The sequence below is a fragment of the Notolepis coatsorum genome, assembly GCF_963971535.1.
Source record: "Notolepis coatsorum genome assembly, chromosome: 15".
Lineage (NCBI taxonomy): Eukaryota > Metazoa > Chordata > Actinopteri > Aulopiformes > Paralepididae > Notolepis > Notolepis coatsorum.
Genome location: NC_140179.1, coordinates 17259354 through 17385047, shown reverse-complemented (window position 1 = coordinate 17385047; position 125694 = coordinate 17259354). Strand labels below are relative to the sequence as shown.

General features: G+C 44.9%; 2 protein-coding genes across 3 annotated transcripts in view; one reads left to right on the top strand and one right to left on the bottom strand.

The window, feature by feature from the left end:
* Positions 1–24946: 24946 nt before the first annotated feature.
* On the top strand, positions 24947–93427 carry pold1 (polymerase (DNA directed), delta 1, catalytic subunit). Of its 2 annotated transcripts, none has more exons than XM_084330279.1 (27): positions 24947–24967; positions 29105–29287; positions 32011–32124; positions 38346–38486; positions 40608–40733; positions 42680–42848; positions 44455–44569; positions 48686–48815; positions 50425–50591; positions 52791–52895; positions 57817–57957; positions 61227–61337; positions 63576–63767; positions 67649–67737; positions 68503–68619; positions 69141–69254; positions 72298–72445; positions 72967–73062; positions 73973–74110; positions 74885–75060; positions 76881–77033; positions 79185–79287; positions 80047–80179; positions 86559–86672; positions 90667–90719; positions 92959–93056; positions 93149–93427. In XM_084330279.1, the coding sequence occupies exons 2-27, from the start codon at positions 29107–29109 to the stop codon at positions 93234–93236; spliced, it is 3312 nt and encodes a 1103-aa protein (XP_084186405.1). In that variant the 5' UTR covers positions 24947–24967; positions 29105–29106; the 3' UTR covers positions 93237–93427. The 2 variants fall into 2 exon arrangements, with proteins under 2 accessions (XP_084186405.1, XP_084186404.1); XM_084330278.1 differs by lacking the exon at positions 24947–24967 and adding an exon at positions 25492–25598.
* An 18086-nt stretch (positions 93428–111513) lies between these two features.
* The window catches only part of LOC311241455 (GTPase KRas), a 19698-nt gene continuing 5517 nt past the window's right edge, over positions 111514–125694 (bottom strand). The window contains exons 3-5 of the mRNA XM_084330292.1: positions 125161–125339; positions 118742–118901; positions 111514–112726 (exon numbers count right to left, since the gene is read on the bottom strand). Coding sequence (XP_084186418.1) covers positions 112613–112726; positions 118742–118901; positions 125161–125339 — 453 coding nt within the window. The 3' untranslated portion in view covers positions 111514–112612. The remainder of the gene's footprint in view (positions 112727–118741; positions 118902–125160; positions 125340–125694) is intronic.

Here is a 125694-nt window from a genome sequence, read left to right as displayed (position 1 = left end):
ATCGCAGATATACTACTTAATTTCATGGATCTGTAACTTGATCCTCTTGTCCTGAAGTTCTACTCTTCAAGTAGAGTCACGATCCACTTCGGGGATCACTGTGGGTGTGTATCTGTTAGTGGCTTGATGTGATGGAAATTAGTCAGAAGGATTACGACAAACATCTGTATCTCCAGTATGCACCCTCCCAAGTGATGATGTTTGGAGGGCGTGGAGGAGATGTATTATAGGACACGAGTGTCAGCTTCCTCATGGTTGCATTGATCCATTGGTGGACTGTTTCCAACATGGTGGACTTGATCACCTGCAGTGATGTAGACATCCTTGTCATCTGGGAACTGTCCATCTGTTAACAACTTATTTGACAGGAATGAGAAAATGTCTTGTTACACCTGACGCAACTAACTCCTCATCAACAGAAATATCTCTACTTGACGTGTATTGTGTCTATCACAATAAAAGCTTTCCCATAGAGCTCTGCATGATGTTTGAAGTGCTGCATTCTCAGCTTATTTGCTGTCTTCTTCTGTGTTTTCTTCTCATGGAACAACAGTAAGTTATTTCGCTTGATCGGTGCTGTCAGAAGTCTGTCATTTGATTCAAGCACTCTTCCTGAAATTGTTGTACTGCTCTTGTCCGGTAGACTCGAGTTGATGGACAGATACGGCAGCAGCCGCAGACTCACACACCTTATTGTCTAATCAATGTAACCAGGTCTTTACTGCCCTCCTCAAAGGGATTCCCATTGCTCAGCAACACCTCCATCAGGTCTTTGGCATGGCGTTGACATTGGTGCTGAGATGCAGATCCTTTCTTGTGATGAGGACGTTCTTCACAATCATCGTTTGTTCTTCACAATCAGGATATGGGCTGGGAGAAGATGATGGATGAGGGGGGTGTTAGAGCCTGTCTGGACGATTGGACCCATCCTCCCTCCTTCTCTTGTTGAGGTACTGGCCCAGAAAGCGGTGTCAGAAGAGCAAGAAGCTAAGGAGGCAGATTATGCAAAACATAAAGTGGATGAGGAGGATGGAGAGTATGAGTGTGATGAGGATGGAACAGGCGAATCCAGCCGCTCCAGGGTTGGTGACGAACGCAATCTCCGTTACGCCACCTGACCGCCCTGGACTATCTGACTCTGTTAGGACTGTCTGACTCTTAATAATAAACACTGTTAGGGACTGTCTGACTCTTAACACTTTAAGTGCCGGAAACGTGTTTAGGCGTCTTTCCTAGCCATGCTCAAGTTGCCTAGGACGCCGTAACTCGTCTTTGATATCAATATTTCAAAAATCTGTGATCGGAATCATATTTCCCCTCTGCAGCATTCACACACAGTTCTGATCTCCTCTCAATCCTCTAGCGGTTCAAGAGCGCCATCTGGTGGCCGATCGGCAGATCGCCCAACAGGAAGTCATGTGGATGAAGTGGTGCTCACCCATATTTCTTCCGGGCACTCGCTATAGGTCCCGGGACTCGAGCTCGACACAATACATAGCGATCCGTTGCCAATAACTCGATAAACAACATGATTTGGACATATATACTATTATACAACCTGGAAATGGACCGGGTATTTCGACATCCCATAATGGAAAACTGTCTACTCCACGCTGATCGCCCAACGGCCCGAGGAGACTGGGGTGAGTTTTAGCGTGTAGTATTACCGTGTGCGATACTAACTGCTATGATGAACATATGACCCACATTAGATGAATGGTATAACGCTGCCCACGGAATTATAAACGCCCCCTCGCCCATCCGGTCAACATCAGATGACGTGTAGTAACTTCCAGAAGTACGTCCAGTTGGAATTTTTTATATCGCGCCGATTGCTATCAAACTGTATTTCATCATCAATATAATGCATTTGGGGCTATAAATCACGTTCTGGAGAAAGCTGCAGAAAGAGATGAAAACATACTTATACTTTAGACCATATTTAGTATGAATATGTGAATGAAAAAGTTTAACGTTGCTACACCATGAACAATACATATAGGACCTTGAATGGGCCCTAATAATGGCAATCTAGCAATAGAATTTAAAAAGTTATAGCCCTGCAAAGAATGGGAACTTCTCCATGTTAAATAGAGCTGGCAACGGATGGTATATCATGAATTTAACCTTAGGCAATCAAAGTGTTAATAATAATCACTGTTAGGACTATCTGACTCTTAATAATAAACACTGTTAGGACTATCTGACTCTTAATAATAAACACTGTTAGGACTATCTGACTCTTAATAATAAACACTGTTAGGACTATCTGACTCTTAATAATAAACACTGTTAGGACTATCTGACTCTTAATAATAAACACTGTTAGGACTGTCTGACTCTTAATAATAAACACTGTTAGGACTATCTGACTCTTAATAATAAACACTGTTATGACTGTCTGACTCTTAATAATAAACACTGTTAGGACTATCTGACTCTTAATAATAAACACTGTTAGGACTATCTGACTCTTAATAATAAACACTGTTAGGACTATCTGACTCTTAATAATAAACACTGTTATGACTGTCTGACTCTTAATAATAAACACTGTTAGGACTGTCTGACTCTTAATAATAAACACTGTTAGGACTGTCTGACTCTTAATAATAAACACTGTTATGACTGTCTGACTCTTAATAATAAACACTGTTAGGACTATCTGACTCTTAATAATAAACACTGTTAGGACTATCTGACTCTTAATAATAAACACTGTTAGGACTGTCTGACTCTTAATAATAAACACTGTTAGGACTATCTGACTCTTAATAATAAACACTGTTAGGACTGTCTGACTCTTAATAATAAACACTGTTATGACTGTCTGACTCTTAATAATAAACACTGTTAGGACTGTCTGACTCTTAATAATAAACACTGTTATGACTGTCTGACTCTTAATAATAAACACTGTTAGGACTGTCTGACTCTTAATAATAAACACTGTTATGACTGTCTGACTCTTAATAATAAACACTGTTAGGACTGTCTGACTCTTAATAATAAACACTGTTATGACTGTCTGACTCTTAATAATAAACACTGTTGGGACTGTCTGACTCTTAATAATAAACACTGTTAGGACTGTCTGACACTTAATAATAAACACTGTTAGGACTATCTGACTCTTAATAATAAACACTGTTAGGACTATCTGACTCTTAATAATAAACACTGTTATGACTGTCTGACTCTTAATAATAAACACTGTTAGGACTGTCTGACTCTTAATAATAAACACTGTTAGGACTGTCTGACTCTTAATAATAAACACTGTTATGACTGTCTGACTCTTAATAATAAACACTGTTGGGACTGTCTGACTCTTAATAATAAACACTGTTAGGACTGTCTGACACTTAATAATAAACACTGTTAGGACTATCTGACTCTTAATAATAAACACTGTTAGGACTATCTGACTCTTAATAATAAACACTGTTATGACTGTCTGACTCTTAATAATAAACACTGTTAGGACTGTCTGACTCTTAATAATAAACACTGTTATGACTGTCTGACTCTTAATAATAAACACTGTTAGGACTATCTGACTCTTAATAATAAACACTGTTAGGGACGTGCCTGCTCCTCATGAAGAGGAGGCCAAGAGGGACCACAGCTTGAGCAGATGCGCCGTAACTGTCCTGCCAGGACGGAACCTCCCGAGCGCGCCGAGAACACCCACTCGCCGCCGCTCTGAGAGGGATGCCCATATAGACCTTGAGCTAAGAAATAAGCCCAAGTACTCCACCCGTTGACTGGGAAGAGGAGCACTCTTGTTCCAGTCTACAGCAAAACCCAGGCTGGTGAGGAATTCCACCACCTGCCTGGTGACCTGGCGATCTTCTCTGACCGGCCGAGGACCAGAACGTCGTCCAGGGTAGAATAAAATGTGTATCCCCTGACGATGCAGAGGCCCTAGCGCGGTCTCCACACATGAAGATGCGAGGAGCCAGAGAGTAGCCGAACGGCAGCCTCTGGTACTCGTACGCTAAGCCCTGAAAAAGGAAGCGTAGGTATGTCCTAGGAGGGAAGATCGGGATACGAATACGCATCCTTCAGGTTTATGGAGGTGAACCAGTCCCCCACCTGACAGCGATTAACAGGTGGGTGTCGGTCAACATTCTGAACCTTCCATGGGACAGTTCCAGTATGGGTCTGACACCCCATATCGGGAGGAACCGCCGCTCATCGCGTCCTCCCATGGGACCACGACGACGGCCTGTTTCGCCGCCAGAGAACAAATCTCCTCGGCCAGGGTTGTCACTGCCGCAGACTCTGATAATAGAGTCTGTACCAAACCCAAAAACGGAGGGCGGGAGTGTGCAAACTGTAACACAAGCGCCGTCCTCAGCGTTCTCTCCATCCACACCGACATATGGCTACCACTGCAGCCATACGTGGTAAAAATTCCAAAGCGCCCCCGCCGCCAACTGCCACTGGTCCGCTAGGAATCGTAGATAGGTGGCCCGGTCCCTCCCACTGTGCGTTGTCAACCCTGGTCTCGCCAACCGCGCGAGCAGGGTGTCTCGTGGAGCCGGGATATCGGAACCCTGACTCTACCAACGAGGCAATCGCACCCAAGGGGGGACCCCGACAGAAGGGGCGGTCTGATACGGGGGGAGCGGCCATCACCCCTGGTGACATAGGCTCCCCCGCTGAGCATCTTCCCGGCTTAGCTTGCTGAGGACAGCCTGCTCTGCAGCTGGACATGCATGGTGTGTGGTCCTCACACTGCCCGATAGGGTGGGTCTCTACACACCGTAGCCCTGTAGTGATATTACTACCACCCAAATTACGCGTGCCTGCTGACCACCGCAGGATCTGAAGTCCAGACGGGGGAGGCACTAACGTAATACCCGGCCTGGCGAGGGCGGGGCTGAAGAGAACCCACGCTGCGACCTCCTGGGCCTAGAGTTCCCCCTCTGACAAAAAAATTTCGATACAGGGAACCCTGCTCCGTCGACAGATACAACACCAGGCTCACCAAACACAGACGCAGGTGTGGTGTGGGAGCCGCTTGACAGCACAGCATTCTCATAGACAGACCCAGGCCTAGCTAGCAACTGGGTGTCAGCCCCTGTCTCCATGAGAAGTGAAATGTGGGGCCACTTGCGCTTCACTGGAAGAAAGGGGACAAATCAGAAAGGGAACAAATCAGAGCCCTGTGTCCTGTAGCGTAGCGGGGGGAGTAACCGGAGAGCGTGCTAGACACAGCTAGATGGCAACGTTTTTTTAGGGCGTGCCCATCTAATATAGCCGATCCCTCGGGCCGCCGAGGCTGTCAGCCTTGTGATCACCTGTTTTCTTTGTGTCCAGGGTATCTCAGGCGGGGCAAACATGGCCGCTGGCCGGGGGCCTCGCCGCAGCCGCTGGAGAGGCCGTGCTCTCACCTCTGGCTGCACGGTGTGGTGCGGCGTGGAGCCCAGGTCAAATACCGCCCGCGCCTCCGTGGACAGACCAAGGTCCACCCATGGAGATGGGAGCCCTGAGGAGGAGACCCCTCAAGGGGAGATTGCTCCAACTAAAGATGCCTGTGAACAACCGTTGACAGCATCCTAGCCCTCCCTGCGGTTATAGCTTGCGGCTAGGTCAAAAAGCTGAATAACCTCAAAACCTTGCTCGATGGTTTTGACGTCGGCTGGCCCTAAGGCCCCACCACCCGACACCATTTTTGACAGAAAAGCAGCCAATTGAGCAATGTTGTCAGTTGCTGGTAAATTCTGTACCGCGGCGGCATAAGCTTCATCAGCCCACCAGCCACCTGCCGGGCCGACTCGCCTCATGGCGTCGGCCGGGCGGGACACCGTTCCACCATGTCAGGGGAAAGGACTGATGCCACCTGCTTCACTAAGCACGGAACACCAGTGGTGGCTGCTGACCAAAGTCTACTACTAGTTAAGCACTGCCTCACTAGTAGGCATGCAACAACCTCCACTGCGGTGTGCACCCATGAAGGGATAAATGAATGAATGAATGAACGAAAACGTCAGTCCCGTCTGCATCAGGGTCCCCCATTTTCAATTCATATTCACAAAAGGCACACCTGCCCTGAGCCCTGTCGTCAGCCCATCCACCCATGTAAAGGGTAAATAAGCCCCTGTTAAACACCCAACATTAGATACCGATTGACCGTCAACATGAATGGTTAAGAGGGAAGACAGTAAAGACAGCCCTCTGTGGGGTACATGGGAAACGGCACCATAACACTGTAGCATTAGCATTAGCTGCGCGCTAGGATACTTGGAAAAACATCCAAAAGTGAGTCATGATGACCACGTTTATCCAAATATCCCGCCCCCCCCGCACCAATACATCACCCGGCTGTCTCACGAGACAACGAGCAGTATCACACATGCCATTACCAATGCCTGATAGCGCAGGCCCTACCTGTGCGCAACTTAGCTCGACTGCTAACCGTCGTGCGACGTCCATCGGTCCGCTGTCACGAGACGAGGAAAACACAGGACATGACCGCCGCGCTGTTAGGACATGCCGAGAAGGTTCCGGGGGCCGGCGAACTTCTGGCGAATTCCCAACATTGTGTAATTTCTCCTTACGCTTCATAACAATCTCCAGTTCAGAAGTGCACCTGAGCTGCTTCCGCTTTGGAAACGAACGAGGAAGGGTGAGGCGTGACCACTTCCTGTAATATAGGGGACGCATGGGAGGGGCGTGGTCACGTGCAAGTGGGTGCATTTGTTTTGTTCCCCGGAGCACACTAGGTGCGTGGAGATAAGGGGTTATCTCAATTGGCAGAGCGAGACGCGCTAGCCAGTTGATATATAACCGCACGTTAACGTCAACGACACATGCACAATACATGTTTTCAAACTCTCTTTGGGTGTTTGCAATTCATGGGGAGATATGTCTCTGATATCTTGGTACAGTAGGCATGTTGTTAGAAAGTGTAGCTCAAAGTTTCCACCTCTGCTCTGAGTCTGACAGGGCTGTTGCACTCCTCTCGAAACTTTTTGTTATGTGCTCTCGCTGCCGCGGTGGGTTTTCTTTTTAGCGGTCGGCTTACTCCTTCCATAGTTCCACATTTACTTATTTGTAACCCATTTGACGTTATTAAGCTAACTGTTAGCTAATCGTCGGACATAACGTTAGCTCCCTAGGCTAGCGGTGCAGCCTAGCAGTACAGAAGAGTGGCGAATGTGACGTCGCAGAGCGGGTCTTCTCCAAAGCGGGGGCCACAGTGAGTGTGGAGCGGGCTCGGCTCTTACCAGAGAGAGTGGACGTGTTGATCTTTCTGAAAAATAACTGCTAGAATACTCAATCAGCAGCAGAGCAGTTCATTGCTGCTAGATTGTTTGTTTGTTTAATCAGTTGTAAAATACTTTAATTTATTTGTTATTTAAATATATAGATGTGCACCTTTTTAGTTAATTTGTAAAACATATATTTTTTTAAATAAACATAACATTTATTTAAAGATATGTGTGTGACTGTGTATATATATGTTGTTCTAAATAAATAATAATAACTTTATTTGTATAGCACCTTTCATACAGGGGATTGCAGTTCAACGTGCTTTACATCAGTAAGATGTAAATAATAACGAAGTAATAATTAATAATAATACATTATTTATTTATTCAATATTAAGTTTTGATTTTTTTTTTTTTTACAACTGAGGTAGATAGATTACATTTTTAGAGACTAAAGTACCGAAAAAAGGTACCGTTGGGTTCTGGTATCGATTCAAATGTGAAAGGTTTACCCATCTAGGAGGGACAGGAGAGGCCATGTGACACCTCGGCCAGTAACTCATTGGTTACTAGGAGGGACAGGAGAGGCCATGTGACACCTCGGCCAGTAACTCATTGGTTACTAGGAGGGACAGGAGAGGCCATGTGACACCTCGGCCAGTAACTCATTGGTTACTAGGAGGGACAGGAGAGGCCATGTGACACCTCGGCCAGTAACTCATTGGTTACAAGTAGGGATGGGTACCGAATTCTGTACTTTTAAAGGTACCTACCGAAACACGTCGGTACTACCGAGTATCGATTCACGTGAGATCCAACAGTGCCAATTGTCGGTAATAAATAAAAGTCCGATGACGTCATGTTTTGTTTACCACAAAACGAAACGTAAGGTTATCCTATAACCCTAGTTATATGATACTGGCTGAGCGTCTCGCTCTGCCTACTGAGATAACCCCTTATCTTTACGCACCTAGTGTGCTCCGGGGAACAAAACAAATGCACCCACTTGCACGTGACCACGCCACTCCCATGCGTCCCCTATATTACGCCGGAAGTGGTCACGCCTCACCCTTCCCTGTTCGATTTCCATAAGCGGAACATCCAAGGGACCTCAGGGCGCTAAGAGCGAGACGCTCAGCCAGTATCATATAACTAGGGTTATAGGATAACCTTACGTTATATATCAACTGGCTATCGCGTCTCGCTCTGCCTACTGAGATAAAGGGCAGAGCAGACGCGTGGCCCCGACAAATGCACCCCCTGAGGGCCCGTAAGCCCCAGCCAGGGAGGAGGGGAGTCCCGTCCACCCGCCCGTCCTAACGTAGGGGGGGAGGCAGTCAACTCCACCAAAGTGCGAAAAGGGGGGGGAACCAGGCACCCCTGAACGCACAGCGCAAGCGAGACCACGTGTGACACAGCACCCCACGGTCCACACCCACACACTCCCGCTAGCCCACCTGATGGCGGGATGCAGGAGAGGTCCCCGGACCTCAGGACTGCCTGGGAGACAGAACCCCGAGTCACGTCCTTTGCGGCAGTAGACTGTCATAGACAGGTCGCGCCGAGGGGCTAAGTAGAGGAGTACAAACAATTGACGCGCCTAGTGAAATAATTCCATTCCACGTCCAGAAAGTACTTTTCAAGCTTTTATTCCTTCCCTTCATGAAGCAACAAAATACACTTAATTACATAATGTTCACACTCACGTTCCTATAACTATCTTGCGTGTGGCTTGCGCTATTGCGCGCTTTCAATATTGCGAGGCTTGCGCTATTGCGTGCTTTCAGAAGAGTTAAGGCGCATCCCCACCAGATTCACCCGTCCAGCAGCCACGCCATCAGGGGCTGCCCCAAGACAGGAGGCGGAACAGAGTTCCACGTGCCTGAAAAGAGGGCCCGTGGTCCAGGGTTTCCGTTAGAAAAAATTGTTGCCGGTCTCAGGGTCCGGTAGATTTTTATCTACCGGTCAAATGAGAGAAATTCCGGTCAGAGTTTATTGAGCTTAAAAACAACAGGCTATATAAAGAATGACATCCTCAAGGCATGTAGATTTATAATATTTTAACTTAAAGCTAGGCTACTTTTGCGTATACAGTCATTATATTCCAAATAAAATAAGTCCAGAGACTCCGTGCTGCTGCCGACTTTAAATCAAATAGACCTGTGTCTGTGGGCAGTCGGCCCGACATTAATAAACAGCAGTCTGTTATAATCACATTTATGAGCTAACGAATTCCGTTATATTGGACATTTGTATTAATTATATCAAGCGAAGAACTGAGAAATTTGGCAGAGAGACGGCAACGTTATCGTGGGTTTGCGTGATGTATATCTCCACCTAGTCCCAACGACTTGGTGCTGGTCATAATGTCCGGTGAAAACAACTCCCTCCAAGCACAACTTGACCACCCGAACCGTACCAAAACAGGCCAAAATTAAATAGCCCATGCGACGAACGATTCATTACATTCGTTTCATCGTTGCTCCACCAAGCAGCCGGTCCAACAATATCAGCGCGAGCGCCGCAGTTAGTTTGCAAGAAGCATCCAGCTGCAGACCCGCAGAGCATCTTTCCAGGTCTGGGGACCGCACTGTGCCAGCAAAGCTGGTGGGTTCTGTGGGTCTGCAGCTGCATGCCTTCCGCAAACCCAGCAGCAAGCTCTCGCTGAGCGAAGCAACGACAACAAACGCAATGATTGTTTCGTTCACCCAACTCCAGCCCATCCAAATACAATTCAAATAATCAAACTGTGCCCAGAGGGAACTATTTTCACCGGACACTATGACCGGAGAGATTAAATTTGTCGGACTTCAACAGATTTTGCCAGTCAAATACCGGTAATTACCGGCTAACGGAAACGCTGCCGTGGTCACCACGGAACAGGCCACGGCGGGGCCACCAAGAGCTGAATCAGGGCCGGGAACCACACAGCCGTGCCCCGGCCCGGCGCGACCAGGATCAAAGTCCCGCGCTCCTGACGTACCCGCCCCAACAACAGCTGAGCTATCAGGTGTATGGGGGGGGAATGCGTACAGAATCCCGGGCGGCCACGGACCGAATCGGCCGCCGCCAGGTGGAGACGGGAGGAGCGTACTCCTCCCTGTCCGATGACATACGACGCCAACGCCGTGCCGTCCGTCCTGATCAGAACATGCTCGCCCACCACATGATGGCAGAGCCGTCCGAGGACTAGAAGCACTGCCTTCAATTCCTACACATTGATATGTAGTGCAGACCGGGCAGCATGGTCCTTGCCAGCTGCCCCCTACTGCGTCGGTCCGACACGTCCCCCCCCATCCCGTGAGGGAGGCGTCGGTGAAGACCGTGACGTGTGACAGCCTGCCGCTCATGGGGACCCCGCTGGTGAGGGCCCCAGGCCCCCCCAGAGGGCGAGGTCCCCCAGTACTGACATTGGAACCTTCAGCAGCTTCCACTTGACTCTCACAGGGTCTATTTTTACACTGAAAAACCCACCTCTGTATCCTCCTGTGGATGCCTTCTAGCCATTACCTTCCTGTCTTGGTAACACTTGCCCTAGTGTCTCAATAGTTTGAGCATGGACCACACATATTTGAGCATTTCGAGGGGGAAACATAGAAAAGAGGCAGATAAAATGCTGATGTAAGGACTGCCACATCGCAAGGATATGGTTAGTTGGTTACCGGTCCTATACTTACGGTAATGTTGCCAAAGACAGGGCGGTAATGGCTAGAAGGCATCAACCGACTGTGTTGCATTTTGAACTCCTCACATGACCCACATGATGTCACGGCAGATTCATGGAACTTGACCATTGCTTCTGTCAAGTTTGGTGGCTGGAAATACCCCCATTATCTTCTGAACGTTATCATTCATCACTTTCAGTTATTCAGTTTATTCACCAACTTCCTTACACTCGCAGCCTTTGCCCTTTTGACAACGTCACCCAACTCCAAACCAGAACTGCCACTTCTGACGTGTTTCAAGGAATCCATCCTGTCATGCCTTAATCTCTCCATCAAAACATTGGGCATGAGCCATTCATTCATGTGGTACAGTTGTTTAATACCTGCAATAAATCATTGTAGACAGCAATTGACGACAAACATGCCTGTTTTGTAATGCTGCTCTTCTGCTTTGGAACATTGGCCAGGAGCCATTAATTGTTGAGGTATAGTTGTTTATCACATGCAATTACCCACAAACATGCCTGTTTTGTAATGCTGCTCTTCTGCTTTGGAACATTGGCCAGGAGCCATTAATTGTTGAGGTATAGTTGTTTATCACATGCAATTACCCACAAACATTCCTGTTTTGTAATGCGGCTCTTCTGCTTTGGCATTTCAAAATTAACATAGGTATTAGTTTATCTATGAAGCCATTGTCAGAAAGCTACTACCTTATATCACAACGATGATGAGGGTCTGATACCCCATCTGTCATAATATATATGTAAAAATAAATACAGGCAATAAAACATTTAATCTGAATATAAACTATAAATAATATTCAACGGTATACACAAAGGTGAAGATGAGGGTCTGTATTCCCTACTGGCCATAATATACATTATAGTCTGTGTAGGGTTTAGTGGTTAAGAATCAGACATTTCTAATAGTTCCCAAGTTCTACTGTCGTTAATTCTCCAGCTGCAGTAAGCAGTCCATGGCCTTGGTTGTAGAGCCTGATGGCCACTGACACAAAGGACTGGCCAAGGCGTTTAGAGGAGTGTCAGGGTGGTATGAGTCTGTGGCTGAACGTGCTCCTCATCTTGACTAGCTCCTCATAGAAAGGGTAGGAGGGGTTCTCCAGGTTAGCGACCAGCTTCTTTATCATCCTTCTTTCTGCCACCACCTTTAGTTTGACCAGCTCAACTCCCACTACAGAGCTAGCCTTCCTCACCAACTTGTTCACTTTGTGTCCCTTGAGTTGATGTTACCCTCCCAGCATACAACGGCAAAAAAGAGGATGCTGGCTACTATATTGGTAAAACTACTGCAGCAGTCTATTGCACACATTGAAGGACCTGAGTCTCCTCAGTTTAAGGTATGCTTAAGGTCCCCCGAGTACAGTCTGAATTTGTAAAGTCAGCCTTTTATTTTAATGCCCGAACTGCTTGGAATGATTTTCAACACACTTTAAAAACCCATACTCTAAACTATCTACAATTTAAAATCATGATCGCAAACCTCCCTGCTCCAATATGTATAAGCTTTATTTATATTTCATGTGTTTTGTCTTTTATTCTATATGTAACTGTTTTAACAGATTTCTTTCTTTATTTTTTATCTGTGGTTTGACCTATTTATTTTTACTTGCCTGTAACTTGACATAATTGAAAATTATGGCAACTTCAATGATTTTTTTTCGAGTGGAAATAAAGGTTTGAAATCAAATTAAAGTAAATAATGGCACTTAAATATCACAATGGTTATTGAATAAACTCTTTTAGATTATAAATCAAATTCCCCATTCTGACACTCTTGGGCAAAATAATATTTTCTCTTTTCAGTGTATCCGCACTAAGAATCTTGTTTCTCAGATGTCAGTTTGAAGCAAAAATCAAAAGCCTTCTGTTACATAGAAACTTAAAAAACGTGATCTTCCTCATCTTCTTCTCAATGGAGGAGTTCCATAAAGCTGCCATGAGGTCAGGAGGGTCATGTGAGGAGTCCATGATGCAGTGCAGTCGACTGTAATGAAACAGTACTGTATTTGAAAATCTGGTATGTCATAAATGTATAGATGTAGCAGTACTGTCTATCTGTATGTCGTGTGTGTCATATGATGAATTGAAAATGGGGGACCCTGATGGAAACAAGACGAAAGTCTTTCTCAGGTCTGCATCCTCTTAACAATTGTATGTATTGAGCTGTACTGTGTACCCATTCTGCAATCTGTTAATAAACTTTGCAATCAATCAATCAATCAATCAATCAATCAATGCTTCTGTTCTAGGTGTATTGTCGGTCTCATAACATCTTGCCAAAAGGACTACAGTTGCGATTTAGCCAGCTACTAAAACTGACACATTTACAGAAATGTTTATTAATTTACAGGAATGTTTATGTGTCCTTTAAAAAAAATTGAAACTGAACTGGTGCTCTTCACTGGCGATATTCACACCTCTCACCCGCGTAGCTGGAGATACCGCAAAAGTCATATTATCACTCACATAACTTAATATGCTTGTTGTTTCGTAGCCCCTTACGTGACTGCGATCTGCAAGCCAGCGGTTACCCATTCTGCAACCTGTTAATAAAGTTTTCAATCAATCAATCAATCAAAGCCCCAGGCTTGCAAACCGAAAGTCACGAAAGGGGCTAGTAAGGGGCTAGTTGTTTCGTTTCCTCAAAAACAAGTTTCCTCAAAAACTTGGAAACAGCTGCCTGTCTGGGAACAATAAAACGAAGTAACTGTCTCTTATAGACTCGTAATGACTCGTGAACAAAGGATACATTTCTAATGACAATATTTATTGTGTAATGTGACTGAAACCCACTTACTGTTCGTGTCGTCTTCAGACAGCAAATGGATGTTGATTGACGTGTTCTTGCTGTTTGCCTGGTCTCGGGGTTTTCCACGGCCCCGCCCCCCCCCCGCCCCTGCGGCGTGATAAGAGAGAGTGGGCGCTGGGGAGGTTATCCTATAAGGCTATATTAATTATGTGTCCACTAAAAGCCTTTTTTTCAAGGCGGACCGATTTGGGGGAAAAAAACTCCTGAGTCCTGTGACCACTGTGTTCCTGCCTTGCTTGAATAATGGACACGGGAGACAGGATGGACGGAGTACTTATTTTCTTTATACTGTCAAGCATAAGAAATATACAATGCCGCCCCCTCTTATCATTCAGGATATACTGAGGTAGAAGCAGCACTATAAAGCCAGATACCATACGTCGCGCAGCAAATACGTGACGATTTCAACATAAAAGACCTATTTACCATAGTTGGTTATCCCAAATCATTCAGAATTTACAATAAACTAAAAACGGTCAACTAAAACAGCTGATCATTCTTCAAACCTTAGGCTGAGGTTACACCTTTCGTATCATCTTCGTATTGTTTTCTTATACGCATCGCCGCGTATCGCCGCGACGTCATGCGCCTCGAGTCACACTTTCGTTTTTTTTCCGTTTTGTCACCAGAGCACACTGATGTAGTACACTGCCAAAGCAGTAGGTGGCAGTAGGTGGCAAACATGAAGGCAATTTCAACCAATCAGAACGAATGTGCCAATACACTTCCTGGAAGCTCCAGCAAAGAAAATGTAAATAAGGCAGGCGCCTATGCCGCGCCACCATCTTGCTCAATGCAGCAATTCTTTTTTCAGCAAAGCCTAATAAAAGTGCAATAAACAAAACGGATACATTCACTGTGTGTTCTGCCTGTCATTTGTTGATGAAACAAAACTAACATCAACACAAGTGACCACCAAGAGCGGATAGTTTAGGCTAAAAAACGATCGGATGCATTGTAGCATTGTTAGCTGCATGCTAACGTCAATGGAGTATTGTGGCTAGAAGCTACCGTTAGCTCACGCTACTTAGCCAGCATCAAAACTGATGATATCGCGAGCTATCAGTAGTTAGATAACATTAGAGACAACGCTGTGTGTATTAAACAAAGGTGAATAGATGACTGGGCCATTTTGTTTAATGCTTCTTAAGTTGAAAGAGGAACTCTGAGCTAACAGGGTCTGAATCCTGATAGCTCACGTTAGCCAGCTGCTCATGCCATCGGTAATGCTAGCAGAATGAATGGATGTAAACTTTATTTAACATATTGCATATGGGTACAATACAATACGGCTCAATACAAACAATTGTTAAGGGAATGCAGACTGTTGTAGCTTCGACTGGGGTCCTTATAACAATAACTTGACAACACATGGTAGCTGCAGCTATTTGGGACAGCTCTATTGTCACTGGAAGGGCACGCAGATGGTATCTACTGCGCATGGGCGTTTTCGCAACAACGGCTAGCGTGCTGACTACACGCTGTTTGTCGACTCGTTTTTTTGCGTATCTCCAAACGCAAACACAATTTTGCGTTTCAGCCGTATCCACAAAAAAACGCCAAAATACGCGTTTCTGTGTAGATAGGACATCATACGTCGTCAAAAACGTATAAAAAAACGCCAGGAATACACTAGTCTAACCTCTGCCTACACTCCGAGCGTTTTTCTGAGGCTCGCGCCAGCCGCGGCTCCGCCCCTTCCTCGATGAGTTACCTTGATGATGAGCGCGCTCCTTTCCAAAAGTTGAACTAGTTTCAACTTTATGAGCTGGGAGCGCTCCGACCAAAAACGCTACCGCCGAGAGCTCATAAAACGCGAGGGCGGAGCTGAGAAGAGGAGCGCGCCTGTCGCTTCTCCAGCATAGAAATGAATGACAGAAAGGAGCTGACAACTCATAAAACGTCCCTGGCAGGCATGCGTTCTTCATGGGACGGGGTTGCACTGCGTGCCACCCCAGATAAGTACTCGCTATTTGCATATCAATAGCGCCGGTCGTCAGGTGTGTTAAATACGTTCTCAGATACATTCACACCTAACTTGTTGTGAAGACATGTGTTACATTCCATTCGTAGAGGCAATTAGGCACTGTCTTTAGTCTGCTCAAGCGAGGGGACATTAAATGCGCATTCGCGGGAGCGCGCGTGCACGTGGTGCATGCAACCCCAGATGATTTCAATAACGCACCACTGGTCCCTGGTGGACACAAGCCCTAACCCTAGTTATATGACTACTGGCAAAGCGTCAATCAAGGTGGGCATGGCCGCGTGATTTTTTTCCGTAGCATATGTTTGCGAAGATGCTCTCTGATTGGCTAGCCGCGTACAGCGAGCGAAGACCCTCTCTGATTGGTTTAGCGCCGAAGGGTCTCTTCCGCCTTGTACATATATATTCTCTGCTTCAAAGTGGTTATGCTTTGGCCCTCTTTCGAAGTGGGTTATGCTTAGAGTTAGGGTTAGGTTAAGGTTAAGGTTAGGGTTAGGGTTAAGGTTAAGGTTAGGGTTAGGGAACATCATATCAATTGTTGTTGAATATGCGGAAGAGACCCTTCGGCGATAAACCAATCAGAGAGGGTCTTCGCTGTACGCAGCTAGCCAATCAGAGAGCGTCTTCGCAAACATAGGCTATGGTAAAAAATCACACGGCATGGCCTGATGGCCACCTTCATTTAACTACATGTCTCGTGTCAACTAGGCTGCAGTAAAAAACTTAAAACCAGATTCTCAAACATAAACATAAAGACGGACAACACGCTCATCACAGACAAGCTGGATGTAGCCAATTACTTAAACATCTTCTTCACAAACATAGCCACAACACTGGTAAACAAACTACCCTCCCACGCAGGGCATTATGGGGTAGAACACATAGTAGCATACTACAAAAACCTAGGGGTCCACAAAGACGACTTCAAACTAGAAATGGTAACAACAGATGAGGTACTCAAAAAACTGAGCGCCCTCCAACCTAACAAGGCCACTGGCCATGACAACATCCCCTCCAAATTCCTCAGAGACTCAGCAGCCGCCATCACCCCAGTCATCACACACATAATAAACCTCTCCATAAAACAGGGACACGTCCCCAAGGACTTCAAAATTGCGAGAGTGACCCCTCTGCACAAAAAGGGCAGCAAATTAGACCCAGGCAAATACCGCCCTGTTTCTATTCTTACCTCCATCTCGAAAGTCATGGAGAAAATAGTCTACGAACAGGTCGAAAAGTACCTGGCGGAAAAAAATCTAATCTACGAATTCCAACCTGGCTTCAGAACATCCCACTCCACTGACACATGCCTTCTCTATTTGAACGACCACATCAAACAAGAGGTGGACGCGGGAAAATACTGCGGCATGGTCATGCTGGACCTACAAAAGGCCTTCAACACTGTCAATCACTCCATTCTGATTGACAAGCTAAAAGTAATTGGTTTTGATCTGGATGCAATCCTACCTTGAGGGGAGAGAACAGATGGTGGAGGTAAACGGTACTCTCTCCCCCCCCCCTCACAGTGAGCTGTGGTGTTCCACAAGGAAGCATACTAGGACCGCTACTGTTCCTAATTTATGCAAATGACTTGTCGTCAGCTTGTGACTGCAACTTGTTCTTGTTCGCGGACGACTCAGCCCTGCTGGTCTCTGACAAGAACAAGTTACAGGTTGAAAAAACCCTCAGCTCTGAACTCGGCAGAATCTGCACCTGGCTTGCTGATAACAAACTATCATTACACCTGGGTAAAACAGAGTCCATTCTCTTCGGATCAAATAACAAACTCAGCAAGACCGACGGCTTCTCAGTTACAGTGGGTGACAATATTGTCACACGGAAAGGTTTCTCTTACTCACACACTATCGCTGATACTTCTAGGATAACCCGTCACTAGCAAGTATTTCTCATCACCCGCTGCTCGCTCCGACGGGGCTCTCCTTCATTAACTTCTTCAACGGGGCTATTCCAAAGCACACGCCTGTTGTGGCTGCGACTGTTCACGGCCAAGTCCAATGCCGAAGAGAGCTTCCTGCTCCCCTTGCCTCCAGGTAACTACCTCTTCCTCGTTGCTTGCTTCTCTCCACTGCTCCACCTGCCACCACTGCCACTCCGCCCCCTGCTGGCAACCTCCACTGGTCCCACTCAAGGACCGCTCCAGAAAGGGAAAAAGGGCTCAATGTTATTGTTAGTAGTCCATAATGCAGCCGGAGAAGAGTAGCACCTCACCTCGTCGTTAGACTGGGCGAGCTATCCAAAGGAACACTGTTAGGCTATCCAAAGGAACACTGTAAATCACACGTTATACACACACAGGGAAAGTAACAGTTAGTTAGCACTACTGAATACTTTGTAGAATATTCAGGCTGCTACATTTCCCCCACTTTAAACTTGCCAAGTCCTCTGCAAGTTACTCAATGAAACTAGTCTAATGACATGAAAACGGTCCTTAGACCCACAGTTTCACACATTGTTCCATTAGTTTCACACACTGTTCCATTACCACACACTTCAGCACGTAGTCCTGGCAATCCCGAGCGGGTAGCCGACCTCTGGTGCTCCTCTGGGGCCAGGTTCGTCCAACCTCCCCTGCATCTGATTCTGCGTCAGATTCGTCTGTCTCTGTTGGTAGGCCCTCGGCCACGGCTTCGCCCGCCGAGGCCTCTGAGGAGCCGCCCGCGGGGCCCTCCTTGCCCCTGTCTTCGCCGTCCTCGCCGTCCTCTCCTGAGGGGACCAACTCTACCTCTCCTCCTCGACCTCCGTCCGACCTGTTCTCCTTGTTCTCCTCTCGGTCTCGCACCAGTCTGGGACGGGGAAAACCCCTTGGTCGGAAGCCTCTGTAGTACTTCTGTCTCCTGGGTTTGTCTTTCCCGCGGTCTCGGTCCCCACTCCGGGACCTGTCGCGTCTCCTGTCGGGCTCCCTCTTCTCAGGCCCTCTCCTGTCAGGCCCTCTCCGTTCGGGCTTTCTCTGTTCAGGCCCCCTCCTGTCAGGCTCTCTCCTGCTGGGCTCTCTCCTGTTGGGCTCTCTCCCCTCAGGCCCTCTCCTTTCGGGCTCTCTCTCCGGCTCCCTCTGGTCAGGCTCTCTCTGGTCAGGCTCCCTCCTGTCAGGCCCTCTTCGTTCGGGCTCTCTCTGTTCGGGCCCCCTCTGGTCGGTCTTTCTTGTTTCAGACCCCCTGCTGTCGGGCTCTCTCTCCTGCTCTCTCTGGTCAGGCTCTTTCTTCTCAGGCTCTCTCCTGTCAGGCCCTCTCCGTTCGGGCTCTCTCTGTCCAGGCCCCCTCTGGTCGGCCTTTCTCCTCTCAGACCCCCTCCGGTCCGGCTCTCTCTCCGGCTCTCTCTGGTCAGGCTCTTTCTCCTCAGGCTCTCTCCTGTCAGGCCCTCTTCGTTCGGGCTCTCTCTGTTCGGGCCCCCTCTGGTCGGCCTTTCTCGTTTCAGACCCCCTGCTGTCGGGCTCTCTCTCCTGCTCTCTCTGGTCAGGCTCTTTCTTCTCAGGCTCTCTCCGGTTGGGCTCTCTCCCGTTGGGCTCTCTCTGTTCAGACCCCCTCCTGTCGGGCTCTCGCTCGTTGGGCTCTCTCTGTTCAGACCCCCTCCTGTCGGGCTCTCCCTGAGCAGGCTCTCTCATGTCGGGCTCTCTCTTGTTGGGCCCTCTCTGTTCAGGCCCCCTCTGGTCGGCCCTTCCCTGGTCAGGCTCTCTCCTGTCGGGCTCTCTCTGTTCAGGCCCCCTCTGATCGGCCTTTCTCTTCTCAGACCCCCTCCGGTCGGGCTCCCTCTCAGGCTCTCTAGGATCAGGTTCTGTCTCGAACGGGGTCTTAGGGGGCTGGATCCCTCGGACCATTGCCTGCCTAATCCAATGTACAGTTTCTACGCCTAATGTATATACTCTGTTCTTTCTGGACTCTTTTTGTATCACAAATACAGTACTGTAATTGCAAATCTGGTATGTCATAAATGTATAGATGTAGCAGTACTGTCTATCTGTATGTCATGTATGTCATATATGTTACGATGAATTGGAAATGGGGGACCCTGGTGGAAACAAGACGAAAGTCTTTCTCTGGTCTGCATCCCCTTAACAATTGTATGTATTGAGCTGTACTGCACTGTACCCATTCTGCAATCTGTTAATAAAGTTTTCATTCATTCATTCATTCATTCCCCACTGGTTCCAGCTGGGGCCCTTCCGCCTGAAGTCGCCGCATCTCCACCCAGTCGTACCCGCGGTTCCTCTTCTGGATCACCATTCGTCCGGTGACGACTGGTGAGTACGGGATGGGGCCCGCGACGGTGAGGAAGCCCCTCTCGGTGTCCTCCACCTCCGGTTCTGACCTCTTCGATGTGCATAACGGGGCGTCGGCCTTCCGGCTGAACCGGCCGGCACACGCCCGTACTTCTTGGACGAAGCATTCCCTGTGTACCTCCTGAGCCTCCGGGCTCTCAGCGACCGGGGCGACGGCGCTCGCGGCGACGGCGTGGATCAGGCCCCAAGCGGGACCCTTCGTGGGGGGCAGGACCATCTCTTCCTCGGACCAGTCTATCGCCTCCATCATCAGGTTGATAAACGTCCGTTCCCCGTCCTCTCTCCCGTGCCTCCTCATCTCCCGTCTCAGCATCTCGTCCCTCAGGCCGAGCACGAGCTGCTCCCGCAGCCGGCCTGCAGGGTCGGGGACCTGTCTGGGGTCTCGGTCCTGAATGCGCCGCATCCGCTCCTGCAGGTCATATGCGAACTCCCGCACGGTCTCACCGTCTGATTGCCGGCGGCGGAGGAACTCCCCCAGGCGGACACTGACTGGGGTTCTGTCTCTGTACGTCTCCTGCAGTACGCGACACAGGGCGTCGGGCCCTGAGGCGGTTCCCTCCAGGACGAAGCGCACCGTCCACCTTGCCTCGCCCTTCAAGTGCTGCTGTATGAACTCCGCCTGTTCATCGCCGGGCACTCTGCTGGTCCGGAAATGGGCCTTCATTTCCCGGATCCATTCCTCCACCGGCGACTCTCCCCTCTCTCGTCCTCCTCCTTCTTCACTTTGGTGGCGGCATCTGGGCCATCTCTCTGCTCCCGCAGAGCCACCGGAGCGTACCACTTCTCTTGGAGCGCCTGCTCGGTCAACTCCTTCACTGTGTCGGCCTGCTGCTTTAGGAGTGCCGCCTGCGTCCGATACTTCTCCTGCAGCTCCTCGAACTTCGCCGCCATCTCCTGCGTGGCGCGGGTCCCTTCTTCGGACGTCATGGTCTCTCTACTGGTCTGTGTCAAGGAAGTGGAGTAGGATGTTGATCCTGTTCGTGACGCCAAATGTAGAAGGGTGGATTATCCTTGCTTGTGGGAGTAGTAGTACACAGACACTGGGTAGTAGGATACTATAGTATTGGACCTATAAGTACCCCCGTCTTTGGCCCGGAACGTCGTTCTGGACGGCTTGCAGCTGGAGTGGATGGGGCCCAGGATTTACTAACCTGGGGACTGGTACTCTGGTCTCCCTCGCCTTCCAAGGCGGTCAGCAGTAGCTCCCCACACACCCTCACTTCCCCCAGTACCTCCGACAGCCCTCCCACACCCAGTGACTGTCAGTTCAATAGTATTATTGGGCTTCCCTGTAAGCAGTACCCTTCCTTGACCACCTGTATAGACCCTTCAAATGCTATTCTGTGAATGGGGTGTAAGGGTTAAATAATTATGCAGTCACAATATTTACCCAGAGGTTAGAATAGCAAATGGAACTTGAAGAAACAGACACACACAATGATCCCGATTATGTCTACTTTACTGAAGCCTGGGCATGTTATCCATTACAATGTTATTCCTTAATACATGGCACCGGGTGCTCTTGTTATCATAATGTAGGGGAAGCTCTTCCCACCATAGGCACCGAGTGCTCAATACATTAAAACACCCCGCTTGTACTAGGGGAACCCAGGCATAAAATGTAGACACATTGGGAATTCAAGAACCAAATACTCAAATAAACAAATAAAACCAAGTAAATGTGGGCCCACGTTACCAAAAGAAAACCTAACCTAAGCCGGCTTAAATTGTTCGGGGTACCCCTTAGACACTGGTTGTTAGCGTTCACTTCAATGGACGTTGCTGTTGATACACATGGTACTGTTAGTACTTAGCCAAGATGGCGGACCCACTCTTGTCACCGCTCGTCCGGGTGACAAGATGGCGTCGGCGATCCCGCGAGCACAGCCAGCAGGCTGGGCGGACAGCAGGCAGTGGTTAGCTGGAGGAGCGTGCTGTAGGGCGTCCTCTGCTGGTGGGAAGAGGCGTCCTCTGTACCGTCTGGGAAACGTCCACCGCTGCTGTTGCTGGCTTGCTTCTGTCGCGTGAGCTAATACTGTGACTACCCTAAACACAGCTAAGCTTTGGGTCTCGACGCACCCTCCTGCTATACCGGTTACACTGCTAACGCAACGTGGCTGGCTATACCACCGGTCTCTTCAGCGCCGCGCGCCCGGTAGTCTACTCAAGTCAGACGGAGCCGTTAGCAGCATACTACTATACCGCACACAGTAACTACTATAACCCGATAACGTTAGACGTTAGTCTCGTTAGCTCTAGACGTTAGTCCTTTGGTTCGGTTTCTCTTACTCACACACTATCGTTGATACTTCTAGGATAACCCGTCACTAGCAAGTATTTCTCATCACCCGCCGCTCGCTCCGACGGGGCTCTCCTTCATTAACTTCTTCAACGGGGCTATTCCAAAGCACACGCCCGTTGTGGCTGCGACTGTTCACGGCCAAGTCCAATGCCGAAGAGAGCTTCCTGCTCCCCTTGCCTCCAGGTAACTCCCTCTTCCTCGTTGCTTGCTTCTCTCCACTGCTCCACCTGCCACCACTGCCACTCCGCCCCCTGCTGGCAACCTCCACTGGTCCCACTCAAGGACCGCTCCAGAAAGGGAAAAAGGGCTCAATGTTATTGTTAGTAGTCCATACTGCAGCCGGAGAAGAGTAGCACCTCACCTCATTGTTAGACTGGGCGAGCTATCCAAAGGAACACTGTTAGGCTATCCAAAGGAACACTGTAAATCACACGTTATACACACACAGGGAAAGTAACAGTTAGTTAGCACTATTGAATACTTTGTAGAATATTCAGGCTGCTACACATAGATGTCCCTAGATAAGAGGTTAATGGTGTTACCCATGTGTCTCAAAATACTGAGGATAAGGTGTAACAAATACAAACATAGTTCAGTTATTGGGTTGTAATGCTAAAATGCGTTTCAAATCTAATGGCATTATATAACTATTTACAGCTTTTAGGTAACACAAGTGTTATTGATCTAAGCGATAGTTATTTCAACATGTAAATGCAATAATAAACTGCAGAAGAAATCAGTCGACAGTGTTTTTAGCAATATGTAAAAAAAAAATTATTTCCATTGCCGAGAACCAGTCCCATGGCCAAATGATGGTTGAATGCGTTATCTAGAAGAAAGCACAAACATAATTTCTGTTAACGCGGCCAGTACAGCTCTTGTGCATTAATCTCAGTGTCCTGTCAGCGGCAGGCGTGTCCTGTGGCTGGTGGAAGTTGCCAGTGAGCGGATTTCTCCGGGGATGCAGCTGGAGGCTACTCATGGATAGAACGCCAGGTAGTTTGCAGGCTGTTCGACGCGGAAATGGGCAAAGACACAGCTCGTCACGCGATTGGGCAAACATGTCAGTGGCCAATCAGAGAAAGTCAGTCAGGGCCAATCAGAGAGTGTCTGCCAGAAATGAGGCTAGGTTTAGAAATCACGCGGTTTGGATAGGGTGGCGATCAGGGGCGGATTTAGGATTGTAGGAGATCCGGGGCTTAGCCCAGATAGGTGCCCTTTATTTTCCTTTTCCTTTTTTTTTTTTTTTTTTTGGCAGGCAATGGGTGGTTTGGCACGATCAAGCACGACCCCCTCCACGGCAGATTTCTTTTGAATTTAATGAACCTGTACGTGCAATTTCCTGCAATATAGAGCCTTCAATCTTGACCAATAAAGCTGCTCTTTTCACTATAAAACTCAGTTAACCATAACGTAGTTATGGTTAGATTTATATATTGGGGGGGGGGATATATCATATTTTTCATATAATCAAAAAGTGGTGGAGCAAGATCATACCTTTGCTCCCCCAAGTGGGAGAGCAGAGATGCTCCGAATGCTCTTATGGCCAGGCGTCTATGATTCACTGATACAAAGTAAAATAGTGCAGTGCAATAAAATAGTTAGTAAAATAGAATAAAATAATGCAATAGTGCATTGCAATAAAATAGTTATCATCGTATTTTTTCGGGAGGCCGGTAAGGAGTGCATTACAGTAGTCGAGTTGGCTTGAGATAAAGGCATGGATCTGGTTTTCAACGTCCTTTTGATTTATAAATGGCCGTACTTTAGCTATGTTTCTAAGGTGGAAGAATTAAGTTTTTGTCAACTTGTTGATTGTGATTTAAAGCTTAGGTCTGAGTCTACCATAACACCAAGACTTAACTCACTCAAATACAGTTAGTAGCTGGATAGACCACAGATGGAAATTAGCCTCTGCTAAATCTGGTGCAAACATATTTTCATGTAACAATGATGAATTGTAAAAAAAAAAAAAAAAAAAAAAAAAAAAAAAAAAAAAATAGATTCAGGGCTTTTCAGAATACATTCGGGGCTTGAGCCCAAGTAGCCACCCCCTAGCCCCGCCCCTGGTGGCGATGTTAGGGATGTGTTTTTTTGTTTTGTGTGTTATGGGGTTTATTGGTTTTCTTTATTGTTTTCTTTTATTTGCCGGGTCTTGTTTATCCGGCCAGTTGCTGGGATGTACAGTAGGTTTTTTGTGATTGCGACCCGACATTACTTCCAAAGAAGAAGAAGACATTGTAAAATGGATTGTACAGTAGGTGGCGGTATGCGCCTTTTGTTGTCGCAATCTGCCATTAAACCACAGCAACACTTCCGGGATTCTGAAATCGGGGAGGAGATTGCGGGGGGGGGGGGGGGGGGGAGCATATGAATGAATGTGGATGAGAGCTGTGATGTAAGTGGTTGCAGTTACGGCTGTGGGGGTGCTAGAGACATGATCGAATAGACGTTTTTGCGCCTCAGTCTCCTGAACACGGCGTGACCCATTCCTAATCGATCAGAACTAAATCGGCAGAGAAAAAGCCCATTTTAAAGCACCTATTCCGCATGCACATGCGCAATGGGCTCTGCAGATATACCCTATTGCATGGAGTCTGGACGACGCGAGATGACGCACGAATGAATGTGGACTGTTCCATCAGAGGGCGGAGCTTCGGTGGTAATGTGAGTGGCTACAGACCTCTGCACTTAAATATAAACATTAGTCTACATGGAGACTCAATGAGGTAATTGTAGATGTCGCCATAAGACGCGTCTGGCCATTTAGTGGGATAATTTTTTCATTATCCTGTTCGGCTGAAAGGACACTGGCCACCGAAGCTCCCCCCTCTGATAGAACAGTCCACATTCATTCGTGCGTCATCTCGCGTCGTCCAGACTCCATGGGCAATCTGCGCATGGAGGAATAGGTGCTTTAAAATGGGCTTTTTCTCTGCCGATTTAGTTCTGATCGATTAGGAATGGGTCACGCCGTGTTCAGGAGATTGAGGCGCATAAACGTCTATTCGATCATGTCTCTAGCACCCCCACAGCCGTAGCTGCAACCACTTACATCACGGCTCTCGTCCACATTCATTCATATGCTCCCCCGAGTCCCCCCGCAATCTCCTCCCCGATTTCAATGTAACGCGGAAGTGTAGTGGAAGAAGAAGAAGTACTTCCGGAGCCAGAGAGGCGCGTCACGCGTCTTCCCGGGAAAAAGGAACCCGTTCGCGCGTTCCGCGGCAGACAGTAACTGATACAGAGTGGCGGGAGTTGTTGTCAACCGAGATACGGGTTCAACTTTCAATAAAAGGTATTTATGACGTGAATACAGATTATTAGCAACAGACGGCTACCGTGAGCTCGCCTGGGTTCCGCCATGTAATTTAAGATTTTTTTTTTTTTTTTTTACCAACTTGTTAGCTGGTTGTTCTTTGTTTACATGCGTTCGCCTCAAGCCTGGTAATTGATTGATTGTTTGAAATTTGTATTAAAAGATTGCAGAATGGGTACAATACAGTACGGCTCAATACACACAATTGTTAAGGGGATGCAGACCAGAGAGACGTTCGTCTTGTTTACATCAGGGTCCCCCATTTTCAATTCATCATAACATGTATGACGCACACGACATACAGATAGACAGTAGGCCTACTGCTACATCTATACATTTATGACATACCAGATCTACAAATACAGTACTGTTTGTGATACAAGAAGAGTCTGATGATGGTATCACAAACAGTACTGTATTTGAAAATCTGGTATGTCATAAATGTATAGATGTAGCAGTACTGTCTATCTGTATGTCGTGTGTGTCATATGATGAATTGAAAATGGAGGACCCTGATGGAAACAAGACGAAAGTCTTTCTCAGGTCTGCATCCTCGTAACAATTGTATGTATTGAGCTGTACTGTACTGTACCCATTCTGCAATCTGTTAATAAACCTTTCAATCAATTCAATCAATCAATGGTGTGTGTGTCTGATGGTGTGTGTCTCTGATGGTGTGTGTGTGTGTGTGTCTCTGATGGTGTCGAACACTAGTGTGTGTCTCTGATGGTGTGTGTCTCTGATGGTGTCGAAAAGCTAAGTTAGGTAAACTGTGTTGTGCGGACGGGTTATCATGAGTGCAGGTAGAGACCGTGTTTGACACGGTTACAGGAAGTTAGACTTGTTGTGGCTCTTGTTCTGTTCCAACAGTGTTAACAAGCACCGGTTTGCTCCAATGTAACTCCAAACGTCCATGCTCATTACCTATAACGGTGTCAAGTGTCGCAGTGGTTATTAAGGTTGAATCAGATTGGGATTCATCTGACCTGAAGTTTAGGACATGTTTGCGTGACGTTCAACAATGACTACCACACACTGGCACCCGGCACACATCACACTGGGGTGGGAATCGCCAGAGACCTCACAATACGATACTATCGCGATACTTGCGCCACAATACGATCGTGATACTAAATATACTATATCGCGATACGCTGAGTATTGCAAACAAAATTCTTTTCTTTTTTGGATCAAATTAAATGTATTACCTTTTTTCAACTGCAAAGTAAAACTGTCGACATGTTTTATCTAATAAAATAAAGTTCAGTCTGTTCATCTCACTTCAATAATTTTTATTGCAGAACATGGTATTTTCTCAAGCAAGTTTAAAGTTTCTCAAGTTCAAGTTTCTTTAATAGTTGTCATACAGAAGTACAGAATACTTTCATACAAAATGCTTCTTACTGTTACAGCAGACAGATGTAAACACTAATCTGTGTTGCATGTACCTGACAAACTCAACTGTTTGTATTACAGTCATATTCCAACTTAACTGAATGCACATGTGTGTGTGTGGACTACTGTACTATTACAGGTATTGAAATGAACAATGCAACTTCCTTTTTTTTAATGAATAATTAAATATCGATACCTGGCGTCCCTGTATCGATACAGTATCGCCACGCAAAGTATCGCGATACTACTACCTACGTATTGTTTTTTTTCCCCCACCCCTACCCGGCACACATCACACTACACAACCATACACTGGCACCAGGCACACATCACACTACACAATGACTACCACACACTGGCACCAGGCACACATCACACTACACAACCATACACTGGCACCAGGCACACATCACACTACACACTGACTACCACACACTGGCACCAGGCACACATCACACTACACAACCATACACTGGCACCCGGCACACATCACACTACACAATGTGTGGCTCTTCCATCCAAAAAAATTATAATATTATACTTTATTTTTTTTATTTGTATTTTTATAATTTTTTCTTTTTGTATGTCACTAATTCCATAAGGACGCAGAATAAACATTTACAGAATTTTTTTAAATGGTCCATTTGCATGTTCTTGGTATCTGAATCTAGGGACATATGGATCTCAGGGAATGTATTCCCAGTGTCAGAAATAGTGTGTCTGTTACTAGGCTTGAGTAAATTGTAATGAACCAAAGGAGAATATCAATTATATTAAAAAAATATTTTTTATCTTTGACTGTGAATAACACCATGCTAAAATTGACCAGACCTGAAAAATCTAAGCAAATGATAAAGGGTGATTAAACAGGTTTTGTAGATACAGTACTGAATTCTGCCATCTTTTTTATAATGTAAATTTCTCCCCAATTTTTCATCATATTGCAACACCGTTTTTATTGCTACCGTTCACAGAAAGGTAGAGAAACTAACTGCGTTCTGTTTTATGGCAATAACGTTCAGGTTTGTGGGAGATAATCCCAAAAAATAAGAGAAATAAAAAAGTAAATCCAGAAGTCAGATGATTGACAGGGGCTGGCGTGAGCTGGGTAGGGTAGTTTTTCGAAATTCGAAAGCCCAGAGTCTCTTCCTTCAAAAGACTACACTCACTTTTGGCTGCTCCACTTCCTCCTGTCAATATGTGCCGGTTTACGACTCAATGCCCTGAGATTTCTATAATCGTATATTTCACTAACAGTTAAAATCATTGGTAAACAAACGTAATGCTGAAAATATACACTTTTACTGTATATTTCGGGCATAAGAGGTTAACCCTTTGAGGCCCAAATTAAAAAGACATTAGCAACTTCAGAGGGTGGGACATATTTACTATCAAATAGCATTGTGAGGCTGAATAAACAGGACCAATTGACTATACATGTGCTTAAATTTTTTTTAAATAAACATTTACAGACTTTAAAAAAAAAATGGCTAAACATGATTTTGTAATTTTGCAACCGTGGGTCTCACAGGGTACTTTTAACCCTGTGAGGCCCAAATAAAAAAGACATTAGCAACTTCAGAGGCCAGAGGGTGAGACCTATAAACACATGAAGGGTGCCGTGACTGAAAAAAAAGGTTGAGAAACGCTGGTATATGGTGTGGCTCTTTGTGGTACCACAGTAATTTTTGTGGCTCTTAATCTCTGACTGGTTGGCCACCCCTGCACTACACACTGACTACCATACACTGGCACCAGACACACATCACACTACACAATGGCTACCATACACTGGCACACAGTTCCGTGACGTGCGCAACCTTCTGTAGTGTGGTAGTGAAAGGTTAATCTTCTGTAGTGTGGTAGTGAAAGGGTTAACCTTCTGTAGTGTGGCAGTGAACGGTTAACCTTCTGTAGTGTGGTAGTGAAAGGTTAATCTTCTATAGTGAAAGGGTTAACCTGTAGTGTGGTAGTGAAAGGGTTAAGGGGGGAGGGGTGATTATTAGTTGGCCTTGATGTTAAAATGACTTCAGTTTCCTAATGTCCACATCACCTGCCTTCAGTCTGAATACATCTTTATTTACTTCCAGACATGGAGGCTAAGAGGCGTATCGGAGGGGGGGGTACGGGCGGAGGCACGCAGGCCAAGCGGGGTCGGCCCGGCGACGACTGGGATGACAGCCCGTCAGTCTTCGAGGAGGAACTATCCCAGTTTGAAGAAGCGGAGATGGAGGAGAGGGAGGGGCAGGCGGGCCATGATGTCATCCCTGTAGGTGAGTGGCTGAAGTAGGGCTGGACGGTATGGTCTAAAATGTATATCACGGTATAATTTATTGTTTTATAGGTCTCACCCTCTGGCCTCTGAAGTTGCTAATGTCTTTTTTTATTTGGGCCTCACGGGGTTAAAAAGTACCCTGTGAGACCCACGGTTGCAAAATTACAAAATCACGTTTAGCTATTTAAAAAAAAAAAAGTCTGTAAATGTTTATTTAAATTTTTTTAAGCACATGTATAGTCAATTGGTCCTGTTGTTCAGCCTCACAATGCTATTTGATAGTAAATGTGTTTATGTCCCACCCTATGAAGTTGCTAATGTCTTTTTAATTTGGGCCTCACAGGGTTAACCTCTTATGCCAGAAATATACAGTAAAAGTGTATATTCAGCATTACGTTTGTTTACCAATGATTTTAACTAGGGCTGACCTTCGAAGCTTTTTTTGGCAATCAAAGCTTCGGGGCTGAGCTTCGATTTTTAATTCGAAGCTAAAAAAAAAACGAATTATAATATATATATATTTTTATTTTTTTATCCACTTTCTCCCATTTTCTATATTTTCTCCCATCCCAATTTTCGTATCATCCAATTCAACCCTCCCCTGTCACGGACGCTGTTTCTTGCCTCCCACAAGCCGGCTGCAATGTGGACTAAGTCATACATAGCACAAGTCCCCTCCGGTACTTGAGGTAACAGCAGTCGCATCTTTTCACCTGCGCAGCTCGATCTCTCAGTGGCGAGGAGTAACGCGTGGGAGGCTCACGCTGCCCCAGACACTTCCTGATTCTACTGCACAGGCGCACCAACCGACCTGTAGGAGTCGCTGTCCACAACGCCCGATCCCCACCCATCAGTTTCCCACCCCCTAATACGGCCAATGTGTATTAGTACGGACGACCAGCTAAACTGAAAGCAATGTGGAGCGCTGGGCTCGAACTGACGAGCCCAGCGTCTCCAGCATTTCGTGGCGAGTGCCTTGCCCACTACGCCACGTAGCCGCCCATATATATATATATATTTTTGTATCTGTTGTGGGACTTGTACAGCACTTTGGTAAACTCTGTTGTTTTAAAATGTGCTCTATAAATAAAGTGGATTGGATTAATTAATTAAGTAGCCCCTTTTAGCCAACAAGGTTTCACTCGGCTGCCCTGCCTGGGTGCAGTGGGGCTGCTCTCACAGCCAATGACATGACATTACATAATTATGTTGCAACCTTCGTCTATCAAGCAAACAATTATATAAATATTTATATGTAGTTGATAGAGACAAAGGCAGAATTCGAATTTTGAAGGAAGAGACTCTGGGCTTTCGAATTTTGAAAAACTACCCTACCCAGCTCACGCCAGCCCCTGACTTCTGGATTTACTTTTTTATTTCTCTTATTTTTTGGGATTATCTCCCACAAACCTGAACGCTATTGCCATAAAACAGAACGCAGTTAGTTTCTCTACCTTTCTGTGAACGTCCAGCAAAAACGGTGTTGCAATATGATGAAAAATGGTGGAGAAATTTACATTATAAAAAAGATGGCATAATTCAGTTTCAGTACTGTATCTACAAAACCTGTTTAATCATCTTCCCTTCATTCATTTGCTTAGATTTTTCTGGTCTGGTCAATGTTAGCATTCACAGTCAAAGATAACAAATATATATATATTTTTTTATTGATCTTTTCCCCCCTCCTTTTTCCTCCGATTTTCTCCCATCCCAATGTTAGTCGTTATGCCAATTCCCACTCCCCTTCCTGGTCGCTGCGCACTTACCCCCCACAGTCGTCTGGGAGAGTGGAGGCTACCACGTGCTTCCTCCGACACACGTCCAGCCAATCAACTGCTTCTTTTCACCTGGCAGTGCGGATTCTCACTGAGAGGGCGTAGCGTGTGGAAGGATCACACTATCCCACTTAGATCCTATCCGCGCTTAGCAGGCGCCCCGACCGAACTGTAGGAGTCGCTGTTTACAACGACCCGGACCCACCCCGCCAGCTTCTCCCACCCTCTAATACTGCCAATTGTATTAGTGTGAACGGCCAGCCAAGCTGGTGACAACCCCGGAGCTGTGAGCTGGATTCGAACAGGCGAATCCAGCCGCTCCGGGGTTGGTGACGAACGCAATCTCCGTTACGCCACCTGACCGCCCATAAAAAATATTTTTTAAATATAATTGATATTCTCCTTTGGTTCATTACAATTTATTCAAGCCTAGTAGTAACAGACACACTATTTCTGACACTGGGAATACATTCCCTGAGATCCATAGATGTCCCTAGATTCAGATACCAAGAACATGCAAATGGACCATTTAAAAAAAATCTGTAAATGTTTATTCTACGTCCTTATGGAATGAGTGACATAAAAAAAAAAAAGCTGTCGATGTATTTATGTATTTATTATTAAATTATCTCTCGACATGAAAATTATCTATTGCACCTTTTTAAGCTTTAGCTGAAACTGTTTGGTAGCTGATGTTTAAGCTCTGAAGCAGATGTTGTGTTGTGTGTTTTGCACTGAGGTAAAACCACAAAGACTTAATGGAACATGTATTATTATTATTATTATTATTATTATTATTATTATTATTATTATTATTATTATTATTATTATTATTATTATTATTATTATTATTATTATTATGTCATATCACTGTCTCTTTCAGTTGAAGCTCTTCTGAATGTATTCTCTGTGGTGATGCTAAGTTAACCCCTTGTGGTCGTGACAGGTGACTTGTTCTCAGCAAACCTCAACCCCCGCTGGCCCCGCCCCCACGCCCCCCCGCTGGCCCCCGCCTCCGACCCGCTGGTCTTTCAGCAGATGGACCTGGACTACTATCTGGGTAATGGCACCGAAGCGAGCTTGAAGAACTCTTATCCTTCACAATACAGAGACTCTTTGTTTTGTCTGATAAAAGAGCAAGGCTGTAAGATGAATGTACACAACATTTGAAATTTGAAAATGTATAAGAAATTTCAACATGTATCAATTTATGTTTTACCCAGGGACAGTGCACATTAATCAACATCTTCAGTTTCCACATCAATGTAAATGTGCCAGAATGAGCTAATGAGCAAGTGTTCATCTGTAGTCCCTGTCTAACATGCATGTCTTTATGGTGTGGGAGAGGAAACCAGAGTACCTGGAGGAAACTCACGCGAACACGGGGAGAACATGCAAACTCCACACAGAAAGGCCCCCTGCTGGGGTTCGAACCCAGGACCTTCTTGCTGTGAGGCAGCAGTGTTAACCACTGTACCACCGTGCCGCCCATGTAATATGGACATTACATCTAAATGTAATATGGACATTTTATTTCAAAACTAAAATCTAATTCCCCAATGAAAATCCACTGACCACTGTGGTCTTAAAGGGATTTGTAGCAATTCAAATATTCGTTGATATAGGAATTTGACTATTTCAAGACTATTTAATGAAGGCACTGTCAAAACGTTGTGCACTTATTATATTTCCCCCAAGAAACTGTACATTTGTACAGATAGTCTCACAACTGGGCGTGGCCTTGAATGAACTGGGCGTGACCTTGAATGAACTGGGCGTGGCCTTGAATGAACTGGGCGTGACCTTGAATGAACTGGGCTTGGCCTTGCATGAACTGGTGCCAATTCTCCCTCCCCTGTCCTGATCGTTGCTCGCATATGCCCCCCACTGGCCGTTTGTAGGGAGGATAGAAGCCTTGCATCACATGTCCCCTCCGATACATGTGGAGGCAGCCTGTCTCATCTTTTCACCTACCAGCGTGGACTCATTTGGCGAGGAGTAATGTGTAGGAGGCTCACACTACCCCCGCCATTTCCTGTCTCTGCTGTGCAGACGTCCCCAACCGACCTGTAGGAGTCGCCGTTCACAACGACCAGACTACCACCCTTCGACTTCCCACCCGCTAACTCTGCCAATTGAGTTAGTATGCCGGCCGGCCCAAGCCGGAGGCAACGCCAACAGTCGGATTCGAACCCGGTGTCTCTTGCGTTGGTGACGAGCGCAATGTCCGCTGCGCCACCCAGCCGCCCCAAGGGTTAACCTTCTGTAGTGTGGCAGTGAAAGGGTTAAAGGTTCAGCTCTCCGTTGGGAGGGAGCGCTGCCACTCTCCTGTTCGTCTGTTCTCCATGTGACCATTTAATTTTCAAATTCATAAACAAAATGTCCTCATTAACACTTTGACTGCCATGAAACGTCTTCTCACGTCTTTGCTGGCCATGCTAAAGTTGCCGGGGGACGCTGTACAGCGTCCTTATATCAATATTTCAAAAATCTGCGATCGGATTCATTTTCCCCCTCCGCTGGCCTGAGATCCACCAGCAGGACCCACTGAGCTCTCTGGCGGTTCAGGAGCGCCATCTGGTGGCCGATCGGCGCAATCGCCATACAGGATGTTGAATAGAGATTGTCATGACGACCGTAGTACTTCCGGGCGCTCGCTATAGTTCATGTGACTCTGGCTCGTCACGCTACACGGTGATCGATTGGCAATAACTCGATAAACAACATGATTTGGACGTATATACCATTATACAAGCTGGAGATGGACCGGGTAAAAATATATCCCATAATGATAAAATTTATACTCGACGATGATCGCCCAACGGCGCGCGGAGACTGGGGTGAGTTTCAGCGTGTAACGTTACCGTGTTGGATACTAACTGCTATTATCAACATTTGACCCACATTAGATGATTGGTATAACGCTGCCCACGGAATTATAAACGCCCCCTCGCCCATCCGGTCAACATCAGATGACGTGTAGTAACTTCTAGAAGTACGTCTAGTTGGAATTTTTTATATCGCGCTGATTGCCATCAAACTGTATTTCATCATCAATATAATGCATTTGGGGCTATATATCACGTTCTGGAGAAAGCTGCAGAAAGAGATGAAAACATACTTATACATTAGACCATACTTTACTATGAATATGTGAATGAAAAAGTTTAACGTTGCTACACAATGAACAATACATATAGGACTTTGAATGGGCCCTAATAATGGCAATGTAGCAATAGAATTTAAAAAGTTATAGCCCTGCAAAGAAGGGGACTTTCTCCATAGACAAATAGCGCTGGCAATCTATGGTATATCATGAATTTAACCTTAGGCAACCAAAGTGTTAACTAAGCTAGCTGTATATTTGGTTTAAAACAACACAAAAGACATTGGGTCTCATTCACCAAAAGACTTAAGACAAAAGATCAGACAACATTTTGTCCTAGCTCCACCGAAGACATTTTCGGGCCGATTTTGGGATTCACCAACGGTCCCTTCTCCTGGATTCGGTCTTAAAGGAACACGTGTGTATTTCGTGACTGTTGGGAATTAGGCTACACTGGCACACCTATTTCCACTGAATCACGCTAAGCTAGGCTAACGCTGTGGCTGTTCCCTAAGCCTAATGCACGCACAGAGAAGAAAAGGGTATGTATCTGCTTGTCTAACTCCAGGGTAGATGGCAAATATGCTAATTTCCCCAAAAGTTGGCGTGTTCCTTTAAGAGCAGGATTTAGGAGCGCTGAAGAGCAGTCGTAAGTCGGACAGACTGGTGTTCTCAAGGGCTTTATTTGGGAGGAATCATGGTGATTGTGTTCATTGTGGTCAACTCTACAGACGTACTTGCAATTAATTCACCGTAATAATAATAAATATGACTATTTGTATGATAAAGAATTACGTTTCACTTTTACAATCATACCTCAAGAGGAATCTTGATGTCCGAAAATAAATAAAAACACTACACCAACACTGCAAATGACAGTGGATAAGTAAATAAGAACTAAAGCTAATCGTGTGGATATAGCTATAGTGGAAGAGACTGTAATAATAATAATAATAATGGATCAAATTTATATAGCGCCTTTCATAGAACCCAAGGTCGCTTTACAATCAGGACAAAAAATAGGGCAAGGAAAGTAGGGGGGGAAAAGGGGATGAGGGAAAGTAGGGGATAATGGACCTAATTTAATCTAAAACTAACTGATGGGGAAAGCCTTGGTGAAGAGGTGTGTTTTTAGAGCGGATTTGAAGGTGTCCAGGGTTGGGGCGTTGTGGATTTCGGGGGGGAGAGAGTTCCAGAGGGTAGGGGATGCCACGCTGAAGGCTCTGTCCCCAAAAGTCCGTAACCTGGTGCGAGGGATGGAGAGGAGACCTAGATCAGAGGATCGTAGGTTCCGGGATGGAGTGTATTTGTAGGTGAGGAGCAGGAGTTTGAAGGTGATGCGGAACCTGACTGGAAGCCAGTGGAGATGGATGAGGGTGGGGGTGATGTGCTGCCAGGGCTTGGTGTGAGTGAGAACCCTGGCAGCTGAGTTCTGGACATACTGGAGCCTGTCCAGGGCTTTGCTGGGTACCCCGAACAGGACTCCATTACAGTAGTCCAACCGGGAGGTGACAAATGAGTGGATCAGGGTCTCAGCCACAGAGTCTGAGAGTGAGGGTCGGAGACGGGAGATGTTCCTGAGGTGGTAGAAGGCAGACTTGGTGACAGATTTGATGTGGGAGTGAAATGAAAGTGTGGAGTCAAGGGTGACGCCCAGGTTACGGACTTCGAGAGACGGGGAGATGGAACAGCCGTCAACGTGGAGGAGGAGATCTCCAACCTTCCCGAGCAGTGCCTTGGGGGCCACAACCATGAGCTCTGTCTTTTTGCTATTGAGTTTAAGTAATTTGGTTGCCATCCAGGTTTTTATAGCGTGGAGGCAGTTGACTACAGACTGTGGGGGGAGCTGGGAGGATGGTGAGGTGCTGAGATAGAGCTGAGTATCATCAGCATAACAGTGGAAGTTGAGTCCGTGGTGACGTATAATCTGACCGAGGGGGAGCATGTAAATGGTGAATAGTAGGGGACCCAGCACAGAGCCCTGGGGGACACCGTGGTTGACTGGGGCCGGGGGGGAGGATGAGCCGCTGACGCTGACAAACTGAGATCTATTAGTGAGATATGAATGAAACCATGACAGAGCTGTACCGGTGATGCCTAGGTTGTCGGAGAGGCATTTGAGGAGGACTGAGTGGGATATTGTGTCGAACGCCGCAGAGAGGTTGAGGAGGCTGATGTGTCCGGAGTCTGCAGCAAGGAGGAGGTCATTAGTGATCTTGATGAGGGCGGTCTCTGTGCTGTGATGTGCTCGGTAGGCTGACTGAAGGGGTTCGTAGAGCTCATGGTTGGACAGATGTTGATGAAGCTGGGCGGCGACTGCCCTTTCCAAGGTTTTGCTTAGGAAAGGAAGGTTGGAGATCGGCCGGTAGTTGTCCAGCACCTCAGGGTCCAAACCAGGCTTCTTTAGGATGGGAGTGATGGAGGCTGTTTTGAAACGGGAGGGAACTATTCCAGATGACAGAGAGGAGTTGATGATGTCTGTTATGATGGGGCAGCAGTGCATGTGAGCGGATCGGAGCGTGAGCGGTGCGGGGCGCGGAGCGGCCGGTTTTGACGTGAGCGAGGAGTGGGTTTTAAAATGAGTCGGCGCGACGTCCGGAGCGAGAGTTCTCCTCCGCTCCAATCCACTCCAGGCCGCTCACAGTGGTTTAACACTGTTGATACATGCAGTACAATGCCAAAGCAACAGATGGCGATGTACAAACATGAAGGCCATTTTCAACCAATGAGAAGGGTGAACCTGTGATATCCGGTTCAGGCTTCACTCCTCCTCCTTCACTCACTCCTGTTAGAAAAAGTATCGACGCCATTGTTGTTGTCGTTAGCTTACATGCTAACGTTAATGGCAGCGACCATAGCATTGTGGCTCGGCTAGCCTATCATCGCTTAATAGAGCTAGTGAATGGATAAACAATGTTATTTAACATTGCAGAATGGGTACAATTACAATGCGGCTCAATACAAACAATTGTTAAGGGGCCCAGGGGGTGTAGACTGTTGTAGTTTGAGCTAATTTACACCATGCTCAAAAAAAAAAAAAAAAAAAACTGCAGAGCGATCTGGAGTGGGGAGCGCTCGATTCAAGGTGAGCGGGGAGCGAGCGGAGAGCGACTTGGGGGCGGGGTCAACATGAGCGATTAGCGGCGCGGACCAAGCTTTAAAGAGCGAAGAGCGGATTTCTCGGCCGCGCCGATCCGCTCACGTGGCCTGTGGGGCAGAGGGTAGGAAGGCAGGCCTTGACCAGTACCGTAGGCATGGGGTCGAGGGAGTAGGTGGAAGCTTTGGCTCTGGTAACCAGCTTCATGACCAGCGGAACATCCACTGGGGAGAAGGAGGAGAGAGAGCACTGGGGATGGAGGGATGTAGCTGGGAGCATGTAGTCCGGCGTCAGGGGTAAGTGAGGAGGGGAGGGGGCGGGCACCATGAGTTGTTGGTGGATGGAAGTCACTTTAGCTTGGAAAAAGTCAAGGGACTTAGAGCAGAGGTCAGGAGCATCAGCAGTGTGAGGCAGTGAGAGGGCGGAGGAGACGATTTATGGTTGAGAAAAGCGATCTGGGGTTATTTTGCTGTGAGGTGATGAGGGTGGAGTAGTACGCAGTCCTAGTCTTGGAGAGAGCCTCTTTGTAGGACCTCACGTGGTCGACGAAGGCCAGACGGTGGACGGTGAGGCCAGATCGCCTGGAGAGTCGCTCCAGTCGTCGACCCACTCTTTTCACTGTATTAATATTCCATATTTATACCGTCTTTTGTTGCACTAGTTGTTATACGACTAGTCATATACTATAATAGTATAATATTAGTGTAGCCTAATCTTTATCTGCTACTGTGAAGAAAAACCCCATTGGTTTTAAAAGGAAAAAAAATTCTAAAAGAAATTCGAATGTTGATTTAGAATTCGAACGTCAACGTTATGAATGAAGCTTGGAACTATTCTGCACAGCCCTCCCTCCGTCAGCTCACTCTCCTCCTCCGTGTGCAGAAGCATTTTGTATAAAAGTATTCTGTACTTCTGTATGACAACTATTAAAGAAACTTGAAACTTGAAACTTGCAGGCTCGGGGGGGGGGGGGGGGGGGGGGCAGCCCTCCCTCCGTCAGCTCACTCTCCTCCTCCGTGTGCAGGTCGGGGGGGCAGCCCTCCCTCCGTCAGCTCACTCTCCTCCTCCGTGTCTGCAGGCTCGGGGGTGGCAGGCATGCCGGGACAGAATCAGGCCACGGCGCCAGTCATCCGGATGTTCGGGGTCACCGACGGCGGGAACAGCGTGTGTTGCCATGTTCACGGCTTCGCACCTTACTTCTACACACCTGCCCCTAGTGGTGAGTACTGTGTGCTGCCCACCGTCTGTCTGGTAGTTTACTTCTTTATTTGTTTATATATCGAGGCATGGTTGGTTGGTTGTAGAATTCCTATGTCCAAACATGCAGTTAAAACCCTTTAAACTCCTTAGCTCAGTCACTGTACAGTCTGGTGAGACCTCACTCACGTCCCCGAGGAGGTTGGACCTCATCCTCCAACATTTTCTCAAGTGTCTTCTTAAATATATGGTTCTTTAAAAGACTGTCTCATCTCCTCCTGTTTAATCTCCTCCTGCCTCACCTCCTGTTGACTTGTCTTCACATGTGTCCCTCTCCTCCTGTTGACTTGTCTTCACGTGTGTCCCTCTCCTCCTGTTGACTTGTCTTCACATGTGTCCCTCTCCTCCTGTTGACTTGTCTTCACGTGTGTCCCTCTCCTCCTGTTGACGTGTCTTCACGTGTGTCCCTCTCCTCCTGTTGACATGTCTTCACGTGTGTCCCTCTCCTCCTGTTGACGTGTCTTCACATGTGTCCCTCTCCTCCTGTTGACGTGTCTTCACGTGTGTCCCTCTCCTCCTGTTGACGTGTCTTCACATGTGTCCCTCTCCTCCTGTTGACGTGTCTTCACGTGTGTCCCTCTCCTCCTGTTGACATGTCTTCACATGTGTCCCTCTCCTCCTGTTGACTTGTCTTCACGTGTGTCCCTCTCCTCCTGTTGACTTGTCTTCACATGTGTCCCTCTCCTCCTGTTGACTTGTCTTCACGTGTGTCCCTCTCCTCCTGTTGACTTGTCTTCACGTGTGTCCCTCTCCTCCTGTTGACTTGTCTTCACATGTGTCCCTCTCCTCCTGTTGACTTGTCTTCACGTGTGTCCCTCTCCTCCCGTTGACTTGTCTTCACGTGTGTCCCTCTCCTCCTGTTGACTTGTCTTCACATGTGTCCCTCTCCTCCTGTTGACGTGTCTTCACGTGTGTCCCTCTCCTCCTGTTGACTTGTCTTCACATGTGTCCCTCTCCTCCCGTTGACTTGTCTTCACGTGTGTCCCTCTCCTCCCGTTGACTTGTCTTCACGTGTGTCCCTCTCCTCCTGTTGACGTGTCTTCACATGTGTCCCTCTCCTCCTGTTGACTTGTCTTCACATGTGTCCCTCTCCTCCTGTCGACTTGTCTTCACGTGTGTCCCTCTCCTCCTGTTGACTTGTCTTCACGTGTGTCCCTCTCCTCCTGTTGACGTGTCTTCACGTGTGTCCCTCTCCTCCTGTTGACTTGTCTTCACATGTGTCCCTCTCCTCCTGTCGACTTGTCTTCACGTGTGTCCCTCACCTCCTGTTGACTTGTCTTCACATGTGTCCCTCTCCTCCTGTTGACTTGTCTTCACATGTGTCCCTCTCCTCCTGTTGACTTGTCTTCACGTGTGTCCCTCTCCTCCTGTTGACTTGTCTTCACGTGTGTCCCTCTCCTCCTGTTGACTTGTCTTCACGTCCCTCTCCTCCTGTTGACTTGTCTTCACGTGTGTCCCTCTCCTCCTGTTGACTTGTCTTCACGTGTGTCCCTCTCCTCCTGTTGACTTGTCTTCACATGTGTCCCTCTCCTCCCGTTGACTTGTCTTCACATGTGTCCCTCTCCTCCTGTTGACTTGTCTTCACGTGTGTCCCTCTCCTCCTGTCGACTTGTCTTCACATGTGTCCCTCTCCTCCTGTTGACTTGTCTTCACGTGTGTCCCTCTCCTCCTGTTGACTTGTCTTCACGTGTGTCCCTCTCCTCCTGTTGACTTGTCTTCACGTGTGTCCCTCTCCTCCTGGTGACGTGTCTTCACGTGTGTCCCTCTCCTCCTGTTGACGTGTCTTCACGTGTGTCCCTCTCCTCCTGTTGACGTGTCTTCACGTGTGTCCCTCTCCTCCTGTTGACGTGTCTTCACGTGTGTCCCTCTCCTCCTGTTGACGTGTCTTCACGTGTGTCCCTCTCCTCCTGTTGACTTGTCTTCACGTGTGTCCCTCTCCTCCTGTTGACGTGTCTTCACGTGTGTCCCTCTCCTCCTGTTGACGTGTCTTCACGTGTGTCCCTCTCCTCCTGTTGACTTGTCTTCACATGTGTCCCACTCCTCCTGTTGACTTGTCTTCACATGTGTCCCTCTCCTCCACCAGGCTTCACACCAGACCACCTGGGTGAGTTCAAGCGGGAGCTGAACAGTGCTGTGCTGAAGGACATGCGAGCCAACAAGGACAACATCTCGGTCACCGTCCTGGCCGTGGACATCACCCGCAAAGAGAGTGAGTCACCTGGACTGTAGAGTGAGAGAGTGAGACGCCTGGACTGTAGAGTGAGAGAGTGAGCGAGTGAGACACCTGGACTGTAGAGCAGAGTGAGCCACCTGGACTGTAGAGTGAGAGAGTGAGACGCCTGGACTGTAGAGTGAGCGAGTGAGACACCTGGACTGTAGAGTGAGAGAGTGAGACACCTGGACTGTAGAGCAGAGTGAGACACCTGGACTGTAGAGTGAGAGAGTGAGACACCTGGACTGTAGAGCAGAGTGAGACACCTGGACTGTAGAGTGAGAGAGTGAGACACCTGGATTGTAGAGCAGAGAGAGAGAGAGACCAGTGGGTAGACTCTGTATAATGTAATGGTAAATCATGGTGGTGGATGAAGATGAAGCAACTATTGAATTCTGTCTAATTAGAATGACATCTACATTTCCATATCAATTTGAATATTCGCTCCTAGGGCTGATGTTGGAATCAGAAGTTTGTACTAAAAACTTTTCATTGCATTTTCTTTTCTTTTATGCATTTAAGTTTAACATTAGTCTCAATGTTTTCTGAGTTAAACAAGCATGTGTGAGGGGTGGCTAGGTGGTGCAGTGGGCAAGGCACTCACCACCAAATGCTGGAGACGCTGGGTTCGAGCCCAGCTCTCCACATTGTTTTCAGTTTGGCTGGTCGTCCGTACTAATACAATTGGCAGTATTAGGGGGAGGGAAAACTGAGGGGTGGGGATCGGACGTTGTGGACAGCGACTCCTACAGGTCGGTTGGTGCGCCTGCGCAGTAGAATCAAGAAGCGCCCCTCCAAAGCGCAGACCCCTGACGCTGAAAGATCGCGCTGCGCAGGTGAAAAGATGCGATGGCTGCTACCTCGAGTATCGGAGGGGACTCGTGCTATGTATGGCTTCGTCCACATTACAGCCGGCCTGTGGGAGGCAAGAAACAGCGTTCGAGACAGGGGAGGGTTGAATTGGAAGATATGAAATTGGGATGGGAGAAAAATAGAAAATGGGAGAAAAATTGGATAAAAAAATAGATAAAAACAAGCATGTGTGAGTCGCCACTAGGGGGCAGAGTGGCTGAAGGAATGAGTTTGTGAGTTACCACTAGGGGGCAGAGTGGCTGAATGAATGAGCATGTGAGGTGTCAATGGAGGGGCTTTGCCACTAGGGGGCAGAGTGGCTGAATGAATGAGCATGTGAGGTGTCAATGGAGGGGCTTTGCCACTAGGGGGCAGAGTGGCTGAAGGAATGAGCATGTGAGGTGTCAGTGGAGGGGCTTTGCCACTAGGGGGCAGAGTGGCTGAAGGAATGAGCATGTGAGGTGTCGGTGGAGGGGCTTTGCATCTAAAAAGGGTTGACCTGACTGCTTGGAAGTCTGAAAGGTCTTACAGTAACTCTTTGAGCTCTGAAAACAAACCATATAAGTCCGTGGATGAACAGCAAATGTGTTCCAACATGTCATTTGTCCAGGTCTCTAGTACACCAAAGTCAAAAACATTTTGGAAGCCATCTTGGGTGTACTGAATGAAACTACCCTCATGGTGTTCTCACCCTCCATCTTGGGTGTACTGAATGAAACGACCCTCATGGTGCTCTCACCCTCCATCTTGGGTGTACTGAATGAAACGACCTTCATGGTGCTCTCACCCTCCATCTTGGGTGTACTGAATGAAACGACCCTCATGGTGCTCTCACCCTCCATCTTGGGTGTACTGAATGAAATGACCCTCATGGTGCTCTCACCCTCCATCTTGGGTGTACTGAATGAAATGACCCTCATGGTGCTCTCACCCTCCATCTTGGGTGTACTGAATGAAACGACCCTCATGGTGCTCTCACCCTCCATCTTGGGTGTACTGAATGAAATGACCCTCATGGTGCTCTCACCCTCCATCTTGGGTGTACTGAATGAAATTACCCTCATGGTGCTCTCACTCTCCACTTCCTCCAGGCATGTACGGTTACCATGGGAAACAGATTCTGGACTTCCTCCGCATCACCATGGCGATGCCTCGTCTCATCGCCCCCGCCAAGAGGCTGCTGGAGCTGGGCTTCAGGTTCGGGCCCTTCCCCTCCCGGAGCTACCCGGCCTACGAGGCCAACATCGACTTTGAGATCAGGTGAGTTCACCTGTCGCTTATTCTTTAACCTCTTAACAGCCACCCTCTTAACACCTTTGAGTGCCACGGACGCGTTTTGTCGTTAGTTCATGCCGCCAGTTGAATGCCAGCAACGCTATATAGCGTTTGTTTGTCGTATTTTTTATTTATTAGCGATTTGAATTCATATTTCATCAATCGAGCCTCACGCTAGTGTTGCAGACTCTCTCTGAGCTCCATTGGGAAAATACCGCCCCCTATCGTCTCTCCCTGTGTAACTGCACCCCATTAGATTAGACTGATGAAGGGGGGGGGCCAGTTTCCTCATTTAACTTTTCCGTCAAGCCAACTGAAGGATCCAAGTGATGGCCAAGCCGCAAAACAACGTGGAATACATATTTACAGTACCCAATGCTGAATCAATAAACGCGATCGATATTTGGAATGGCGATCAGGAATTGGAATAATCTTTTTGGAGAACATCTGATCTGAGGTAAGCAATTTTTTTTACCAGTCTTGGGGTAATCGGATCTGTTTTGACCTATATATCAGCGTGTGCCCCATGTGTGTGTGTGTGTGCTGATCAGGAAATGAGAGAATATATTTTTCAGATCGCTTATATAGCGTGCATAAGTACACATACTATCGATAATCTAGCATTTATTTGAAAACTATTCATAAATAGGCTGAAAGAAATGACAGTTTTTTGTGTATGCCAGAATATTCCAGTAAATGCCGTTTATCACGGAATCTATATATTTTCCTGAAAAACGAGGGCTTTTCAAAATGCTATAAAACGGAAATGAACCGATTATAAAAAATAAATAAATAAAAAAATCCGTTTCGACAATGTTGACTGCAAACAAGTCATTGATAAACGACGGGCAGATTAGACACATAGCCATAATTTAAGACAGAGATTATGCGTTCACAACGCTATCATTGAAGTGGGTGCTGGCATTCAACCACGTTTTACCATGTTAACAAGTGGCAACCAAAGTGTTAAGGACGATTTGCCCACCGGAGCGACACGCCACTTTGGCGACCTCTAGAGGCTCAGGTGTGCATATTTCTTAATACAATATATATATATCGAATTAAAGCCCTATTTGTTGCCTGTCAATTGTTTCAGGCAACAAAATCCCTTCAGCGCTTCTCGAGTTACATGCCGATATGCGAGGCGTGCGCCAAAGTACATGGCAGACTTTATTTTTTCTAATACCACTTCCGACGCTCTAGCTCCGTCAATCATTTGGCGATCTCGAAAATGATTGGACAGGGTTGTAACCAATGAGTGTGGCTTTCCAATGGTACCCCACGTGGGGACGAGCGAATCGGGGATCTAGGTGAAACGTCACGAGCGAAAACAGGAAGAGAAACTTCAGCCGAATGCATTGAAGTCAAATGGTTTACTGCAGACCTTTTTTTCCCCTCACATTTGACCAAAATAGCTCCTAATCACTCATTTCTGAACAGATTTTATTTGTTATTTGGACATGTACTATACACGACTTCATGAAGGCTATTGACCCGGGTTATTTTTTCAGCCATACCAATTTCTTTGGATATACTACTTCTGGATATTGCAACTACTACAGAAAAACGTGAGTAACAAGTTTTTCTACAGGTTCATGGTGGACAGCGGGGTGGTGGGCTGCTGCTGGATAGAGCTCCCCAAAGGGAGGTACAGCGTGCGGGAGGAGAAGCCCCCGGGGCACCTGGACCCTCGACACCCAGGCATGGTGAGTGAAGAGCAGGCTCCTCAGGTCTGAACCCCCCCTCCCCCCTTGACACCCAGGCATGGTGAGTGAAGAGGAGGCTCCTCAGGTCTGAACCCCCCCTCCCCCCTCGACACCCAGGCATGGTGAGTGAAGAGGAGGCTCCTCAGGTCTGAACCCCCCCGGCCCCCCCAGAAAAAGTATGGAAAATGAACTTGATCATTTGCAATTTCTGAAAAGTTTGGCATGTAAAAAAAAACATTCCATTAAAATGATGGACATTAATATATTTGATTTGATATCTATTTATTACTCTGACATTATCCCTAGTATTGGATCTCGGTGCCGACTGATGGAAGTACTCCGACAGTCTGATACTTACAATATGGAATTATAGATGGATAGATGGATAATGGTAGAATTTATAGATACTGTAGATACTTTTATGGATAGTCTTATATTAGCAAAAAACCTGCTAAATCCTGACGGCACCCCCCCCCCCCCCCCCAATATACCTCCTGTTGGCGGCTACGTGGCGTAGTGGGCAAGGCGCTCGCCACGAAATCTGGAGACGCTGGGCTCGCCTGTTCGAGCCCAGCGCTCCACATTTGCTTTCAGTTTAGCTGGTCGTTCATACTAATACACATTGGCCGTATTAGGGGGTGGGAAACTGATGGGTGGGGATCGGGCGTTGTGGACAGCGACTCCTACAGGTCGGTTGGTGCGCCTGCGCAGTAGAATCAGGAAGTGTCGGGGGCAGCGTGAGCCTCCCACGCGTTACTCCTCGCCACTGAGAGATCGAGCTGCGCAGGTGAAAAGATGCGACTGCTGTTACCTCAAGTACCGGAGGGGACTTGTGCTATGTATGACTTAGTCCACATTGCAGCCGGCTTGTGGGAGGCAAGAAACAGCGTTCGTGACAGGGGAGGGTTGAATTGGATGATACGAAATTGGGATGGGAGAAAATATAGAAAAATGGGAGAAAAAGTGGATAAAAAAAACAAATATACCTCCTGTTCACTGTAAAGTGCCACGTTTTGATATATTGAGCTTTAAACTTTAAGTTAAATGTTTTGTAACTCACAACATGCAACCTAAAACCCCTTCCTCTCCCAAACCGTTCCAAATTTTTTTTTATGTTGCATGATGATCATGAATACATTTATTATGTATTGTATTTTTTATGTTTAAATATCAACATTATCTGTCCATCCTCAGTAAATTACTATAAATATAAATACTCTGACTTCATCTGGTCTTTCCAAACAGACGCACACAGAAAGGGAGAATGCCCCCCCCCCCCCCCCCCCCTTCCCCCACTAATGGACCTCTGCTGTTCTCTCTATGGCTTAGCCTAGTTAGCTTACGCTAACGTAATGTTAATTTCGGTCTTTAACGCGACGTGGGCATAAAGGAATGGCGAGGATGCAAAGCATGTTCGTACTGTTCCTAATTTATGCAAATGACATGTCATCAGCTTGTGACTGCAACTTGTTCCTGTTTGCGGACGACTCAGCCCTGCTGGTCTCTGACAAGAACAAGTTACAGGTTGAAAAAACCCTCAGCTCAGAACTAGGCAAAATATGCATATGGCTCGCTGATAACAAACTATCATTACACATGGTCAAAACAGAGTCCATTCTCTTCGTTCAAATAACAAACTCAGCAAGACCGACGGCTTCTCAGTTACAGTGGGTGACAATATTGTCACAAGGAAAGAAGATATTACCTACCTGGGTTCCATCCTAGAGGCAAATCTTTCCTGTGATAAAATGGCATCCAATGTAATAAAAAAAGTCAACCAACAAACTCGATTCTTGTACCGGATCTCCTCACTGGTAAACAAGAATACTCATTCAAGGGTACTACGACTATGCTTGCACCTCATGGTACCAAAGCACCTCAAAGGCGCTAAAAACAAAATTACAAACATCTCAAAACAAACTGGTCAGACTACTGCTTGACCTTACTCCTAGAACCCACCTCACCCCTGCCCACTTTGACAACCTAGGATGGCTTAGAGTAGACGACAGAGTACAGCAACTTGCAATGGGCCTGGTCTACAAGATACACTATACGACTAAGGTACCCATGTACATGTCAAAATACTTCCCAAAGGTCAGTGAATACCACGATCACAACACCAGAGGGAGCTCAACAAATCATGTTAAACCCAGATTTGGCTCAAACAAGGGACTAAACACGTTTCGCAATTATGCCACATCAATGTGGAACGCCCTACCCAAAGCTGTAAAGGAATGTGAATCACTACCCACTTTCAAAAACACTCTCAAAAAACACCTACGAGAGACTGCAATTCGAAACTGGCCCCTGTAAATGTCCTAACACAACCCCCTCCAATGTACAGTAAAAATGACCAAGTATGGTCTCGTCAATATTCCAATGTACAGTTTTGCTTGTACAGTTGTACAGTGTCCCCCACCCACCCCTCCTACCCAACCCCCCAACCTAAAACATGCGTTTGTAGCGTTCAGTGTCGTATTTTACCGAACTTAAAACATGCTTTTGGTAACGATCCCAGTTTCGAGGTAAAACTACCCCCCCCCCCCCCCCCCCCCCCTTTTGATTTGGAGTTTCGGGCAAGCAACCCGAACGATTTGGGCATATGCACATAACACGTCATATCTCGCGATCTAGAAAAAAAGGATTATTTTGGAAAGGGGCGATGTTTAGCATGGAATAACGCACAAACTAAAGTATGTAGAAATGAACTCGTTAGTCAGTGTTGGACTATAAAAAATGTCTGTCAAATGAGCCATACTATTTTCTCCATAGCTATAATACAGAACACACGATGGTCCGCAAACATCGTGAAAATGGTCAATAACGCTGGCGCCATTGAGTAGAGATGGGAAAACAGTGTGGCGCTCAATGAGTTAAGAGAACAGCCAACAGCCCCTTTTGAGGCTCTGTAGCTCAAAATGGGCTATTGTGTTATCTTCTATGTATAAGACATAGATTGAAAAGTATCCGCCTGATTTGTACAAGTGATGGCTTATTTTGTAGGTAAGAACTTGTACTTTGATATATTGTAAAAAAAAAAATTTAAGCTTTCTTAACACATTAACTGAGTTTCAGCATCTTATACCATTCTCTGCCAGTACTGTAAGTCTATGGAGATGTTCACCTTCTTTGCAGGCCTATAACTTTTTTAATTGTATTGCTAAATTGACATTACTATGGCCCCATCGATTATCGTTCAGGATGTAGGAACGTTTTACTTTTTCATTCACATTCATACAAAAATACCGTCTAGAATATAAATATGTTTTTATATCATTTTCTGCAGTAATTCCTAGAACGTGAGATATAGGCATAATGCATATATACATTATCAAATGCCGTTTGTTGCCGATCGACGATATATAAAAAATGTCAACTGTACATGGTCCTAAACGTTATGACTGATCATGCACGGGTGAACGGGGGGGGGGGGGGGGGTCGTTTATAATTCCGTGATCGTCGTTAAATGATTTATGTAGTATGGGTGATATATAGATCAGAGCAGTTTGCATCGATAATAATAAACAAAAACGCTGAAAGTCACGGCAGCCTCCTCTTACCGTTGGGCGATGATACTGGAGCAAACAGATCCCAGTTATTTGATGGGTGTATGTATAATAATACTAAATTACTAATACACGCCCCCAAATCATGTCGATTATTGAGTTATGGCAGCGATCCATATCCACGGTGTGTGGCTAGAGTCCTGCGATGATATGCGAGTGGCCGGACGGATTTAGGAGACGCACCGACATCCAACCGGCATTTCCGGTTTGGCAACTCGCCGATCATCCACCAGGTGGCAGTATTGAAGCGTTGCAGAGTTGTGCCGAGTCCTACAGCATCAGACAAGGCTCCGTGAGTGAAATATGAATACCATGGCGGAAATATGATCAAAATAACGTCGTACGCCGTGGATTGGCAGAATTTGCATGAACTTGAAACACGTCGTACAACGTGAATGGCGCACAAAGTGTTAACAAGACCCTATTATCTGTGCCTGGTCACATATGTCCTCCAATGTCTCTTCCCTCCTCTGTCTGTCCCTCAGGTGTCTCTGTGTCAGTACGAGGTGGACGTTATGTTCTCTAACGTCTGTCTCTCTCTGTCCCTCAGGTGTCTCTGTGTCAGTACGAGGTGGACGTCTCCTTTACAGATATGATCAGCCACCCGGCGGAGGGAGAGTGGCAGAGGATCGCTCCACTCCGAATCCTCAGCTTTGACATAGAGTGTGCAGGAAGGAAAGGTGTGTGTCGCTCTGTCCTCTGTCCTCTGGGTGTCCCTGCAGGGGACACGTGATGTGTAATGTGGGCGACAGTGGCTCAGGAGGCAGAGCAAGACACTTAACCCCTAACTGCTCCTGATGAGCTGGTGTGAATGTGTGAGTGAATGTGGTGCGTAAGTTGTAAAGTTCTTTGGATAAAAGCTGTTCTATAAATGCAGTTTATGATGGTTGTTCACCAGTCGCGGACTGGGACCATAATTCCTACCGGGAATTTGACTCAGCCAGGCCAGGCCAGGCCCATACCCATATAAACCCATTCAATATCAGCATCCAAATCATCCATCAGACTTTATAGCTGTTCTATTTCACGGTCAGGTTCCAACAAACTGTCTTCTTTAACTCCCAGCAGTACATCCAATAAAGTGATAAAGTGATCAACATCCGGAGTTTCCACCTCAATTTCAATGTCCATCTGATTCAAAACTCGTGTAGTAACACCTCTGATTGCGCCCCGCTTTCGTCTCATTCTTTACATTTTTGTCCGACGTTCGTCTTCACCCATTCTAGAGCGATCCAAAACGTTCATATCTCCCGGGTTTCGGCAGAGGCCAAAGCATAACCACTTCGAAGCAGAGAATATTATGTACAAGGCGGAAGAGCCCTTCGGAGCTAAACCAATCGGAGAGGGTCTTCGCTGTACGCGGGCTAGCCAATCAGAGAGCGTCTTCGCAAACTGCGGCTACGAAAAAAAATCACGCATTCCTGCCTGCTTGCCTGAACTTATATATGCGCAAATAGAAACATGTATACCGACCGCGTGAATACTTTCGGCAAGCAACAAGCCCTTCCACGTTGCTCTGATTGGCAGAGCGCGCGCATGCGCATGAGCCGCGACGCGCCCCTCAGCCAGGCAGCAATACTAAGCTCCAGTTAACATAATTTATACCGTAACGAATCATTAAAAAAAATATACCGTTAACTGGAATATGTTGTTTATTTCGCAGGAGATTTTTTTTCTTTTTGAAAAATCTAAAAAAAATTTCATACTATTCACATTGTCAGTTGACTTGATACAGTTTAATTTGGTTGCTGTACTGTAACTAGGGTATTAATTAACAAAGTAAAAAAAAAATTTAAGAATCGAAATGCAAATATGTTGCAAATATGTTGTTCCAGAACCGGTTCCTATTAGAACCGGTTTTCGGTGCCCAACCCTAACTATCACACAACCGACTGTCATGTGGCAGTGAAAGGGTTAACCTTCTGTCGTGTGGCAGTGAAGGGGTTAAAGTACGCCAACACTATGGGACATGTGCTTAGTGTCTTCTCCAGAGTCGGACAAGAAGATGGATACCAGTTTCTTCTCTGTGCGTCCAGTAGAAAGCTATCCGGCTGCAAGCTAGCCTAGCTTAGCACAAATTAATGGAAGTGGATACGGACCACTAGCCTAGCTTAAAACTCCGGAAGAGGTGTTAGGCTAGTGTTCCAATGCTGGCGTGTTAAGGAGCTCCCGTCGTTTTGGGGGGCAATTTTATATAAATAATATATTAACGAATTAATTAATTGGAGAGTTAAAGACGATAAAAACAGTGCGTCAGATGTGTCTTTGACCAGAGGCCTCTCTCCGCAGGGATCTTCCCCGAGGCGGACAAGGACCCGGTGATCCAGATCGCCTCCATGGTGCTGCGGCAGGGCGACTCAGAGCCCTTCATCCGCACCGTCTTCACCCTGCAGGCCTGCGCCAGCATCGTGGGCTCGCAGATCCTCTGCTTCACCCAGGAGAAGCTGCTGCTGCAGGTACTGAGACACGTAGGACTGAGACTATGCTGCTGCAGGTACTGAGACACATAGGACCGAGACTCTGATGCTGCTGCAGGTACTGAGACACGTAGGACTGAGACTCTGCTGCTGCTGCAGGTACTGAGACACGTAGGACTGAGACTCTGCTGCTGCAGGTACAGAGACACGTAGGACTGAGACTCTGCTGCTGCAGGTACTGAGACACGTAGGACTGAGACTCTGCTGCTGCTGCTGCAGGTACTGAGACACGTATGACAGACTCTGCTTCACCCAGGAGAAGACTCTACTGCAGGTACTGAGACACGTAGGACCGAGACTCTGCTGCTGCTGCAGGTACTGAGACACGTAGGACTGAGACTCTGCTGCAGGTACTGAGACACGTAGGACCGAGACTCTACTGCAGGTACTGAGACACGTAGGACCGAGACTCTACTGCAGGTACTGAGACACGTAGGACCGAGACTCTACTGCTGCAGGTACTGAGACACGTAGGACTGATACTCTACTGCTGCAGGTACTGAGACACGTAGGACTGATACTCTACTGCTGCAGGTACTGAGATACGTAGGACTGAGACTTTCAGGTACTGAGACACGTAGGACCGAGACTCTGCTGCAGGTACTGAGACACGTAGGACTGAGACACTGCTGCAGGTACTGAGACACGTAGGACCGAGACTCTGCTGCAGGTACTGAGACACGTAGGACCGAGACTCTGCTGCAGGTACTGAGACACGTAGGACTGAGACTCTGCTGCAGGTACTGAGACACGTAGGACTGAGACTCTGCTGCTGCTGCAGGTACTGAGACACGTAGGACCAAGACTCTACTGCAGGTACTGAGACACGTAGGACCGAGACTCTGCTTCAGGTACTGAGACACGTAGGACTGAGACTCTACTGCAGGTACTGAGACACGTAGGACCGAGACTCTGCTGCAGGTACTGAGACACGTAGGACTGAGACTGCTGCAGGTACTGAGACACGTAGGACCGATACTCTTCAGGTACTGAGGCACGTAGGACCGAGACACTGCTGCAGGTACTGAGACACGTAGGACTGAGACTGCTGCAGGTACTGAGACACGTAGGACTGAGACTGCTGCAGGTACTGAGACACGTAGGACCGATACTCTTCAGGTACTGAGACACGTAAGACTGAGACTCTGCTTCAGGTACTGAGACACGTAAGACTGAGACTCTGCTTCAGGTACTGAGACACGTAGGACCGAGACTCTACTTCAGGTACTGAGACACGTAGGACTGAGACTCTGCTGCAGGTACTGAGACACGTAGGACTGAGACTCTGCTGCAGGTACTGAGACACGTAGGACTGAGACTTTCAGGTACTGAGACACATAGGACCGAGACTACTGCAGGTACTGAGACACGTAGGACTGAGACTCTTCAGGTACTGAGACACGTAAGACTGAGACTCTGCTTCAGATACTGAGACACGTAGGACCGAGACTCTACTTCAGGTACTGAGACACGTAGGACCGAGACTCTACTTCAGTTACTGAGACACGTAGGACCGAGACTCTACTTCAGTTACTGAGACACGTAGGACTGAGACTCTGAAACACGTAGGACACCTGCTGCTTCAGCTACAACATGGGGTATAGTAGGACTGGGAGACAGAATATGCAGAGATATGGTACCATACCATCATCCATGAGAGAAATATACAATGTGCATAATTTTTACTATATATAAATAAAGTTTGGACACTTTTTTACTGGTTTGATGGATTTATTGAAAATGTTTATTAACAGATTGCAGAATGGGTACAATACAGTACGGCTCAATACACACAATTGTTAAGGGGATGCAGACCAGAGAAAGACTTTTGTCTTGTTTAAATGTGTTCCTTGTAAAGAAAAGGTTTTAGAAAAGAGACTATTTTGAATGAAATGACCTATTAGCAGATAAAGACATACAGACGATGACACATTACATTGTAATTTGTACTGGAATACTACTCTATACTAAATACTGTATACTAAATACTGTATACTAAATATTTCAGTTAATTTCATTTCCTTTTTTATTGATGTAAGAGAGATACTTATATCCTATGATACAATATCTGAACACAAAACTCCAATGGAGCTTGTAAACATAATATTCACATTTCCACCCAAATAGACAGTTTTCTAGTCCCTTCTCACCTGCTCCACTGTGTGTGTGTGTGTGTAGAGCTGGGCAGAGTTTGTGAGGACAGTGGATCCTGACATCATCACAGGCTACAACATCCAGAACTTTGACTTTCCCTACCTTCTCAACCGGGCCAGCACTCTGAAGGTGAGATGGGCCTCCTTATACAGCCTTTACATACAGCCTAGGGCTGGGCGATATAACGATAACGATAAATATCGCGATATATTTTAATAATCGATATCGAATATCGAATATCGGATTTTTTTTTTTTTTTTTTTTTTTTTTTTAAATACTTTTTTTTGTGTGACCTGCAACAGGGCAGTTTTAAAACCAGAGACAGTGGAGTGGTCTTTCTTGCTTGCAACTTAAAGTAATGGCTTTGCTTGTCCAAATGACAATACTGACTAAATTGAGATTTCTTTTTCTCTTGTCCATTTATTTTGTTTGCTTTCTAATTTAAAATACAGTTTTAAACCGTCTGTACACAGTAGGCTATGTGTGCTAGCAGAGCTAGACTCCAGTCACGAGTCACAGTGCACATGTGCAGTGGTTTGTCCACTAAAAAAGCGCCAAAAGATCGAAAATAAACTAGCAGAGCCAGAACTGTTCAACTCCCCTGGAGCCACAGCCAGCAGAGAAGCCGGTTTACTTTCGCTTTTAAACCAGCTGCAGCCTGAGAACTGGAGTGTGAGGGGATGTAACACTAAAGATGGCGGCAACGACAAAGAATTGCTGCAAAATAAACATACATCTGTTGTTAAAAAAAGAAAAAAAAATTTTTTTTACTTATAACAATTTAGATAATTATCGATATCGAGAAATATGATAACATTATCATATCGTTATCGCGATATGATTTTTTGCCATATCGCCCAGCCCTAATACAGCCTTTAACCTTACATGAGCCTACATACAGCCTTTAACCTTACATGAGTCTACATACAGCCTTTAACCTTACATGAGCCTACATACAGCCTTTAACCTGTAAACCATATTCTCAGAAACTCCACCTAAAATACATACCCAAGTAAATGGAATATTGCTCCACTTCTACAAGGTGCGTGTTCTTGGTATCTAGGGACTAGGGATGGGCATGAGTAATCGATTAATCGATTACTCGTAGCTATGAGAAAAATCAGAGATTTTTTTTATTTTTATTTACATATTTGTTTCACATGTATGTGTAAGATTATAACTGTTTGTTGGTTTCCTTAAACATATATACGTGAATGAACAAAAATGTTTTCCCTTTTCGAGTAATACACGATCACTCGAGTATAGCATACGATCAATCGATATGGATTTTTCTTTAAAATGCCCATCCCTACTAGGGACATCTATGGACCTCAGGGAATGCAAATATTGTGTCTGTTACTATGCTTGAGTAAATTGAAATGAACCAAAGGAGAATATATATATATGTGATGAATAAAACTCTTGAATCTTGAATATATATATATATATATATATATATATATATATATATATATATATATATATATATATATATTTATTTTTTTATTCTTTTTCCCCCTCCTTTTTCCTCCGATTTTCTCCCATCCCAATGTTAGTCGTTATGCCAATTCCCAATCCCCTTCCTGGTCGCCGCGCAATTACCCCCCACAGTCGGTCTGGGAGAGTGGAGGCTATCACGTGCTTCCTCCGACACACGTCCAGCCAATCAACCGCTTCTTTTCACCTGGCAGCATGGACTCTCACTGAGAGGGTGTAACGTGTGGAAGGATCACACTATCCCCCTCAAGTCCTATCCTCGCTTAGCAGGCGCCCCGACCGAACTGTAGGAGTCGCTGTTTACAACGACCCGGACCCACCCCGCCAGCTTCTCCTACCCTCTAATACAGCCAATTGTATTAGTGTGAACGGCCAGCCAAGCTGGTGACAACCCCGGAGCTGTGAGCTGGATTCAAACAGGCGAATCCAGCGTCTCCGGGGTTGGTGACGAACGCAATCTCCGCTACGCCACCTGACCGCCCTGAATATATATATTTTTTTTTTATATTTTTTTGTATCTTTGACGGTGAATAACACCATGCTAACATTGATCAGATATGTTGATATTCCTGGCGTCAATATCCGCCGGTTTTCGATGCAATGCACAGATAATTCTTTAAACTCATATTTCGCTAATAACACTTAAAATCATTGGTAAACAAACGTAGTGCTGACAATATACACTTTGACTGCTGTTTTGATTAGAGGGTTAGGGTCTTTACTCTTGGCTACATTTGAAAAATAAACTCCGCCAGCCTTTAAGAGCCTCCTTATATTAGCCTGTACATGAGCCCACATAAATACAGCCTTTTAATAAAAACATGTTTCTCCTCACACAGGCGCACCTGTTCCCCTACCTGGAGCTTTAATAAACATGTTTCTCTTCAGGCGCACCTGTTCCCCTACCTGGAGCTTTAATAAACATGTTTCTCTTCAGGCGCACCTGTTCCCCTACCTGGAGCTTTAATAAACATGTTTCTCTCACAGGCGTACCTGGGCCCTATTCCCCGTACCTGGTTCAACTAAGTCGATCAAGAGTCCCATTATCCAGATTCAATTAACCCGATGTTTGAATCCGGGATTTTCCTGTTCCTCGAAGGTGGATTCAGTCTCGTTCATTTGAACCAGACTTGAGACTCGGGATAATTGCGCGCGCCCGCCTCAGCTGAAAAGACAGCCTGTTGTGTCGATAGCAGAAATCCTGATCTTCTAACGGCATTGATTGATTGATTTAAAACTTTATTAACAGATTGCAGAATGGGCGTGCCTGCTGGCAGTATAGGCTTATGGAATGAATAATCAAATGAGATCTTGCTAGCGAAAATAATTAGTTCAGCTCTTTCAGAATAACGATAAAAACAAGCCCAAATAGTATATCTAATTGATACAAATTATATCATGAGGATATCTGTATGTGCTTAGGTATATAAATACATGGTTTCCAAAGAGAGGCTTGGAGGGAGGCTTGCAGTTACACTATTAATCAGGTTTTAATCTGTTTCGGACCTAATCCATACATGCATTGAATTGATTACCATTTGGTTTATACCAGTGACGCCTCATGTTCATCATCGGATAACAGTGCTTGAAAAGATAAATGCATTTTCTCGAATTCATTCATCAAAAACGTCAAAGGCTCATTCAATTTATCAAGTCACGTCACGTCATCAAATCCATCAAACAGCGCATCTCCTCATATATTTTAATCCCAGTTACAATATCACAATAACGTGTGACACTGTCACAGTGATACAATTAAATACTCCACAGATTCAGATTCCTCATAATTCATATCCACAATCCGCGCATAGACGCTTCAGCTTGAATGAAACGCATCCGGGTGCTCCGTTAAGCAAATACACAGCGAAGAATATTAAACTAATCAGAGCCAAACACCCGATAGGTTTCATTCATTAAAAATATCCCAGCGGGATTCACATTTGCAATGATCCGTTTAGTCCGTTATTAAAATAACTGTGTCGCGACTCGCGAGCGCCGTATCCGTATAAATATGACGTGCATTATATAGGACAAAGTAAATTCATAGGCTGAATATGATTTATTATCAGCGTTACTGCAGACATATTATTTTACATTTCAAACGAAGCACAAAAACATAATTCAGAATGGCATAATGGGATCTAGTCAGACTGTGAGAAATATTTCAGGAAGGGAGCTGGGATTTCTTTGCGGGGGCGTGGCCATGGTTCATCCAGCTAACTGAACTTAACCCTGCTCTTGACCAGGCTCAAACTTTTTGATCTGTTGACATAGTGATTTAGACAATCGAGCGTCGGGGAAAGGTCTGGCTTAAGTCAGGCTATGCTGGATATTATCCGGCTAACTCAGTTAGCCAGGTACGGGGAACGGGGCCCTGTTCCCCTACCTGGATCTTTAATAAACATGTTTTTCCTCACACAGGCGCACCTGTTCCTACCTGGATCTTTAATAAACATGTTTCTCTTCAGGTGCACCTGTTCCTACCTGGATCTTTAATAAACATGTTTCTCTTCAGGTGCACCTGTTCCTACCTGGATCTTTAATAAACATGTTTCTCTTCAGGCGCACCTGTTCCTACCTGGATCTTTAATAAACACTGTTTCTCTGCTCACAGGCGCACCTGTTCCTACCTGGATCTTTAATAAACATGTTTCTCCTCACAGGCTCACCTGTTCCTACCTGGATCTTTAATAAACATGTTTCTCCTCACAGGCGCACATGTTCCTACCTGGATCTTTAATAAACATGTTTCTCTCACACAGGCGCACCTGTTCCTACCTGGATCTTTAATAAACATGTTTCTCCTCACACAGGCGCACCTGTTCCTACCTGGATCTTTAATAAACATGTTTCTCTCACACAGGCGCACCTGTTCCTACCTGGATCTTTAATAAACATGTTTCTCCTCACAGGCGCACCTGTTCCTACCTGGATCTTTAATAAACATGTTTCTCCACACAGGCGCACCTGTTCCTACCTGGATCTTTAATAAACATGTTTCTCCTCACAGGCGCACCTGTTCCTACCTGGATCTTTAATAAACATGTTTCTCACAGGCTCACCTGTTCCTACCTGGATCTTTAATAAAAACATGTTTCTCCTCACAGGCTCACCTGTTCCTACCTGGATCTTTAATAAACATGTTTCTCCTCACAGGCGCACCTGTTCCTACCTGGATCTTTAATAAACATGTTTCTCCTCACAGGCGCACCTGTTCCTACCTGTATCTTTAATAAACATGTTTCTCCTCACAGGCGCACCTGTTCCTACCTGGATCTTTAATAAACATGTTTCTCCTCACAGGCTCACCTGTTCCTACCTGGAGCTTTAATAAACATGTTTCTCTCCTCACAGGCGCACCTGTTCCTACCTGGATCTTTAATAAACATGTTTCTCCTCACAGGCGCACCTGTTCCTACCTGGATCTTTAATAAACATGTTTCTCCTCACAGGCGCACCTGTTCCCCTACCTGGATCTTTAATAAAACATGTTTCTCTGCTCACAGGCGCACCTGTTCCTACCTGGATCTTTAATAAACATGTTTCTCTTCAGGCACACCTGTTCCCCTACCTGGGCCGCCTGCGGAGCGTGAAGTCGGTGCTGAGGGACTCTAGCTTCCAGAGCAAGCAGATGGGCCGCCGGGAGAACAAGATCATGAACATGGAGGGTCGCGTTCAGTTCGACCTGCTGCAGGTAAACCACTGATTAACCATATTAACACTATTGACAATATTAACCTCTAACACTTTGAGTGCTGCGCTGTTTTCGGGCCCCATCTATTCAATGCCACGCTTTAAAAGATAGGAGTCCGTCACCTTGTTTGTAGAGCTATAACTATATTCTATTATTATAGCTATGGATACAATACTATGGTCATTTGACAGTGACTTTCTTGATGATTTGATCGCCACCAACGGCATACGTTGTGGACTAACGTTACAGACACACGTTTGGATCGATATGAAGACATGCTTGGATCAACGCAGGATTGTTATCATATAGCCCTTACCTTGACTAGGATGTACCCCAAAAAGAATATTCCAATTATCTGATCGTGATTCCAAGTATTGATGTCCATCGTGTCGCCAACATAATCCACCACACATCATGCGTCGGGAGCATTTGATTCTTCTCAATCCGACCGTTGTAAACGCTGAGCTTGAGCACAAAGAAAGCAAACGACCCGGACCCATTAGATCGACCCACAGGCCAAGATACAAGGATTCAAAGGGTGGTCGATACCGCCGTCTAGCTGGATGCGGCCGGTATTGCACTTTGGCTACCTCAAACTCATTCCCTATGGTAACAACAGGCTCCCTGGGTGGATAATGAATAAAAATATTGAAAAAAAGGAAAAACTACCCAGAAACGACCTGAGCGGACCGGAAGGAGTTCTTATCTCTGCAATATCCTTCATAAAGTTCCCTTATCTCTGCAATATCCTTCATAACGTTCCCTTATCTCTGTCATATCCTTCATAAAGTTCCCTTATCTGTCATATCCTTCATAACGTTCCCTTATCTCTGCAATATCCTTAATAACGTGCCCTTATCTCTGTCATATCCTTCATAAAGTTCCCTTATCTCTGTCATATCCTTCATAAAGTTCCCTTATCTCTGCAATATCCTTCATAAAGTTCCCTTATCTGTCATATCCTTCATAAAGTTCCCTTATCTCTGCAATATCCTTCATAAAGTTCCCTTATCTCTGTCATATCCTTCATAAAGTTCTCTTATCTCTGTCATATCCTTCATAAAGTTCCCTTATCTCTGTTATGTCCTTCATAAAGTTCCCTTATCTCTGTCATATCCTTCATAAAGTTCCCTTATCTCTGCAATATCCTTCATAAAGTTCCCTTATCTCTGTCATATCCTTCATAACGTTCCCTTACCTATCCTTAGCTTAGCTATCAAAATAACCGTTATGCACATCCCTAGTCGAGATACTTTCTAAAGTCGACCAAGACCTCATTGTCTAACTGATGAAGTCAAGTCAAGTCAAGAGTTTTATTTGTCACGGCATACAAGTATACAGTGAAATGCGCGGGGTCATTCCCGCAGGGATTGTGCAATAATACAGTAATAAGAATAGAATGCGAATAAGACATTTGTGCAATAATACAAGTAATAAGAATAAGACATAACAGGTATATGTACATAAGTTTACAAAAAGCATGGTAGACATGCTAAGGTCCTGCGATAGTGCAATACACTGTTAGCTACGGATGAGGCACTGGGTCTTATGTACACTACTATACAATCTACAGTTATACTATGTGTCCTTATGCTAGCTTGCTATATCCATCTGTTTACTATACAAGAACCATTCCCGTTCTTGTTTTTAAAGTGACCTTTTGTGTAAAGTGACTGCTAGTGTGTGAGCGTATACAGTGTGTGTGTGCTCATGTGTGCTTGTGTGTGGAGAGTTCAGTGTTCAAGACTCTGATGGCCTGGGGGAAGAAGCTGAGCCGAAGTCTCTCTGTCCTAGTTGCTGGTGTTCGCAGGCGTCTGCCTGACCGCAGCAGCTTGAACAGGCTGTTGTTGGGGTGGTGAGGGTCTTTCATTATTCTGCAGGCTCTGGATTTGCACCTCTTGTTATATAAGACCTGCAGGGGTGGTAGTGCAATACCCGTAGTACGCTCAGCTGAGCGCACCACTCTCTGTAGGGCCTTCTTGTCCTGTGCCGTGCTGTTTCCATACCAGGCAGTGATGTTTCCAGTCAAGATGCTCTCTACAGCTCCGGAGTAGAAGGACTGGAGTATCATCCCGATACTCTGAACTTCCTTAACTGTCTCAGGTGGTAGAGGCGCTGCTTCGCCTTCTTTACGACTGAGTCTATGTGTGTTGTCCATGTCAGGTCTTCTGAGATGTGGACCCCCAGGTACTTGAAGCTGCTCACCCTGTCCACGGTAGCCCCGTTTATCCTCAGTGGTGTGTGTGTCCCCTACTGTGTTCTCCTAAAATCCACGATCAGCTCCTTGGTTTTACCAATGTTCAGGAGCAGGCTGTTGTCCTGACACCAGTGTTCCAGTACCTCAACCTCCTCCCGGTAGGCCTTCTCGTCGTTTTCAGAGATCAGCCCCACCACCACTGTGTCGTCCGCAAACTTCACTATGGAGTTGGAGCTGAACTTGGCCACACAGTCATGTGTGTATAGTGAGTACAGCAGGGGGCTCAGAACACAGCCCTGGGGGGACCCGATTCTCAGGGTGATGGTGTTGGAGGTCTGACCCCCCACCCTGACCGCCTGGGGCCTCTCACTCAGAAAGTCCAGTATCCAGGCGCTCAGAGCGGAGCTCAGACCCAGCTCGATCAGCTTGTCCACCAGTCTGGTGGGGACTATGGTGTTGAACGCTGAGCTATAGTCAATGAACAACAGTCTCACATAGCCCCCCTTCTGGCACTCTAGGTGAGAGAGGGTGCTGTGTAGTACTTGGGAGACCGCATCGTCAGTGGACCTGTTTGGCCTGTATGCAAATTGCATAGGGTCCATATCACTGGGGGAGAGAGGCACAAATGTAATCCAGCGACGAGATTTCTCGTTAGTTCCTGCTGACTGTTGAGTGCCAGAGAGACGAGAGATCTCGTTTTTAATCGTTTTCTTTTTTATTAGCGATTTCCATTCATATTTCATCAATCAAGCCTCCCGTTACCACTGGAACTCTCTCTGAGCTCCATTGGGAAAATACCGCCCCCTATCGTCTCTCCCTGTGGTACTGCACCCCATTGGATTAGACTGAATGAAAAGCATGGGGGGGGAAAAAAAATCCTGCTTCCTCATTTTACTTCTCTGTAAGCTGAGGTGCGCGCTTTCAGAGCCTCACGGACGGATTTGTCTACCCAGGGCTTTTGGTTTGGGTAAACTCTAATTGTGGTAGTGGGGATTGTTTCTTCCACCAAAGTACAAACAACTACTGTGTCTGACTGTCTCTCTGTCTCTCTGTCTCTCTGGACACCATACAGGTTCTCCTCAGGGACTACAAGCTACGTTCCTACACCCTGAACGCCGTCAGTTTCCACTTCCTGCAAGAACAGAAAGAGGACGTCCAGCACTCCATCATCACTGACCTACAGGTGGGTTACAGCTGTCAGTGATTCACAAGGCTGTATATCACTGACCTGCAGGTGGGTTACAGCTGTCAGTTATTCACAAGGCTGTATATCACTGACCTGCAGGTGGGTTACTGCTGTCAGTGATTCACAAGGCTGTATATCACTGACCTGCAGGTGGGTTACTGCTGTCAGTTATTCACAAGGCTGTATATCACTGACCTGCAGGTGGGTTACTGCTGTCAGTGATTCACAAGGCTGTATATCACTGACCTGCAGGTGGGTTACTGCTGTCAGTTATTCACAAGGCTGTATATCACTGACCTGCAGGTGGGTTACTGCTGTCAGTTATTCACAAGGCTGTATATCACTGACCTGCAGGTGGGTTACTGCTGTCAGTGATTCACAAGGCTGTATATCACTGACCTGCAGGTGGGTTACTGCTGTCAGTTATTCACAAGGCTGTATATCACTGACCTGCAGGTGGGTTACTGCTGTCAGTGATTCACAAGGCTGTATATCACTGACCTGCAGGTGGGTTACTGCTGTCAGTGATTCACAAGGCTGTATATCACTGACCTGCAGGTGGGTTACTGCTGTCAGTTATTCACAAGGCTGTATATCACTGACCTGCAGGTGGGTTACTGCTGTCAGTTATTCACAATGCTGTATATCACTGACCTAGAGCTGCCGCGGTATTGATATTTTCCTTACCGCACGAATTTGCGAAATATTTCCTACCGCTGCGGTTATTACCGCACAGTGTGCACAAAAAAAAAAAAGTTTGAATGCATTTTTTTTTTGTTTAGTAGTCTACTCTTATAGCCTGCCTCTAGTCTAATGGCGCTTTTCCACTGCATAGTACCTACTCGACTCGACCCGCTTTAGGCACCTGGTACTTCGTTCCTTTTCCACTGCAGCCAGGTACTACTCCGTTTGTCTCCGTGTGGGGATGCAGGCGGGGCCGCTCGCTTGTGTACACTGAAAGCTCCGTGGGCATAGATGTCCGAGGGCTTGCAGCAAGCCAGAGTTTAACACAGTTTCAATCAATCAATCAATCAATAACAACATTAACCAGACTCTCGTTGCGTCTATTCTGCCAAAGCTAACCTTACCTCTCATTGTGTATTCTACCAAGCAAACCCGGGTTTAACGTTACCTCTCGTGTATATCGGCTGACGGTAGTATTAGGCTAATAACAACAACAAACTTAACACATCAGCGATCTTGTTGTGACACTAAACTCTCCGCTCGGTGGTAAATTGGGTTGATGTCGGTTTTGTTTCATCAATAAATAAGGCAGAATACACAGTGAATCCATTCTTTTTTGTTTATTGCACTTGGTTCTGTCGCAAACAAATCCTGAATGAAATGCATCCTTAGCGAGGCAGTAAAGATGGCGGCGCGGCGTTCTGTTTTTGTTCAGAGGCTACAAAGTGTGACGCGTCTCTCTTCTGACCAGTCAGTGGTCTGCAATGTTTCACATGACTTTTCTGGTACCACTTCTACCCAATAGGGTCGCTTGGAACCGAGTAGGGTATATCTGCAGAGCCGCAAGCCGCAAGCCAACTTTATTATTATGATAAAAAACAGCGGTGCCGCGGTATTCAGCCTAACTCTGCGGTGAGCGTGATGCAACAGCGATACCGCGGTAATGCGGTTATCGCGGCAGCTCTACACTGACCTGCAGGTGGGTTACTGCTGTCAGTTATTCACAAGGCTGTATATCCCACAAGAGCTTTGACTTGTAGATGTGTGAATCCTCTTTACAAATGTCAATCTGTAAATGTCATCTTCTCTCCTACCATATCCCTACTTCATCTACCCTCCGACCCCTATCCCATCTACCCTCCTACCCCCTATCCCTCCGACCCCTATCCCATCTACCCTCCTACCCCCTATCCCTACCTCATCTACCCTCCTACCCCCTACCCCATCTACCCTCCGACCCCCTATCCCATCTACCCTCCGACCCCCTATCCCATCTACCCTCCGACCCCCTATCCCATCTACCCTCCTACCCCCTATCCCATCTACCCTCCTACCCCCTATCCCATCTACCCTCCTACCCCTACCTCATCTACCCTCCTACCCCTACCCCATCTACCCTCCGACCCCTATCCCATCTACCCTCCGACCCCCTATCCCATCTACCCTCCTACCCCCTATCCCATCTACCCTCCGACCCCCTATCCCATCTACCCTCCTCCCCCCTGTCCCTCCCTCCTCCCCCCTGTCCCTCCCCCCCCCCCTCATCCTCAGAACGGTAACGAGCAGACCCGTCGGCGCCTGGCGGTCTACTGTCTGAAGGACGCCTACCTCCCGCTGCGGCTGCTGCAGAAGCTGATGTGTGTCATCAACTACATGGAGATGGCCCGGGTCACAGGGGTGCCACTCACCTACCTGCTCTCCAGGGGGCAGCAGATCAAGGTGGTCTCCCAGCTGCTGAGACAGGTGTGTGTGAGGCGCTTCTCAACCTGCTGCTCCTGCTGGAGAGATATACCAATACATTATCGTCACGTTTAGAGTCTTTGGTATAGATAGACGCAGCTTCTTGGGAAATAGTCAATTTCCTTAAGCTCTCGTTTAATCGGTAATCGAGTTAAATTGGAAATGGAAATGTATGTTTTGCGTGAGCCAAAAAAGGGTTGAGAATCGCTGATCTAGAAAACATGTGTATGACTGAGCGTCTCTGACACGACTTACTGAGCTACAGTCATTGTTGTCATGGGAGCCTGAGGGTCCGAGTCATTGTCACAGTTTCACTCGATCATTATCTGGTAATTTCCTTATGAGAGAAAAGACTCATAAGACATAACTTTTAGTTTTGTCCTGCAAAGTGAATAAAAAAGAATCTTGGCTTAAAAGGAAAGACGAATGAACATTACAGACATAGATACTAGGGGTGTGGACATTTCTCGATTCTAAAATGCATCGCAATGTGGACGTGGACGATTCTGCATCGATGCAGTGACGGAACATAATCGATTATATTTTTTTGTACTCTTGCTAGCTTTTATGTTCTTTTAAAATGTAGCGCTTTGGAATTTGCTCCACAACTATAAAGCGCCCTACAAATCAAATATATTATTATTATTTTTTTGTATCTACTTTTTCTCCCCATTTTCTATTTTTCTCCCATCCCAATTTCGTATTATCCAATTCTCCCCTCCCCTGTCTCGAACGTTGCTAGACCATGCCTCCCACTGGTCGGCTGCAATGTGGACCAAGCCTTGCATCACGTGTCCCCTCCGGTACACGAGGAGGCAGCTGTCGCATCTTTTCACCTGTACAGCACGATCTCTCAGCGGCGAGGAGTAACGCGTGGGAGGCTCACGCTGCCCCCGTTGCTTCCTGATTCTGCTGTACAGGCGCACCAACCGACCTGTAGGAGTCGCTGTCCACAACGTCCGATCCCCACCCACCGGCTTTCCCACCCCCTAATGCTGCCAATTGTATTAGTATGGACGACCAGCCAAGCCGGAAGCAACGCCGAGAGCTTGGCTCGAACCCAGCATCTCCTGCGTTAGTGGCGAGCGCCTTGCCCACTGTGCCACTTAGCCGCCCTTATTATTATTATTGTATTATTAAAGCTAGTGCTCTGGTCATGCATCCACTCGACTCGTATAAAATACAGCATCAGGCTATTCTAAAAGTATTGATACTGAAAAATAGTATTGAACCGTTTTTAACAGCTGGGTATCGAGATACCTTTCTAGCATCTGTGTAAACTAGTAAAGACATTTATTTTTTCATTCTGATTTAAGAACTTAAATCTGTCTAAATAAAAGTAAATTTATCTGACTGCTTGTATTAATTGATAAAGTAGCCATGTGCAGTAATATAGATTATAAAATTGAGGATGTAATATATTATTGAGCTGCATCGAGATGCATCGTCGAATCGAATCGTGGACAGCTGAATCGTAATCGAATCGTGAGGCCAGTGAAGATTCACAGCTCTAATCGTTACCATAGCTTCTAAAATGAATATTACAAACCGATACCATAGCTTCTAAAATGATTATTACAAACAGATACCATAGCTTCTAAAATGAATATTACAGACAGATACCATAGCTTCTAAAATGAATATTACAGACAGATACCATAGCTTCTAAAATGAATATTGGACTGATACCATAGCTTCTAAAATGAATATTGGACTGATACCATAGCTTCTAAAATGAATATTACAGACAATAGCTTCTAAAATGAATATTACAGACAATAGCTTCTAAAATGAATATTACAGACGGATACCATAGCTTCTAAAATGAATATTACAGACAGATACCATAGCTTCTAAAAATGAATATTACAGACTGATACCATAGCTTCTAAAATGAATATTAGACATAGATACCATAGCCTCTAAAATGCTTATGGTTAATTAACTGTGACGTTTTTAATCGTGTTTAATAGTGAAATAGGTTAATTGTGAGCTCCCTGCCATGTTATAGTTGTCCTTGGAACTTGATCATATCTAGATCCAGCTTGTTCCAATCGCTTCATCAATTGGGGTAAAGAAATGCCTCCATGACCAACGCCTTTAACCCTTTCACTGCCGCACTACCAAACGGTTAACCCGTTCACTGCGACAATACACAGAAGGTTAACCCTTTCACTGCCACACGACAAAGGGTTAACCCTTTCACTGCCACACTACAGAAGGTTATCCCCTTTACTATCACACTACCGACGGTTAAACCACGGAGTGCGTTGTGCTGATGTGAGTGTTTGTCTGTTAGGCCATGAAGCAGGAGTCCATTGTGCTGATGATGTGAGTGTGTTTGTCTGTTAGGCCATGAAGCAGGAGTCCATTGTGCTGATGATGTGAGTGCAGGGACCGAAACTAAAGCCCGCCGCCCGCCAGGGGCGGTCTGTTTTTACCTTTGGCGCATGACACTTAGAGGGCTGCCCGCCGTGTGGCGTGTAGACGTGTAGTTCATAAGCAGGCCCCTAAAAATATTTGTATGCGAACGGTAAAAATCAATTACGCGCACGCTGTGCGAATACAGATTATAGCCTCTCTCGTCTTTTTTTTCCTCCGCTGCGAGATCGTTAAAAAACTACAAGTCCCACATTGCACTCAAGCCAACGGTCCAATCACAGTAGAGTGAAGTGACTGGTTTCATGGGAAATAAAGCAAATGACCAATCGGAAGCTCTCATTTTTCTTGTTTACTTCCTGAAACTCCGCGATCAGGGCTCTCGTTTTCCGAGACACCAACTTATTATAGTCTCTCTTACCAATAGCAATAGATTTTAGAACACCTAGATTTATCGATAGCAATAGTAATATAACGTTAATGCAACAAAACGAATGCCTTGCTTTGTTAATCATAACGTTGATGCAGTAGCGTATGTCGGTGTGTTGGCTGTAACGGACATGACAATAACATAACGTGTACACATTAAAATTGCGATAATCTATTCTAACATTTTCAAATCGATGCAGTTGAATTTCCCCCTTAGGATCGATGCATTGTTACACCCCTACACCAAAGTCACTGGCCCACTGTGTATCTGTGTGTATAATAACTTGGCTAGCGTTATCAACAGCAGAGGTGGGCAATGGGTCCAGACCGTCCAGCTGCAGCACCGGAGTGCAAGCGATGTGATGTAATTGGCAGACTCGACTGTCAATCAATGGTCTACCTGACACGCAAACTCAAACAATGTTTCTGTACTGGAGGTGTGATTGATTGATTGAAAACTTTATTAACAGATTGCAGAATGGGTACAATACAGTACAGCTCAATACACACAATTGTTAAGGGGATGCAGACCAGAGAAAGACTTTCGTCTTGTTTACATCAGGGTCCCCCATTTCAATTAATCAGGAAAGTGTACAGTAGGAAAGTGTACAGTATTTCAATAGGCAACCCTGAAAGGATTATTTTTCTAGAAGAGCAACACAGCCAAAACAGACAGTGGAGCTGTTTGCAGATAGCAAGCATTTTGACTTATTGCGTGGTGGCGATGTCTCGCAGATAATACAACTACAAGTATGATTATATAATATATATTTTATTTAAAAAAAAATTGTATATATAAAATATATATTGGCAGGTAAGAAATATGCTTGGCGGGTAGACTCTTCCCATCTACCCGCCACTGGCCGGTGAGTCAAAAAGTTTATTTAGCTCCCTGTGTGAGTGTGTTTGTCTGTTAGGCCATGAAGCAGGAGTCCATTGTGCTGATGATGTGAGTTTGTTTGTCTGTTAGGCCATGAAGCAGGAGTCCATTGTGCTGATGATGCGAGTGTGTTTGTCTGTTAGGCCATGAAGCAGCAGGACCAGGTGCTGATGATGTGAGTGTGTTTGTCCGTTAGGCCATGAAGCAGGACCTGGTGATGCCTGTGGTGAAGACGGAGGGAGGAGAGGACTACATTGGTGCTACTGTCATCGAGCCGGAGAAAGGGTGTGTACTGCTGTCTGTCTGTCTGTCTGCCTGTCTGTCTGTCTGTCTGTCTGCCTGCTACTGTCATTGAGCCAGAGAAAGGGTGTCTACTAGTGTCTTGTGGTGTGTGTAGGTACTACAGCTTGTCTATAATAACTCTACGGCCTCCTTGTGGTGTGTAGGTACTACAGCTTGTCTATAATAACTCTACGGCCTCCTTGTGGTGTGTGTAGGTACTACATTGTCTATAATAACCCTACGGCCTCCTTGTGGTGTGTAGGTACTACAGCGTGTCTATAATAACCCTTCGGCCTCCTTGTGGTGTGTGTAGGTACTACAGCATATCTCTAATAACTCTACGGCCTCCTTGTGGTGTGTGTAGGTACTACAACTTGTCTATAATAACTCTACGGCCTCCTTGTGGTGTGTGTAGGTACTACAGCATATCTATAATAACTCTACGGCCTCCTTGTGGTGTGTGTAGGTACTACAGCATATCTATAATAACTCTACGGCCTCCTTGTGGTGTGTGTAGGTACTACAGCTTGTCTATAATAACTCTACGGCCTCCTTGTGGTGTGTGTAGGTACTACAGCTTGTCTATAATAACTCTACGGCCTCCTTGTGGTGTGTGTAGGTACTAGAGCATATCTATAATAACTCTTCTGCCTCCTTGTGGTGTGTGTAGGTACTACAGCTTGTCTATAATAACTACGGCCTCCTTGTGGTGTGTGTAGGTACTACAGCTTGTCTATAATAACTCTACGGCCTCCTTGTGGTGTGTAGGTACTACAGCGTTCCCATTTGCACCCTGGACTTCTCCTCTCTGTATCCGTCCATCATGATGGCCCACAACCTGTGTTACACCACGCTGCTGCAGAAAGGCTCCTCGCAGAGTCTCAAGTGAGGATCACTAACCCTGTGGTGCATCTGTATTACATATATACATACATATATATATATATCTATATCGCAGCGTTCATCCAAAGCGCTTTACAATTTGTTCCTCATATTTGACCCACTCACTCACACATTCATTCACACACCGACGGCGGAGGCGACCATGCAAGGTGCCAACCTGCACATCGGGAGCAGTTAGGGGTTAAGTGTCTTGCTCAAGGACACTTCGACACGCTGCCTGGGAGGAGCGGGAATCGAACCAGGAACCTCCTGAGCCACTGTCGCCCCACTGTGCTACACAACACTGCTCTCAGTTCACACTTTGTTTCTTAGACTAATTTTGGTTTTAAAGTCGGTTAGTTGAAGTAATACTCTTGAACATTCGTACAAGTAAATATGTAATGTATAAATCCATGTCTATTCTCTATCACTATTGATAACACGGTAGTGATTCCAGCTAAACCCATATCCTCTCTGTGAATATCTGCTGTTCCTGTTTTCATGGAGGGTTTGTGTCTCGTCAGTCTCTCTCCGGAAGACTTCATCAAGACTCCAACGGGAGACCAGTTTGTGAAGAGCTCTGTGAGGAAGGGGCTGCTACCAGAGATCCTGGAAAACCTGCTCACCGCCAGGAAGAGGTCTGAGCCAAAACAACAAACACACCTGCTAGCAGACAAGACCTCACCCACAAACACACCTGCTAGCAGACAAGAACCCGCCCCCACAAACACACCTGCTAGCATACAAGAACCCGCCCCCACAAACACACCTGCTAGCATACAAGAACCCACCCACAAACACACCTGCTAGCAGACAAGAACCCGCCCCCACAAACACACCTGCTAGCAGACAAGACCTCGCCCACAAACACACCTGCTAGCAGACAAGACCTCGCCCACAAACACACCTGCTAGCAGACAAGAACCCGCCCACAAACACACCTGCTAGCAGACAAGACCTCGCCCACAAACACACCTGCTAGCAGACAAGACCTCGCCCACAAACACACCTGCTAGAAGACACGACCTAGCCCACAAACACACCTGCCCTCTATCACCTCCCTACCTAACTGACGCACCCCCCAATGGGTTTCTGTTAGAAAAAATTGTTGCTGGTCTCCGTGCACAGATTTTATTTTTTATTTTATCTCTTCCCACGGCGACTATGGGGAATTTCTTTATTTAATTAAAATGTTCACGACAACATGGATGCATGTACTCTGCCAGCATGTTTAATATCCATAATACTAAAGGTTTGACTAAGATTTTTATGAAATTTTATTGTACATTTTTTTTTTTTTGTATAAATTTATTTACCACCATTAGCCTTTTCGTGTCACGCACCACCTAGAGGGCGCTCGCGCACCACAAGGGGTGCGCGCACCACAGTTTGGGAACCACTGTGCTAGAAGACAAGACCTCGCCCACAAACACACCTGCTAGCGTACAAGAACCCGCCCACAATCACCTGCTAGCATACACGACCTCGCCCACAAACACACCTGCTAGCATACAAGAACCCGCCCACAAACACCTGCTAGCATACACGACCTCGCCCACAAACACACCTGCTAGCATACAACAAATATACAACAAAACCCAGGAACTTTGACACTAATTCATGTGTGCAGTAGACTAATACTGAAAAGCTGCAGAATTGTACATCACAGAAGATTGTAGACATGAAAATAAACAAAAGGCAATAAGTTACTTGTCTCACTAATGAGATAAATGCATACATTTAAAAGGTTTCATGTTCAAACATAGTCTTTTAGGACTTTTTGGTTGAACAGCCAAACTGCAGTATGAGTTTACTTTCTCAGTCTGTTTATATTGGACAGGGATTTGGTTAATCACAAGTAAATTAGATAGTGTGATATTATGTGCAAAATAAATCGGTGTTGTATTTTTCGGTGAAGTGCCCCTTTAATTAATTTAATTCTGAAGCCGGTTAGCTGTAGCTTCTGAATGCTGTTAGGTGTAGCTTCTGAAGGCTGTTAGCTGTTAGCTTCTGAAGGCGGTTAGCTGTTAGCTGTTAGCTGTAGCTTCTGAAGGCAGTTAGCTGTTAGCTGTAGCTTCTGCAGGCTGTTAGCTGTTAGCTTCTGAAGACGGTTAGCTGTTAGCTGTAGCTTCTGAAGGCTCTTAGCTGTAGCTTCTGAAGGCTGTTAGCTGTAGCTTCTGAAGGCTGTTAGCTGTTAGCTGTAGCTTCTGAAGGCTGTTAGCTGTAGCTTCTGAAGGCTGTTAGCTGTAGCTTCTGAAGGCGGTTAGCTGTTAGCTGTAGCTTCTGAAGGCTGTTAGCTGTAGCTTCTGAAGGCTGTTAGCTGTTAGCTTCTGAAGGCTGTTAGCTGTAGCTGTAGCTTCTGAAGGCTGTTAGCTGTAGCTTCTGAAGGCGGTTAGCTGTAGCTTCTGAAGGCTGTTAGCTTCTGAAGGCGGTTAGCTGTTAGCTGTAGCTTCTGAAGGCTGTTAGCTGTAGCTTCTGAAGGCTGTTAGCTGTTAGCTTCTGAAGGCGGTTAGCTGTAGCTTCTGAAGGCTGTTAGCTGTTAGCTTCTGAAGGCCGTTAGCTGTAGCTTCTGAAGGCAGTTAGATGTTAGCTGTAGCTTCTGAAGGCGGTTAGCTGTAGCTTCTGAAGGCAGTTAGCTGTTAGCTTCTGAAGGCAGTTAGCTGTTAGCTGTAGCTTCTGAAGGCAGTTAGCTGTTAGCTGTAGCTTCTGAAGGCAGTTAGCTGTAGCTTCTGAAGGCAGTTAGCTGTAACATCTGAAGGCAGTTAGCTGTAGCTTCTGAAAGCAGTTAGCTGTTAGCTTCTGAAGACAGTTAGCTGTAGCTTCTGAAGGCAGTTAGCTGTTAGCTGTAGCTTCTGAAGGCAGTTAGCTGTAGCTTCTGAAGGCAGTTAGCTGTAACATCTGAAGGCAGTTAGCTGTAGCTTCTGAAAGCAGTTAGCTGTTAGCTTCTGAAGACAGTTAGCTGTAGCTTCTGAAGGCAGTTAGCTGTTAGCTGTAGCTTCTGAAGGCAGTTAGCTGTAGCTTCTGAAGGCAGTTAGCTGTTAGCTTCTGAAGGCTGTTAGCTGTAGCTTCTGAAGGCAGTTAGCTGTAGCTTCTGAAGGCAGTTAGCTGTTAGCTTCTGAAGGCAGTTAGCTGTAGCTTCTGAAGGCAGTTAGCTGTAGCTGTAGCTTCTGAAGGTGGTTAGCTGTAGCTTCTGAAGGCAGTTAGCTGTAGCTGTAGCTTCTGAAGGCAGTTAGCTGTAGCTTCTGAAGGCAGTTAGCTGTAGCTTCTGAAGGCAGTTAGCTGTAGCTTCTGAAGGCAGTTAGCTGTAGCTGTAGCTTCGCTGTAGCTTCTGAAGGCGGTTAGCTGTAGCTTCTGAAGGCAGTTAGCTGTAGCTTCTGAAGGCAGTTAGCTGTAGCTTCTGTAGCTTCTGAAGGCTGTTAGCTGTAGCTTCTGAAGGCTGTTAGCTGTAGCTTCTGAAGGCAGTTAGCTGTAGCTTCTGAAGGCGGTTAGCTGTAGCTCCTGAAAGCAGTTAGCTGTAGCTTCTGAAGGCTGTTAGCTGTAGCTTCTGAAGGCGCTTAGCTGTAGCTTCTGTAGGTGGTTAGCAGTTAGCTGTAGCTTCTGAAGGTGGTTAGCTGCAGCCTCACCTAACCCAGACATGGACACTCACCGGTCCCTCGGTCCATCCCCTGCTCTGTCCCCCAGGGCCAAGGCTGAGCTGAAGAACGAGACGGACCCTTTTAAGAAGCAGGTTCTGGACGGCAGACAGCTGGCCCTGAAGATCAGTGCCAACTCCGTGTACGGCTTCACGGGCGCCCAGGTGGGCAAGCTGCCCTGTCTGGAGATCTCCCAGGTGAGCAGCTCCGTACCCTCTAGACCAGATCTCCCAGGTGAGCAGCTCCTTACCCTCCAGACCAGATCTCCCAGGTGAGCAGCTCCTTACCCTCCAGACCAGATGAGATGTTCCTTCACACGCTGGTGGCATGAGATGTTCCTTCACACGCTGGTGGCATGAGATGTTCCTTCACACGCTGGTGGAATGAGATCTTCCTTCACACGCTGGTGGCATGAGATGTTCCTTCACACGCTGGTGGAATGAGATGTTCCTTCACACGCTGGTGGCATGAGATGTTCCTTCACACGCTGGTGGAATGAGATGTTCCTTCACACGCTGGTGGCATGAGATGTTCCTTCACACGCTGGTGGAATGAGATGTTCCTTCACACGCTGGTGGCATGAGATGTTCCTTCACACGATGGTGGAATGAGATGTTCCTTCACACGCTGGTGGCATGCGATGTTCCTTCACATGCTGGTGGAATGAGATGTTCCTTCACTCGCTGGTGGCATGACACATTCCTTCTTCTCCCCCCAGAGTGTGACTGGCTTCGGGAGGCAGATGATCGAGCGCACCAAGCAGCTGGTGGAGGACAAGTTCACCATTTCCAACGGCTACCAAGGAGATGCCAAGGTGAGTGCAGTGTGTATATGATGCAGATAGTGTATATATGATACAGATAGTGTGTATATGATGCAGATAGTGTGTATATGATACAGATAGTGTGTATATGATGCAGAGTGTGTATATGATACAGATGGTGTGTATATGATGCAGATAGTGTGTATATGATGCAGATAGTGTGTATATGATACAGATAGTGTGTATATGATGCAGATAGTGTGTATATGATGCAGATAGTGTGTATATGATGCAGATAGTGTGTATATGATACAGATAGTGTGTATATGATTTATTATGATACAGAGTGTGTATATGATACTGTTTTGTGTGTGTGTCTGTGTATTTCTGTGTGTCTGTGTGTGTGTCTGTGTCTCTCTGTCTGTGTCTCTGTGTCTTGTGTGTATCTCTGTGTGTGTTTGTGTATGTGTCTCTGTGCGTGTGTCTGTGTGTGTGTCTCTGTCTCTCTGTGTGTGCGTGTGTCTGTGTGTCTCTGTCTCTGTGTGTGTCTCTCTGTGTGTGTCTGCGTGTGTGTGTCTCTGTGTGTGTCTCTGTGTGTCTGTGTGTGTGTCTCTGTGTGTGTGTGCGTGTGTCTCTGTGTGTGTCTGCGTGTGTGTGTCTCTGTGTCTCTCTGTGTGTGCGTGTGTCACTGTGTGTGTCTCTGTCTCTCTGTGCGTGTGTCTCTGTGTGTGTGTCTGTGTCTCTGTGTCTCTGCGTGTGTGTGTCTATGTGTGTGCATGTGTCTCTGTGTGTGTGTGTGAGTGTGTCTCTGTGTGTGAGTGTGTCTCTGTGTGTGTCTCTCTGTGTGTGTGTGTCTCTGTGTGTCTCTCTGTGTGACTCTGTGTCTCTGTGTGTCTGTGTGTCTCTGTGTCTCTGTGTGTCTCTGTGTGTGTGTGTGTGTGTGTGTGTGTCTGTGTGTCAGGTGATCTACGGTGACACAGACTCCGTCATGGTGAAGCTGGGCGTGGCCACGGTGCAGGAGGCGATGGTCGTGGGCAGGGAGGCGGCAGAGTGGATCTCCTCCCACTTCGTCCCGCCAATCAAACTGGAGTTTGAGAAGGTGCCATTTTGTTCCCAACTCCGTTCACCTAGAACACCTTTTAGCCCCATAATGGCGTCCATAGGACTATCCATTCTGCCCCTATTGGCGGCTCACTGGAATGGCACTTTGTGCAAGACTAGTTTAATGACCGATGACCGTGTCAGTGTGATTTAATATACAGTGATAAGGGACGGTTAGAATTAAATATATTAGTTGTGTTCAATGCTGACGGGGGGGATTATTTTATGAGGCCAAAATCTTTTGAATTTGCTGTACTGAAAGGCTGAATACGTAGCATATGTCTAATTTATATACTTAATCACTGTAGCCTAACGGATGAACAAATTAAATGAAAATGGTATGAATAAATGTATATACTGTATACGGCATGATCCAAATATTGGATTATTTAACCAATTTTAAAGTGTCATTACATTTTGTGACTGAAATCCACCCTGAATCCACCCCTGTACTGGGATCAGTTAAGTGATCCCAATCCTACTAAAAGGTTTTGAACAAAACATACTCAAGGTTTGATCCGGATCAAAACCAAGATTGGATTATGTAATCCAATCCGATATCAGAATCCTTTTTTTCTTTTGAACCCATTTCCAAGATTTGATCCAATTACTTCTGAACAACCGGGCCATGGGATCTGAGAACATCTCTCTCGCTCTGTCTCTCTCGCTCTCTCTCGCTCTCTCTCTCTCTCTCTCTCTCTCGTGCTTTCTCTCGCGCTCTCTTTCTCTCTCTCTCTCGTGCTCTCTCTCTCTCTTCCCCCCCCCCCCTCAGGTGTACTACCCCTACCTGCTGATCAACAAGAAGCGCTATGCAGGCCTCTACTTCTCGTCCAGCGCAGACGTACACGACAAGATGGACTGCAAAGGCATCGAGACAGTCAGACGAGACAACTGCCCCCTGGTGGCCAACCTAATCAACACCTGCTTACAGAGCATCCTCATAGACAGGTACACACACACGATACAGATAGTGTGTATATGATGCAGATAGTGTGTATATGATACAGATAGTGTGTATATGATGCAGATAGTGTGTATATGATGCAGATAGTGTGTATATGATATGATGCAGATGGTGTGTATATGATGCAGATAGTGTGTATATGATGCAGATAGTGTGTATATGATGCAGATAGTGTGTATATGATGCAGATAGTGTGTATATGATGCAGATAGTGTGTATATGATGCAGATAGTGTGCATACGTGGTACATGACTGCTGGTGCTGCTCCCACGGTACACTCTCCTCAGGGACCCCCAGGGCGCCGTGGCTCACGCAGCTCTCTCTCTCTCTCTCTCTCTCTCTCTCTCTCTCTCTCTCTCTCTCTCTCTCTCTCTCCCTCCCTCTCTCTCCTCAGGGACCCCCAGGGCGCGGTGGCTCACGCAGCTCTCTCTCTCTCTCTCCTCAGGGACCCCCAGGGTGCGGTGGCTCACGCAGCTCTCTCTCTCTCTCTCTCCTCAGGGACCCCCAGGGCGCGGTGGCTCACGCAGCTCTCTCTCTCTCTCTCTCTCTCTCTCTCCTCAGGGACCCCCAGGGTGCGGTGGCTCACGCAGCTCTCTCTCTCTCTCTCTCTCTCTCTCTCTCTCTCTCTCTCCTCAGGGACCCCCAGGGTGCGGTGGTTCACGCAGCTCTCTCTCTCTCTCTCTCTCTCTCTCTCTCTCTCTCTCTCTCTCTCTCCTCAGGGACCCCCAGGGTGCGGTGGCTCACGCAGCTCTCTCTCTCTCTCTCCTCAGGGACCCCCAGGGTGCGGTGGCTCACGCAGCTCTCTCTCTCTCTCTCTCCTCAGGGACCCCCAGGGCGCGGTCGCTCACGCAGCTCTCTCTCTCTCTCTCTCCTCAGGGACCCCCAGGGTGCGGTCGCTCACGCAGCTCTCTCTCTCTCTCCTCAGGGACCCCCAGGGTGCGGTGGCTCACGCAGCTCTCTCTCTCTCTCTCTCTCTCTCTCTCTCTCTCTCTCTCTCTCTCTCTCTCTCTCTCTCTCTCTCCTCAGGGACCCCCAGGGCGCGGTGGCTCACGCAGCTCTCTCTCTCTCTCTCTCTCTCTCTCTCCTCAGGGACCCCCAGGGTGCGGTGGCTCACGCAGCTCTCTCTCTCTCTCTCTCTCTCTCTCTCTCTCTCTCTCTCTCTCTCTCTCTCTCTCTCTCTCCTCAGGGACCCCCAGGGTGCGGTGGTTCACGCAGCTCTCTCTCTCTCTCTCTCTCTCTCTCTCTCTCTCTCTCTCTCTCCTCAGGGACCCCCAGGGTGCGGTGGCTCACGCAGCTCTCTCTCTCTCTCCTCAGGGACCCCCAGGGTGCGGTGGCTCACGCAGCTCTCTCTCTCTCTCTCCTCAGGGACCCCCAGGGCGCGGTGGCTCACGCAGCTCTCTCTCTCTCTCTCTCCTCAGGGACCCCCAGGGCGCGGTCGCTCATGCATCTCTCTCTCTCTCTCCTCAGGGACCCCCAGGGTGCGGTCGCTCACGCAGCTCTCTCTCTCTCTCTCTCCTCAGGGACCCCCAGGGTGCGGTCGCTCACGCAGCTCTCTCTCTCTCTCCTCAGGGACCCCCAGGGTGCGGTGGCTCACGCAGCTCTCTCTCTCTCCTCAGGGACCCCCAGGGTGCGGTGGCTCACGCAGCTCTCTCTCTCTCCTCAGGGACCCCCAGGGTGCGGTGGCTCACGCAGCTCTCTCTCTCTCCTCAGGGACCCCCAGGGTGCGGTGGCTCACGCAGCTCTCTCTCTCTCCTCAGGGACCCCCAGGGCGCGGTGGCTCACGCAGCTCTCTCTCTCTCCTCAGGGACCCCCAGGGCGCGGTGGCTCATGCCAAGGAGGTGATCTCCGACCTGCTGTGTAACCGCATCGACATCAGCCAGCTGGTCATCACCAAGGAGCTGACGCGCACCGCCCAGGAGTACAGCAACAAGCAGGCGCATGTGGAGCTGGCTTCGAGGTGAGGGGTCAGGGGTCAGAGCAGGCCCACGTGGAGGTGGTTGAGAGGTCAGGGGTCAGAGCAGGCGCATGTGGAGCTGGCTTCGAGGTGAGGGGTCAGAGCAGGCCCACGTGGAGCTGGCTGAGAGGTGAGGGGTCAGGGGTCAGAGCAGGCCCACGTGGAGCTGGCTGAGAGGTGAGGGGTCAGGGGTCAGAGCAGGCCCACGTGGAGCTGGCTGAGAGGTGAGGGGTCAGGGGTCAGAGCAGGCGCACGTGGAGCTGGCTGAGAGGTGAGGGGTCAGGGGTCAGAGCAGGCGCACGTGGAGCTGGCTGAGAGGTGAGGGGTCAGGGGTCAGAGCAGGCGCATGTGGAGCTGGCTTCGAGGTGAGGGGTCAGGGGTCAGAGCAGGCCCACGTGGAGCTGGCTTCGAGGTGAGGGGTCGGGGGTCAGAGCAGGCCCACGTGGAGCTGGCTGAGAGGTCAGGGGTCAGAGCAGGCCCATGTGGAGCTGGCTGAGAGGTCAGGGGTCAGAGCAGGCCCACGTGGAGCTGGCTTCGAGGTGAGGGGTCAGGGGTCAGAGCAGGCCCACGTGGAGCTGGCTTCGAGGTGAGGGGTCAGGGGTCAGAGCAGGCCCATGTGGAGCTGGCTGAGAGGTGAGGGGTCAGAGGTCAGAGCAGGCCCACGTGGAGCTGGCTGAGAGGTGAGGGGTCAGAGCAGGCGCACCTGGAGCTGGCTGAGAGGTGAGGGGTCAGGGGTCAGAGCAGGCGCATGTGGAGCTGGCTGAGAGGTCAGGGGTCAGAGCAGGCGCACCTGGAGCTGGCTGAGAGGTGAGGGGTCAGAGGTCAGAGCAGGCCCAGGTGGAGCTGGCTGAGAGGTGAGGGGTCAGGGGTCAGAGCAGGCCCACGTGGAGCTGGCTGAGGTGAGGGGTCAGGGGTCAGAGCAGACATATGGTGGAGCTGGCTGAGAGGTGAGGGGTCAGGGGTCAGAGCAGACATATGGTGGAGCTGGCTGAGAGGTCAGGGGTCAGAACAGACATATGGTGGACTGGTATGATTGTGAGCATGGATTAACACAATGGTCGCCAGAGGTCGCTATGGGCGTTAGGCCGTTTAAGCCAGCGCTTTGTTCAATGGAGAGAATGGCGTGTTTGCGAGTGCTAAAACTATATAAAATATTATAGCTATGGATCTAATAACGTTGTCGATTGTCAGTGACTTTCTTCTGGTCAACATGCAAAAAACTGATTCTTTTTTTCATCCGTACATTTCCGTTTTATACCGTGGTGAATATGAGTATAGTTTGAGTGATTCTGAGTAATCCCAGGAAAAGACGCGAAAACAGCATTTTTCGCCTGATTATCGAATCATCCTGAAATCAACGCGAGATTATCGTTATTATGTTTCCTCATGCACGCATGAAAGGGGGTTTGGAACGGGGCTCCCATCCATGCCGTGATGTGACTAACGGGACACGGCACACACACATTCCACACAGACAGCTTCGATCGCGGGAGAAAAAAATATCGGATCAACGCAAGATTGGATATATACTGTCCTTACCTTGTCTCTGATGTAATGCAAAAAGAAGAATCCAATTATCTGATCGCCATTCTAAATACTGGTCGCGGTAGTCTGTCCCACGTTATCCAGCATTGCACATGGACGGGCGGGCGGATGAACTCATCGAGGCATCCGTGGTGACCATTTGTCTTGCCGGAGTGTTTAGAACCCAGTTCGGCCGAGAAAACAAACTACATCGTTTCAAATGGAGTGCAATAGCGGCCGCAAGGCGTTAGGCGGCGGTATTGACCGTCTGCGAGCTCAGACACATTCAGAACAGCATGCACAGGCTGCCTCGATGTTCTCCCTAGAATTCAACCTTCCCTACCCAGAACCGCCCTCCTCCAACCTACCACCTCCCCTCCCGTACTTTCTCTCCCTCTCCTGTCCCCCCCCCCCCCCCCCTCCCCTCGGTTTCCTTACTCCCCTGTTCCCCTACTGGACTCTGTATCTATTACTTGTTACCCGTGGTTGTATGTCCTGCGTTTTCATACTGTTGCTTATTCCCTGTGGTTCTTTGTTTCTCTGTTCATTTGTTTTTCTCATTGTCAGCGTCTTTGGGTTCTTGAAAAGCGCTTTATAAATCGTGTTGTTGTTGACTTTGTCGTCTTCTAGGATGAGGAAGAGGGACGCAGGCAGCGCCCCCAACATGGGAGACCGAGTCCCCTACGTCATCATCAAGGCTGCCAAGGGCATGGCGGCATACATGAAGTCGGAGGTTGGTACCGTTAGCAAGTGAACAATATAACCCTATCTGTTTGGTGGGAATATGAACAATAGATCAGTCTGTTAGGTGTGAATATGAACAATAGATCAGTCTGTTCGGTGGGAATATGAACAATAGAACAGTCTGTTAGGTGGGAATATGAACAATAGATCAGTCTGTTAGGTGGGAATATGAACAATAGATCAGTCTGTTAGATGGGATATATGAACAATAGATCAGTCTGTTAGGTGGGAATATGAACAATAGATCAGTCTGTTAGGTGGGAATATGAACAATAGAATAGTCTGTTAGATGGGAATATGAACAATACTAATAGATCAGTCTGTTAGGTGGGAATATGAACTACACCAAGCTGTACACGCAATAACCTGTCAAACTAAATTAATGTGTGCAAAACTGTAGAGCTTTGGAACATTATTTAACCCCTTCCTGACGAGCTAGCAGGACACAACCTGTGCATTCCTTAGCTTGTCTGGTTTCATATGATATTTTAGTTTTTTCTGAATAAATATTTGGTGGGGGGGGGGGGTCTTGAAAACAGTCTGGTGATGCCACTGCTAATGTCTGGATGTCTGTTTGTCTGTTTGTCTGTCTGTCCGCCTGCCTGCCTGCCTGCCTGCCTGCCTGCCTGCCTGCCTGCCTGCCTGCCTGCCTGCCTGCCTGCCGGCCTGCCTGTCTGTCTGTCTGTCTGTCTGTCTGTCTGTCTGTCTGTCACCCTGCCTGCCTGCCTGCCACCCTGCCTGCCTGTAGGACCCCATCTTCGTGCTGGAGAACAACATCCCCATCGACACACAGTACTACCTGGAACAGCAGCTCTCCAAGCCTCTGCTGCGGATCTTTGAACCCATCCTGGGAGAGAGCAAAGCAGAGAGCATCCTGCTGAGTGAGTCTGGACACACACACACACACACACACACACACACACACACACACACACGTATATACATACATACTAGGGCTGACCCCTATTAGTCGAATAGTCGACTAATCGATCGAAAGGAGCTGTAGTCGACTGCCAACCTCTTAGTCGAATCCAAAAAAAAACATATATATATATTATAATTTTATTTTATTTTTATTTTTTTAATCATTCTTTCCAAAAGAAAAGAGGCCTAGAAGCGTGGCTAACGCTAATGGCACACCTACAGAGGCACTGAAAGAGGATTTCACCCATCTAATGAACACACTAGACTAGACAAATATTAAGATGTATCCATCAGTGGACCAATTGCAGAGAACAAGAAGCCTTCCGTTGACTCCTTCAGACATTAAGCACCCCCACAGCCCAAATGGAATGATACAAAAATTATAATAATAATAATAATATTATATATTTTCATAGTCGACTAATAGTCGACTATCGGCTAATTTTGTCGACTACAAATCGACTATACAAATCCTTAGTCGGGGACAGCCCTAATACATACACACACATGTAGAATTGTAGCTGCTAGAACACCCATTAAAAACGCAGCATGTCATTAACAAGCCAAACAAGTTCTAATATCGTTACGTTACCCACAGAAAGAAATGACTGTAGCACTGGCTAGAGTTGAATATGGTCATGCAGAGCAATCTTACGCTACTGTGGAAACAGGAATACACCACTCCTGCTAGCTAGCACCTGCCTGCCAGCTGTAGCTAGCTGTAGCTAGCCGAGGCACACAGCACATAAGAAATAGCCTATTTTCAGCTCGCAACGCTAACTTACAATATTAATGCAGCTAGTTCAGACAGTCTTTCTGAGCTTCAGAAAGAAAACATTCACTCGCAAAACAAATCGTAGCTAATGTTATAGAAGACATTACCTGTTTAGCTGACAGTCCGCTACAGGCTGCATTGTGGAGTCGCTGGCCATAACAATCTCAGTCTTCTTAATAATAATAATTAATAAGTCATTTAAACCTGCATATCAACAAAGACTGGTACTCACCAGTCACAGGAGAACGATCCGCCTGTTGTGATTTGCAGCGAACATGCATAACAGAAAGCAAGCAGCATCAACTGAGAGCGAGTATTCCAGCCAAGAGTTGATTGAGATCCAAATGTTGGAGTCGGGTAAGACTTTAATTGAGGACACCTCTGTCGCTCAGCTGGATCTTGGCTTAAATCCACAGGACCACCAGGTTTTTTGCCGCCAGTGACGGCAGCTGTGGCAGTGTGAGCTAACGTTACCAACATCATCCACTCTCGGGCGGCTAGGTGGTGTAGTGGGCAAGGCGCTCGCCATCAACGCTGGAGACGCTGGGTTCGAATCCAGCTCTGGGCGTTGCTATCAGCTTGGCTGATCGTTCATACTAACACAATTGGCAGTGTTAGGGGTGGGAAAGCTGATGGGTGGGTCCTGGGCGTTGTGGACAGCGACCCCTACAGTTCGGTCGGGGCGCCTGCACAGCGAGGGTAGGAACTGGAGGGAGGTAGTATGACCTTCCACACGTTACACTCTCCCGGTGAGAATCTGCGCTGCCAGGCTGGCTGCCGGCTGGCTGCACATGCGTCGGAGGAAAGCATGTGACAGTCTACGGCCTCCCGGACCAACAGTAGGGGGGAGTGCACAACAACCAGGAAGGGGGTTGGGAATTGGCATAACGACTAACGGTGGGATGGGAGAAAAATCGGAAAAAAGGAGGGGGGAAAAAGATAATAATAAAAAATTTAAATAAAAAAAAACATCCACTCTCCCTAGTTTTTTTGCGATAACAAAAGTAAAGCGGTCCATAATTAGCTTTAAAACACTATGTACAGGCATTAAAGTGTTCCATCTCGAGACGGATATCCGTCCATTTGATTAGGAGATTCCGTCATTTGATTCCGAGTCGTGACGGATTTTAACCTGAGCCAATCAGAGGCGTCAAGCAGTCATTTGCGAGCAATCGTTTACAGTGTTTTCACCCGCCTCCGCTGTGCTCGGCACCAATGAGAAGCGACTATTTGCTTTTTCAGTTTCTGAAATGTCGGCCATTGCTTTACCTCTACTCGAGGGTAAACTTGACTCAACAACACTGACATGCGGCAACTTTTCTGAGATAGTAAGTTCATTTTACTTATTCTAGTCTAAAGAAACATATATATTACTATTGCTATTGATAAATCTAGGTAACGTGAATGCCACAAAACGAATGCCTTTTGTTAATCAGAACGTTATTTACGCGACAACCAGTGTGTTGTTGTTGTTGCGTGTGTGTGTGCTTGCGCCGCTCGCTTTCCGTGTATGATAAATGTACATATGAATGTTGATAAATCTAGGTAACGTTAATGCCACACAACGAATGCCTTTGTTAATCAGAAGTTCAGAACGTTATTTGCGTTATCAATTGTTTTTAAGCTCAATAAACTCTTGACCGGAATTTCTCCCATTTGTCCGGGAGATTGAAATCTTCAAGGACACGGAGACCGGCACAATTTTTTTCTAACGGAAACCTAGGCTACTGTCTGTAGTGGTGAGTTGTTAACTTGTTCCGTGTGCCGCAACTATTTCAAAAAGAAAAACAGAAACAACACATTTGTCATTGTCGTGTTACTTCACAGTACCCCCTCCTAATGTACAGTCTCTTCCCCATCATATGTATAATCTCTGTTAGGATCTCTGGGTAACAGTACTGTATATTTGCATATCGTATGTCACAAATGTAACAGTACTATATACCTGTAGTATGTCATGTATGTCACTATGAATTGAAAATGGGGGACCCTGATGTAAACAAGACGAACGTGTTTCTCTGGTCTGCATCCCCTTAACAATTGTGTGTATTGAGCTGTACTGTATTGTACCCATTCTGCAATCTGTTAAATATTGATTGATTGTTATTAACAGATTGCAGAATGGGTACAGTACAGCTCAATACATACAATTGTTAAGGGGATGCAGACCAGAGAGAGACTTTCGTCTTGTTTACATCAGGGTCCCCCATTTTCAATTCATCATAACATATATGACACACATGACATACAGATAGACAATACTGCTACATCTATACATTTATGGCATACCAGATTTACAAATACAGTATTGTTTGTGATAGAAAAATAGTCTAAAAAAGAGAGTATATACATTTGACGTAGAAATTGTACATTGGTGGAGGTTGGGTAGGTGGGGTGGGGGGACTGTACATTGGAGGTGGTTGGGTGGGTGTGATGGGGGGGGTTGTAACTGTACATTGGATTATCGACGAAACCTTACTTGGTCCCAAGAAGAGGGTCTCGTGTATTAAATAAAGTTTTCATTCATTCATTCACTCTGGATCTGGTAAATCCAGTAGCAACACACACAATTGTTAAGGGGATGCAGACCAGAGAAAGGCGTTTGTCTTGTTTACATCATCAGGGTCCCCCATTTTCAATTCATAGTGACATTTATGACATACACAACATACATGACATCATGACATTTATGATATAGGGACATACATGACTTACAGGTATATAGTACTGTTACATTTGTCACATATACGATATGCAAATATACAGTACTGTTACCCAGAGATCCTATAACAGTAAATATATACATATGATGAGGAGGAGACTGTACATTAGGAGGGGGTGGGTGGGTGGTAAAAAATATATACAAATGGTGGGGAGGAGACTGTCCATTGTTGTTGTGGCATAATTGCAAAACGTGTTTAGTCCCTTGTTTGTATGATAACAAGCAGTTTAGTTCATGGTTCAAAGTAATGGGGAAAAGGGTGCTAGCTCGCCATCAATCAGAAGCTAGCCACAAGACTTGCATTCACGCTCTCCAGCACACAGCCTTCCTGCCTGGCACAACAACCACAACAGTAGGGTCTATAGTCACAGTCAGGACAGTAGGCTCTACAAGTAGGCTCCCTTAAAACGCTAACGCTATTAAAAAAAAAAAAACAGTGGAGGTTAAAATAAGAATATGACTTGCCCAGAAAAAAAGTTCAATCAGGAGAATTTTTTTGCTTTAATCCCTGACTATGTAAGACCTGATCACAATCACCCAGTATCACCTCTTCCTCTGTTGGCTCGTGTAGTTTCTGCGTTGTGTTTATCTCTGGATCTTCTCATACCGGCTGTACATCGTGGTCATTCCCCTTTAATGCAATCCGTAATCATAATAATTCAGCACCGTCAGACATGTTACCTTTCTTGGAAAATGTTGTTTATTACATAAACAAAAGCCTTGTATCAGATGTTACCCATCTCGTATTGTCATTGTTTAGTCTTAATTCTCTTCTCCATCGTCTCTTCCAATGGTTCAGGCCTCGTTGTTAGCCCAACCACCATTTCCTGTTAGCCAAAGCTAGTGATGATGTGTGTCGCTCCCCTCCCCCACCCAGCGAGGGTGGAGAGGGATGAAAGTCTCTGATCAACGCGTGCGCTCTTCTGTGTGGTTCGTTTCTCATTCTGGCTTACACCCGGAAGAAACGTACTTTTCTATATTCTCGCCATAGCAACGACAGGCCCGGCCTCTCTTCTTGTCGCTATGTGACGCGCTGTCATGGCAACTGCTGTTCACCTTCCACACACTAAACGTCCGTTCAATTGATGTCTCTCTGCCTGTCTGCACTTTCAATGCTTATCAAGATGACGAATGACCTTGGAGCACACACCCTGCTCGCTGCTCCCACACTGACTCTCTCTGACCGCCTCCTTCACCACATCTGTTGTCTTCCTTCTCTGAGATGGCTATAGCCATGCATTATACATTATATACACTTTATACACTTTGAAAAACCTCGACATCCTTCAACTATAACGCACAAATTGTGCCACAAACGTATTGTATTTCACCTAACTTAATCGATGCAACGCTTGTAAATTGTAACTGCTGCTAGTAGAGTGCTAGACTAGAAACTGCTAGACGTTGACGTTATCACGCATCGGACGCATGCACTCACACTTGCAATGATACGAACCAACCAATCAAATCACACGACAAGCGGAAAAGGTCAACGGTCATCATCACTTGTGTAAATTACAGCCGATACAGAAGAAATCAACATCACGATAATCATAAAAAAAAATTCTCTATGGATATAATATGTCACGATATCTGCTTATGCATGTGAAATCATGCGTGATGTTTAATCTCATCGATCTGCATGGTAATATAAAGTGTGACATAACACCAAAACTGCTATTTCCCCAAATACATTTAGTTAATATGTGCTTGTTGTTATCAATTTAGCCGATATAATTGTGTATCACAATGTCATGATTTCATCACAATATGATCCCATTGAAAGACGATAAATTGTCATACTGAATTGTCACCCCTTGTGTAACATGTTTGTTGTGTTTGCAGAGGGAGACCATACATACATAACGTCACGGTGACCAAATGCGTCCACATTTTTATAGGATTCTATTACATTTCCATAACAATAGCGAATATAACTTACCCTGCGCTGTTTTCATTGAGGTTTCTTACAAATTAACGATGTTTTATTTGTCCATTAAATGCGGATAACATTCAAATATTAAATTGTACCATGATGTTCCCGTTTAGACAATAAACATAATGCTAATGATGCACTTTTGTTAAGATAATTGGGTGACCATTCTCGATCACTGTACTCGGGTCCCATTGATAGTTTAACGCTTTTCAGATCGCGTCAAAGAATAGACTCGTCCCAGTGACCTGTGCTAAAGGTCTTGGGAATTGTATTCATTTTGTAGTTTTCACATTTTCACCTTTTAATTTTAAACCAATGCTGCCATCTACTGACAACAGAAAGTGTTGTGTAAGTTATAGTATAACGTCAACCTGAGAGGCTACCCGCACTTCCGTAAACACCGTCGCCCAAAACACTTTCTAGAGATTCCCACTTTTTACGGGTACATAGGTTCATATCTAATAGTCTTTAGATGACTAAATATAGATGAATACTCATGAAATTTGATATATATATTCTAAAATAAGTATAATTTCACCTGTCGACATGAAATTCCCAAACGCTGACGGTAAAAAAAAGCCTGGATGTCGCGCAAAATGTGGCGTGACCGAATTTGGTCCCAGACAATAAGAGTGACTGAGATTGGTCTACGTTCCGTTACATACATACATACATACATTAAGACGGTGTTGACCTCATGTTTAACCACACGCGCTGTAAGACGTGTTGACCTTATGTTTGACCACATGCGCTGTAAGAAGGTGTTGACCTCATGTCTGTTGTGTTTGCAGAGGGGGACCACACGCGCTGTAAGATGGTGTTGACCTCATGTCTGTTGTGTTTGCAGAGGGGGACCACACACGCTGTAAGATGGTGTTGACCTCATGTCTGTTGTGTTTTCAGAGGGGGACCACACGCGCTGTAAGACGGTGTTGACCTCCAGGATCGGAGGCCTCATGGCGTTCGCTCAGAAGAGGAGCACCTGCATCGGCTGCAAAGCTGTACTCAAGAACGATGGTGTGTGTGTTGAACATCAGTCCAAGTGATGGTATTATGTCATAAGGGTATTAAGTGTCTTCCCTCACTCTTTGTTTGACATTAAAAAAAATCCTGTTCTTAGCTAAGAACGAATTCCCAGATAAGAAACCATTAGAGAATGCCAGAATCGGCCCGAGAAGTTCGTAAGTGGAGTGCGTCACTTTTTCACAAGTCTGTTCGAGAATGAGGACCATTGTGGCCTTTGATAATGTTAGCTAACATTAGCTGTAATGTTTGAAGGCTAATGTTGACGCAGATGCTAACGCTAGCCAATGGCAAGAATGGATTTTTTTTTAAAACACTAGAACAGAAGGCACAAATTACTTAATACCAACTGTCCATTGTGACTCCGCATAGTCTAGGCCGACTTGGTGCGGCAGGTTACATTCCTCAGAAATCGCGAAAATGTCTTGCATTTCAGCAAATAGGTCAAAATAGAAATATTGCATTTTTGACTGCTTTGAAATGTTCCATCACAATTTACTCAAGCCTAGTAACAGACACACTCTTTCTGACACTGGGAATACATTCCCTGAGATCCATAGATGTCCTTAGAAACCAAGAACATACAAATTGACCTTGTAGAAGTGGAACAATCTTCCATTTACTTAGGTATGTATTTTTAGGCAGATTTTCAGAAAATAGGGCTAGGGCTTAACACTTTGGTTGCCACTTGTTAACATGGTAAAACATGGTTGAATGCCACCACCCACTTCAATGATAGCGTTGTGAACGCATAATCTCTGTCTTAAATTATGGCTATGTGTCTAATCTGCCCGTCGCTTATCAATTACTTGTTTGCAGTCAACATTGTCGAAACGGATTGTTTTTTAATCGGTTAATTTCCGTTTTATAGCATTTTGAAAAGCCCTCGTTTTCTTGAAAGTTTCAGGAAAATATATAGATTCCGTGATAAACGGCATTTACTGGAATATTCTGGAATACACAAACATTGTAATTTTTCGGCCTATTTATGAATAGTTTTCAAATAAACGCTAGATTATCGATAGTATATGTGTACTTATGCACGCTAGAGAAGCGATCTGAAAAATATGTTCTCATTTCCTGATCAGCGCACACACACACACACACACACACACACACACACATGGGGCACACGCTGATATATAGGTCAAAACAGATCCGATTACCCCAAGACTGGTAAAATAAATTGCTTACCTCAGATCAGATGTTCTCCAAAAAGATTATTCCAATTCCTGATCGCCATTCCAAATATCGATCGTGTTTATTGATTCAGCGTTGGGTACTGTAAATATGTATTCCACGTTGTTTTGCGGCTCGGCGATCACTTCGGTCTCTTCAGATGCCTCACCGGAAAAGTAAAATGAGGAGGCTGGACCCCCCCCCCCCCCATCAGTCTAATCCAATGGGGTGCAGTACCATCCGGAGAGACGATAGGGGGCGGTATTTTCCCAATGGAGCTCAGAGAGAGTCTGCAGCACTAGCGTGAGGCTCGATTGATGAAATATGAATTCAAATTGCTAATAAAAAAAAATACGACAAACAAACGCTATATAGCGTTGGTAGGGATGCCCCCCGGACCCCGGTTTTAAACGGGAACCGGTACTATATTAGAAAATACCGGAGTATTTATAAGCTCTGACGTCCTCGGTACTGCTATCGATACTCTAGAGAAATTATTATTATTATTATTATTATTATTATTATTTAAAAGTTGCGAACGATCCTCTCTCTGTCTCTGCACGAGAAGCGAGCCGCAGCCAGCGAGTTTATTACACACACTCCTCGCGAGTCGCTCGCTAGTGCTACACATAGACATACGGGTACTACATACGGGTACTCCTTAATGAAAGTGCCCCGACGCCCCGTGCTATAGCGCGCGGCACACAGACAGCAGCTCTGCATGCACTGAGTCGTGATCATGGCGGATAGAGCGAAGCGTTCTAAAGTATGGATATACTTTACAAGGGTCAATGCCGACAATGCACGTTGCCACAAGTGCAACAAAACATTTGCCAGTAAGGGTGGCAATACGAGCAAATCAATTTATCAAAACATCTGTTGGCAAAACATGATATTAGTGTGCAGAAATGCGCGTATTCGACTGCCTTGCGCGCAGTGTTCCATCTGCATACTGCAGCCGTAACCCAAGATACGGAGTTGCCTAGGCTAATAACGAATTATTACAAATAGGCTAATAAACAAAACAATTGTTTAGCTACAAATACTACAATCTAAACTTTTTATAGATCGTCAAGCTGAGGCGTCAGCCACTATGTCCCAGCCCAGTGAGCCCAGGGCCACCACACATCCTCCCTCTACCTCCCTCCACCACCCAAAGTCCTTTCTCCCTAGCAGCTAGAGGAAGGATGACAGAGGATAGGGTGAACGAGTGTCACAGTTCTGTTAGCCTTTTGCATTTGTTGTTTATTATAAAAAGTCTATAATTCAGAGTCAGACACATTTAAAACATTGTTGCTGCTGTTGCTGAAGAAATTATATTAATGTATTATATTTATTTATAAAGTTATATAAAAGAACATTGCTGCTGCTGTTGCTGAAGAAATTATATTTATTTATAATACTTATTTATAAAGTTGTATTTATAAATAATAAAGCAATGTTGATTCTGTTCTTAATTAATTGTCTTTTTTTCTTGCAAAAAAATAACCAAAAAGAACCGATAAGAGTATCGATAAAGTACCGAACCGTTAAGCAGTATCGATAAGAGTAGTAGTATCGATAAAATCCTAACGATACCCATCCCTAGTTGGCGGCATTCAACAGTCGGCATGAACTAACGACAAAACCCGTCCGTGGCACTCAAAAGTGTTAAGAGGTTAACCTTTATTTAACCAGGTAAAATGCTTGAGATCAAGGATCTCTTTTACGAGCAAGACCTGACAAAAATGGCAGCAATAAACATAATAAACCAAGTTAAAACATACAGGACAAAACAGACGGGTAAAAGGAAAAATAATTGAGCAAGTACCACCATATCCTTAACATTATGTAGCGTCAGCATTATGTATTGATGCATTTGCTCCCAGTTCACACGTTGCAAAGTCTGTGACATAATAATAAGTGCTTTATAAACAAAGGCATACCAATGGAGAAGCCTACGAGCAGACAGCCAGCCTACCTTTGGCATATAAAGTACAATGATGTGTGAGTGATCGACAGCCAGTAATACGTCTTATGACACCATGATAAGTAGAGTCAAGCAATATGCAATGAGGTAGAACAGGCATTCATGTACAATACATAGCCATAATCTAATACTGGGAAAAAAAAGCCTCTTTCTAGAATGAAAAGAAAATCAGGACTTGTTTCTAAAATAAAAGCCCAGCCTTAATTTCAACTTCTTAACCAGATTTTCAATGTGGGGTTTAAAAGACAAGAAACAACTCGCAACTCACTTTTGATGCTCCAAGGTGTTTAATTGTGACCAAAAATAACAGATACAACGTTTCGACCCTTCCGGTCTTTTTCAAGTATGAACACAACAGGAAATTGCATATTTTTTTTTATACAGGAAATTAAATGAATAAATGAGCCATCAGCCCCACCTGGTGATCAGGGGCGGTACCAAGACTTGCATGATTTTCTTATACATTTTAGACATGATTTAGTAACAATTTATCTTTTACATTTGAATTTTTTTTAGAAAAGATTTGTGAGTTGCGAGTCCCGCTTTGTTTCATGTACTACTGTTTTTACAGTTAGGCTCAGCACCAAGGAACGGAGGATGTGCGTTATTTATTTTTTCTGGGGGTTTAAAAGACAAGTCATCATCCAGAATAAAACCCAGATATTTTAAAGTTTCTAATGTCTAAGTGTTGCTGTAATTCTCTGTACATATTGTTGTGTCGTCTATACGTGGGTCTGTCCACTAGCAGCAGTGGTGTCTCTAACCTGTGCTCTCCTCCCAGCTGCTGTGTGTTCTGTTGGTGTCGGGGAGTGGTGTCTCTAACCTGTGCTCTCCTTCCAGCTGCTGTGTGTGACTTCTGTAAGAGGAAAGAGTCTGAGCTGTATCAGAAGGAGGTATGTCTGAGTCCTAGTCTTCATGTTGTTTAGATATAACACATGCTGTAATCCCTCATCGTGTCTGGTCACAACAAGAAGGACCAGACAGTTTGTACAGTCAGGGCTGAAGAACAAAGAATGGATTGCGCGGCGCTAATAGCACCCTACATTATATATATATATATACTGACAACATTGGGGAAGCCGACAACGTCAAATAACAATATTTAAATAAGATTGCATGGGATCTCTGGGTGGCTGCATGGCTCAATATCACCCTTGATTTCATCCAGTAGATCAAGGATTGCTTGAGCTGCAACCTGTGTCTCCGGATTATTTCAGTCTCACTTAAATCTGGAGGGGCTGTGGGGGGCGGGCTGTGTGGGGGGGGGGGGGTGGGGGGGGGGGGGGGGGCTGTGGGGGCGTTTAATGTCTGAAGGAGTCGACTGAAGGCTTCTTGTTCTCTGCTTGCTCCACTGATGGATACATCTTGATATTTGTCTACTCTAGTGTGTTCATTAGACCATAATCCTCTGTGGCAGTTTTCTTAGGCAGTTAGCCTCGCTGGTATGCGCGCCATTAGCGTTAGCCACGCTTCTAGACCTCTTTGCTTTTGGAAAGAATAAAAAAATAAATAAAAAAATTCAAATATATATTATAAATAATTTTTTTTAATCGATTTTTTCGACTATTCGACTAATTGGGGTCAGTCCTATTATATTTGAATGAAAGCAGTGCCATGGTATTATATTGGTACTAGGGCTGACCTTCAAAGCTTTTTTTGGCAATCGAAGCTTCGGGGGCCGAGCTTCGATTTTAATTCGAAGCTTCGAAAAAAATAAAATTTACAATTTTTTTTTATTTTTTATTTTTTTTTTGTATCTTATGTTGTGGGACTTGTACAGCACTTTGGTAAACTTTGTTGTTTTTAAATGTGCTCTATAAATAAAGTGGATTGGATTAATTAATTAAGTAGCCCCTTTCGTGACTGTGACGCAGCCAACAAGGTTTCACTTGGCTGCGCTGCCTGGGTGCAGTGGGGCTGCTCTCACAGCCAACGACATGACATTAAATAATTATGTTGCAACCTTCGTCTATCAAGCAAACAATTATATAAATATTTATATGTAGTTGATAGAGACAAAGGCAGAATTCGACTTAATTAAGCATGTTTTATTAAGACATGTTTTTATATATTTATATATATATTTTTTTTATGTTCGAAGCTTGTGCCATCGAACGAAGCTTCGAAGTATTTAAGACAGCCCTAAATTTGGTACATTATTTGTGGTAAAACTGAAGATTACATTTTTTTTAGAAAATGTTTGGTTTAGTATCAACTCTGATATTATTATTAATAGGATTTTTATGCAATTCAAAAGCAATGAATAATTCATTGGATTATTGAACATAAGAAGCTATTGTGATAATATCAATGAAAAGAATCCTTAATCATCAACCAATTATTATCGTCCATTATTGCACAGCCCTGGAGAGAGTTCTGTATTTCTTTAGTGAGTGGGATCTAATGGTGACCCTTTGAACTTAATGGTGACCCTTTGAACTTAATGGTGACCCTTTGAACTTAATGGTGACTCTTTGAACTTAATGGTGACCCTTTGAACTTAATGGTGACTCTTTGAACTTAATGGTGACCCTTTGTGAACTTAATGGTGACTCTTTGAACTCAATGGTGACCTTTGAACTTAATGGTGACCTTTGTGAACTTAATGGTGACCTTTGAACTTAATGGTGACTCTTTGAACTTAATGGTGACCTTTGAACTTAATGGTGACTCTTTGTGAACTTAATGGTGACCTTTGTTAACTTAATGGTGACTCTTTGTGAACTTAATGGTGACCTTTGTGAACTTAATGGTGACCCTTTGAACTTAATGGTGACCTTTGAACTTAATTGTGACCTTTGTGAACTTAATGGTGACTCTTTGAACTTAATGGTGACTTTTTGTGAACTTAATGGTGACCTTTGTGAACTTAATGGTGACCTTTGTGAACTTAATGGTGACCTTTGTGAACTTAATGGTGACCTTTGTGAACTTAATGGTGACCTTTGTGAACTTAATGGTGACTCTTTGTGAACTTAATGGTGACCTTTGTGAACTTAATGGTGACCTTTGTGAACTTAATGGTGACCTTTGTGAACTTAATGGTGACTCTTTGTGAACTTAATGGTGACCTTTGTGAACTTAATGGTGACTCTTTGAACTTAATGGTGACCTTTGTGCCCCTTCCTTCAGATCTTCCATCTCAACACACTGGAGGAGCGCTTCTCTCGGCTGTGGACTCAGTGTCAGCGCTGCCAGGGCTCCCTGCATGAGGACGTGCTCTGTACCAGGTACACACACACACACACACACTGTACCAGGTACACACACACTGTACCACAGACCCTACACTGACACAACCCTCTCTAATGTCTCCCTGCAGTCGGGACTGCTCCATCTTCTACATGAGGAAGAAGGTTCAGAAAGACCTGGACGACCAGGGGAAGCTGGTGTCTCGGTTCGGATGGTGAAGAGAGGCGACCAGGGGAAGCTGGTGTCTCGGTTCGGATGGTGAAGAGAGGCGACCAGGGGAAGCTGGTGTCCCACGGACTCTCCTACCTCCTCGATTCATCGTGTGCTTTTTCTGCTGTTTGTAAAAAATTATGTATACGCTACACAGGTTTTTTTATATTAAGAAAATGTCAATAAATAGCATCTTTTTGTAAAAGAATGTGTGAAGGAATCACTCTTTTGGTCGAGGCGCTGGATGTACAGGTTGGTTGAACAATCTTTGAAAAAATATTACTGGAAGAAAGGTTATCATATATGAATAATTCAAGCCATGGAAAAACATTGCAGAAAAAGAAATTAAATGACATATTTAATAAAAATTAAAACTAGACTTTATTAAAACAACAAATGACATTTTGACTGACTGAAATTGAGTAAAACTATTTCTACTCAGTAGGGCGGCTACGTGGCATAGTGGGCAAGGCGCTCGCCACAAAATCTGGAGACGCTGGGCTCCCCAGCGCTCCACATTTGCTTTCAGTTTAGCTGGTCGTCCGTACTAATACACATAGCCGTATAGTGGGTGGGAAACTGATGGGTGGGGATCGGGCGTTGTGGACAGCGACTCCTACAGGTCGGTTGGTGCGCCTGCGCAGTAGAATCAGGACGTGTCGGGGACAGCATGAGCCTCCCACGCGTTACTCCTCGCCACTGAGAGATCGAGCTGCGCAGGTGAAAAGATGCGACTGCTGTTACCTCAAGTACCGGAGGGGACTTGTGCTATGTATGACTTAGTCCACATTGCAGCCGGCTTGTGGGAGGCAAGAAACCGCGTTCATGACGGGGGAGGGTTGAATTGGATGATACGAAATTGGGATGGGAGAAAATATAGAAAAAATGGGAGAAAAAGTGGATCAAAAAACTATTTCTACTCAGTTTGTCTTTGCGCTTCTGCCATAGTAGTGAGGTCTTGATGGAAGTATAGAACATGTAACTGATCATTTCCAGGTCTTGAAATTTGTAAGAGAAAGACAACGTCAAATAGTCTTAACCAGGTACACAAGGGCACCAGATATGTTTCTGTTATTGTATACAAGGGTACCAGATATGTTTCTGTTATTGTATACACAAGTATACAAGGGCACCAGATATGTTTCTGGTATTGTACCTACCAGGCCCATTTCTTGCCATATGCGGACTATGCCCCCTAAAATGCCACACACTTTTTTTAATTTTTTTTTATTCACTCAATACACTATATATATCCTGTAGGGATGTAACAAATCATCAGCTTAAAAAAAATAACCGATAGGCTACTGCTTATGACAGCAAGTGGGCGTTTCTTTATATTATATATAAAAAAGAAAATACATAAGTAGCTTACTGACAAATTTAGTTGCATTTTCTTTTTCTTATTTTTTTATGTTTTTGGTAGATTATTATTTGTTTGTACTACCGGGCAGTAGAGAGAGAGAGAGAGAGAGAGGAAGAACGGGAGACAGAGCGCGTAGAAGACATTCGGCAAAGGACGCCGGGTCCGGGAATTGAACGCGGGTCGGCTGCTTCGCGACGCAGCGCGTTACATGGGTCGCCACTTGGGTGCCCGTAGTTGCATTTTCAAACTTTATTTAACTTTATCTTAAATAGTTCCATTTAAATTTCAATATTTCAAGTAAGTCAGAAATATAAGGAAAATGCAGTATCTGTCTCATTTATGTGCATTTGGGAGATGTTATAATGCAGATTCGGTAAATCCTGTACGAGTTTCTTAACACATTGCACGCCAGACCCGAGATAAGTCGGGTTAACTCGCCATTGCTTGAACGCCAAACCTGAGAAAAGTCGGGTTTTGGTCGTTATTTCTTTTATTCGCTATTTCCATTCATAATACATCGAGGGAGCCTGATGTTATCATTGGGAATGGGTCTGCGATCGCAAACGTCCAATACCGCCGCCTAACGCCTTGCGGCCGGTATTGCACATCCTTGGAATCTCTCTGGCTTGGCCTGTACGTCGATCTAAAAAGTCCGGTCCGGGTGTTCCTAGTCGGGCAGGAGTAACGTTTATAACGCATGGATTGGGGAGAATCAATGTTCTTTGGTGGATTATGTTGGCAACACGATCGTCATCAATACTTGGAATGGCGATCAGATAATTGGAATATTCTTTTTGTAGTACAACCTAGTCAAGGTAATGTACTGTGTAACGTATTACGTTGGTGACGATCGAAGCATAGAACCCCCCACCCTTTCATGCATGCATGATGAAACATAATACCGATAATATAGCGTTGATTTCAGATTGATTGTTGATCCAGGCGAGGAACGGCACTGTTTCTAGTGAAATGCACTAGCGTTTCCTGGGATTACACAGAATTACTCTAAAACTATACTCATATTCACCACAGTATAAAACGGGAATCTATGGATGAAAAAATTTATTTTTCACAAATTGAACGATAGATACTCGATGTCAAATGGGCAATAGTTTTATATCCATAGCTATGATATTTAATATAGTTTTAGCACTGCAAACACCGGCATGTATCCCCATTCATTAAAGCGCTGGCACATACGGCCCACAGCGACCTCTGGCACTGAATGTGTTAAAGCGCTGGCACACACGGCCATACGGCCCACAGCGACCTCTGGCGCTGAATGTGTTAATGTAGGGAGGCCCCAGTGTTTCCTATTATCATTTTCTGTCATTGCTTTGGGTCAACTTGAGATGTTTGATTTGACTGAGTCTGAGGTCGCCAAAGTGCAATACCGGCCGCATCCAGCTAGACGGTGGTATTGAGCACCCTTTGAAACCTTGTATCTTGGCCTGTGGGTCGATCTAATGGGTCCGGGTTTTTTTTTTTTGTTGTTGCTCAAGCTGAGCAGTTATAACGGTCGGATTGAGAAGAATCAAACGCTCCCGACGCATGATGTGTGGTGGATTATGTTGGCAACACGACGGACATCAATACTTGGAATTGCGATCAGATAATTGGAATATTCTTTTTGGGGTACATCCTAGTCAAGGTAAGGGCTATATGATATCAATCTTGCGTTGATCCAAGCATGTCTTCAGCTCGATCCGAATGTGTGTGTGTAACGTTAGTCCACAACGTATGCCGTTGGTGGCGATCAAAGCATCAAAAAACTACCCCCCCCCCCCCCCCCCCTCTTTCATGCATTCATGATGAAACATAATACCTATGATATAGATTTGAGAATAATAGCGGGTCCAGGCAAGAAACGGCAACGGTTATAGTATAATACAGGAATAAGGCTATTCCTCAGCATTTCAGGAATTACCCCAGACAGACTAAAAACATACTTATATTCACCATGGTATAACGCGCGAATGTATGCATGGAAAATTATCTCTTTTTTGCATATTGACCGGAAGAAAGTCACTGTCAAATGACCATAGGTGATGGACTCCTATCGTTTAAAGTGTGGCATTGCATAGATGCTGCCCGAAAACAGCGCGGCACTCAACGTGTTAAAGTGCACCAGATTGATGCATTTAAATGTTAAATGCATGCCCACCTTAAAGTGCCACTTGCAGGTTAAACCCTACTCTTTAATTATGGGTAGTTTACATCATTGGTATCTAATTTCATTATTTATTTTTTTCCATTTGACGCCGGAAATTCCACTCAGAAAGGGTTAAAAAGGTCCACGCACGAATAACATGTATGGAGCCAATGAAAAAGCTTAGCAGACGCTATCAGTGTCGTGACGTCACTGCAGGTAACTTTCCCCTAATTCTGATCCACTACAAGGAGTTTGCCTAGCGCGGAAAAGCCATTTCCTTGATCCAAATGGACGCCTTACAAGACGAAAATGGGTTTAATCGTCGGAGAGACTGATGGACCAGCTCCATAAAATGTTGAGCCTGTTAGGCAAGAGAGACCAGCCTCTGTCAGACCTCGATATCGCCAGGAGATGGAGGCATGGGGCAACAACAACAGGTGGAGGATTGGTCAGACGTCGTGGTAAGCGTCATTATCAACAGTATAGAATGAATGAAAACTTTATTTAACAGATTGCAGAATGGGTACAATACAGTACGGCTCAATACACACAATTGTTAAGGGGATGCAGACCAGAGAAAGACGTTTGTCTTGTTTACATCAGGGTCCCCCATTTTCAATTCATAGTGATAGCCTAACGTTGCAGTGTATCAATAACCGGTTTCATTGGTAGGGCTACTACTGCATGTCAGCAGTAGCCTAAAGTTCAAACTTGTTCGGTGACTTTTTCTTTTTTCTGTCTTTGAACTCGGGTGTCTGTGTGGAGAATGTCAACCTATGACCACTGGTATAGAGAGCGTGTGTTGCAGAGATACAGCCCTATTGGAAGCTAGTAAGTAGAGGATTTAGCACCCAGACCTGAGAACATCCGTTGTCTAACACAACACCCTGGATTTGAAGGTTCCTGTCTGAATCCTTTCGTGCTGCAGATAGCATATCTCGCCTTCCGCCAGGAGCATGGAGCACTCACCCTCAGGACTTTTGAATAAGTTGTACGATATTTTATGAAAAGTATGACTCACACCTGAAATGAACATGGCCGCGGCACGGTGGTGTAGTGGTTAACACTGTTGCCTCACAGCAAGAAGGTCCAGGGTTCGATTCCCGCTTGGGGACCAGGTTTCCATGATGCCAGGTACCCAGGTGGGGTATCTACCAGGCCTTTCTGTGTGGAGTTTGCATGTTCTCCCCGTGCTCGCAAGGGTTTCCCCCCCGATAAGAGAAACCCAATGGAAAAACATGCACAACAGATCGCTAACGCTGTGGCGTCCTTGACGAAGACGGGCAGGAGCACTTGGATTGGTCCCCGGGCGCGGCCCTCGCCGACGCCTGTCTGCTCCCGGCTGCCCTTGGGGGGGAAGGACGACGGGATGGGTTAATCGCAGAGACGAATCGCATCTGCGATCCTATAAAGACAATGCATGCGTGTGTGTTGAGGGTAATTGCATGCCAATTAAAGACCTCTGAACAGGTCCTGCATTATTATTATTATTATTATACCTGTATTTTCATGCCTACGGCAGTGCTATGACACGAGAATGTCCCTTGCAGGATTAATAAAGCACAATCTATCTCTCTTCCAGCCAATACCGCTACACAGCGTACAGACAGATGGTTCGCTGGGTTTATGGTAAACTTGGTCGCCACAATAGGAAGGTCATACCTGCCTGTGTAGTCCACGCCATCAGACAGGCTTTTCCAGAGGAAGGTGGCAACTACAGAGGCTTCTTATGGCCAGACTTGAGCCAATAAAGTTATTGAACTGAATTGACAGTATTCATGTTTTTCTTCTTTAGATGCCAAAAACATTTGGTCACTATTGTCAAAGATATGATATACTATATGCCATCTGTGTTATCATTGATCACAGATTGACCATATGGATAGGCAATACAATTGGACTTGCAAGTCATAAATAACCATGCAGGGTTTTGATTAAAAACACAATGATTTTCTCATCATTTGCTTCTTACACAGTAAACGGTCATGTGTAGTATATAGTCAACATTGAATCTTTTGTTCTACTTACAGACCAGGTTGTCAAAATGTAAATACATGTCATTAACAGATATCAAGAAGTAGCATTTATGTCAAGGTGCTTACCTAAAGAGCAGTTGCTTACACAACACAAGTATATCATCTGTTAATGTTATCAACAGGGGAAGCCAAACGCAAGATATAGACTGAGTTGAAGAAAACATTTATTTATCACAGACAGACAGACACACACACAAAGAGGACAGAGCAGAGCTAGCGATCCTGGTGGCCAGAAGAAAAGCGGGACTTCTGTGTCAGGTACTGAGTCACAGCTTCAGCCTTGTCGACCTGTTGGAAGGTTCTTGCAATGGGGGGAGGAGCAGCAGCCGCCAAACCTTCATTGACGGCTCTCAGGGCTGATGGACTTCTGGCATATTGGTCCTTCAAAGAGCCCATCAAATCAAATGCATAGTCTGAAGAGAAGAGAATATTATATTGAAACACACACATTATAAAAGTATAGCAGTATTTCCAAATATGCAAATAGTTGATCATTCCAAATAGTAATTGAACACACACCGTAAGATGGTTTGTCTTTGATGGGATGCACATGATGTTCCCCTTTATGGAACCTAGGGTAGGACACAGCATAGCGTGGTTCTCCAGCACTAGTAGTGGCCACTGTTCTGTTCCCATTAATGCATATCTGCTAAAAGGAGCCTATGGAAAGGAGAAACATTTTATGATAATTAATGTCAGAGATGAGGATGAAAACTGAAACGCTCGCACACTGTGGGCTCCAGTTGTAAGAACAGTGCTGCTGTGACGTTTCGAGAGCCCGAAACATCACAGCAGCACTCGGGTGTAATAAAATAAAACTGGAGGCTGCAGTGTGCAAGCATTCTCTTTCAGTTTTCATGTTATATTTTTTTGCTTAGCACCTGCCCAAGTTTGGTTGTGGATTGCGCTAGGGCTGCATGATTTTGGGAAATCTAATTGCGATTTTTCGGACAGATATTGCGATTAAATTTGCGATTGCCGATTATAATATTTTTTTAAGCAGCCCCACAGAGGTTTATTGTAAAATGCGGCTTGGATCTGGCCTACGCGGTGGGTCTTTTTAGGACACAGATCCTGAAAATGTTTCTTTTTTACCTGGGAATTGATACCGGTACCCAACGCCGGTACCTTTTTTTCTGTACTTTACTCTCCCTCTCTGAAGTCTAAACTTCACAACACACAATCTAAAACCCCTTACCTCCCTCTCCCAAACCGATCTTGTAACTCAATGGGACTTCCTGGTTAAATTAAAAAAGAAAAGAAAAACAAAAATATATACCGTATATATAATAAAATTGCGATTTTTTTTTTTTTTTATCCACTTTTTCTCCCATTTTTCTATATTTTCTCCCATCCCAATTTCGTATCATCCAATTCAACCCTCCCCTGTCACGAACGCTGTTTCTTTCCTCCCACAAGCCGGCTGCAATGTGGACTAAGTCATACATAGCACAAGTCCCCTCCGGTACTTGAGGTAACAGCAGTCGCATCTTTTCACCTGCGCAGTTCGATCTCTCAGTGGCGAGGAGTAACGCGTGGGAGGCTCACGCTGCCCCCGACACTTCCTGATTCTACTGCGCAGGCGCACCAACCGACCTGTAGGAGTCGCTGTCCACAACGCCCGATCCCCACCCATCAGTTTCCCACCCCCTAATACGGCCAATGTGTATTAGTACGGACGACCAGCTAAACTGAAAGCAAATGTGGAGCGCTGGGCTCGAACAGGCAAGCCCAGCGTCTCCAGATTTCGTGGCGAGCGCCTTGCCCACTACGCCTCATAGCCGCCCAAAAATTGCGATTCTTTTTTTTGGGCGATTTGATAATTGCATCATTCCAAATAGCGATTTTGATTTTAAATCGATTAATTGTGCAGCCCTAGATTGCGCATGTCTCTCCTCCATTTAGAGATGAGGATGAAGGCAGTTACCAAGGGTGCAAGGGCACACCAGTCCTTGCAAGGTGCCAGCCAACGAAATAAACACTGTGGGATAAGAGTCGCCACACCCTTGTAGCTGCCGATTGCAAAAACGTATTGTGTACACAGAGGAGTGTGCAGTGACTCTTTATTCTACTGTAATGAGGATAAGATCTTTTCGTTCAAAATACATTTACTTCTGAAATATCAATGTATTGAAATGTCTAATTTTAAATGTTTACTGCCAAAACCAAATTATCTTACGACACTGATCCTTAATAGTCTGACTGTACCTGCTATGCATTCCAAGGAAGGAGAACCCTGTGTGCTTTGGGGCAAAGCGGATCATCAGGGTGTGGAACGCCTCGAGTGAGTAGGTTTGGTTCTGGGGAGATAGCTGCCGTACATCTTTGAGGAACAGTTTTTGAGTCACAAGAGCCTCCAGTTGAACAGCTGATGATGAATCTGACACATACAACATCAGCATAAACTGATTTTTCAATCTCTCCCTGATCATATGCTTTTTTGTACATATTTGTGAAAGGTTATTCACATGGATATTCATTCAGACAATCAACTAACCGATCATGAAAAAGTGAACTTGTGCACATTCCTGAGCGATAGTTCTGTCCTCTCCTTCCAATGGCTCATGCTGACAGGCAGGGAATGCAGGAGTGTCATGCTCATGTATGTCTTGAGCATGATTGACCAGGCTTCTCCACTTTGCCTCCATCATGTCTGCATTGCCATTGGGAGTAGAACCGGCGGTCCAGTAGAGGTGGTTCACAAAAGAGATTTATAACCTCACAGTCACATTCTCTTGAAATGGCATCCAACTTCTTGCTTACGGCTGTTATTGCACGCGCACACACAAACACACACTTTAAAATCACACTGACAAAATTGAACTACTGTGATTGGTCTTGCCTTCCATGTAGCCATGCATTTTCAAGGACAAATACTTACATTTGGCAATATGCCAGATATCAAAGAAGTGTTGTGTTCCTTTAGCGCACAGCACATCTCTCACCCATTTTGCTACCTGCAGAATCGGTTGAATTGTACAGATATATGGCAGAATTGATGAGTTAACTAACCCTTCAAGTAAACTTGAAATGCATTCACATTCAAATATTTCAATTTCTAATGTGAACAAAAATACAAAAAGTAATTTAAAGGAAAACTCCAACATTTTGGGAAATTAGCTTATTTAACATCTTCCCTGGAGTTAGACAAGAAGATACATACCTTTTTTGTCTCTGTGCGTGCATTTAGCTTTGGGAACAGTCGCTCCATTAGCGTAGCTTAGCTTCATCACTGGAAGTGGGGGGGGGGCAATAGCCTGACGTTCCCTTACAGTGTCCTAGAGTCACCAAATACACTCCAAATACAACTCCAAAACGTTCATGTAAACATGTTGTGACCTGTGTATTTACCACGTGGAGAAATAAAAAATAATTGAATTAGACAATTACGTTTTCTAAGCAAATATACTCGGAATAATTTTTTTCCTAAGCACTCGTCTCTGCGCGCAGTCAGTGATTTCTACGTGAAGCCGTGTTTGTGGACATTCTCATTAATTCAAAGGATCCGAACCGATTGAAGTTTATGGATACCATGACTTAAAATCCTCTTACCTTGACGATTAAAAGCCTCCCCAATTTAGAAAACAGTAATCCAATGGCTGGTATTGATAATATAATACGAACTACTGCATGTAGCTAACCGGAGCTAACACAGAACCGGATGGTCAATAAAGCAAATATAATGACTTCCTTTCTGGGGGTTTCAAAATAAAAGTGCGACATTTATAGCAGCGGAAAATGTTTATTTTGTACATTATCTAACGTTAACACAAACCTAAACTAACGTTACAACTAACCTAAAGTTAGTTTAGGTTCGTGTTAACGTTAGATAATGTACAACATAAACGTTTTCCGCTGCTATAAACGTTGCACTTTTATTTTGAAACCCCCAGAAAGGAAGTTGATAAATTCATTGATAAACAGTCATTCTGTGTTCTGTATATGTACTGCTACACTGCGCTTCATATCACAGCTGTATATGTACTGCTACACTCTGCTAGCTTCATATCACAGCTGTATATACATGTACTGCTACACTCTGCTAGCTTCATATCGCAGCTGTATATGTACTGCTACAGTCTGCTAGCTTCATATCACAGCTGTATATGTACTGCTACACTCTGCTAGCTTCATATCACAGCTGTATATGTACTGCTACTCTGCTAGCTTCATATCACAGCTGTATATGTACTGCTACTCTGCTAGCTTCATCAGGGGTCATCCCTATGTTCCCCGGGTCCTATGTTCCCCGGGTCCTATGTTCCCCGATTGATTGATTGATTGATTGATTGAACATTTTATAAATTTTAATTATTTTATTAATTATTAATGTCCACCTTGTTTCGAACTGGTTAAGCTTGGCGATGAAGTAACAATTTATGTTCATATGGCCAATAGATTTGATATTATAGTGTATTTTTGATTTATTAGTAATAGTTATTTCAACAGTATCATAGCATTATTCAGAATGGCTAAGTTGACCACAGCTTGGCTTGACCTTGGCAAACCTGATTGAATTGACACACACACACCCACACTCTATCTCACCCCCACCCAGCAACCAGTGTTGCTGTAAACCTGATGAACGAGAGAGACACACACTAATGCATGTGACAGAGATTAAGACTCACACACCAGGTATAATGTCATTAACATTTGAGTGACAGAAACCCCCATCCCAGAGACACACACATATGTGACCAGGTATGGACTTCAGGGTCATGTTGAGGGATCTTCATTTTTCCTTTTTTTACATATTGTGAAAGTACAGATTCATACCTTAAAAATAAGCCATCACTTGAACATTTTGGTGGGATATTTTTCAAGCTACATCCTATGAATCATGGAGATATCAGTAAACGCATTCAGAGATGAATGGTCTTCGAACTTGTGGAGAGGTTCACACCTGTGATTTAATCAACTACAACCTTACCCAGAATGCATTGTATTCCATGGCCCCCCTCTCTCTGGGGACATTAACACCTTGCATCAGGCTCTTTTGTTATGGCAATGACTCTGTCTTGTGGCAAGTTGTTGTGGCAGTTGAAGTATTTGCCTTGTAAGTCTAAAAGCTAAATTACTAAATGTAAATGTATTATAAGGAAAGGTTAACCTTCTGTAGTGTGGTAGTGAAAGGGTTAACCGTCTGTAGTGTGGTAGTGAAAGGTTTGTTGGAAGCCTCACATAAGCCATGTAATGTTGGGGGTCAAGGTATTGGCTGAAGGAAAGGCTACATCAATAAGCATTTAAATGTTTAGATTTAAAGGTTAACCTTCTGTAGTGTGGCAGTGAAAGGGTTAACCTTCTGTAGCTGTGAGAGAATTGTTGAATAGATACACAAATGTTCTAGAATGTTTGATTATGACATCATACTGTGACATCACAAATGTTTTCGGGCATTCATAACATTATTTTCTATGATGAATTGAAAATGGGGGATCCTGATGTAAACAAGATGAAAGTCTTTCTCTGGTCTGCATCCCCTTAACAATTGTGTGTATTGAGCTGTACTGTATTGTACCCATTCTGCAATCTGTTAATAAAGTTTTCAATCAATCAATCAAGTTAACCTTCTGTAGTGTGGCAGTGAAAGGGTTAACCTTCTGTAGTGTGGTAGTGAAAGGTTTCTGCCACTCTTCACAAGCAAAGAGACTTTCCATTCCGTGAAAACCCGCCCTACTCTGCTCTGATTCGCAGACTGTGGGTGGGGGGGAGAAACGCTGAATGTGATTGGATCAGAGTAGCCAGACAGACAGGCAGAGCAGCCAGCCGGACAGTGGAGCACTGAGAGAGAGGAAACGGCGGATGATTTAACGAGGCGCGTTAATAAAATTTTGTTTATCTGGCTTATTGCTGCGGATTCAAGCCAAGTTGCAATAATACAGTACAGCTCAATACACACAATTGTTAAGGGGATGCAGACCCAGAAAGACGTTTGTCTTGTCATCAAATGAATTGCCAGCGCGCGTTCGTCTACAACAACAACCAACGCGTCCTATAATAATAATAACTTGTTTGTTATTTTCTTTGAGTTTCCCTATTGAATGAATTGGGTTGCAATAAATTCACTCGAATTAAATTCGTTCGCTCATCAAATTCGTGACATTCTAAATGTGTTTTAATGTTGTTTAATTTAATGACAATACACCCACGCGGACTCGCGTTTTTTTTTAATCTTTTTTATATGGACAGGACACTGCGTTTGTTGCGTTGCTATAACTTATAACATTAAGATAAAGTGTATAAACATTGTTCTTCTCCCTGCTAAGAAAGGAGAGCGTTTGGCTGTGTGTGTTTCAACACCTCTTAAGTACCTGTTAAGCTGACAGACCCACACGTAAATCCCCTCACCTGTAGTTTTTCCACAGTATTGAGAGACAATACTGTCGAACTATATAACAATAATTACCTCATTTACAAGTTGTATTTAAGTTTGCAAATAAGAGCAAATAATAGAACACATTATTGACATTTCAAAGATGTAAAAAAAAACAGATTTCGATTTTTTTCGATTTTCTGAAGAGCAAGACAATTGTTCCTTTTCTGGCACTTGTTTCTCACCGGATCAAATCGGGTTTGGTCACGTCGGGTCACATATACACACACACTAGATTCATGTAACACCCACTTATACACACACACACTCTGTTCCATGCGTCCTCCCAGAGACCAATGTCTGAACCAGCACAGGACAAACAGGTTTTTAGAGCAATCTGATCAAAACACACCCCATGACCAATTGATAGACGACTCACACACTTTCAGCCATCAGAAACCCACCCATCCAGTTGGCCAGTAGTGGTAGCTAATTACAGAACAGAATTAGATTTGGGTTGAGCAGTCATATTGAACTGAACAGACACACTCAGTCTAGTCGAGGCTGGGTCATGGATGGACGTTTTGTTACTATGCTGTGGAAACCTATGCTTGTATGCTGCATTAAATCACCTTTTTCATCAACTGAGCTGTCGTAAATAATGCTAATTATAGCTCATAAAATGTGTTGAGAAATGTCCCTAAAGATGTACAAAAGTAATGCTTTACACTTTTAGACTGTAACAAGAAGTGATTAGTAGGTTGGCAATCACAAATATTGATGACCTGGATTTGACTAAAGGTGACTTAGTTCATAGATTGTGTGTGTGTTTTCAGAGACTGATTGACATTGTGCTCACAACAGAGGTCGATTTACATACAAGTGTTGTCAGCAGTTGGGACAGTGGGGGGAGAAGTCACATTCTTCTGTTATCCACTGAGAGCGACAAAAGAACAGGTCTCCTCCAAGCAGCTGTAACTAGGAGGGTCTAGTTACAGGATTACAGCAGAAACTATATACTTTCAAATGTTTTTATATTCTTAAATTAAGCTCCAAACAAGCTGCAAATATTACTGTTATATTGTACAAAGGCTGCTGAATGGAATAAGATGAAACATGTTGTAGTTATGATAAGAGAGTCATTGAAGGTTTACAATCAAGCCTTGTTTGAACCAAGTTGGACATATTTAAAATGATAACTAAGACGAACTGTTAGCATAGAAGATTGAATAAAGTTAAAAGAAATAATGTGAACACTATAAAACTGGGCTTGATGGTAAAAGAGTGACTCTCATCTGAAATCGCTTTTGAGTCAAGAATAAAATGTTTAGGGAATCAATCAGAATTCAACCATAAATATCTTGAGGCTTAATACCAAAAGTATTAAGCCTAATTTTGACTAATTCTATTACTCTGATTTGGAACAAAGGGGACGGTTGGTCAGAAAAGCAACCCCCAATTTCAAATACAAGCAGACTGTGAAAGCTTGTGATTGGATGAGACCATATGTGTGATGTCATACTGCTACAGTCTGCTAGCTTCATATCACAGCTGTATATGTACTGCTACACTCTGCTAGCTTCATATCACAGCTGTATATGTACTGCTACACTCTGCTAGCTTCATATCACAGCTGTATATGTACTGCTACACTCTGCTAGCTTTATATCACAGCTGTATCACTATGAATTGAAAATGGGGGACCCTGATGTAAACAAGACAAAGTATTGAGCCGTACTGTATTGTACCCATTCTGCAATCTGTTAAATACAGTTTTCATTCATTCATTTGTCTACTGCTACACTCTGCTAGCTTCATATCACAACTGCATATGTACAGTACCACTATGCTTTTCTAGCTTCATATGAACGAATGAATGAGTTTATTTCGAACATACATTTAAAATAATTATTTAAGAAAATTATAAACGCATTAAAAAACAAACAAGCAAAACAGTAATGTTCGAAAAGGAGTAGGATGAAGTGTAAACTTGTGTATTCCTAATTTCCTACCCCCTTCACACTATTATCTTATGCAACTCATTAACTCATTTTCATACAACCCAAATTTGTATTGAAAAGAAAATATTAGTAATAATACTAATGATAATCCCACAGAGCACTAGCCCCTGGACAGGGACGCCAGGGCTCAAGCGGTCAACACAACGCCTATATATCTCTGAGATATAATCCTTTTATGTTTTGTTTTAATTCCACACTCAAACCATTCCACAGATTCACTTTCTATCACAACATTTATTTCGGATGTTACCCGGGAGTGAATTGTTTCGTGCTCTAAACGTGATTTGTGCAGTCTTAAATTCAGCCATTTTAGTTTTTATGTAGTTTGTGAGGTTTCCAGTAGGTTTGTGGTTCAGTATCACACCTAGAAATGTATTTTCATACTATTTCAATGTTAACATCATCTATAGTCATTTGTACTTCCGTGTCTATTTTTCAATTTCCAAATAACATAATTTTGGTTTTACTAAAATTGTATCACAGTTTGTTTAAATCAAACCATAATATATATTTTTTGATCCACTTTTTCTCCTTATTTTCTATTTTTCTCCCATCCCAATTTCGCCTCGCCAATTCTTCTTCCCTCCCCTGTCTAGAACGTTGCTAGACTATGCCTCCCACTGGTCGGCTGCAGTGAGGACCAAGCCTTGCATCACGTGTCCCCTCCGGTACACGAGGAGGCAGCTGTCGCATCTTTTCACCTGAACAGCGCGATCTCTCAGTGGCGAGAAGTAAGGCGTGGGAGGCTCACGCTGCCCCTGATACTTCCTGATTCTGCTGTACAGGCGCACCAACCGACCTGTAGGAGTCGCTGTCCACAACGTCCAATTCTTAGTAAAATCCTGGCCAAAAGACTAGAGGACGTGCTCTCAGAGATAGTGGGAGACGATCAAAATGGATGCATAAAAGGGAGACAGGGGTTTCACAACGTCAGACGGGTCTTCAATATCCTCTACAACCAAAAAAGAGAAAGGGATACGGGTCTTCTCTCGCTCGATGCGGAGAAGGCCTTCGATAGGGTTGAATGGGCCGATCTTTTTGACGTTATTGATCGATTTGGAAATTACTTTTGTAACTGGATCAAATTACTACATCTAAACTCTGTAGCTGAGGTACTAACTAATTAAGTGACATCTAAACCATTTAATATCACCAGGGGTTGCCCTCAAGGTTCGCCTTTATCACCGCTTCTGTTTATTTTAGCTATCGAACCGCTAGCAATAGCAATCAGGGCTAACAGGCAGTTACATGGGATTGAAATCGGTAATAATGATCACAGAATAGTCCTTTTTGCGGACAATGTTATTTTGTTCCTAAAAAATCTAGACACATCTATACTGCTTGATATAATTGATCAGTTCGGTAGTATCTCCGGATATAAACTGAATGCCTCAAAATCATCACTTATGCTGCTTAATGATAACGAGAGACAATCCGCTGACCAACAAGCATTTCCTTTCAAGCACTCGAACAGTTTCACCTATCTGGGCATCAAAATAATACCACAAATAGAAAATACAGCATCAATCAATTATGAACCTATGATAGACTCAGTATTCAAATTCATAGAGAGATGGATGTTCTTGCCCATCTCTGTGATAGGGAGGATAAACATATTAAAGATGTCCATTTTACCAAAGTTCTATACCTATTTCAAAACGTCCCTTTGGCACCACCGGTAGGAATGTTCGGAAAGATTGCATCTCTCATCTCAAAATGTATATGGCGTAAGAAGTGTCCTAGAGTCCGCCTATTTCTGTTGTACCTTCCATTAGATGCAGGGGGGTTGACGTGTCCTAACCTTCATTGGTATTATCTGGCTGCACAATTGAGAACTGTAATGTTTTATTTTTCTAAGGGAGACCCTCCATCATGGATGGAAGCGGAAGCAAACTCAGTGCAACTACCGCTACATTTATACATGAGCCAAAATACTTAAGAAAACATACTACACACCCCATAGTGCTTAACATGATTAATGTATGGTATGAGGTAAAGAAATGTATGAAAATAACCAACTCCATGTCGCAATTCAGCCCTATTTGGGGAAACGTCTCATTTAAACCAGGCAAACTGGATGCTGGATTCAAACTATGGACAAAAGAAGGAATAAGTAAAATATCAGACCTTTACAAAGAGGGGGTCTTGATGTCTTTTGAGGAACTATCAATAAAATACAGCATCCCAAGGAAGCACCTTTATAAATACTTGCAATTGAGAAGTTTCATTTCCTCTCAGCAAAACCATTCACTGGTAATTCCTACACTTTCATCCTTAGAAAGGATTATCATCAAGACCTGCAATAGCAAAGGCTTGATATCACTGTTCTATAACTGGCTTGTATCTGGTTCAGATGAGATGTCAATACCTAGACTGGAGGCATGGAGGCTGGACTTGGGAGAGGAGATCTCAAAACGAGGACTGGAACAGAGCGTGGGAGGAGGCCCAGACAGCCAACAGCGGCACGGTGGTGTAGTGGTTAACACTGTCGCCTCACAGCAAGAAGGTCCAGGGTTCGATTCCCGCTTGGGGACCAGGTTTCCATGATGCCAGTTACCCAGGTGGGGTATCTCCCAGGCCTTTCTGTGTGGAGTTTGCATGTTCTCCCCGTGCTCGCAAGGGTTCCCCCCCCCGATAAGATAAAACCCAATGGAAAAACATGCACAACAATAGATCGCTAACGCTGTGGCGTCCTTGACGAAGACGGACAGGAGCACTTGGATTGGTCCCCTGGCGCGGCTCACGTTGACACCTGTCTGCTCCCGGCTGCCCTTGGGGGGGAAGGACGACGGGATGGGTTAATCGCAGATATGAATTGCATGCATGCATCGCATGTGTGCCGATTGATGACCTCGGAGCAGGTCCTAAATTATTATTATTATTATTAACACTAGCTTAAAAATACTTCAATACAAATGGCTGATGTGGACTTATATAACTCCTGTCAAACTGAATAAATATAACAGCAATACACCAGACAGTTGCTTTAAATGTAACGAGGCTCTGGGAACTTTTATACACTGTATTTGGGAATGTGACAAAATCAAGAAGTGCTGGGGGGAGGTGGTGAATAAAATCAAAGACGTCTTGTCAGTGAATATCCCATTAGACTCCAAAATGATATTGCTACACCTATATCCAGTAAATCTCAACCTGAGAACCAAATAATACAAATGTATTGACTTTGCTATACTGCAGGCAAAAAGAACAATAGCTTTCAATTGGAAGAAATTTGACGCACCCACAATCAGTGCTTGGATTAAGAACAATGCATGTCAATGGAGATAATAACATATATCCTCAGGAACAAAATAGAGGTTTACGAGGATAACCATTTAATGAATATATGAGAAGGGAAGATATAGGAGGGCTTCTATAGGATGAGTTGACCCCGGGGAAGAGCGGAGGCACGCCATTGAAGGTGTTGTAAAGATGTCATTTTTTTTTCACTTATTTTGATCTATGTATGAGTTATCTTACTGGAGGTACCATTGAATGTATGTATTATTTCTATATGATAACAGTTTTACTAAGATAGAGAAAAGGGGAGGGGATATGTGGGTATACTTGTGTACACTTGTGGAGAAAAGGAACAAAAGATAATTGACGGCAATGAAAACCTGACTTGTGTACTGTAAAACCCAATAAAGAAATGTTTTAAGCTGGATTTTCTACAGAAGAGGTATTATTTAGAACATTTCATATTATTTTTGTTATTTATTGTTGTCCAGTAAGACTTGAAAAGAGCTATTATTTTTAAGTTATCCTTGTGTGCCATTGAGATTTGTCAGATAATTTTAGGCATAATAAAGCATGTCGATTGTTGAGTCTTTGGTTATAGAGATATTGTGTTATATAAAATAATATGAATAATTGTCTATCCATACAGAGGAGGCATACAATTTAAAGTATAACAATAAGGCATATTTGAGTCAACTTTGAGTATCATTATGTATCTCGAGGCTGGGGCCAGCATGTCCTCTTTTTTTGGAAATCAAAATATGGTCATCCTAGCGTAGCGTTGCCTTGCTAACCTGAAGTTAATTTGCCAGGCTGTGATATGAAGTTAGCGTAGCCTTGCTAACCTGAAGTTATTTGCCAGGCTGTGATATGAAGTTAGCGTAGCCTTGCTAACCTGAAGTTATTTGCCAGGCTGTGATATGAAGTTAGCGTAGCCTTGCTAACCTGAAGTTATTTGCCAGGCTGTGATATGAAGTTAGCGTAGCCTTGCTAACCTGAAGTTAATTTGCCAGGCTGTGATATGAAGTTAGCGTAGCCTTGCTAACCTGATGCATCATCAACCTGGTTCTTTTCTTACTCACAGCATGATTTGCACCAGATAACGACTCTACTCACCGTTTCACTTTCTGGACGTGACACAGAAATAAAGAGACACATTTCACCCCCAAAACTTTGTATTGCAGCTCTGATGCAAATAATGTGCAGATTGCAGGTTTGTGACATCATCACCGTGCAAAGACAGTAACAGACAGTAACACAGTATGCAGCCACCACTGTTAGAAGAGCCAGGACTGAAATATATCGCCCTGCACATTTTAATTGAAATATATGGCTGTGCACTTGGGAAATGCAAAAAGAGTGAATTATTAACTCACATCTATCCTATATTCTCGTTTCAATTCTTGGCCAAACATTTCCGAAGCGCAGACTGTGAGCTTAAACGCATAGTTCACTTTTTTAAGAAGCTGATCTGATCTTTATGATTTATCAGTAATTTTCTTTCCCAGTTTGATGAATTGGAAACTAAGTATTTGTTCTCTGTGCTGGTGGTAGTGTTCTCTGTGCTGGTGGCAGGGTTCTCCGTGCTGGTGGCAGGGTTCTCCGTGCTGGTGGCAGGGTTCTGCAGGGTTCTCCGTGCTGGTGGCAGGGTTCTGCAGGGTTCTCTGCGCTGGTGGCAGGGTTCTGCGTGCTGGTGGCAGGGTTCTGCAGGGTTCTCCGTGCTGGTGGCAAGGTTCTGCAGGGTTCTCCGTGCTGGAGGCAGTGAAAGGTCCCACAGGATGGCGAATCAACGGCAGCTTTCAAGATGTCCCGTCTGACAACATGGTTGAACTTCACAGGAGGACTGTGGTTTTCTATGGAACCCATTCACTTCCACTAACATGGCTAACAACGTCCGCCTCCACTACCCTTCTCTTCACAAGTGCTTCACTGGAAATAACTCAAATCAGAGAGTTAACTAAAAAAGAAGTGAACTATCCCTTTAAGTATTCTCAAACTTTAGAACCGACTAAATCAATAAGACACCTTCCTTTTACACAGGTTGTTGTTGTGGAGTTAAAATATAAAGAAACAAAACAACAACAATGTGGTTGGTGCACAGCACTGATACAGGATGCTGCCTCTAGGTTAAACAGAAAGGTATGACAACTTCCTGTCCACAGCGCTCCTCCCACCTCCAGAGCGATGGTGGAGGTTCGGGGGGGGGTTGAGGGTTGTAGTGCGTTTGTGTGTGTGTGTGCATGTGTGTGCGTGTTGCTATAGTATTGTGCATCGTCTTGGAGTGCTCTTCTTGCTCTTCTTATTGCTGCGGTTAGTCTCTTTGTATCTTCTGATCTCCCGTACTAGTGAGTAGAACGCCTCCTCCACGCCCTGAAAACAACAACAAACATGTTTACTACTGGTATCAAACAGCAAGAAAGACCGTCAGGTTTTAAACTGTGTGGGTATCAAACAGGGAGAAAGACTGTCAGGTTTTAAACTGTGTGGGTATCAAACAGCAAGAAAGACTGTCAGGTTTTAAACTGTGTTGGTATCAAACAGGAAGAAAGACTGTCAGGTTTTAAACTGTGTGGGTATCAAACAGGAAGAAAGACTGTCAGGTTTTAAACTGTGTGGGTATCAAACAGGAAGAAAGACTGTCAGGTTTTAAACTGTGTGGGTATCAAACAGGGAGAAAGACCGTCCGGTTTTAAACTGTGTGGGTATCAAACAGCAAGAAAGACTGTCAGGTTTTAAACTGTGTTGGTATCAAACAGGAAGAAAGACTGTCAGGTTTTAAACTGTGTGGGTATCAAACAGGAAGAAAGACTGTCAGGTTTTAAACTGTGTGGGTATCAAACAGGGAGAAAGACCGTCCGGTTTTAAACTGTGTGGGTATCAAACAGCAAGAAAGACTGTCAGGTTTTAAACTGTGTTGGTATCAAACAGGAAGAAAGACTGTCAGGTTTTAAACTGTGTGGGTATCAAACAGGAAGAAAGACTGTCAGGTTTTAAACTGTGTGGGTATCAAACAGGGAGAAAGACCGTCCGGTTTTAAACTGTGTGGGTATCAAACAGGAAGAAAGACTGTCAGGTTTTAAACTGTGTGGGTATCAAACAGGAAGAAAGACTGTCAGGTTTTAAACTGTGTGGGTATCAAACAGGAAGAAAGACTGTCAGGTTTTAAACTGTGTGGGTATCAAACAGGAAGAAAGACTGCCAGGTTCAGGTTTTAAACTGTGTGGGTATCAAACAGGGAGAAAGACTGTCAGGTTTTAAACTGTGTGGGTATCAAACAGCAAGAAAGACTGTCAGGTTTTAAACTGTGTGGGTATCAAACAGGAAGAAAGACTGTCAGGTTTTAAACTGTGTGGGTATCAAACAGGAAGAAAGACTGCCAGGTTCAGGTTTTAAACTGTGTGGGTATCAAACAGGGAGAAAGACTGTCAGGTTTTAAACTGTGTGGGTATCAAACAGCAAGAAAGACTGTCAGGTTTTAAACTGTGTGGGTATCAAACAGGAAGAAAGACCGTCAGGTTTTAAACTGTGTGGGTATCAAACAGGAAGAAAGACTGCCAGGTTCAGGTTTTAAACTGTGTGGGTATCAAACAGGAAGAAAGACTGTCAGGTTTTAAACTGTGTGGGTATCAAACAGCAAGAAAGACTGTCAGGTTTTAAACTGTGTGGGTATCAAACAGGAAGAAAGACAGTCAGGTTTTAAACTGTGTGGGTATCAAACAGCAAGAAAGACTGTCAGGTTTTAAACTGTGTGGGTATCAAACAGGAGGAAAGACTGTCAGGTTTTAAACTGTGTGGGTATCAAACAGGAAGAAAGACCGTCAGGTTTTAAACTGTGTGGGTATCAAACAGCAAGAAAGACTGTCAGGTTTTAAACTGTGTGGGTATCAAACAGGAAGAAAGACCGTCAGGTTTTAAACTGTGTGGGCATCAAACAGGGAGAAAGACTGTCCGGTTTTAAACTGTGTATCAAACAGGAGGAAAGACGGTCAGGTTTTAAACTGCTTTTAACTGCTCTAACATTTTGAATGCCCATAACGTGATTTCTCGGGTTATCAGCCCGCGGGTTGAATGCCCATCACGAGAATTCTTGTTTTATTTTTTTTATTAGCGATCTGAATTCATATTTCATCAACCGAGTCTCCCGTTGGTACAGCAGCCCCTCCAGGAGCTCAGATGGGAAAAAAGCGCCCCCTATCGTCTATCCCTGTGTAACTGCAGGTCAGTCGATTAGACTGACCTGGGATCTGTAGATCTGTAGAGGTGGAGCCAACTGGCTCCATTGTGCTGGCGAGCCGTCTGATTTACCAGTCTTGGGGTAATCGGAGCTGTATTCACTGAGATAACAGCGTGTCCCTATGTGTGTATGTGTGTGTGTGCGTGATCTTGAGGAAACGAGAGAATAGATTTTTCAGCCCGCATCTATAGCGTGCATAAGTACACATATACTATCGATAATCTAGCGTTTATTTGAAAACGATTCATAAATATGCCGACAAATGACAATGTGTCTAGTGTATTCGAGAATATTCCAATAAATGCCGTTTATGGGGGAATCTTTCAATTTTCCAAAAAGTTTCTAGAGAACGATAGCTTTTCGAAATGCTATAAAAAGGATATGAACCGATTAAAAAACAATCAGTTTTGACAATGTTGACTGCAAACAAGTCATTGATAAGCGACGGGCAGATTAGACACATAGCCATAATTTAAAACATAGATTAGGCGTTTTTAACGCTAACATTGAAGTTAATGTAAACAAGGTCGGCACTGAAACTGTTAACAGATTGCAGAATGGGTACAATACAGTACGGCTCAATACACACAATTGTTAAGGAAAACTAAAAATAATTGGGAAATTAGCTTATTTGCCATCTTCCGTGGAGTTAGACAAGAAGATACATACCTTTGTTGTCTCTGTGCATGCAAACGAGGGTAATAACTTCCGGTCGGGGGGGGGGGTTCCAAAATAAAAGAGCGACGTCTATAGCAGCGGAAATACGTTTATTTTGTACATTATCTAACGTTAACACGAACCTAAACTAACTTTACAACTAACCTAAAGTTAGTTTAGGTTCGTGTTAACGTTAGATAATGTACAAAATAAACGTATTTCCGCTGCTATAGACGTCGCCCTTTTATTTTGGAACCCCCCCGACCAGAAGTTATTACCCTCGTTATCTGCTTGAGTGTCCGGTTGTTGGTTAGCTCCGTTAGCATGCAGCATATCAACACCAGCCATGGGAATACTGTTTTCTAAATTGGGGAGGCTTTTAAATCGTAAAGGTAAAAGGATTTTAAGTCATGGTATCTATAAACTTCAATCGGTTCGGATCCTTTGAATGAAATGAGAATGTAAACAAACACGCCGTCACGTTAGAAAGTATCACTGCGTTGCGTGAAATCACTGACTGCGCCCCGAGAGGAATGGTTCGGCAAAAAATTGTTCAGAGTATATTTGTTTAGAAAACGTAATTGTCTAATTCAATTATTTTTTATTTCTCCACGTGGTAAATACACAGGTCACAACATGTTTACAGGAACGTTTGAGTTTTATTTGGAGTGTATTTCGTGACTGTAGGGCACTGTAGGGAACGTCAGGGTACAAGTCTGACCCACTTCCAGTGATGAAGCTAAGCTACGCTAACGGAGCGGCTGTTCCCTAAGCCTAACGCATGCACAGAGACAACAAAGGTATGTATCTTCTTGTCTAACTCCAGGGAAGATGGCAAATAAGCTAATTTCCCAAAATGTTGGAGTTTTCCTTTAAGGGGATGCAGACCAGAGAAAGACGTTTGTCTTGTTTACATCAGGGTCCCCCATTTTCAATTCATAGTGACATTTATGCACAACATACACAACATACATGACATTTATGGCATAGGGACATACAGGTATATAGTACTGTACCGTTACATTTGTGACATATACGATATGCAAATATACAGTACTGTTACCCATAGATCCTAACATATATATATACATATGATGGGAAGAGACTGTACATTAGGAGGGGGTGGGTGGGAGGAAAAAATACATAGTGGGTGAAGCTCTCATCGAACATAGACACAAACGTGTCCTTGTTTACATCCGTGAATAGATTATTTTGGATGTAAGAGGCCAATCCAAACCTGGCTATGTAGGACGTTTTGTCTTTGCCGCATGTTAATGTCTTAGCGATTTCCGAGTCAGGGAACATAGCACGGAATACCTCTCCTAGTCCGTCATTGCCATTGTAGGACTGGTTCTTTGTGACAGTGTTCAGAACCCACAGTACCTCAGCTTCAAGCGTTGGCGTGGAGCCGAATGTTATCCGGACTTCTGTTGGTGCAGATGTTATAGTCCTACCTGAGATGGCGCAGCTGATGTGGAGGCAGGGGCCGAAAATAAATGCGAAATAGTAGTTTGCAGGCGGGTTTTTGCAGAGGTATGCTTAGCGCTCAGCATGTGCAACTAGACTGCTTTTCTTTTTTTTGCAGCGGGCCTCGTAATGGTCTTTGACTGGGACCAACCATGGCGCAAACAGTGGATTGTCGAGCCAGTTCTCGTTAAATTGGCAATTTCCCATATTAACGAGTGCAAATGCTAAAGTAAACTAAACTAAACTAAACGTAATGTTAGCGTTATCGCTTCCGCTTCGCCTTGCTAACGAAATAGTTCCCGGCCAACATAAGGACCTGTGTTGGTTCCGCCCCATTCCGGTCTGCGTGATGCTACAACACGGTCAATAAAATGTCCCGACTTTATCTCCCGTTAACCGTTTTTCCCCAGATTTCATAATAAAACATAAGATGACATGGCATTTTATCTTTCCTTTCTATGGCATTTTTAAGACCTCTGAAAGATGGATTTAAGACATTTTAAGACAAACTAAAGCCTTAATTATTGATAAACAAATTTAAGACTTTTTAAGGATCCGTGGACACCCTGTGACTGTTTCAGCCAATCAGAATCGAGACATTTTCATGCCGTTGTATAAAGGGTATGTCATAAGGCCCCCCCCCCCCCCAAGTGAAGTATTACCCAACTTCCTGTTCCTAGCGTACCTCGTCATGATTAAGGCCTAGAATTCTGATTATTAAATGCAAGACTTTTTAAGACCCAGTGGGAACCCTGTGAATACAATAACTCTGGCAGTGATCTACTGTGAAAACTGTATTTTAAGGACAACAATTACAATTTAACATTTCTTTTTTCTTAACTCAATCAGCGCCAGACCCGAGTAAAGTCGGGTTAACTCGTCAACCGTTCAGCGCCAGACCCGAGTATAGTCTTTTCTTTTTTTATTATTATTAATTTCTTTTATTCGATATTTCCATTCATTACAGGCACACAGACTCGGGGTTAACATGGGGAATCATCCTGAGAATGCCAAAGTGCAATACCGGACGCATCTAGCTAGACGGCGGTAACCTTGTTCTTCCTGTGCCCCAGGACAGTTCAGTCAGTATGTTCTTCCTGAGGACAGTTCAGTCAGTATGTTCTTCCTGTGCCCCAGGACAGTTCAGTATGTTCTTCCTTTCTAGCTTCAGAAGAGTGATGCGTGTTCACAAATACTGACTGAACTGTCCTGGGGCTCAGGAAGAACATACTGACTGAACTGTCCTCAGGAAGAACATACTGACTGAACTGTCCTGGAGCACAGGAAGAACATACTGACTGAACTGTCCTGGGGCACAGGAAGAACATACTGACTGAACTGTCCTGGGGCACAGAAAGAACATACTGACTGAACTGTCCTCAGGAAGAACATACTGACTGAACTGTCCTCAGGAAGAACATACTGACTGAACTATCCTGAGACACAGAAAGAACATACTGACTGAACTGTCCTGGAGCACAGAAAGAACATACTGACTGAACTGTCCTGGGGCACAGGAAGAACATACTGACTGAACTGTCCTGGGGCTCAGGAAGAACATACTGACTGAACTGTCCTGGGGCTCAGGAAGAACATACTGACTGAACTGTCCTGAGACACAGGAAGAACATACTGACTGAACGGTCCTGGGGCATGAGAAGAAATATGTGAATTCTTTAAAAAATTGTAATAATAATTGTTGCCACCAGCCCTGGTGCTACAGTTAGGGACCATATTATCACAATTTATATTGCAGTAAAATTGGATTGTCAAGCTAATAAAAAGAAGAATTTATATATCTATACTTTATATTGTCGCTGTATCTATATAATATCTATACTTTATATTGTCGCTGTATCTATATAATATCGCAAGGCAATATATTGCTGTATGGATTTGTCCTCGTCGCTACAGGCTTCTGGTCTCTACCTGTCTGGTCTTGGCGGAGGTCTCTACGCTACAGGCTTCTGGTCTCTACCTGTCTGGTCTTGGCGGAGGTCTCTACGCTACAGGCTTCTGGTCTCTACCTGTCTGGTCTTGGCGGAGGTCTCCACGAAGGGAACCCCGTAGCTGCGGGCCAGCTCCTGGGCTTGCCGGCTCTCCACGCTGCGGGTCCCCAGGTCGCTCTTGTTGCCGACCAGCACCATGGGAACGCTGTCGCTGTCCTTCACTCTGTTGATCTGCTCTCTGGACACAACAACAACAACAACAACAGGCGTCAACAACAACAACAATTTTATCACCCAGTCCAGTGTTTTATCAGTTCAGTGTTTTATCACCCAGTCCAGTGTTTTATCAGTTCAGTGTTTTATCACCCAGTTCAGTGTTTTATCACCCAGTTCAGTGTTTTATCAGTTCAGTGTTTTATCACCCAGTCGTGTTTTATCACCCAGTTCAGTGTTTTATCAGTTCAGTGTTTTATCAGTTCAGTGTTTTATCACCCAGTCGTGTTTTATCACCCAGTTCAGTGTTTATCAGTTCAGTGTTTTATCAGTTCAGTGTTTTATCACCCAGTCCAGTGTTTTATCAGTTCAGTGTTTTATCACCCAGTCGTGTTTTATCAGTTCAGTGTTTTATCACCCAGTCGTGTTTTATCACCCAGTTCAGTGTTTTATCAGTTCAGTGTTTTATCACCCAGTTCAGTGTTTTATCAGTTCAGTGTTTTATCACCCAGTTCAGTGTTTTATCACCCAGTTCAGTGTTTTATCAGTTCAGTGTTTTATCACCCAGTCCAGTGTTTTATCAGTTCAGTGTTTTATCACCCAGTCGTGTTTTATCACCCAGTTCAGTGTTTTATCAGTTCAGTGTTTTATCACCCAGTTCAGTGTTTTATCACCCAGTTCAGTGTTTTATCACCCAGTCATGTTTTATCACCCAGTTCAGTGTTTTATCACCCAGTTCAGTGTTTTATCAGTTCAGTGTTTTATCAGTTCAGTGTTTTATCACCCAGTTCAGTGTTTTATCAGTTCAGTGTTTTATCACCCAGTCCAGTGTTTTATCACCCAGTTCAGTGTTTTATCAGTTCAGTGTTTTATCACCCAGTCGTGTTTTATCACCCAGTTCAGTGTTTTATCAGTTCAGTGTTTTATCACCCAGTTCAGTGTTTTATCACCCAGTTCAGTGTTTTATCACCCAGTTCAGTGTTTTATCAGTTCAGTGTTTTATCACCCAGTTCAGTGTTTTATCAGTTCAGTGTTTTATCACCCAGTTCAGTGTTTTATCACCCAGTTCAGTGTTTTATCACCCAGTCGTGTTTTATCACCCAGTTCAGTGTTTTATCACCCAGTTCAGTGTTTTATCACCCAGTTCAGTGTTTTATCACCCAGTCGTGTTTTATCAGTTCAGTGTTTTATCACCCAGTTCAGTGTTTTATCACACACACACACACACACACACACACACACACACACACACACACACACACACACACACACACACACACACACACACACACACACACACACACACACACACACACACACACACACACACACACACACACACACACACACACACACACACACACACACACACACACACACACACACCAGACTTAATGATTTTAGAATATTTCAGATAATGAAATTAAATGTTTATATCATGAACTATCCAGTTAGTATTTATAGTGTAACGTTTGGCTACTTTAAATCATTGAATGTAGAGAGAGCGAGAGAGGCTCAGCCACACCTGCCGTGATGCATTAGGTTTGAGTTTGAGCCTCTTGGATGCTGTAGTTTAGTGATGTCACAGTCACCAGGAAGTCAACACACAGAGTTGTATGTAGCGCGATGCATGAAGCGATATATATTATATTTGGGGCTGTCAGTTTATCGTGTTAATTAGATTGATTAATTACACAGTAAATTATCGCGTTAAGAAAATTAACTCAAAATAAATTTAATTAAATTTATTTTTATAATATATTTTTTTTATCTCATTCATTCCATAAGAATGTAGAATACACATTTACAGATTTTTTTTTTAATATGGTCCATTTGCATGTTCTTGGTATCTGATTCTAGGGACATCTATGAATCTCAGGGAATGTATTCCCAGTGTCAGCAATACTGTGGGCTAGATCCACAAAGAATGGATTGCACGGTGCAAGTTGCACCCTTACCTGTACTTACAATTCATTATGAATTGAAAATGGGGGACCCTTATGTAAACAAGACAAAAGTCTTTCTCTGGTCTGCATCCCCTTAACAATTGTGTGTATTGAGCCGTACTGTATTGTACCCATTCTGCAATCTGTTAACATTTTCATTCAATCAATCAATCTGCGCAGTGATTGATTGAATGAACATTTTATTTTGAGTAAATTGTAATGAACCAAATGAGAATATCAATAAATTTTTTTTAACTTTGACTGTGAATAACACCATGCTAAAATTGACCAGACCTGAAAAATCTAAGCAAATGAATAAAGGGAAGATGATTAAACAGAAGGTTTTGTACAGTACTGAATTCTGCCATCTTTTTTATAATGTAAATTTCTCCACCATTTTTCATCGTATTGCAACACCGTTTTTTGCAAGACGTTCACAGAAAGGTAGAGAAACTAACTGCGTTCTGTTTTATGGCAATGACGTTCAGGTTTGTGGGAGATAATCCCAAAAAATAAGAGAAATAAAAAAGTAAATCCAGAAGTCAGATGATTGACAGGGGCTGGTGTGAGCTGGGTAGGGTCTTCCTCCTGTCAATATGCGCCGGTTTCCGACTCAATGCCCTGAGATTTCTATAATCTTATATTTCACTAATAACAGTTAAAATAATTGGTAAACAAACGTAATGCTGAAAATATACACTTTTACTGTATATCTCGGGCTTAACACAATCCCGCCCAAGCACGGAGATCTCCGTGTTTCGAGTCCACCCGTTGTGGACAGAGGCACGGATAAATCCGTGGCAAGTTGTTATTGCTTTTATTCCATTTTAATAACCTATTCAAGGTCGCCGAGCGGCACTGCAGATTTACCCTACTCTTTGAATTCGCCAACATGCAATACCGGCCAGATCCTCTTAGGGGCGCTATCGCAATAATAGAGTGTTCCCTGTGGCAGAAGTTGTCTTTCTTTTTTTGGATCTCTAATGTAGTTTTCTACTCATCTGAAGCGATAGCTATTGTCTGTTGCACGGGATACGGTTTGAATTGCGGATTTCACTATGCAATAAGGGGATTTATCATCAGCCAATAGACATATCGATCTACCAGATGGCGATCGTTAACGGGGAAATGCTCGGGGGGATCCAACCGGCTCATGGTAAGATCTTTTTCACGTAAATTACAGCCCGATCGGGCATTGTTTTGATAGCCATCCAGGCGAATGTCATTGAATATAACGTTAGCAGCTATTAGCCCTATATCTAGCCTTCCAGAAAATATACTAGTCCCAAATCCGGTATAACGCTTATATTCACGGCGCTATAAAATGAGAACCTATTGATGATTTTTTTTTTCTTTAAGCCATTTTGAAGGGACGGTTTATGGACTCAATTGACAATGAGAATGGACAGATAGCAATACTATAAAGTAGGGATGTCCAATATTATCGGCCTACTGATATTATCGGCCGATATCGGCATTAAAATGTGATATCGGAAAATATCGGTATCGGTTTTCAATTTTTTTTATTTATTTTTTTTACATTTCTATAACCTTTATTTACCCAGGCAAGCAAGTAAGAACAAATTCTGATTTAATTTATTGTCAAAAGTATGCATAATGTTGTGTTAATTCCACAACAAGAGATATGTAATGTTAATTACCTGAAATTATTCAATTTTGGGGGGGGGGGGGCGGGCCCTGCATATATCGGTATCGGTTGATATCGGTATCGGGAATTAAGAGTTGGACAATATCGGTATATCGGTATAGGTAAAAAAGCCAATATCGAGCATCCCTACTATAAAGTATAGATTTAACTCTACAAACAGCCCCACGTTTGTTTACATTCCCCGGTCCTCTTGACATTAATTAGACTCATCCCAGTGGCCCCGAATGTGTTAAGAGGTTAACCCTGTGAGGCCCAAATTAAAAAGACATGTCACATTAGCAACTTCAGAGGCCAGGGTGGGACATATAAACACATTTACTATCAAATAGCATTGTGAGGCTGAACAACAGGACCAATTGACTATACACATGCTTAATTTTTTTTAAATAAAACAATTTTTTTAAATGGCTAAAAGTGATTTTGTAATTTTGCAACCGTGGGTCTCACAGGGTACTTTTAACCCTGTGAGGCCCAAATAAAAAAGACATTAGCAACTTCAGAGGCCAGGGGCTGAGACCTATAAACACATGAAGGGTGCCGTGACTGAAAAAAAAGGTTGAGAAACGCTGGTATATGGTGTGGCTCTTTGTGGTACCACAGTAATTTTTGTGGCTCTTAGTCTCTGACTGGTTGGCCACCCCTGCTCTAAATGGACAAGGACCCAGCTACATTGCTGCTGACTCTAATAAACTACATACCCGCCAGAACACTGCGATCATCAGATGCAGGTCTATTAGAGGTCACCAGAAAGAGTCATAAGAAGATCGGTGATGCAGCCTTTGTAAACTACGCCCCAAAACTGTGGAACACGTTACCCAACAATATTAGGGAAGCCAATACATTACATTTTTATCTCTTTACCAAAGCATTTGACTGACGTTACACTATCATACTGCACTATTTTTCTGTGATGATATTGCACTATTTATCTATGTTTTATTCACAATTTTTATGTTTTTATTCTCTTTTATTTTATATATCCTAGGCTGGACATCCGTACTAGTCAATTACTGTTTTCCCACAGATAGGCGGGATGTTTTGGGACCGTGAGCAGGAAATATGAAAGGCTTTACAGACCAAGTCTTGGTGTATTATTATTTTTATTGCACTGCACTATTTTACTCTGTCTATTGCTTTTATTACAGGTTCGAAACTGTCGGGTATTAAACTGTGTGGGTATCAAGCAAGAAAGACTGTCAGGCTTTAAAACTGTGTAACACCCAGGCCTAGAACCGCGCCCTGAGAGAGGGAACTGCACCCCGAGAGGGAGGTTTGCCCTCAGTAGGAGGTTCGAAGGATCAAAGTGGGTGACAAGAGGGAAGACAGTCAGGTTTTAAACTGTGGATACCAAACAGAAGGTAAAGACGACTTTGAACTGTACAGTAACAGTAATCCAGAACAATTTGATTGCACTGTAAAGAAACTGTGATTTTATAGTATGTCTGCACTTTATGTGCTCATTTCATCATTCATGTCTTTTATATTCTACTAAAACTGAATCAAACCATAAACAAGGTGGCCTGTTGGGATGTTAGATCCTAATGTGAAAAACTGTGATTTTATATGTCTGCTCATTTTACCCTTGCTATTATTTTACTTATTTTAACTTTTATCTCTACGCCCCACTATCCGCTGGGTGCATACTGACCTTTATCATGTTTTGTAACAGATTACAAGAAATTCAAGAAGCCTATTGGAACGTGAGGTTCCGATATGATTTAATTAATATATCTGCATTATTTTATCCCACTTTATGCTTTGCTCTTGCTGCTTGTTTTACACAGATTTTATGTCATATTTCTTACTGATGTAAAGCACTTTGAACTGCAATCCCCTGTATGAAAGGTTCTATACAAATAAAGTTATTATTATTATTATTTATAAATGAACAGCCAATAAATGTGAAGTTATCTTTTTACCTCGGTTGTCAACCTGGTCTGTGTCTATTATGAAAGGACAATTGCTTGTCATTGAAGGTCCATGCTGGTCTGTGGGTTGGTTGCTGGACTAACTGCCTCCTACCTGTAAAGGTGGACTAACTGCCCCCTACCTGTAAAGGTGGACTAACTGCCTCCTACCTGTAAAGGTGGACTAACGGCCTCCTACCTGTAAAGGTGGACTAACGGCCTCCTACCTGTAAAGGTGGACTAACTGCCTCCTACCTGTAAAGGTGGACTAACGGCCTCCTACCTGTAAAGGTGCACTAACGGCCTCCTACCTGTAAAGGTGCACTAACTGCCTCCTACCTGTAAAAGGTGGACTAACGGCCTCCTACCTGTAAAAGGTGGACTAACGGCCTCCTACCTGTTAAGGTGGACTAACTGCCTCCTACCTGTAAAAGGTGGACTAACGGCCTCCTACCTGTAAAGGTGCACTAACTGCCTCCTACCTGTAAAGGTGGACTAACGGCCTCCTACCTGTAAAGGTGGACTAACTGCCTCCTACCTGTTAAGGTGGACTAACGGCCTCCTACCTGTTAAGGTGGACTAACTGCCTCCTACCTGTAAAGGTGGACTAACGGCCTCCTACCTGTTAAGGTGGACTAACTGCCTCCTACCTGTAAAGGTGGACTAACTGCCTCCTACCTGTAAATGTCGACTAACGGCCTCCTACCTGTAAAGGTGGACTAACGGCCTCCTACCTGTAAAGGTGGACTAATGGCCTCCTACCTGTAAAGGTGGACGTCCTCGAAGGACTTGCTGTTGTTGATGGCGAAGACGCAGAGGAAGCCCTCGCCCGTCCTCATGTACTGGTCCCTCATGGCGCTGTACTCCTCCTGACCGGCCGTGTCCAGGATGTCCAGGAGACACGTCTCGCCGTCGATCACCACCTGCTTCCTGTACGAGTCCTGCAGCAACAAGTCACCCAGTCCCTTCACTATATACATATAATACACCCTCCATCATTTACATCTAGTCATATAGCTGATGCTTTCATCCAAAGAGATTGTGTACAACATGTCACCATCTCTGGCAACTAAGGGTCAGTAACATTGTTATGTGTTTTTAGTCGACGGGCGGGTTTCAGCTGTCTGTCCTGACTGTGATGGTTTCAGCGGTCCTGACTGTGATGGTTTCAGCTGTCCTGACTGTGATGGTTTCAGCTGTCTGTCCTGACTGATGGTTTCAGCTGTCTGTCCTGACTGTGATGGTTTCAGCTGTCCTGACTGTGATGGTTTCAGCTGTCTGTCCTGACTGTGATGG

Excerpts from the sequence above, each read along its gene's own strand:
- pold1 (XM_084330279.1), top strand. The coding sequence starts at position 29,107 with ATGGAGGCTAAGAGGCGTATCGGAGGGGGGGGTACGGGCGGAGGCACG. Across the intron at positions 48,816-50,424 it reads AGAGTGTGCAGGAAGGAAAG|GGATCTTCCCCGAGGCGGAC; the intron begins GTGTGTGTCGCT and ends CTCTCTCCGCAG. Across the intron at positions 67,738-68,502 it reads GTCATCGAGCCGGAGAAAGG|GTACTACAGCGTTCCCATTT; the intron begins GTGTGTACTGCT and ends TGTGGTGTGTAG.